The 144,179-nt window shown below is 47.2% G+C and overlaps 1 protein-coding gene and 1 long non-coding RNA gene across 2 annotated transcripts; both read left to right on the forward strand.

Moving 5' to 3' along the window:
- Positions 1 to 10,367: 10,367 nt before the first annotated feature.
- LOC118534621 (uncharacterized) lies at positions 10,368 to 12,501 on the forward strand. The gene is made up of 4 exons (XR_004916792.2): positions 10,368 to 10,439; positions 11,479 to 11,640; positions 12,011 to 12,141; positions 12,338 to 12,501. It is a non-coding gene; the product is annotated as an uncharacterized LOC118534621 (long non-coding RNA).
- Positions 12,502 to 48,669: 36,168 nt separating this feature from the next.
- Positions 48,670 to 116,074, forward strand: KIAA1210 (KIAA1210 ortholog). Its single transcript, XM_078064906.1, is given in 14 exon segments — positions 48,670 to 48,704; positions 52,303 to 52,410; positions 71,267 to 71,341; positions 77,036 to 77,200; positions 82,632 to 82,758; positions 83,069 to 83,229; positions 86,704 to 86,821; positions 99,884 to 100,091; positions 103,064 to 103,165; positions 105,174 to 109,487; positions 110,470 to 110,669; positions 112,090 to 112,195; positions 113,311 to 113,313; positions 114,142 to 116,074. Coding segments are annotated over 14 exon segments (5,895 nt in total). The 3' UTR covers positions 114,315 to 116,074.
- Positions 116,075 to 144,179: the final 28,105 nt, after the last annotated feature.

Here is a 144,179-nt window from a genome sequence, read left to right on the forward strand (position 1 = left end):
CATCTGAAGGGGAGGAGGGACATATAGGTTGCCACTTTCTCTGCAACAGAAGTTCTTAGGATGGGGCACAAGGAATACTCCTCAGGGAGTTGCAAACACCCCAAAACCAAGGGCATAACTGTGGGTCCATCCCAAGGGCATTTTTTTTTTTTTTTTTTACTGGGACTAAAGTTCAAAACTTTATCAAATTCTCAAAAGATTCTGGGACCCATTGATAGTTAAGAACCACTGCCTTTGACTGCTTTCTCTTCTGGTGTCCCCCTCCTCTTCTTGTACTTGGCCCCCTTGGGAGCCCAAATCTGTGCTCCAGCCATACTTTGGGAGTATGGGAGAGGAGGACTGGGGAAATCTGGCTAAAACTTGGGGTTCTCCGTGTACCCCCTAATTCCTTACACTTTCATCCACACCTCACTGTTCCCAGAGAAAACTGTAGGAGGGAGTGTGGGGCTGGGGGCTTGTGGGGCTCATGCTTGGACAAGAGGTGAGGGCAGGGTGCTCCTTGGGGCTGAGGCAAAGAAAATGCTAGGACAAAATTGTGGCCCTTACTGGTGCCATCCCAATCAAAATTCTCTTGCAGGCCAACCAATCTATCCTTCCCTGAGGGCGGGAAAGAATTAATCAGCTAAATGTATCTGATCCCTAGTGCTTCATCTCAGGGAACATGGAACTTTAGGTCAGCAAAAACCCTCACATTCTGCACCTGAGTGGGAGAGACTTGGGGTCAGGGAGACCTTTTTCCCTGGTGCCCTTTATTTATTTTATTTTATTTTTAAAAATTTTAAAAAAAGATTCACTTATTTATTTGAGAGAGAGAGAGAGCAAGTGCACATGCAAGTGGTGGGGGGCAGAGGGAGAGAATCTTCAAGCAGACGCCCTGCTGAGTGTGGAGCCCCACGCGGGGCTCTGTCTCATGACACATGAGATCACAACCTGAGTCAAAACCAAGAGTTGGATGCTTAACCAACTGAGCCACCCAGGCATCCCACCTGATGCCCTTTAAATCAGGTTTTCACCATTCCCTTTTCAGTCCCCAGAGCAGTGGGTTTCATGTGAGGGCTGCACTTCATTTCCCCAGATCTGGTTAAAAAATGTAGGTGCCTTAGACAAAATCAGCAAGGGTGTAGAAGAATTCAATAACATTACCGACCAACTAGATCTAACTGACATTTCTAGAACACTCCATCTACTCCAGCAAAATACACATTTTTTTTCAAGTGTGCAAAGAACATTCACCAAAAGGGGCCATATCCTGGGTTATAAAACAAATCTCAATAAATTTAAAAGCATTGGAATCATACAGAATATGTTCTCTGACTACAATGGCATCAAACTAGAAATCAATAACAGAAGGATATGAGGAAAATCTCTAAATACTTGGCAACTCAACAACAGATTTCTAAGCAATCCATGGGTCAAAGAGGAAGATTCAAGGGAAATGAGAAAAGATTTTGAACTGAATGAAAATGGAGGTACAACATATCGAAATTTGTGGGGTGCAGCTAAAGCAGTGCTGAGAGGGAGACTGATAGCATTAAAATGCTTATGTAAAAAAAGAAGAAAGGTCTCAAAGCAATAATCTAATCTTCCACTCAAGAAACTATAAAAAGAAGAGCAAAATAAACCTAAAGGAAGCAGAAACCAGGAAATAATAAAGAGCAGAAATCAATGCAATTGAAAACAGGAAAAAAAAAAAAGAAGAAGAAAATGCAATGAAATCCAAAAGCAGTTTCTTTGAAAAGATCAATGAAAATGATAGACCTCTAGCAAGATTGACAAAGAAAAAGCAAGACACAAATTACTAATATCTGGAATGAAATCAGGGATATCAATACAGACACTGCAGATGTCCAAGGAATAATAAGGGAACACCTCCAACAACTCTGCACATAAATTCGACAATTCAGATGAAATGTTCCAATTCCTTGAAAATCACAAACTATTAAAACTCAGTCAAGAAGAACTAGATAACTTGAATAGTTCTATAATTATTAAAGAGATTGAATGAGTAATTCAAAACACTCCCCAAAGAAAAGCATAGGCCCAGATGGCTTCATTGGTGAATTCTACCAAACATTCAAAAGATTAATACCAGTTCTACATAATTTCTTTCAGAAAATAGAAGAGGAAGGAGTACTTCTCAACTTATTTTATGAGGCCAACATCAGCCTGATACCAAAACCAGACAAAGATGGTCCAAACATCAATCAATCAAAGTACAGACCAATATCCTTCGTGTATATAGATTCAAAAATCCTCGACAATGTATTGGCAAATAGAATTCGGCAACACATAAAAAGAATAATATGCGGGGTGCCTGGGTGGCTCAGGTGTTAAGCATCTGCTTTAGGCTCAGGTCATGATCCTGGGGGCCTGGGATCGAGCCCCGCATCGGGCTCCCTGCTCTGCAGGCAGTCTGCTTCTCCCTCTCCCACTCCCCCTGCTTGTGTTCCCTCTCTCACTGTCTCTCTCTCTGTCAAATAAATAAATAAAATCTTAAAAAAAAAAAGAATAATATGCCCCAACCAAGTGGGGTTATCCAATAATTTAATGTCAGGCAGATTTTATATTTGAACATCAGGGGTATCTGGGTGGCTCAGTCAGTTAAGCATCCGACTCTTGGTTTTAGCTCAGGGTTGTGAGATTGAGCCCTGTATCGGGCTCCACATTGAGCGCGGAGCCTGCTTGAGATTCTCTCTTTCCCTCTGCCCCTCCCCCCTCACACACACCCTCTCTCTCAAAAAAAAAATCAATCAATGTAATCCACCATATTAATAGTCTAAAGAAGAAAATATAGTTGGCTGGGCCCCAAGTGAATCAGCATCTTTGGGAACAGAAGCAGGAAATCTGAATTTTCACACCTCCCTGACCTCCAGTGTTTCTGGGGACGTTTTAAGACCTACAACCCTTCAGGATAAAGAATGCCTTTCTTAGCTTGGCGTGCAATGCCCTTCATTAGCAGGTCCCTGCTTACCACTCTGCCCTCATCTTTTCTTTCTTCACTTTTAAAGCTGGGGAAATGGTCAACAACTTGGGGTTACCACTATCTTCCAAATACAGTCCATGCTACCCCATCCCTCTGTTCCGGTGTCCTCTCTGGCCTTAGCCTAGCCCAGCCGAGCCCAGGCTAGCCTTTGCCTTGCAAATTCCCATTCTTTTTTCATAACTTAGCTCACATGTCACCTTCTCCAGGACCCCTTCCCTGACCTCCCAGGCTGGGGCAGGTGCCCTTCTTGGGGATCCCACGGCCTCCTTGGGCTTTCCTCTCTCAGACCCTTGGTCAAACTGCGTTGGGATTGTCTGTTACTTGTCCACCTTAGCCATCTCTCTCTCTTTTTTAAAAAAGATTTTATTTATTTATTTATTTTTTGAGAGAGAAGGTGCATGTGAGAGAGCACAAGCAGGGGGACTGTCAGAGGTAGAGGTAGAGCAAGAGGCAGGCTCTTGGCTGAGCAAGGAGCCCGATGCAGGGCTCGATCCCAGGACCCCAGGATCATGACCTGAGCCGAAGGCAGACGCTTAACCGACTGAGCCACCCAGGCGCCCTTTAGCCATCTCTTTAACCCAGGGTAGGGCCAACACAGATTAGATGCCCAGCACTTAGCATCTAGACAGCAGGGAGACCAGGGGTCCCTCAAACAACTGTAGGGCAAAGGGAATTAAGCGATGGGCACCTCTGGAAACCCCTCCAAGGCCAAGGGGCTAGTGACAGATAGACACTTGGAAACCCTCCTCCATTGCAGGAGGCCGATTGGGAGTTTGTTCTGAGCCTAATTCTCCCAACCGTGCCTTAGTTTTGTGTGGTCCTTTCGCCTGGGTAGAGGCAGCAATAAGCCTAGGGGCAAGACTCCAGATGACTGTCCACTATCTGCTTTAAGTGAGTGGGGAGGTGAGGCTGAAGAGGTAAGTGCAAGCCATTTAGCAAAACTGAGGCTTTAGAACAGTGATTCTCAACTGGAGGGTTTTGCTGCTCGGGGCCATTTGCCAAAGTCTGGGGATCATTTCGATCTTTACATGGGGGTTGTGGGGAGGTGCGCTGCTACCGGCCGCTGGTGGGTAGAGGGCAAGGATACGGGTAAACATCCTGTAATGCACAGGAGAGTCTCCCTCCAGCCCCAAACAATTATCCAGCCCCCGTGTCAATAATTCTAGGTTGAGAAATCCTGGATTAGGGAGGCGTGAGACATGGGGCTCAGAACTGCTCAGAATGTGAAAGAGATATCAGATTACTTGTCTGCCAAAATGGCCTGAATAACCATATGGACTCGTGTGCTTTTGTCCCAGGAAGGAACTGGACAACCCTGGAGGTATGCAATGGGTAGTTGTCTCAGAGTTTTTGAATAATTAGTAGGTAAAGGCCCCCTACCATAGTCCCATTCACAGACTGTTTACAAAGAAGTTCTTTTCAAGTAAAACAGTAACTCCAACTAATGCATAACAGGATGAAACTAAGTAGAGGTTCCCTTTACTTTTAAAAATTAGTAATCTTTCTGCCCAACATAGGGCTCAAACTCATGACCTCAAGATCAAGCAAGAGTCACCTGCTCTGGGGAACAGAAGCAGGAAATCTGAATTTTCACACCTCCCTGCCCTCCAGTGTTTCTGGGGACGTTTCAAGATCTACAACCCTTCAGGATGAAGAATGCCTTGACTTGGTGGAGGCAAGCTCCAGGTACCCCCTGCCCTTGACTTTTGTTAATGAGTAGATAAGGTAAAGTAATTAGCACATAATTAACATGCAAATGATGCTGCTTCTGAACTAGTTGAAGCCATTTTTATTCAGATGATTAATTTTCATAGCTTACTCCTTTTTTATAGTTAGGGCAAAGGTAAACTTCCGCGGCCTATACTCCTCGTGTGAATTATGGCTCTTTCCAATTAATGAGATTTGGGTCGGTTTTTCAGATGTCCAGCCAAGGTCCCATTTTAATCTTAAGTGAAGAGTTTAAAACTAAGACCATATCATGTAGGAAAAAAGTATATGTGTATGAGATATATTTATATCTACATTGATATATATATATATATTTTTTAAAGATTTTATTTATTTATTTGAGAGAGAGCGAGAGTGAGAGCACGAGAGTAGGGTGAGGGGCAGAGGGAGAAGCAGACTCCCCGCCGAGCAGGGAGCCCGATGCGGGGCTCGATCCCGGGACTCCAGGATCATGACCTGAGCCGGAGGCAGAAGCTTAACCGACTGAGCCACCCAGGCGCCCCTACATTGATATATTTTTAACTAGTGAGCGCATGCGCGCTGACACACACACACACACACACACACACACACACACACACACACACACCCCTCCCATACTCAATACTCTCCAGCAGTGGGGAATAATGCACACTATGGGGAACCTTGGCCATCTCAAGAAGAGGGTGCTAGAAAGCACACATAGGAGTCGGGCTTGGGTTCTGTGACTTTGGGAGGGTTTAAGGAAGCCACAGCTTGCCCTAGATCGGATACTACTAGAAAGCAGGGCCACGTCTATGCCTGGATATTTCAATAAATCTCATCTTGAAGGAGGGCAGACAAGAGCTAGAATGGGTAAAGCAGCAGCCCCCATATTTGCCAGGAGAGGGGGACGTTTAGTCATTTCTGTGGTTTGGACACTGGTCATGTTTTGTCTGGGTTCAGACATGAGTAAGGAGTGGTCTCGCTTTGGCCTCAGTCCGTCACGGTCACCCAGTGGCCTTGTCTGATGTTGCTGTTTGTGGAATTGTTTCTGTTGGACAGAATGCTGAGGCCTCGTGGTTGAGTGCAGGGCCAGTGGCTGGCTGGTATCGCCAGGCCCGCTCCTGGATCGTAGGGGATGCTCTTCTCTTTCTCAGTATATTACAGTGTATTCTAGTCTATATATTACGTTAGTCATATCTCTCACACACACATACATGTGTATATTTATCCATAGTCCCATACCGGATTCAACTACTACTCACTTAGTGCTCTTCCCACCAGTCATTGCATCAGAGCCCTGCTTTTCATTTATTGGTTTTCTTTGCATAAAGACCTTAAGTCTACTATTTGGTTACTTTAGAGAACACTGAGCTTGCCCTCTGGAACATCCACCAAGTCGGGCACACCACCACCATCCTTCTCAGCTCTGCCTTCATCCCACGGTCTTCTTTCTCCCTTCCAACTTGCCCGCCTGTCTTTATCTCCACGTGCATCAAAAGTTGTTTCCTACTTGAGATTCACTGTGAGAACACCACAGCACGTGGTCCTTCTGGGGCAGGGCGGGGGGGAGATTGTATTTTGGCAGCCAAGGGGAGCTAGCTGGTCCCTACCCCACACAGGAGAAAGGAGGCCCTACACTAAAGAAAGGATGGCAGTTCTGGTTTAGCAAATGAGGGGAGGGGTAGGCACCCTAAAATGGTACCATTCAGATTTTAGGCCACTTAGGTTTCTGGTTGAATGTTGGGGGATACCCAGGTTGATGGAGCAGGAGGTGTGAAACCAAACTTGTGACCAAATTGGGGTCCCCATCATCCCCTGACTCGTTAGCAGATCTCCATCTTACAGACTGTCCCCAGGGAAATGGGAGCCCAACAGCTATGGGTGAGCGTGTGCTGGTTGAATCCCAAGGATGGAGGGAGAACAGTCTGGAGAACAGTCCTTTGGACAATTCCTCTAGAAGCCTTCCCTGACCCCTCCGTTGGATGAGGTATGCCCTATTACAGTCTCTTTCAAGGCAGTCCGTTTGGGCCAGACAAGACCTGGATTCCTAACCTGGTTATACCAAGTCTCTTGGCCTCTCTAAAGCTGTTTCTACACCTTTAAAGAGGTGCTAAAAATAGCACCCTTTTTGTGAGATTTGTTGTGAAAGTGAGAGAAAATATATGCATATTTCCTGGCATCTGGTAGGTACTTAAAACATGGTAGCTCCCACTGTCGTCACCATTGTCATCATCATCATCAGCCTGCTTGCTCTGCTCTCAGCAATGAACAAGAGGGGTGAGGAATATGCCCCAAACAAGATGAGTTGTGCACAAAGGCCATGAAAGAAGACTTCTCTCCCTTCTTATCCATATGCTCTGCTCCCTTCTTCCCTCAGCCGAGAGCTGGCCTAGTCTCCCCTCATCAAAATCTACTCCTAGCCATGATTAAGGTTGTAACAGGGAGTCTGGTCTAAAGCTAAAGGAATGAAACTCTAAGGGGGAAGTAAGTACCAGCCAGTGGATGGGAAAGATCTGGGTGGGGAAGACTCACCTCAGTGCCCCCCGAATCCCAGCCTACTCTACACACACACACACACACAAAAGTGAGTTTTGGTCAGGAAGCGTTCTTCAGGAAGTAACTTGGTCCTAGTAGGATGCGGTCATTGCTGATGACATGCCGCCAATGGGCCTTCCAAGATTCCCTGCTAAGATTTCCCTGAACTCTGCTCCTCAGACTTTCGTTAAAGAGTTAATGACCTGTAAACAAATTCATAAATGCAGGCTGGTCTTTCAAAGACCTTTAAGGGGACCCCTTCTGAAATCTCAATTTGTAAGTCGCCTAATTCGTATTTTTTATTAAAAAAAAAAAAGCCCTTATGGATTCCCTTATCTGCTCTGTCCTCCTTCTGTCCCCCCTATTCAACTCAACCTAAGCCCCCACTCCCCCTCAGAATGTCACCATAGCCACAGGCCTTGTTATTTCCCCCACAGGCCTGAGCTCGAGGTTCCTTGAAAATGGGGGAGGGGCAACATCTGGTTTTAATAGTAGCTACGTTTCATCAAATGCTTTCTACATGCCACACACCGTGTTTTGTCTCTTCCACCCTCATTAAATAAAATTTGAAATAAGTATAGAGTCACAGGAAGTTGTGAAGATAATATAGAAAGTTCTCGTGTATTCTTTGTCTAGTCTGCCCCCGTGGTTAAATCTTATGTTGCTATAATACAATATCAAAACCAGGAAACTGGCCCTGGGACGATGTGTGTTTGTAGCTCTATGCCATTTTACCACATGCAAAACCACCACCACCACGACCAAGATGCAGAACTAATGTGTCACCACAAAATTCTCCCCCGAGCGACTCTACATAGTCACACCCACCCTCCATCCCTCGCCCCGGGAAACTACTAATCTGTTCTCCATTCTCTATCATTCTGTCGCTTCGAGAATGTTACATAAATGGACTCATACAGTAGGTAGGCTTTAGAGGTTGGTTTTTTCCCCCACAGCATAATGCCCTTGATAGCCACCCGAGTCATTGCGTGTATTCATAGTTTGTTTTCTCATTTATGGGTAGTGCTTTGGTATCTTGTTTAACTTTCTCAAGCCCTTGGTTCTGGAGATTTTCTTTTATGTGTTCTCACCTGCCACTCTGGACAATGGGGACAAATCCTCCCTTCCCTGAAGCTCCGCAGCCACTCCACCAAAATGTCCTGTTGACTCCACTTCCTAAATGTGTCTAGACTCTTCCACTGGCCTCCAACTTCCCCACTCCACACAGATCGAGGCTTCCGTCTTCATCTCCCACCTAAATGACTGTAAGCAGCTTTCCAACTGTCTCCCCATTTCCACTCTTGGCTGCCCCCACAAAGCCAATGCCAAACTGATTCTGTCCCCTGCCGAAGCTCTTCAGTGGCTCCTCAAAGCTCTTAGGCTGCAACCTGAATGCCTCTCGGGGGCGTGAGGTCCCGCCTGTCTGGCCTCTCCTTGCCTATCTTCCAGAATTCATATATATATATTTTTTTAAGATTTTATTCATTTATTTGAGAGAGAGAGAGAGAGAGAAAGCAGGAGCTGGGGGAGAGGCAGAGGGAGAGGGAGAAGCAGATGCCCGCAGAACAGGGAGCCCGACACGGGGCTCGATCCCAGGACCCTGGGATCATGACCTGAGCCGAAGGCAGATGCTTCACCGACTGAGCCACCCAGGCGCGCCCCGGAATTCATATTGAGCCTCTCTCTCCTGACTTGGCTCAGCCCCAAACCCTGGCCCGCTTTCTGTTCGTTGGAAGTGCCCCTGCCACGTGGCCTGTGGGCCCCCCCTTGCCGTGTCCTCTGTGAGACAGCACTTCCTTCTCCCCCGCCTCTCGGCCGGGGCCAAATCCTGCGCATCCTGCATCCTTAGGGTTTCACCTCCTCCGGAAAGCCTTCCCTGAGCCCTGCCTTGAAGGAGGGACTTCCTCTTAGTCTCTTTCGAAGTATTTAGCATAACTGTAATGAATTCGGTATTCATGAAATTAATTCACCCCCGTCGGGTCCACGGATCAGACTGGAAGCTCCCCGAGAGCCGGGGCTGTCTAGCTGACCCTTGGGTCTCCAGCCGCCGGACTAGTGTCCGCTCCTGGTGGCTGCGCGAGGGATTCTTGTTGAGCACATGAATGAGGGCAAGTAGAACCCCCTGGTCCTAAGTTACTGTGACTTTAAAAGACAGGGAGGGACTTTGGGAGCTCTTTGAAGGAGGAGATTACTGAGTGACACCGACGCCACTCCACTGGCCAGGGGTTCCAGGGGCCCCACTGCAGCCTCGCCTGCCTCTTTCCTCCCTCTTCAAACCTTCCTTTACCGGTGAGAGGCCCCGCGAAGGGAGAAGGTTTTTATGAGGTGCTAGGGACCCATTTTTGAGTCTTAGATGTCTGCACTGTTGGCAGTTTCTACAAGACACTTAGATTTCAGGTTTGGCAGCTCTGACTGGAAAGCATCTGTGGGTCTGTAAGAAGTAGGGTGTGGCCTCATGGTAAGGAGAGGCCTCTTTGAACCACCCCACCTAAAGGAGCCCCCCCCAGACCCCCTTAGGCTGTAGGCTCCAGAAGGCACAGAGCCTGCCCTGTCCACCACTGTCCCTCCAGGGCTCAACACAGAATGGACACTTCGTAAGTATTTATGAAGCGAAGGAATGGTTAACGAGCAAATGAATGAATGAATGAACAGATGAATGGTTAGGCAGGCTGCCAAAAAGGTCCCGCGGGGTGCGTGGAAGCCGAGACCGGCTGGCCTGAGCATTCATGCCTCCTGCTTCGGGCCTTCCCTGGGAGCTCTGACCCCTGGTCGCAGACGGAGAGCAAGCTGAGGGCAGGAGCAGTGGCCTCCCGGGGGCCGGCATGGGGCCAGGCACAGAAGGGGTGTTCAGCAAGGCCTTGCTTGCTCCAAAGTCCTCCCTGCCACCCCACCACCCTTCCAACTCCCCCGTTCAAACCTTCCCAGTCGCCGCGGAACGCTCTCTGCTTTCCAAGTTGGCAACCTGCTAATGGGTGAACGAATCCAAGTCAATGGCTTCCGGTACTCCCCCTCCCGAGCAGCTGGTGCTTTTTCCCACTTCAGTCTTCTCAGAGACCTGGTGGGGGCGGCCGAGGGGAGAAGGGGCCCTTGGGGAAAGCATCCAGACTGGGAGGGGGCGGGGTGCGTGGGGCGGCTTCCCCTCCCTCAGCCTGCCTTCCAGAAAGGCCCTGACTTGTTCTCTTCAGTCTCTGAGTGAGTTTCCAAGGACACTCTGGGCTTCCTGGGCCAGGTAAGAAGAAAAGTGCCCTCCCCACCTCCCCCCCCCCCCAGCAGTCACCACTGAGGAGAAGCAGGAAGAGGTGCCTAGGAAGTCCCCGGGGAGCCACCTGTGAGAGGCACCCCGAGAGACTCAAACCCCAACCTGGCTTCTCTGTCTTTAAATAGGTCACTGACAGCTCAGAGCCTAACGGGAGGGAAGCCATCTCCCAGGACAGCCCCCCACCAGGCCTGCTGTGACGGCAGCTCCCTCAGAAAGCAAGTTGGGTGGAAAGACATGGTGAGGCCGGGCCGAAATTCCCTCAGGAGAGGCTCCAGGTTGGGGCAGGGAAGAGCTGCATTTTCTCTGTCTTAGCTTTTCCATTTGGACACCATCCCTGCTGTGGAAAATCTCTGGCTCGGGAGTCCGGCCCCAGCTGGGCCGCTGACTCACTCGCCCTGTGAACCTCGGGCAGGCCTCAGCCCTGTCTCCCTGCAGGGTTTGCACGTGGAGACCGGGGATGCTCCCTGCTCTCCCTGCCTCAGGAGCGCGGGGACGAGTAAAGGTGGTAGGAATAGCAAAGTTCTTGGGCAGAGGGAGAAGCTTCTCTTCTCTCCTGTCCTCTCTGGTGCCCCCAAACTGGCAGCTGGGCTGTTCCATGGACGCTGCCTCTCGGTCCCGTGATGTCTCTGAGTGAAGCTATTCCCAGGGAAGGGAGCTGTTGACATGGGACGCTACCAAGGGCTCTTCAAAGTCTCAGCCAAAGACACGGCCAAGGCCTGTGTCCGCCGTGGGGCTGAACCTATCTTCTCCGCCATTAGAGCGAACCGCTGGCTTTAAACATTCTGCCGTCACCAGCATGAGCGAGCACCTCCCAAGCACCTCCCGGGGCAGGGACTTGGGCTAAGCCCTGGGAACACAGGAAGACACACGACTTCCTCTAGACGTAGTCCCTTCCTCTAGCTGGAAGGAATAAGGACAGGGAAGGAGGAAGACAAGCAAAAAGACCTTCTTTTGAGTACCGCTTTACAATTTACCATGTGTTTTCACTTTTTCATTTACTCTTTAAAAGTTGTTTACAGGGGATGAGATGGAATCTCAGAGAGGCCCAGCAATTTGTCTGAGGTCACAAAGCCTATGAAGACCAGGCCTCGAGGTAACCTGATTTTAAATTCAAGGCAATGTCTTCTACAAAACGTCGCCCTTCTGCGATCACCAGGAAACCCCTGTTGAGGTAGGTAGGACGTGGGGATAACATCAGTGCCTTTACTACCCGCTAGCACTCTGCGTGGATTACTATAGCGGGGCCCAAGAGAGGGGGATAAACAGAGGCACAGAAAGGTCTTTTCTTTTAAAATAAGTTTTGGAAATTTTTAAAAAAGATTTTATTTATTTATTTGAGAGAGAGAGTGAGAGAGCACAAGCAGAGGGAGGGGCAGAGGGAGAGGGAGAAGCAGGCTCCCCACTGAGCAGGGAGCCCGACTGGGGCTCGATCCCAGGACCCCGGGATCATGACCTGAGCCGAAGGCAGACGCTTCACCGACTGAGCCATCCAGGTGCCCCAGGTCTTTTCTTTTGCAATTAAACGTTTTATTTTGCCCTAGGTTCCTATGCAGTTGTAAGAAACAGTACAGAGAGAGAGCAAGTACCCTTTATCCAGGTTTTCCCAATGGTGGCGTCTTGCAAAACTAGAGCGCCCAATCACAACCAGGGTGTGGACATCAGAACCGTCAAGGTACAGAACATTTCCTTCGCCACACAGATCCCTCCTGTCACCTTTGTACAGCCATACCCACTTCCCTCCCACTTCACCCCTCCTCCTCAACTCTGGCAACCACTAATCTGTTCTCCATTCTTCTAATTTTGTCACTTCAAGAAGGTTATCTGAGTAAAATCAGAGTATGTTACCTTTGGCTTTTTTCACTCAACAGAGTTCTCCGGAAGTTCATCCAGGCTGTTGAATGTGTCAAGACTTGATTCCTTTTTGTTGCTGAGTGGTTTTCCATGGTATGGATGTATCACAGTGCTTAACCTGCGGGAGGACATCTGGGCCCATTCTGGCTTTTGGCTATTATGAATAAAGCTGCTGCAAACATTTGTGGATGGGTGTTTGTGGGGACCTAAGTTTTCATTTCTCTGGGATGTGTGCCCAAGAGTGTAATTGCTGGATCATATGGTAGTCGCATGGTTACCTTTTCTTTCTTAGATAGAGTATGCATGCACATGGGGGGGGAGGGTGAGAGGCAGAGGGAGAGGGAGAGAGAGAATCCCAAGCAGGCTCCACGCCCAGCGAGGAGCCCGATGTGGGGCTCCCTCCCATGACCCCAAGATCATCACCTGAGCTGAAATCAAGAGTTGGACACTTAACCAACTGCACCACCCAGGCGCCCCCCACGTTTACCTTTTTAAGAAGCTGCCAAACTTCTTTCCAGAGTGGCCGTGCCATTTTATAACCCCACCAGCAACATACGAATGATTTGGTTTCTCTAAATCCTCACCAGCATTTGGTGTTGTTGCTATTTTTTTAAGTAAACTCTACCCCCAATGTGGGGCTCAAACTCATGACCCCAAGATCAAGAGTTGCATGCTCTATGGCCTGAGCCAGCCAGGTGCCCCATTTTGTTGTTTGTTTCAACCTTTCTGATAGGTATCGTGTTGTGGTTTTATTTTTCATTTCCCGAATGGCCAGTGATATTGAACATGCTTTTAAGTACTTATGGACCGTCTGTGTATCCTCTTGGCCGAAACGTCTGTTCATGTTATTTGGCTGTTTCCTAATTGGATTGCTTGTTTTTCTGCAGTTGGGTTTGAGAGTTCTTTATATATTCTAGATACTTGTCCTGTGTTGGATATGTGGTTTATAAATACTTTCTCCCAGTCAGTAGCTTGTCTCTTGAACCTCTTTACGGGGTCTTTCAGAGAGGGAAGGGAGGAGTGGAGAAAAGTACACCTACTCCATCTTCCCGGAAGTAGAAGTCTCCACAGGAAGGTGTTGTTTGGTAAAGGAGGCAGGAGGGAGAGGAAGAGATCTGGGATGCGGATTCACAACCCCGCCTAGATATGGCGGGCCTGCCTCTGGGCCAGGTACCATCACGTCAGCCCAATGGTCCCGGCCGCCTGAGGTAAGAGGTGCTGAGAAGGATGCATAGAGAGGCAGGTGGGAGGCCCACACACACGGCCTCGACCTTACTTCCTCAACTGGATCATGCTGAGGCTTCAGAAGCCTTGGGGAGGCCCCCACAGCAGCCCTGGCCAGGGCTCCTGAGGGGGCCCACCACACTCCCAGCAGCCTGTAGGTGGCACCTGACATCAAGGAGTTCACATGCAGGCCTTCCAGGTGGCCCCGGGGCTGAGGCCCTGGCTGGTTGGTTCCAAGTGTGAGCTTAGCCCCTTCAACCAGTCCTTTCTCTAAGCCCCCAGAGCCCCGTGGTGAGACGGAGCCCCTACCTCAAAATGCAGAGATTACCCTGGACGTGGCTGCTTGGAAAGGGGGAGTTTCTCACAAAGCATTCTCCAGTAACGAGGGGGGCAGGAAGAAGCCGCTTTTTAATTCGGCGTTTATGAAATTTTTGTTTGAGAAAAACTCTGGTTCACTGAAAATGAGTTCACGGAACACCGGGAGCTATGGGGGCAGCACCACTCATTCATTTCATTCACCAGATATCACTGTGTACCAGGCACGGTTCTAGGCACCATGGTTATGAAATGGACAGACACTGTCCTTCTCCCAAGGAACTTTCCAGTGGAATTATTGTGGGGACTCTTTCCCTTCTCAGTGAACAATGATTAGCACAGGCCTGCTGACTGGGGTGACGTTGCAGGCCTTGGGATCAGGCTTCTGAATGACAGTGTAACCTGGGGGTTCTCAACTGGGCCTACAGCTCAGAATCACCTGGGGTGGGGGGAGGGCTTTGGTTAAAAATGCAGCTTCTTGGCCCTTTTCTAAGATCTACTGACAATGACTCTCGAGGCCTTCTGTTTATCTGTCCTTCTGTCCTTGAGTGAATCAAGCCCTGTCTCATTCGGTCAGGGTCTCTGCTCTTACTCTTCCTTCTGATATAATGCCCTTCCCATGGCCGGCTCCTTCTGTTCACTCGGGCCTCAGTCAAACATCACCTTCTCAGAGAGGCCTGCTCTGGTCACACTCTTTAAAATCACAACCCCACCCTGGTCTTTCCATGTCACATCCATATGATGTGTACTTCATAGGGCTCCTGGATATTGGCAATTAACTTCTTTCTTTCTTGTCTAGCCCATCCATTAGACCATAAGCTTCCTGGGGCACCTGGTGGCTCAGTCGGTTAAGCAGCTGCCTCTGGCTCAGGTCATGATCTCAGGGTCCTGGGATCGAGCCCCGCATCGGGCTCCCTGCTCAGCTGGGAGTCTGCTTCCCCCTCTCCCTCTGCCATTCCCCCTGCTTGTGCTCTCTGGCTCACGCGCTCTCTCTCTCTCTCTCAAATAAACCAATAAAATCTTTCAAGAAATAAAAAGACTGTAAGCTTCCCAAGGACGGGGACTCTGTCTTGTTCACTGCTGGATCTCTAAGTGTCTACAGTAATGCCTGGCACATAGTAGCTGTTCCCCGAATATTAGCTAACTATCCAGCTGAGTGACCGGAGGCGACCTCGAGACTTCTTCACCTGTTAAACAAGCACCCCGGTGATTCTGGTACCCGCTATAGTTTGACGACCGTGGCCAAGAACCAGAGGCAGAGAGGGAGGAGATGGGCTGAACACGGATGTGCTCCAAACATTCTCCCCTTTAAAATGTTCCCCACTATCTTCTGATTTGGCTCATTTCCCTCTAAGGGGTTGGGGGCAAGCCAGGACAACGTTGCTGGTTATTTGAGGTTGCTGGCCAAGATGGTTTCCCTTCATCGAGGTTCGGGTCTAGCAATTGAAATATTTTCACATTTCAGTCTCAGAGTTGATGACGGCACACTTACGCCTTTGCAATGCGCTCCTGACTTGCACTTGTGACAAAAACCAGTGTGATCTCCTTGTGTGCACCGCAGTTAGCAATAGCAATTTGGGAGTCAGAGTGAAGCCAGCCCAGCATAGTTGTTTTGAAATTCATCGCAGTGACTCGTGAAGCATACAGATCTCATGTGCCTAAGGAAAAGTGGACTTGGCTGCATCTGTTGCCCAGCTCTGTGCCCTCCCTCCCTCATGACCCCCCACATTTGTAGCTGGATCCAGATTGCCCAGAGGAACGAGCTGCTTTGCTAGCACATGGGTTCCTGCTTCTGCCCCACGGTGTGTCTATCGCTTTGGCATCTGGCACCAGGCTGGGGTAGAGAGGCAGGGATATCAAAGGGGATCCAGAGGCATTGGTCTGCGTGGTGGGCAGTAAGTTGGTGGCAGAGCGGCTCGTTGGGATCACTGCTCTGCTCCTGCAGCAGTCAGATGGCGGAGGCGCTGAGTGTCCCTCTGTAAGTACGGCCCGGAGCGCCTATGCCACCATTTCCCTTCTGTGGCGTCTCACAAGCAGGCCTTCCATCAAACGCAGCCAGAGCCTGCCCCTGAAACTCTGGGTCCTGGGCAGAACAAGGCCACCAGGAGAACAATGAGGCCAGTGTCACCCAGAAGGGCTATTGTTGCAGAGATGCTAACAGGCTCTTTGGACTCTGGGCCCCACACAGTTTGTCATCTGTTGACCTCTGCTCACCAGGCCCCCAAAGCCTGTGGCTCTTTGTAGATGTGGTCTCCAGGGTCCCCGAGGAGAGTGGCCGTGACCAATGACAGTAAGGTCTGTTTTGTCATGTAGCTAGACTCACCCTGAGCTGGCTGGTTACTCTCTCCTTATGGTTTTTGTTACCTCCACTAAAGAAGGGTTTGTTTTGTTTTTAAAAATTCATCCAAGAGCAGGGCACCTGGGTGGCTCAGTTGGTTGGACGTCTGACTCTTGATTTTGGCTCAGGTCCTGATCTCAGGGCCGTGGGATCGAGCCCCGTGTCAGGCTCGCTGAGCGCGAGGACTCTGCTTCTCCCTCTTCTTCTGCACCTCCCCCAGCTCGTGTGTATGTGCTCTCTCTTTCTCTTTAAAATGAATGAATAAATAAAATCTTAAAAATGCATCCAAGAGACACTCAAGATTCTATTTAGGGAAAATCAAATGCTCCACGGGGCTTATTTCCCAGGAGCTGTGGAGGTTTCTTATGGTCTTGTTTGTTAAAGTGTCACCCTTATTAAGTACCATGCCCCAGAAATCAACCTAAGAAGCAGGGTGTATGGTTAAGAGCAGATTACAGGGCTTTCCTTCCGGCGGTGAAGAGCAGCTGAACTGTACAGGGCGTCCTTAGAGGGTCGGGTTGGCCAAAAATGCCTTAATGCCCTTCTGGATAGAGAAACTGTTTTAAAGACATAATCCAAGTTATTAAAAACAAAACCAGTTAAAGCAAGAGAACTGAGAAGGAGTAGGTTTCAGGAGAGGGGGCCATCTCTTCATTTGCGGCTCGTGTAAGACCTCCATCTGGAGAATTCGAGGGAGGAAACGAGAGCTCAGGCCGCCATACTTGTAGTGTTGGCAGACGAATGACCAGCCCCCGGGCGAGGATTGGAGGGGGCGGGTCATCTTCTGGTGATTTCCCTTCCGGCCTAGTGCACATCCGGATGGAAATTTAAGGAAAATGTGTTTCAGGGGGGCGATCACTCCGCCACATCCAAGGAATGGCTCCGCTGGTGGTGCGGCCATCCAAAGAAAACACCATTAATGAGAATTACTACCATTTACCGAGGGCTTGCTCTGTGCCCAGGCCCCGTTCCGAGGGCTTTATCTAGATAATCTCAGTTAAGCCTCACGTCCACCCCCTGAGGTAGGGGCCACTGTCATCTCTGTTTTATAAGGAAGTTCCAGAGGCGGAGGGACCCATGCTGTAAAAAGGGAAGGCGTGTTTAGGCCAACTCTGCCGATTGCTGGGGGGAGCTACAGTATTCTGGGGGTGCATGGGAGAAGGCCTCTTTAGGGCTTCCCCCCACGAACGGGAATGAGGCGACTTTGCAGATGTTCGCCTCTAAGCACTGACGTCACTCCTTACCTTCCACCCCCATAGCCTCCTCTCTAGAACACCTGTTGGTGTTTATTCTGGTGTCCGTCTTGTTAACAAAACTCATCACTGATGGCTAGCTTTAAGAACTGTTCCTTTTCAACTCCATTCTGGAAACTTCTTTCTTATTCCAAGCTTTACACAGCAGGGAAGTAGGCTTGTTAGTGGGATGTCTGCTACATTTTTTGGCCTCTTGAGAAAGGGTATTGGTTACTCTCAGTGAGTTTCTCTTTGTAAAGTGCTCTGAACATGGATGGTAAGTGATAATTACCATTATTGGGCTCATTACCAACAGAGTAATGCCTATTACTAGAGGCGATTAGGCCTCTTGCTTGTGGTCCTTCGTATACAGCAACTAGTCTTCTCAACACTCCAGTGAGGCCTGCTTGGAGTGGCTCCTGCCACCTTAGCGAGACCAAGAGGTTCTGGTTGTTGCTGTGACTTTAAGGAAAGTAAGTGATTCTCCCTGGGCCTTTACTGTGTCCATTGGCAGATTTACACAGGTCCAGAACAGGAGGTTAATTAAAAAAAAACAAAACAAAAAAACAGCTTTAGGGGCACCTGGGTGGCTCGGTGGGTTAAGCGTCTGCTTTTGGCTCAGGTCATGACCTCAGGGTCCTGGGATTGAGCCCCACGTTGGGCTCCCTGCTCAGTGGGGAGTCTGCTTCTCCCTCTCGCTCGGCTCCTCCCTTCTGTTCATCTCTCTCTCTCAAATAAAAAAACAAATCTTAAAAAGAAAACACCCAGCTTTATTGAGATATAATTCACATAACATGTAATTCAACCTAATTGTTGATAGCTTTTTATTCTAGACATTTTTAAACGTATACAAAAGTAGAGAGGACAGTAGAATGAATCCCCCTATAGCCATCTCTCAGCTTCAACAATGAACAACTCATGGCCCATCTTGTATCTGTCCTGCCGCTCTCTGTGTGCCTCACCCCCACGTAACTGGCAGTATTTTAGACCAAATTGCAGACAACATAGCATTTTACCTATCACACTCTGGTGTGTATCTCTAACAGAGGGGATTAGGAAAAAAACACAACCGTAGGACCTAGGCTGTGTCCACATTTCTAGATCAGGAGTTTCTGTGATGTGGGGTTCTTGGGTTGAGCAGGCAGGCAGTTCATAAAGGAGCTTTAGATGATCTACGTATTCCCTGAAAATATGCAAAGGGGTGTGTGTGTGTGTGTGTGTGTGTGTGTGAGTATTTTGTGAGGGGGCCACCAAGGGAGTTTTCAACAAGTTCTCAGAGGGGTATATGATCCCATAAAGGCCTGGAGTCTTGGGTCCAGGTGAAGGGTCCGACTGAAAGAGCCCTGGTGTCCAGTGACCAGGACTGGGTGGAAAATGCGCAGGGAAGACTGCTGAGAGCATCGGGTCTGACACGGAGCCTTTAGCATTCTCGCCTGGACCCTGTGCCAAACTCAGGAGGCCGCAGAGTGTCCACCAGGGCCGAAAACTTCCCTGTGCCTCAGAACACTGCCCACCCTCCCCCTCCACACACCTGGTGTGTGGGGGTGAAGCACCCCAATTCCCGGGCCCACCCTTCAGGATTCTGAGTCAATGGGGCTGAGGGTGGGGCCTAGGAATCTCCTCGTGTGGCTAAGCTCCTGCTTTGAGAAGTGCAGACATGGCAGCTAAGAGCATTGGTCTCCGAGTTGCACAGCCCGGGATCTGAGTCTTGGCTCTGCTTCACATTAGCTGTGTGGCCTTGGGCAAATCATTCAACCTCTCTGTGAAGTGGGCCTACTTATATTTAACCCCTCTGCCCTAGGGTTGTTGTAAGAATGAGGGTAGATAATATATATAAAGCACACACATAGCGCCTTACATGAAGAATACTGCTCAGTGGGATGGCCGTCCTTGTTAAAAAGACCTTGGAAGGGCTCCCTTTCTCTCTCTCAGGACTGTAAGGGTTTATTGTCTTTTTCATACAATTGAGGAGATTTTAAAAGTATCAGAAAGCTTATCTGATTCATGGGTCCCCTGGGCTCTTCTGACTCCTGCTGACAGGAATGATGCGCAGAAAACTGATGGGCTCAGGTCGTATCGTCAGGCTCCAAGGGCCAGGGTGAAACTGGAATGTTTCTTCCCCGAGGTGCCTTCTGGGCATGGGTGGTCTTGTTATCTCAATTGTTGGCAACACGGTGCCTCCCTCAGAAAACTTTCGATAGCAAAGCCAGCCCGATTTGGCAAGTATGTTTCCTTAGCCTCAGTGAAGAGTCCATGAGAGAATGTGGACGAATCTCCCTTGTGAGGAAAATGACTGGAAGCTCACGTGCAGCTCTTGGGGGGGGGCGGGGAGCAGTGACATTAGCTAGCATCCTCTCACACGCCCCAGGGCTCCTTGTAACCCACTGACCTTTTCTAGCTTCAACACTGTGGTGGTCTCTGGGGACCCAGGGCTGGGAGGCACCCGTGCTAGGTCTGGATTTCTTTATATGAAGGACAGGCCCCGCCAGACTTCCAACTCCCCGAGGACAAGGCCCTGTCTAGCTAGGCCCCACCAGAAAACTGTAGCATCCATCTAGGTCCCCCCGGCTTTAACCCCGGATGATCTACCCATGAAACCTGATGCCTATGGCTAGGCCTTGACTCCCGTACCTCAGTCCTTTTCAAGGTAACTGGACGTTCTCACTTCGATGCCACCCCTGTTTTTCTTTCTTTTTTTAAAGATTTTATTTATTTATTTGAGAGAGAGCGAGAGAGAGCACAAGCAGGGTGAAGGGCAGAGGGAGAAGCAGACTCCCCGGTGAGCAGGGAGCCCGATGTGGGACTTGATCCCGGGACTCTGGGATCATGACCTGAGCTGAAGGCAGACGCTTCACCGACTGAGCCCCCCAGGTGCCTGGCCACCCCTGTTTTTCGATCCTACCTCCATCCTAGTGCCTACCTGGTATCTGACTTTTCAGGTCTTACCTCTAGTTGCTGGCTCTGCACTAGCCCTTGGAAATTAACAACCGAACATGACCTTTCCTCCCCTCCTACCCCGCAGACCCTCTGGTCTCCCAGGAGACAGCTCATACTTTTTGGGGGGACTTCAGGTAATTGTCCCGCCTCAGGGCCTCCTGCTCAGAGGAGCTTACCTGGTCACCTCTGCTCCCAGAGTGGTGAAAGGACAAGCTGTAGATGCAAGTGAGTAGTGATGGGCTCCAGAGGGCACTTGCTGTCCAGGTCACTGCAAATGGATGACCAGCGAAATGCGTGAGTGAGCTACTCCTCCTTCTTCTAGCCAGTGCGCCTCCCTGTCCAACTGTGCTCATAGATGCAAGGCCTTGGCCATGGAAGGAACTTTGAGGCCAGGCTGGGGCTGGTCTTGTGTCTGTTCTCTGATGGTTGGCAAGCATGGAGGCCACTTTTCTTCCCAGAGGCCTCTGGCTGCAGGTTCATGGAGCCAGCGGGGAGGTAGGCCTGAGGTATCTCTGGCCTTCTTAGCAGAGGGAAACCTTGACCAGTTAGAATCCTGGGGAAGGGGCTTAGTGGGAATTTCTGGGAAATGGAGGCTCAAGCAGAAAGCATATTTTGTCATTCTCCTTGTTGGAAGAGTTACCAAAAGGTCTGAGGCTACCTTCTTGCCTTCATGGGCTCAGCCTGTGACTGTCATGGGCCTTTGTGTGGCGAGTAAGCTTCCTGACTGTCTGAGACCGCTGCCTGGGCTGGGGATACACACCAACACAGTATAAGATTGTGACCCCAGTAGATGTCCGGGTAATCATGCATTTGTGTGTATTCGTGTGTGTGTGTGTGCACGCATGCACACATGATTTAGAGTGTTGATTTTTCTCCCAGAAGGAGAATTAAGAAAAATGTTTAAGGGGATCCAAGTCATTGAATCTTTATTTTCCTAGGAAATAGAGTCTTCCAGCCCGAAACCATTTTGGTCAGGGATGACCTTGGCACTGGGAAAATCAGTCAGAAATAACATTTGGGGAGTACTGCTAAAGCTACCTCTTCCTGGGTGCCCTCAGATAAACTAACTTCAAGTTGGGTTTCTTTGTTCATTTGAGTTTTCTCATGGGGAAGCAGCCCAGAGGCTACAGATTGAAGAAAACTTTATAGGGCACCCCTGTACTGGATGCTAGGGGAGACACAGAAAGCTCAGGAGAAAGCCTCTGCCATCCACTACCCTCTGGTGAGCCTGTTGGGGAGATACAACACAGATGTAGCACAGGGCAGCTCAGGCTCCTCAACTGATACCCTCCCGACCCTTATTCTGATTTCACGGGTCAAAGGTGGGGGGCTCAGGCATCTATTTGATCACATTCCCCAGGAGACTTGCCATCTATGGATCCCCTGGGAAGCCAACTAAACTAAGCCAACAAGCTTGTCTATGATGGGTACTGGACTTGTGTGGGCAAATAGCCTTCCAGGAGTTCAAAGGTGGAGAAACCCCTTGCTGGGCTGGGGTGAGAATGCTCTTTTTTTTTTTTTTCACAGATAAGTTCCAAACTAGGCCTCTAGGGATGGAGGGAGGATTTGGAGAGAGTGGAGGAATTCTATGGCCAAAGACTCAAGGCCAGGCGATTGTTTTCTAGTTCTCTTTGTGCTTCTTATCTGGGGTGTGGAATGGAGAAGTTGAATTGAGGATAAGGAGTCACACGGAGTACCGGCCAAGGCCTGAGCTCAGGCCTCCTGATACTTCTTAGATCCCGTCCCTGCCAAAGTCCAGGAACCCTCATTAGGCACTGACCTACTATTATTGTGGATAGAGACTTAGTGAGGCCATTAATTGATTCCACAAACCTTTATTGAATGCCTACTTTGGGCTAGGTCTTGTGTTGAACGCTAAAGATACAAAGATGGATAAGATACCGTCCCTGTCCCAAGAGGCCTCAGTTTGAGCAGGCAATCTCAATGTGCCGGGTGTGTTCAAGGCCTTATATGAAACATTAGTGTGCAAAAGAGAGGCTGTAGTTGTGGGGAGGGGACAGGGAAGACCTCACAGAGGAGGTAGGTTAGACTCACCAGGTTGGGGGAGGAAGAGAAGAGCACTTTCTAGGTAGTGGTGGAATAGAAGTGTAAGATAGTATGGTACACCAATAATGTGTTAAGGCAGTTCGGAGGCCTATAATCTGTCCTTTGAGGCCCCCAAGGGAAGGGGGAATGATGGGTACCATTGAGCTGGGGTCATTGCTTGTGTCTTATCAAATGTTTACACTTCACCCCGAGGGCCCTGGAGAGACAGGGAGGGGCTTTGAAAGCAGGAATTGACTTGGGCAGATTGGAGTTTTAGAATGTTCCCTCTGGTGGTTTTGTAGATCGCGGGGATGGATTGGGTTAAATAATAGCAAAAGCACTATTCCGAAGACTATTTCTCTGGTCTAAGGAGAGTTGGTGAATTGGGGCAGCGCAATGGAGAGGGTGAGCTACGGGTGGATTGGAGAGCTCTTTAGGAATGGAGAGCTCTTTAGGAATTCAGATCTACACGGTTTGTGGATTAGTTGAGGAAAGTTGAGGAGGATTAGTTGGATTAGTTGACAGTGGAAAGTTGAGGGAGAAGGTAGAGCTGAGGATGACTTTCCGGCTCTTGCCTCGGAAAATTGGGTGGGAGGAGGAGGTTTAGGAGATTGTGGATTAAGGAGAGAAAGTGGGTTCGGTATTGGACTAGTTGAGTTTGAAGCACCCATGGGAGATCTGGGCAGAGATATCCAGTGGGCAGCTGGAGAACAAGAGAGGCCCAGGGTAGAGGTGTTTCTGAGGAGGGATTTCTGGATCCTGTGTGAATTCTATTCTTATGTATTCCTTTGCATCCCCCTTTAAAAAAAAAAAAAAAAAAACTTAATTCCAGTATAGTTAACATACAAGAGTCAGATGCTTAACTGACTGAACCACCCAGGCACCCCTGTACCACATCTTTATCCATTCATCTATCAGTGGGCACTTGGACTGCTTCCATGATTTGGCTATTGTAAATTATGCTGCTATAAACATAGGGGTGCATATATCTTTTTGAATTAGTGTTTTTGTATTCTTTGGGTAAATACCCAGTAGTGCAATTACTGGATCATATGGTAATTCTATTTTTAATTTTTTGAGGAAGCTCCATACCCTTTTCCACAGTGACTGCACCAGTTTGCATTCCCACCAACAGCACACAAGGGTTTCTTTTTCTCCACATCCTTGCCAACACTTGTTTCTTGTGTTTTTGATTTTAGCCATTCTGACTGGTGTGAAGTGATATCCCATTGTGGGTTTTTTTTTTTAATTTTTATTTTTTATTTATTTATGAATTTTTAAATATTTTATTTATTTATTTGACAGAGTGAGACACAGCGAGAGAGGGAACACAAGCAGGGGGAGCGGGAGAGGGAGAAGCAGGCTTCCCACTGAGCAGGGAGCCTGATGCAGGGCTTGATCCCAGGACCCCGGGATCACGACCTGAGCCGAAGGCAGACGCTTAACAACTGAGCCACCCAGGCGCCCCAAATTCAAATTTTAAAAAAATTTTTTTATTGTTATGTTAATCCCCATCCATTACATCATTAGTTTTAGATGTAGTGTTCCATGATTCATTGTTTGTGCATAACACCCAGTGCTCCATGCAGAACGTGCCCTCTTTAATACCCGTCACCAGGCTAACCCATCCTCCCACCCCCCTCCCCTCTAGAACCCTCAGTTTGTTTTTCAGAGTCCATCGTCTCTCTCTCATGGTTCGTCTACCCCTCCGATTTCCCCCCCTTCATTCTTCCCCTCCTGCTATCTTCTTCTTTTTTTTTTTCTTAACATATACTGCATTATTTGTTTCATAGGTACAGATCTGAGATTCAACAGTCTTGCACAATTCACAGCGCTTACCAGAGCACATACCCTCCCCAGTGTCTATCACCCAGTCACCCCATCCCTCCCACCCCATCCCCCACTCCAGCAACCCTCAGTTTGTTTCCTGAGATTAAGAATTCCTCATATCAGTGAGGTCATATGATACATGTCTTTCTCTGTTTGACTTATTTCGCTCAGCATAATACCCTCCAGTTCCATCCACGTCATTGCAAATGGCAAGATCTCATTCCTTTTGATGGCTGCATAATATTCCATTGTATATATATACCACTTCTTCTTTATCCATTCATCTGCCGATGGACATCTTGGCTCTTTCCACAGTTTGGCTATTGTGGACATTGCTGCTATAAACATTGGGGTGCACGTACCCTTTCTGATTCCTACTTTTGTATCTTTGGGGTAAATACCCAGTAGTGCAATTGCTGGATCGTGTGGTAGCTCTGTTTTCAACTTTTTGAGGAACCTCCATACTGTTTTCCAGAGTGGCTGCACCAGCTTGCATTCCCACCAAAAGTGTAGGAGGGTTCCCCTTTCTCCGCATCCCCGCCAACATCTGTCATTTCCTGACTTGTTAATTTTAGCCATTCTGACTGGTGTGAGGTGGTATCTCATTGAGGTTTTGATTTGGATTTCCCTGATGCCAAGCGATGTTGAGCACTTTTTCATGTGTCTGTTGGCCATTTGGATGTCTTCTTTGGAAAAATGTCTGTTCATGTCTTCTGCCCATTTCTTGATTGGATTCTTTGTTCTTTGGGTGTTGAGTTTGATAAGTTCTTTATAGATTTTGGATACTAGCCCTTTATCTGATATGTCATTTGCAAATATCTTCTCCCATTCTGTCGGTTGTCTTTTGGTTTTGTTGACTGTTTCTTTTGCTGTGCAAAAGCTTTTTATCTTGATGAAGTCCCAATAGTTCATTTTTGCCCTTGCTTCCCTTGCCTTTGGTGATGTTTCTAGGAAGAAGTTGCTGCGGCTGAGGTCGAAGAGGTTGCTGCCTGTGTTCTCCTTTAGGATTTTGATGGACTCCTGTCTCACATTTAGGTCTTTCAACCATTTGGAGTCTATTTTTGTGTGTGGTGTAAGGAAATGGTCCAGTTTCATTCTTCTGCATGTGGCTATCCAGTTTTCCCAACACCATTTGTTGAAGAGACTGTCTTTTTTCCATTGCACATTCTTTCCTGCTTTGTCAAAGATTAGTTGACCATAGAGTTGAGGGTCCATTTCTGGGCTCTCTGTTCTGTTCCATTGATCTATGTGTCTGTTTTTGTGCCAGTACCATACTGTCTTGATGATGACAGCTTTGTAATAGAGCTGGAAGTCCGGAATTGTGATGCCGCCAGCTTTACTTTTCTTTTTCAACCTTCCTCTGGCTATTCGGGGTCTTTTCTGGTTCCATACAAATTTTAGGATTATTTGTTCCATTTCTTTGAAAAAAGTGGATGGTATTTTGGTGGGGATTGCATTGAATGTGTAGATTGCTCTAGGTAGCATTGACATCTTCGCAATATTTGTTCTACCAATCCATGAGCATGGAACGTTTTTCCATTTCTTTGTGTCTTCCTCAATTTCTTTCATGAGTATTTTATAGTTTTCTGAGTACAGATCCTTTGCCTCTTTGGTTAGATTTATTCCTAGGTATCTTACGGTTTTGGGTGCAATTGTAAATGGGATCGACTCCTTAATTTCTCTTTCTTCTGTCTTGTTGTTGGTGTATAGGAATGCCACTGACTTCTGTGCATTGATTTTATATCCTGCCACTTTACTGAATTCCTGTATGAGTTCTAGCAGTTTTGGGGTGGAGTCTTTTGGGTTTTCCACATAAAGTATCATATCATCTGCAAAGAGTGAGAATTTGACTTCTTCTTTGCCGATTTGGATGCCTTTGATTTCTTTTTGTTGTCTGATTGCTGTGGCTAGGACTTCTAGTACTATGTTGAATAGCAGTGGTGATAGTGTACATCCCTGCTGCGTTCCTGACCTTAAGGGGAAAGCTCTCAGTTTTTCCCCATTGAGAATGATATTCGCTGTAGGTTTTTCATAGATGGCTTTTATGATATTGAGGTATGTACCCTCTATGCCTACACTCTGAAGAGTTTTGATCAAGAAAGGATGCTGTACTTTGTCAAATGCTTTTTCTGCATCTATTGAGAGGATCATATGGTTCTTGTTCTTTCTTTTGTTAATGTATTGTATCACGTTGATTGATTTGCGGATGTTGAACCAATCTTGCAGCCCAGGGATAAATCCCACTTGGTCGTGGTGAATAATCCTTTTAATGTACTGTTGGATCCTATTGGCTAGTATTTTGGTGAGAATTTTTGCATCCATGTTCATCAGGGATATTGGTCTGTAAATCTCCTTTTTGATGGGGTCTTTGTCTGGTTTTGGGATCAAGGTAATGGTGGCCTCATAAAATGAGTTTGGAGGTTTTCCTTCCATTTCTATTTTTTGGAACAGTTTCAGAAGAATAGGTGTTAATTCTTCTTTAAATGTTTGGTAGAATTCCCCTGGGAAGCCATCTGGCCCCGGGCTTTTGTTTGTTGGGAGATTTTTGATGACTGCTTCAATTTCCTTAGTGGTTATAGGTCTGTTCAGGTTTTCTATTTCTTCCTGGTTCAGTTTTGGTAGTTGATACATCTCTAGGAATGCATCCATTTCTTCCAGGTTATCTAATTTGCTGGCATAGAGTTGCTCATAATATGTTCTTATAATTGTTTGTAGTTCTTTGGTGTTGGTTGTGATCTCTCCTCTTTCATTCATGATTTTGTTGATTTGGGTCATTTCTCTTTTCTTTTTGATAAGTCTGGCCAGGGGTTTATCAATCTTGTTAATTCTTTCAAAGAACTAGCTCCTAGTTTCGTTGATCTGTTCTACTGTTCTTTTAGTTTCTATTTCATTGATTTCTGCTCTGATCTTTATTATTTCTCTTCTCCTGCTGGGTTTAGGCTTTATTTGCTGTTCTTTCTCCAGCTCCTTTAGGTGTAGGGTTAGGTTGTGTACTTGAGACCTTTCTTGTTTCTTGAGAAAGGCTTGTATTGCTATATACTTTCCTGTTAGGACTGCCTTTGCTGCATCCCAAAGATTTAGAATAGTTGTGTTTTCATTTTCATTGGTTTCCATGAATTTTTTTAATTCTTCTTTAATTTCCTGGTTGACCCATTCGTTCTTTAGTAGGATGCTCTTTAGCCTCCATGTATTTGAGTTCTTTCTGACTTTCCTCTTGTGAGTGAGTTCTAGTTTCAAAGCATTGTGGTCTGAAAATAGGCAGGGAATGATCCCAATCTTTTGGTACCGGTTGAGACCTGATTTATGACCTAGAATGTGATCGATTCTGGAGAATGTTCCATGGGCACTAGAGAAGAATGTGTATTCCGTTGCTTTGGGATGGAATGTTCTGAATATGTCTGTGAAGTCCATTTGGTCCAGTGTGTCATTTAAAGCCTTTATTTCCTTGTTGATCTTTTGCTTAGACGATCTGTCCATTTCAGTGAGGGGGGTGTTAAAGTCCCCCACTATTATTGTATTGTCAGTGTGTTTCTTTGCTTTTGTTATTAATTGCCTTATATAATTGGCTGCTCCCATGTTAGGGGCATAGATATTTATAATTGTTAGATCTTCTTGTTGGATAGACCCTTTAAGTAGGATATAGTGTCCTTCCTCATCTCTTATTACAGTCTTTGGTTTAAAATCTAATTTGTCTGATATAAAGATTGCCACACCAGCTTTCTTTTGGTGTCCATTAGCATGGTAAATGGTTTTCCACCCCCTTACTTTCAATCTGGGGGTGTCTTTGGGTCTAAAATGAGTCTCTTGCAGACAGCATATCGATGGGTCTTGTTTTTTAATCCAATCTGATAGCCTGTGTCTTTTGATTGGGGCATTTAGCCCATTTACATTCAGGGTAACTATTGAAAGATATGAATTTAGTGCCATTGTATTGCCTGTAAGGTGACTGTTACAGTATATTGTCTGTGTTCCTTTCTGGTCTATGTTGCTTTTAGGGTCTCTCTTTGCTTAGAGGACCCCTTTCAAGATTTCTTGTAGGGCTGGTTTCGTGTTTGCAAATTCCTTTAGTTTTTGTTTGTCCTGGAAGCTTTTTATCTCTCCTTCTATTTTCAATGACAGCCTAGCTGGATATATATTCTTGGCTGCATATTTTTCTCATTTAGTGCTCTGAATATATCCTGCCAGTCCTTTCTGGCCTGCCAGGTCTCTGTGGATAGGTCTGTTGCCAATCTAATGTTTCTACCTTTGTAGGTTACATATCTCTTCTCCCGAGCTGCTTTCAGGATTTTCTCTTTGTCTCTGAGACTCGTAAGTTTTACTATTAGATGTCGGGGTGTTGACCTATTTTTATTGATTTTGAGAGGGGTTCTCTGTGCCTCCTGGATTTTGATGCCTGTTTCCTTCCCCAAATTAGGGAAGTTCTCTGCTATAATTTGCTCCAGTATACCTTCTGCCCCTCTCTCTCTTTCTTCTTCTTCTGGGATCCCAATTATTCTAATGTTGTTTCGTCTTATGGTATCACTTATCTCTCGAATTCTGCCCTTGTGATCCAGTAGTTGTTTATCTCTCTTTTTCTCAGCTTCTTTATTTTCCATCATTTGGTCTTCTGTATCACTAATTCTCTCTTCTGCCTCATTTATCCTAGCAGTTAGTGCCCCCATATTTGATTGCACCTCATTCATAGCCTTTTTGATTTCGACTTGGTTAGATTTTAGTTCTTTTACTTCTCCAGAAAGGGTTTCTCTAATAACTTCCATGTTTTTTTCAAGCCCAGCTAGTATCTTTAAAGTGATGATTCTGAACTCTAGATCTGACATCGTACTAATGTCCGTATCAAGTAGGTCCCTGGCAGTCGGTACTACCTCTTGTTCTTTTTGTTGAGGTGATTTTTTCCATCTTGTCATTTTGTCCAGAGGAGAATAGATTAGTGAGAGAACAAAATACTAACAGGGTAACAACGTCCCCAGAAAATATACTCTAAAGAAATCAGAAAAGACCTGAAGCAGTGGGAAAAGAAAGGGAAAGAGAGAAAAAAGGAAAAAAAGAAAAAGAAAAAGATAAAGATAAAAACAAACAAAAACAGAACAAAACAAAACAAAAACCCAGAATATGATCAAATATGATCAGGCTGGTATATAGATCAGTGCCACACACAATAGATTTTGGGTGTATTTTGGTCTGTTAGAAGAAAGTGTCTCCCAAAATTTTAAAGAAAGAAAAACTTATATATGTACAAAAATAAGGGTTGATATGATGAAGGGATGGAATACGACTGTAAAGATGGAAATTATAAAAAATTTTATAAAAGGAATTGGTAAGAAGTTGTTTGAAAAAAGAAAGAAGAGGATTTAAAAAAAAAAAAGAAAAAGGAGAGAATGTGATCAGGCAGGGGAGTAGGAAAAAACCATACACTAGAGATTTAGGGTATATTTTGATCTGTTAGAAGAAACTATCTCAAAATTTTAAAGACAGAACAACTTATATATATATATGCCAAAAATACAGGTAACTACTATGAAGGGATAGAATATGACTCTAAAAATGAAAAATAAAAATGTTTTTTTAAAAAAGGGATTGATAAGATGTTGGTTGAAAAAGGGAAAAAGAAAAATTCAAAAAAAAAAAAAAAAGACAGTTAAAAAAAATTAACTTTGAAAGACTACAGAATCATGGTAAAAAAGCCATGGATTCTATGTGCAGTAGTCCCCTAGCGCTGGAGTTCTGCCGTTCTCATTGATCGGTAAACTTGGTCTTGGCTGGCTGTTCTCGCTGATCTTCTGGGGGAGGGGCCTGTTGCCGTGGTTCCCAAATGTCTTTGCCGGAGGCGGAATTGCCCCGCCCTTGCCCGGTCGGGGCTAAGTAATCTGCTCGGATTTGCTCTCGGGAGCTTTTGTTCCCTGCAAGCTTTCTGTACAGCTTTGAAGGCTGAGAGTGAAAATGGTGGCCTCCCAATCTCCACCCCGGAGGAGCCGAGAACTCAGGGCCCCGCTCCTCAGTGCACCCCCAGAGAAAAGCCGTCAGTCACTCCCGTCTCCGCGGTCTCCGGCTGCACTCCGTGCTCACCCGGCCTGTGATCGAGCGTTTCTATCTCTGGCACCTGACCCCATGTGGAGTCCCCAAACCCAGCAGATCCCTGCGGTGCACTCCCGCGCCGCTCCTCCCGGGGGAGGAAGGGGAGTCTCCCCGGATCTGCCGCTTGTTGGGTCCCTGCTGGAGGAGCAGTGGCCCGACTGTGCCGCGGATCACGGTTTATGGCAACCCCGAGCTGAGAGCCCGCGCCTGGGCTCTGTCTCTGCAGCCGGCTTCCCTGCTCCGATACCTGGGAGCTCTGCCGCACTCAGGCACCCCCGGTCTTTCTGTGACCCCGAGGGTCCTGAGACCACACTGTCCCACGAGGGTTCCACCCCCTGCTTAGCCACCGGAGTGACCTCCCTCAGCGGAGCCGACTTCTAAAAGTTCCAATTTTGTGCTCCGCGGCTCTATCACTTGCCAGAAGCGGCCGATGGAGGCGCCCCCTGCCGTCTATCCTCCCGAATATCGCCTCGGATTCACTTCGCACATCCTACATTCCAGAAAGTGGTCGCTTTTCTGTTCAGAGAGTTGTTGCTATTCTTTTCTTCGATTTCCTGTTGAGTTTGTAGGTGTTCAGAATGGTTTGATCCCTATCCAGCTGAATTCCTGAGACCAGACGAAATCCAGGTCTCCTACTCCTCCGCCATCTTGCTCTGCCCCCCCCATTGTGGTTTTGATTTACATTTCCCTGATGATGGGTGATGCTGAGCATCTTTTCATGTGTCTGTTGGCCATCTGGATGTCTTCTTTGGAGAAATGTCTGCTCAGTTTTTTGCCTATTTTTAATTGGATTATTTTTTGTGTTGAACTGTATAAGTTCTTTACATATTTTGGATACTAACCCTTTATTATGTCATTTGCAAATATCTTCTCCTATTCAGTAGGCTGTCTTTTAGTTTTGTTGATTATTTCCATCGCTGTGCAGAAGTTTTTTATTTTGATGTGGTCCCAATAGTTTATTTTTGTTTTTGTTTCCCTTACCTCATAAGACATATCTAGAAAGACGTTGTTATGGCCGATGTCAGAGAAATTACTGCCTGTGTTCTCTTCCAGGATTTTTATGGTTTCAGGTCCATAATCCATTTCGAGTTTATTTTTGTGTACGGTGAAAGAAAGTGGTCCAGTTTCATTCTTTTGCATGTAGCTGTCCAGTTTTCCCAGCACCATTTGTTGAAGAGACTTTTTCCCATTGCATATTCTTGTCTTCTTTGTCAAAGACTAATTGACCCTCTAATTGTGAGTTTATTTCTGGGCTCTCTATTCTGTTCCATTGATCTATGTGTCTATTTTTGTCCTTTGCACTCTTAATACACGTCTAAGAACAGATTTTGGTGATATCCAAAGTTGTATGCTTTTTCCTTTCTGACACCCCCATATCTGCCCTTCATAATACATCACATATCCATTGAATTCCCATTATTCATAAAGACATTTCCTTAAATCATGAGGGCAATTAGAAGGGGATTTCAGAACATCACTTGCTGACTCCTTGCATTCAAGTGTGGATATTCCAGAAGGCAACGAGGCATTTGTTAAAGATTCTAGAAGTCACTTGAACTTTTTTTTGGGAGAGAGAATGAGAGAGAGTGCGTGCGCGTGGTGGGGGTGGGAGGGAAAAAGGGAGAGGGAGAATCTTAAGCAGGTTCTACGCCCAGTGTGGAGCCCAACTCGGGGCTCAATCTCATGACCCTGAGACCACGACCTGAGTGGAACTCGAGAGTCAGATGCTTAAATGACTGGGTCACCTAGGTGCCCCTCAATTGTACTTTTTTTAGGAATGGGAAGGAAGTAACAGTGGACCAAGCCTATGGATAGTCTGTTGTGAGGCCTGGCCTCCTGGGATGAGTTGATGTCATCACCATCATCATCATCGTCATCATCACTAAAGAACTAAGAGCTTGAAGAATTTCTATTAGTTTGACACTGTGCTGAGGACTTCTCATGCATGATCTCACTGAAACGGGGTCACAGTCCTAAGATAGTACTATTACTATGCTTACTTTTATAGATGAGGAAACTGTGAGGCTCAGGGAGTATGAGTGACTTGCTCAGGCATCCTGTTAGCACTCAGTAGAGCTGCGTCTCAAACCTGCATCTATCTGACTCCAGAATCCTTATTCTTAACTATACTTGGCTTGCTTAGGAAGGCTGTTTGATTGTAATTGGTATTGCTTTTCTTTCAGAAGGTCTTCTAGTTTTCTTTCACCTTTAGTATGTAATCACCTGATTGGTCAGCTAATCAACCAACAGCCAAGATTTCATACCAGTTTTAAAGGAAAACTATGCTACATGTTGAGGGTGGGGTGTGAGACAAAAGAATAGAAAGCACAGTTCCTGAACTCAAGGACCTACGTAGCTAAAGACACCCATGAGACAAATGAGATTAGGCACTCCGGGGCTAGGATTGGGTGGAATTCATAATAAGGCAAGGCTTCCCGGAGGAGATGAGTATTAGCTCTTTCCCCATCTAGAAGGAAGGGGCAGACAGATGGGGAGAGGCATGCTAGATTCCTATCAGGACAACTCAGAAGTCATCGGAGGTTGAAGGGACCACAGAAAACATCTGGTTACTAGATTTGGGCCCAAACTTCTCATTTCCAAGATGAAGAAACCTAGCAAGAGAAGAGTGGGGCCCATCTTGGGTTAGGGTTCATGACATGCCAGCCAGTGTTCTCTCTGTGGGGGAGGGGAGGTGGGAGACCAGCATGAGCAAAGTCCCAGAGGTGCTAAGAGGTCTCGTGCAGGGAAGAATCAGACCAGGAGCAGCCACAAAACCACTTTGTTCAGAACGCACGTCAGCAAAGTCTAGGAAGTTTTGTTTTGATTTCCACCGACTCCATGGGCTTCCCTCAACTCTGGTGACAGTGTGCGGCTTGCTCTTGTCACATGCCTCTGCAGTCCAGGCTGACAGTGAACATATCATTGGCCTGCCCATGCTGAAGCCATACTTTCAGTGGAACATGCTCGTGGGTTCTATTTCCCCAGCACAGAATATTTCCGATAAGGAACCAAAGCTTCTTTATTCCAACAACTTACATATTTTCAAACAAAGGAACCATAGAGTCTTCATTTATAAACCTCTGGCTGCCCTGGTGTTTGGTCAGGAAACACCAGGTTTTTACATGGTGTCAAAAATTAATCGACTTCCCATCTCCTCCCACAAAAATCTTGCTCCACAGACATCGAGATGTGCGGGTTGGAATCCCAACACGTTTGGTTTCCAGACTACCCTGTCATGGAGTCCTCATAAATCAGAAGGCAACCCTTTCTGATAGGTCTGTGTTTATCTTTGCAGATGAACAGGGGTGCCAACTTGTGGAGGAAAACTCTTCTCTTTCTCGGACTCCCATTTGGAATCTGCCAGCAGTTCCCACCCGTCTTCAGTTAGGCAGGGCTTTGGGGCTATGGGGATAGCAGAGGATGTGTATTCCTTGACTCCAGAGTGGGTATTCTGGGTACTTTTTTCCTTCCATCTATCCTCGGCCTTTAGCTCTCAGCCCTGTGTGGGCAGCTCAAAGGAACTGCTGGCCTCTTGCTGTGGCTACACTGATTCTGGATCCTGCTTTCTGCTTACTGGGCTAAGGGGTTGCCTCACTCGGGATGGACACCAGCAGAATGCACCTGAGGGCCATAGGATGGGGTGGGGCAAGTAGGGATATGGAGGGAGGGAAGTAGATTTAGTTTCCACAAAACTGTCCTACCTAATCAGAATGTAGTCATTTTACGAGAGAGGGTTTCGAGGAGCTTTCAGACCCAGGGAAACACCCCACTGCTTTTATTTGGGATTCTTAAGATCAAAAATCTATACTTTGGAAACATGACTTGAAACTATTTTAACTTCTGTAAATATTTCATTCTGTTTTTTCATTTATGCAACAAATGTTTGTTAAGTTGTCTGCTATGGCCAAGCACCGTGCTGGTCATAGTGAGGAGCAAAACCACACATGGTCCCAGCCTTCATGCAACTTACAGTCCAGTCGGCAAGCCAGGTCTTCAGCACATAATCCCAGGAATGAATGTTAAAATGCATTTGCAGAAAGTTCTAGAAGGGGGAAATATATGCTATTGGGGTTACTTCCCCATAAACCCAACGTAAGTTGAAAATGCACTGAATACACCTAACCTACAGAACATCATAGCTTCGCCTAGCCTACTTTAAATTAGCCTGCAGGTGGGCAAAGCCATCCAACACAAAGCCTACTTTATAATAAAGTGTTGAGTACCTCATGTAATTTATTGGCTACTGTACTGAAAGTGAAAAATAGAATGGTTGTGTGGGTACAGATTGAGTGTTAGTGTATCAGTTGTTGACTCTCGTGATTACATGGCTGACTGGTTGCTGTAGCTCCCTGCCCTGCCCAGCACCACGAGAGAGTATCATACCGCATTATCACTAGCCCAGGAAAAGATCAAAATTCAAAATTCGAAATACGGTTTCTACTGAGTGTGCATCGCACCATCAAAACGTCAAAAAGTCGCAAGTCGAACCATCCTAGTCAGAGACCATCTGTATATGCAAAGGCCCTGTGGTGGGTCTGCAAGAAGGCCAGTGTGGTGGAGCAGAGAGAGGATCAAGGGGAAGCACAGTGGGAGCTGAAGCTGCAGTCAGCAGGCCCCCAAGGCCAAACAGTGCAGGGCCCTGAAGACCTTGCTAAGGAATTTGATCTTTATATTAAGAGCCACAGGAAGTTCTTGGTCAAGTTCTTTTTGAAAATGTCAGCCTATTGGAGGGGCAGTTCACTAGTTAAGAAAGAAAAGGGTTATTTTCTTACTCTGAGCATACCTGGGTCTATTCATATGTAAATATGAATATGTCTATTCATATGTAAATAAATCTCATTTCCTATCTTCTTGGGTTCCAAGGGGAAAAGTTCTCACGAAATGGAGCAGAAATCTTTAGCCTGGGAAGAGCCTGACAAGATGGCGCATGAGACCTATGGCACGCTAGGAACTGTGGGTCTGGCACTGTTCCTTTAATAGCACTTGCCCAATTGGCGCCTGCCTTTTATAATCTGGCCCAGGTCTCTGTCTCCCCTCCAGCCACTGCACTCATTTAAATTTTTTTTTATTTTTAAAAATTGTGGTAAAATATACAAAACATAAAGTCTACCACCTTAACCACTTTTTAAAATATTTTATTTTTAAGTAATCTCTACACCCAATGTGGGGCTCGAACTTACAACCCTGAGATCACCTACTGCACTGACTAAGCCAGCCAGGTGTCCTTTCACCTTAACCATTTTTTTTTTTTTTTTAGAGAGAGAATGCATGCCTATGGGGGGGTGGGGGTAGGGGGAGAAGGGGAGGGAGAATCTTAAGCAGGCTCCAAGCCCAGAGTGGAGCCCGACGTGGGGCTCCATCCCACAACCCTGAGATCATGACCTGAGCCAAAATCAAGAGTTGTACACTTAACAGACTGAGCCACCCAGGCGCCCCCACCTTAACCATGTTTAAGTGTGTAGTCAGTGGCATTAAGTACATTCACATTGTTGGACTACACTACCACCGTCCATCCACACAACCTTCATCTTATAAAACTGAAACTTCCCATTAAACAACAGCTCCCCATTCTCCCGTCCCCCAGTCCCTGGTAACCGCCATTCTAATTTCTGTCTCTATGTTTGATTGCTCCTGGTACCTCACATGAGCAGCATCTCACTGCATTTGTCTTTTTGTGACTGGCTCATTTCACTCAGCATAATGTCCTGAAGGTTCATCCGTGTGGCAGTATGTCAGAATTGCCTCCCTTTTTAAGGCTAATGTTCTATTATATGTATACACCATGTTTTGTTTATCCATTCTGTCGATGGACATTTGGGTTGTTTCCACCTTTTGACTGTTGCAAATAATACTACTATAAACATGGGTATACGAATCTCTTTTCAAGTCTCTGCTTTCAGTTCTTCTGAGTATATATCCAGAAGTGGGATTGCTGGATCACGAGGTGGGTCTATTTTTATTTATTTATTTTTTGAGGAACCTCCATACTGTTTTCCATAGTGGTTGTGCCATTTTACATTCCTATCCATGGTGCACAAGGGTTCCATTTTCTCCACATCCTTACCAACACTTACTGCTTTCTGCTTTCTTTTTTCCCAAAGATTCATTTATTTATTTTAGGTGAGGGAAGGGCAGAGGGAGAGGAAGAGAACCTCTCAGAGCAGACTCTGTGAGATCATGACCTGAGCTGAGATCATGACCTGAGCTGAAGCCAAGAGTTGGATGCTTAACGGACTGTGCCCCCACAGCTGCCCCTGTTGTTTTTTTTTTTTTTTTTATACTAGCCATCCTAATGGGTGTAAGGTGGTATCTCATTGCTGTTTTGATTAACATTTCCTTAATGATGAGTGATGTTGAGTATCTTTTTGGGTGCACGTTGTCCATTTGTATATCTTCTTTGGAGAGATGTCTACTCAAGTCCTTCGCCCTTTTTAAAAATTGGGTTGTTTGGTTTTTGTCGTTGAGTTGTAGGGGTTCTTTATATATTCTGGATATTAATTCCTTATCAAATATATGGTTTACAAATGCTTTCTTCCATTCCACGGGTGCACTCATTTTCATAGAATGACTTTTCTTAGACCAAGGGTCCCAGTTATGGTCCTAGCTCTACAGTTGGCTAAAATGGGGATCACACAGCCCACGCTGCACAACGATAGCAATAACAAACATTTGTCAAGCCCTCGCTAAGTGCCAGGTGCTGTTCTAAGTGTATACACATATTGCCTTAATTAATCTTCCCCCCAATACTGTGAAGTGGGTGCTATTTTGTTTGCATCCTTATTTTACAAATGAGGAAACTGGGTTAAGAGAGTATGTGACTTGCCTAAGGCTACACAGCCAGCAGGTGTCAGAGCTGCGATGTGCCAAGGAGCCTGGTTTTACAACCCACACTCTCACCCATCCAACTGGGCTGCCTCCCTTACTCTGCTCTGGGGATGAGCCACGGTGTGCGGCAGGCCTGTAGGCTGTTAAGCGCATAGAGAGACAAGAGATGGTTTGCATTGCTGGGCATATTCAGAGAACGGTGAGGCTTCATTGACGTGAATAAGCCACTTCTTGGCACACAGGGATCACGAGGATTCGGAGGGAGGCTTTTTCAAGGGACAGAGCCCTTGGTGTAGACCGTGGGCTTTGGAGCTCAGCCACAAGACATGAAGAACATGAGAAGACATGCCCCTTCTCACGTGGCCTCCCTCTGCTAGGGCCCCATTGTAAGTGTTTGTCCCCTAGGAATATAGGAATCTGTATAACACTTAGAAAATTAAACATAGTCACTTAGTAATTAAACACACATTATTTCTTCAGATCTTCAAGGTGATCCAGTCAGCCAGGAAGGGTGGAGGTTATTGTTACTATTTTACAGATGTGAAAACTGAGACCCAGGAACCTTAAGTGCCTTGCCAAAAGCCCCAGTTGGTGACCAAGTCAGAAAAAAAAAAAAAACCCCACAAAGATCCTTGACTCTTTTCCTTCATTCTTTAATAAATCTTTTGTACACTCATCAAAGGAGCTTATCCCTTCCCCCGCCAGCAGGCCAAATGGGCAGGAAAAGCCAGGTGTGTTAACCTCTCCGTGACCTGGGCCAGAGCCTGACTCGTGGTTCCCACATGGAGGCTTTGCAGGTTATTAAGTTTTGTTTTTGAGCCCACTTGTCAGCAGTGAACACTTGGCTAAGACCATTGCTCTGGGGGTCAGGGACCCCAGCATTTAGATCCCTCTCTAAGTCTAAGGAGAAGCAGGGCATCCCATGTGATTCATTGGTGAAGCCTATTTGGCTTCCTTTGGCTCTTCCTGAATTGGGAGAGCGTGGGACAGTGGCAAAAATAGGGAATCTGGGGGCGATTACTGAGAGGTTGTAGTTTGACTTCCCTGCTGGTTGCTGTAGAGATCTGCGTCAGAGTTCTATTGTCATATATGGTCTGGCTATTATCCGTTTGTATATTCACTCTCTCAACATAAGGGAGTGAAAAACCCGGCCCCCAAATGAAAACTCTATTGCAGTGGTCACAAGGTCCATTATCAGAATTAAAAAGAATGAAAAAATTTCCCAAGGTTCTTAAAAATATATGTCATTTCCCACAGTGTGTGATAAAGTACTGTGATGCTGGAGATTTTTCACACCAACCCTAACAGAGTTTGCATTTTTGCATTGATTTTGATGGACCCCTATGTGCCTGTCATTGTCCTTCACCACACAGGAGTGAGATGAGATTTCAGATCGAAGGTTGTGTTTGGTGTTGGGGAGTGGGGGTAGCATCTGGGCTCCTGGAGCTCTGCTCGGTCCAATGAGACAAGGCTGGGGATTGGAAGGGGGCACTCAGGAGTGAACACCCCAAAATTAGGTGGGGTGGGCATGAAGGAGCCTCCACGACATTTTCCTGCTGGGGCCCTCCATTCAGAACACCTTTGCAGCAAATCAGCTGTTTTCATTTCCCCATGCCATGCCTCACTGTGACTTTTCTTCCCACTTATTTAAATTAATTAACTTTTGTAAAGACTTCTTTTTTAGAGCAGTTTTAGGCTCCCAGCAAGATTAGGAGGAAGGTACAGAGATTTCCTATATAGTCCCTGCCCCCACACGTGCATAGCTTCCCTCACTATCAACATCCCCCACCAGAGTGGCACATCCGTCACGACTGATGAACCTACACGGACACATCATCATCGCCCAAGTCCATAGTTTACATTAGGGTTTACTCTTGGTGTTGGACAGTCTATGAGTTTGGACACATGTATAATGACGTGTATCCATCATTACACTATTATATAGAGGATTTTCATTGTCTTAAAAATCCTCTGTGCTCTGCCTATTCATCCCTCCCCCACCTAAATCCTCACAACCACTGATCTTTTTACTGTCTCCACACTTTTGCCTTTTTCCAGAATGTCATATAGTTACATTGTATGTAACCTTTTCAGGCTGGCTTCTGAGTTCATTTGGGCTGCTATAACAAAATGCCATATCACGAGTGATAAACAACAAACATTTCTCACAGTCCTGGAGGCTGGAAGTCCAAGATCGGGGTGCCAGGGTGGTCAGGTGAAGGCCCTCTTCGGGGTTCTGGGTGTAGACTATTGAGTTCTGAGTGTGTCATGACATGGTGGGAGGACTGGGCTAGCCCTGGGGCCTCTTTTCTAAGGGTCCTAACCCCATTCAGGAGGGCTCTGCTCTCACGACCTAATCACCTCCAAAATGCCTCACCTCCAAAATACCCCACCTCCTAATACCATCACCTTTAGCATTTAGGTGTTCAACATATGGATTTTAGGAGGATACAAACATTCAGACCACAGCAGGCTTCTTTCGTTTAGCGATGGGAATTCAAGGATCTTCCATTCTTTTCATATCTTAGTAGTTCATTTCATTTTAGTGCTGAATAATATCCCATTGTCTGAATATACCACAGTTTATTTATCCATTCACTCATTGAAGGACATCTTGGTGGCTTCCAAGTTTTGGCAATTATGAATAAAGCGGCTGTAAACATCTGCACGTACATTTTTGTGTGGGCATATAATGTGGAACATCTTTTCATATGTTTCTTTGCCATCTGTATGTCTTCTCTGGTGAGTTGTCTGTGAAGGTCTTGGGCCCATTTTTAAATCAGGTTGTTTGTTTTCTTACTGCTGAGTTTTCAGAGTTCTTTGTATATTTTGGATAACAGTCCTTCATCAGATGTGTCTTTTGCAAATATTTTCTCCCAGTCTGTGGCTTGTCTTCTTGTTATCTTGACATTGTCTTTCACGGAGCAGAAATTTTTAATTTTAATGAAGTCTAGTGTATCAGTTATTTCTTTCATAGATTGTGTCTTTGGTGCTGTATCTAAAAAGTCATTGCCATACCACGGTCATCTAGGTTCTTTCCTATGTTACCTTCCCGGAGTTTTACAGTTTTGTGTTTTATATTTAGGTCTATGTTTCATTTTGGGTTAATTTATGTGAAGGGTGTAAAATATATGTCTAGATTTATTTTTCTTTTTAAAGATTATTTATTTATTTAAGAGAGAGAGAGCATGAGCGGGTGGGGGGGGGGCAGTGAAGCAGACTCCCTGCTGAGCAGGGAGCCCAATGTAGGGCTCGATTCCAGCACCCCGAGATCATGACTTGAGCTGAAGGCAGACGCTTAACCGACTGAGCCACCCAGATGCCCCTAGAGTTGTTTTTTCATATGTGGCTGTCTAGCGGTTCCTGTACCATTTGTTAAAAAGACTATCTTTGCCCCATTGTATTACCTTTGTTCCTTTGTCAAATATCACTTGAGTATATTTATGTGAATCTATTTCTGGGCTTTCCATTCTGTTCCATTGATCTATGTTTATTCTTTACCAATATCACACTGTCTTGATTATTGTAGCTTTCTAGTAAGTCTTAAAGTCAGGTAGAGTCAGTTCTTCAACTTTGTTCTTCTCCTTCAATATTGTGTTGGCTATTCTGGGTCTTTTGCCTCTCCATTATCAACTTTAGAATCACATTGTCAATAGCCACAAAATAACTTGCTGGGATTTTTATTGGGATTACATTGACTCTATAGATCAAGGTGGGAAGAACTGACATTTTGACAATATTGAGTCTTCCTACCCATGAACGTGGGATATCTCTCTATTTATTTAGATCTTCTTTGATTTTGTTCATCAGAGTTTTGTAGGTTTTCTCATAGGAAATTTGAAAATCTCGTACACATTTTGTTAGATTTATAGGTAAACACTTCATTTGTGGGGGTGCTAATATAAATAGCATTATGTTTTTAATTTCAGATTACATTTGGTCATTGCTGACATATAGAAAAGGGATTGACATTTGTAGATGAACTTTGTATCCTTCAACCTTGCTATGACTGTTTATTAGTTTTAGTAGTCTTATTGTTGATTCTTCCAGGTTTTCTACATAGACAATCATATTATCTGTGAACAAAGACAGTTTTGTTTTTTTCCTTTCCAATCTGTATACCTTTACTTCCTTTTTTGTCTTATTGCATTAGCTACAATTTCCAGTATGATGTTGAAAAAAAGTGGTGAGTTGGGGCGCCTGGGTGGCTCAGATGGTTAAGCGTCTGCCTTCAGCTCAGGTCATGATCTCAGGGTCCTGGGATCGAGTCCCGCATCGGGCTCCCTGCTCAGTGCAGAGCCTGCTTCTCCCTCTCCCTCTGCTTGTGCTCTTCTGTCTATCTCTCTGTCAAATAAATAAATGAAATGTTTAAAAAAAAAAAAGAAAAAGAAAAAAAGTGGTGAGTGACATCCTTGCCTTGTTTCTGATCTTAGTGGGACGGCCTCGAGTTTCTCATCAAGAATGATGTAAATGGTAAGTATTTTTAACAATTTTTTATCAAGTTAGGGAAGTTCTTTTTATTCCTAGTTTATTCAGAGTTTTTAATCATGAATGGGTGTTGGATTTTGTGAAATGCTTTTTTCTGTATCTATTGATATTCATATGATTTTTCTTTTTTAGCCTGTTTAATTGATTTTTGAATGTTGAACCAGCCCTATATATCTGGAATGCCTACCATTTGTTGTGGAATAAATACCATTTTTTATATGTTGTTGGATTCAATTTGATAATATTTTGTTGAGGATTTTTGCATCTATGTTCTTGAGAGATAATGTTCTGTAGTTTTCTTGTAATTTCTTCGTCTGGTTTTGGTTTTAGGGTAATGCTGGCCTCATGGAATGAATTAAGAAATAGTTCCTCTGTTTTCATCTCCTGACAGAGATTGTAGAGAAGTAGTATAATTTCTTACTTAAATGTTTGGTAGAATTTGCCAGTGAACCCATCTGGGCCTGTTGCTTTCTGTTTTGGAAGATTATTATGTCAATAAGTAATTTAAACAATTTCTGTAATAGACATAGGCCTATTTAAATTGTCTATTTCTTGTGTGAATTTGGCAAATTGTGTCTTTCAAGGAATTGGTCCATTTCATCTAGGTTATCAACTTTGTGGGCTTAGAGTTATCCATAGTATTCCTTTATTACCCTTTTAATGTCCATAGGATTGGTAGTGATGTCCCTTCTTTCATTTCTGGTATTAGCAATTTGTATCCTTTCTCTTTTTTTTTTTTTTTAGTTAGCCTGGCTAGTTTTTAACTCTCAGGGTTGGCCACACTGAGCCTCCATCGTTTGTTAGTTACAGTCCAGGTGGTTTTGTTGTTGTTGTTGTTGTTTTAACCCAGGCACCACTTCCTGTGGCATTTCTGTTAGTGAATCTTGGCTTTGGGAAGCCGTGTCTCCCTATATTTGCTTGTCGGTCTCTCCAGTCTTGGGGACAGAAGGTTGCCTTAAGTCCTCCCGTCTCTTACAGATCCAAGAAGAGTTGCTGATTTTTCAGTCTGTTCAGCTTTTTACTTGTCATCGGGACTTCCAAGCTCTTACACGCAGACCTGGAAACTAGAAGTTCTACCGTAGGATTTTTTTTTCTAGCTTTATTGAGATATAATTGACATATAACATGGTATAAGTCTAAGGTGTACAACATGGTGATTTGATACACATACATATTGTGAAATGGTTACCACAATAAAGTTAGTTAACACCTTCATCGCGTCACATAATTATATTTTTGGGGGGTGAGAACATGTAAAATCTACTCTCTTAGCAACTTTCGAGTATAGAATACAGTCTTATGAACTATAGTCTGCACATTACAGCCCCAGAACTTGTTCATCTGAAGTGCTGAGGAACCAGGACACACACTCTGGCGGCGAGTATGAGAGAGAGGCCAGTGTAGCAGTTCTCCAATTTTCATTCCCAAGGATCATTTGAGAGTCTGTTGATGTGCAGTTAGCAAAGGATGAGGGACACCTTTTTGGCCCGGGAGGAAGAGATTGTCAAGATAGCTTACTAGGTAGAACAAAAGCAAATGCAAGAGCCGTGTAGAGCATGATTTGTTTGTTTCATTTCTGTTTTTGCACATAAATTATATATATATAAAAGTATATATATATTTACACATACAACTTTTTTCTTTCCTGGAAGGAACCCAAGACTTTGGGAGATGAAGAGTAGAGAGGGGGCTTTCATGTTTCATTATTTTATACCGGTGTGTGCCATTAGAATTTTTTAACCATTTTTTTTCTTTCTTTTTTCGGGGAGTTCTTAGAGGCCAGCCGCCCTGGCTACATGCCTTTCCTTGTCCCACTGACCGGTCATTCAACTCAGGATGCCAAAGGCCTGGGAGGAAGGGCTAGGAACTCCTTCTCCAGGATGTTAAGTAATGGAGGAAATAAAATGACAGCAGGGGGCTGTTTGGGTAGGCCGGTGTGAATCACTGATTCCAGACCTAGGGGGGCTCGCTTCCCTCTCAGCTCCCTGGATGAGGAAGCCAGACCAGGCCTGTGCCTGCCTAGGTGGTAAAAACCCCATTTACAGTGCCAGGCGAGTCTCCCTCCTCCAGCGGGGGTGGCATTCCTGGCTGGGCCTTTGCTCCCTGGGCTGATGGCTGGACGGAAGGGGGGGCATGCAGGCTTTGGATGGTGAGGGGAGGTGACGCTTGGCAGGGTCTTGTAGGGGAGGTGACACTTGGCAGGGTCTCTGACCACAGAGGTGGCAGCCGTAGGGCCCCAGCTGCCTCACACCTCCAGGCTCTGGGCTAAGCGAAGTGTGAGTGGTACATGTGTGTGCTTTCTCTTTCCTGGCGATTTGCAGGTTGGAGAGCATTAGTTTGGCCATGGCTGGAGATGAGGGAAAAGAATGTTGGTTCCTCCTTCCTGAGCACTGTTCCACCCCCAGGCTTTTGAGGGCCAGGGAGAGGGGGAGAGTGGAGGGGATCATTTTGGAGTTTTCGCCTGGCCCGGGGAAAGGAAATGAATGCATCCAGCAAGGAGCTGTCAAGGACCTTCCACATCCTTGCACCTTCCCTCCAACATCATTGGCCCCATCTGAGCTCCAGCTTCCACTTGAGAAAGGGAGAATCTGAAAACGGGCCAATCAAGCGGGCCGGCGGATGGATGGGTGTGTGTTTAGAAACATTCCACGATGTCTATTTACAAACTCTTCTCTGTCTGTTCAGTCAGGCCCACACCTGGAGCCAAGTTCATGTTATTGGACATATAGCCTGAGAGCAATAAAACGACATTCTAAACATTCTATATAACATAGCCTGCCTCCAAATCTGGTTGCTCTTCTCTGCCACAAGGACAAGCCTGGAGCATGGCAAATGATGGTAACTTTCCTGGTTGTCCCCTCCCCTCCCCGATCCGAGGTGTCCAGGTGGATGGAGATACTCAATGACTGAAAACTACCTGATAGAGGAGGAGGAGAAGGAAGTAGGCAGGATTGGGAATTACTATCAGCAAATGCCTGCTCTGTAAGCATTCCACCTTTAATCCCTCCAACCCCAGGGAGGCGTCCCTCCCCTCCCCAGTTCCCGGGTTCCACCTCCCCATTTCTACCTCCTCCACCCTGAATGCAAATCTATATCAGACTTGACCTGTTTATAAATGTTGGGGGTTGGGGGAATTCCCTGCCCCACCGAGTGTAGCTTTCCCCAGTCCAGCTCCCTTAGAGATGTTCCTGGCTCTGTTGGTCTTTAATTCCTGGATCCCACTGGCCTGCAGACTCCCTAGGGTGTTATGAGGGCAGATACTCTACAGGCACGCTGAGATGTCAGGATGAATGGCTCCACAGAAGCCATAACCCAGCTCACTAGCTTGTCCTCCCAAAGCTCCGTGAGATGTCCCTCCATCTGGGATGCTGCGATCAGCACAGTCACATGGATGCAGACACTAACCTGCTTTGTCTCTCTCATTTCTAACCCTTGAACCCACTGCTTCTTTGCCAGCCTTTAGCAGGAAGGGAACTCATTCAGTGAGCCTCAGGAGGTCGGACCGAGGGGAGAAGGAAAGAGGAAGGAGGGCGACAGAAGCCAAAAGGAAAGGGAGGAGAGACACGGACTGAGAGGAACCTTCTGGAATGGTTTGCATCTGTTCAGAAGTGAGGGAGTCTCACTATTCTCCATTTCAGGCTCTGGTGCTCACAGAGATTTTTCAAGAGCCAGATGTTTAAAGGTCCTGGCAGGGTTTTTGAAGTCAGTCCTGAAGGTTTCAGTTGAATTTACCCTGCCTGTTTAAGACTCACTGGAATCAATGGTTGGAGCCAGGAAGATCAGATTCCCTCCAAAAGCAATGGAGGCATTCCTCCAAGAGCTGGGGTGGGGGGATCCGTCACAGTGTTTGTGCTCTCCCCTTTGTTGGGAGGGAGGAGCTGTACCCTGCTACCCCTGGAAATCTGCTTTGTTGGCCTGGCATCCTAAGGATGTGCCCAACTTGCTTAGTAGAGGTCCTCCTCATCCGGCAAGCCAAGCAGTGGAATGTAAGCCCTCCGGGGATTTAAAAAAAAGTCTGGTGGTGCAGGAAGGTATCTACCTTCAATCCGAAGAATTTATGAAACCTATTCCCCAGCGATTGTCTTGGTAGCCTGCCTTCTTACCCAGCGCCCACCGTGCGATGCTGTCGTCAGGAATGGCTGACGACATGCGGTCGCCATTGGGCATGCGGTCATTTTCCAGGCAATGCGATACGACTGCAGGTTTCACAGAACGGTAACTAACAAGGTATCCCGCTCACGAGCTCTGGGTTACACGGGGCCGTACCACCTACGACGGTAGATACAAGAACAAGCGTAAGAAATGCGTTTTGCCCTCTGGAGGCTTAAAACCGGAGCAAAGGATATAGGATGTCTGCATGTGAAACACGCGAGGACAATGAGAGAGAGTATATGATCACGGGTGGAATGACGATGGCATGATAATAGCAGTCACTCCCAGTTCTGCAGGCCTTCCTAAGGGACAGGCCCCATGTTAAGGGCATGACATTTGTTCTCTCAATTGAATCCCCATAAACAACCCTATGTGGGGAGGTTCTATTAACATGTCCATTTTCGAGCCGAGGGAACTCGGATTTGCAAGGTGGAAATAATTTGCTGCTACCACAGCTGATCAGGGCAGGCAGAACTAAGATTTTATCCCCAACTTTTAATTTTGAAAACACTTCCAAACTACAGGGAAGTTGGAAGACTAGTATAATGAAGACGCATACAGGCTCACCTATGGTCACCAAGTGTCAACATCTTACTACGTGTGCTCTCTCATTCCATTCTCTGTCTCTCTCTCTCTACACACACACACACACACACACACACACATCCCTACCCATTTTTTCCTGACCTACTTGAGCATAAATTGCAGACATCCTTACACTTCACCTCTAAATACTTCAGCACGGACCTCCTAAGAATCTTTTTTCTCTCAGAATCCCAATCCAGCTATCACACGTCAGAAACTTAGGCAGGATTTGAACCCAGCTCTGGCTCTGGAGTCCTGACCACAGGCGATGCAAGAATTCAGGAGAAGGAGCCATCAGGGCAGTCTGGGAATTCCAGGATAGATTTTCTGTGGACCCTCCACTCCTGATTATTCCTAGCAATGGAAGAAAGGAGTTGGCCAAATGATCACAAAGGATGTGTAGTTGAAAAACAAAGTTCTGTGAGGGGCGCCTGGGTGGCTTAGTCGTTTGGGCGTCTGCCTTCAGCTCGGGTCGTGATCCCGGGGTCCTGGGATCGAGCCCCGAATCGGGCTCCCTGCTCAGCCTGTTTCTCCCTCTCCTTCTGCTCCTACCCCTGCTCGTGCTCTCTCTCTCTCTGTCAAAGAAATAAATAAAATCTTTAAAAAAATTCTGTGGTTTTCGGAGTGTGTTCTATTTGAGTGGAAGGGGAATGACATGGATTTGCCTTCCTAATTAGCTTCTTCTCTGGCCAGTATTAAAACTGGTTTTTCCTAAAAATAATAATAATAATAACAAAATGGGTCTTTCCTAACCACCTGCTGACATGACAACTGGGGGTAGACAGAAGTTATGTGTTGATTAAACCATAATTGCAGAAAATCCATTAAGTGGGCAAGCCACATATGAATCATAGAGAAATGACCATAAATTCTAGCTAGAAAGGAATTCTTGCTAGAAATCTTAGCCACAGGTGAGGATTCAGCATGCACCGTGTAAATCTAGTCCTTGGGCAGTTATGCTCCCCCCCAACTACCAAGTTAAGAAGAGAGGGGCCCTCGCACTGCCCCGCTCCAGAGAGCCCAGTCTACTCACCCAGTGAAATTTCAGAAGCAGGGTGTTGCCTATTGAAGACGGAAGGGAAAAGAAGGCACCCTACTACAGACTGCCTAATACCCCTTGAGGGGCCGGGACCTGGTTTTCTGCTTTCTTCTAAGCCAGGGAAGGCAGATTTAGAAAGGCTGTCAGATTAGGCCCCTCCTGCAGTGTGTAATGATCCCCCCGGAACACGCACACAGGAGAAATCTTGCCCTTTAAAAAACCCTTGATTTCTCGCAGTAATTTTAAAAAGCCCAAAGCCCGCACCCATGTTTGCTTTGCTTTTCATACTGTCACCAGACACTTCGAAAATCAAAATATTGCAAAATCAAATATTGCCTCCACATGTCAGATGCCAGGGCAGAGACACCTTTTTATTGAACTGGGGTTGGGAAAGAGGCCCCCGCTGGGTTTTTCAGACCGTAAGCCTTAGGTGGCATTTTTGCTCTTTCTCTAGTTCTCTCGGTTTTCTGCAGACACAATCCGATCAGCGGTATCTCTGAATCCATGTAATGTAAACCGTGTTATAATGGGGATCCACTGTGCACACACGATCTTTGCTGGGGACTTCCATCTGAAGGGCATTGAGATTTCACAATTTTAAGGACATTCATGCCCTCTTCTCTTCTCTCTCACTCTCTCTCTCTCAGCTTTGTGACTCCAGCCTTGCTTAGGGTGTAAATCATTTTCCTTAAGATTGAACGGGAACAGCTCAGAAGGGCCAAAAATAGTGTTCAGATTGAGGGGGGAATGTTTGCAACCTTGCTATTTAAAATCTGCCTCACCTCTCTCTTCTCCCCTCTGTCCCACCCGCCCCCCAGCCTGCAGAATCTAAAATGCCAGAAAGTGACTTATTCACATTGCCTTCCCAAGGCTGGTGAGCGTCCGTCTCTGCCCCGGGGGTAAAGGTCTGGGCTAAGCCCGGAGGGCTTCCCCTCCTAGAGACTCCGCACACTCCTTAGCCCCGCGGGGATACAGACTTAGTCTAAGACCGAGCGTCTGGTATTTTGCACGGAGGATGCTGCGGTGGCGGGAAGTCGGAGGCAGGGGAAAAAGGGGAGGTAACAGTTCGCAGCCTCGTAAGGAACAAGCCCGGCCCATTTTGGACCCAGTTCAGCAGCCAGCGAGAGGCCTCGAGCAGAAACTTTATCTGGGTTAGTGCACCGGCCCGCGGGCGTGGGCTGTGCGTGCGGGCCCCTGGCTGCCGAGCTCTCCCACCCGCATGGCCGCGGCGCCAGCCCCTGGGCAGCGCGGCAGTTCCGAAGCACCATGGCTGGCTTCTACGCCTGCCTGAAGACTCAAGAGTAAGTGGCGGGCGCCCGCACGGCTCCCACCAGGCTCCCGGGAGCCCAGGGGGGCGGAGCGCTCGGCCGCCGCCGCGGGGGTGTCTCCCCGCCCGGGGTGGGGGGGGCGGGGGGTGCCGGGGCTCGAACCCGCCGCCCGGGGGCAGCACCCGCGGGGAGCCGGGCGCAGGTGGGCGTGGGAAAGCGGCGCGGGCCGGGGGGGGTGGTAGGGGGCCGCCCCTGGCTCACCTGAGTCCCCCGGGCGGCGGCGGGGCGTCTCGCCGGGGCCGCTGCGGTGGTTGATTGGTCACCTCGCAGAGGGAAGGAGGGCCGCCGCGTAGGGAAGAGGGGGCCAAGCAGCAAGAGTGGGACCGGGGAGTCCCGTTATTCCCGGGGTGCCCCTCCCCGCGCCGCGCGATGCCCCGCCTCTCTCCCGGGGCGAGGGTCGTCCGCGGCGCCGGGGCAGCCTCGCCCGGAGCGCGCGCGTGACAAATGGCTCGAGGGTCTGAGACGGGACAGTTGCAGCGCGAGGATGTTTCTGTCCCCGGCGGGCGGGCCGCCAGAGAGGCGAGGGCCAAGCTGCAGGTTCCAGCGTGCACGTGTAAGAAACGTGCAGTAAGCCTAGCCCGCGTCCCCTTCAAACAAAGCGCCCCACGGACCTGGATTTGACAGGGCTCGTTTCAGGGGCTGGGAGCGCCGTTCAAGTAACCTTCGCGGTGATCATTCATTCGGTGAAATCGTGGGTTTCAGGGACACCGGAGCGTTTGGTTCTGGTCCTAGTCAGCAGCCGGCGGGGCTGAAAATACAGATACGGGGGTGGGGAGAGGCGGGGGCAAAAAGTGAGAGAGACAGAGACAGAGAGAGGCAGAGAGGGAGAAGGAGAGAGAGAGAGGACAAAGGAGGACCAGAGGGATGGAAAGCGAGCAGAATTTGAATGAGTGGAGAAAATCGCTTTAACTTTTCTGAGTGATCTTAATTTTCTAAATTTGGTGTAAGCTATACAAACTGCAGTCTCCCCCACTACTGGAAGGGTGTGGACCCCAAGCCGAGTATTCTCACGCTGCACCCACAGCGGTGGTTTTGGGTGTGGCGGGCACCTATTGCGGGCGGTGACACCAGGATGAAGATATTAAGCAAAACGGATCCACTCATACGGCTCATTAGTGGGGGCACGAGTGTCCATGAGTATTCCCCAGGTTCATTCGTGAAGCTGTCACCATCTGGAATCAGGGCCAGAAAGTCACCTCACTCACCGCAGGTCTCCAGTAGCACCGGGCCCCCGCTGCTCTCTCCTCTCGTGGAAAAGCACTGGCTAGACCGGGCCTGGCAGCCTCTGGCGTGATTTTCCGGGGCATCCGCTTTGGAGGTGGTTCAGGCAGGGGGGTGTGGGGACACTGACCGCCCCCTTCGGCTCTTGCTTCCAAACTGGCACCGTAGCCCGCTCCTGTTCTCGATGGGCCTGGAGTCTCGACCGGTGAAAAGTGGCCTTGCCACTCTTGGAAAACCCTACCTCCGGGGCTCACCTGCCGGTCGTGCCCTTGACCTCTGGCCTCAGATGCCTGCGGTGGAAATTACGGCGCTTTCTCTGCGTGTAGCACCAGATGACAGAGAAGTTGGCGGTGGAGGCCTTGGGAGGCGGGAGAGACAGAGCCACCGCCATGGGAGGTGACAAGGGCAAGGTTACTGCTCCCAGGTGAGCGTCCAGCCCTTCCTCCCTGGTGCTCAGCGCCTGCCTATATTAGATTCTCCTGCTCGAACCAGGGGCCTTCCTCAGGGCCCCTTCATGCCGATGTCTGCCTTCCATGGAGGGGATCCGGGGCAGCCTGAGGCCTCTGGGGTGGAAAAGAGACACTCATGGACCCGTGGCTATTCCTGTTGCCCCAGCTGAAGGCCCGAGTTCACCTGACCGTTTATTGAAACTAGGCTGAAGGAACGGGAGACACAGTAGGAAGGCATTTGAGGAGGTTAAGGAGCCACGGCCTCTGTAAGGAAGTGGCTGGAGTCCCTTGGAAGACCTAACGGGTAGAGCGACTCGGTAGACATTCGGAAACATGGTGCACCTGCTCTGCAGGAAGCTTTGTGCTCAACACTGTGGGGGGGACGCGTGCTCTCCCTTCCCGGAGCCAGACACGCATGGCGTCTGGTACAAGCATTTGTTGGAGGCGTGTCGTCGACTCCTTGAGAAGCTCGCCTTCTTAGGGAGCGGCCACCCCGGTAAAGAGCGGTCTGGTCTGCAGGAGGTGGGGTGGGAGGGATAAGCTCAGTCAGGGGGAGCCGAAGGGAAGGAGACAGGGAGGGAAAGGGAGGGTGGAATTTGGGAGAGTGGGAAAACACCTTAACATTTCCTGTGTCGTCTTAGGTTTCTCCATTTCTTCCAAGCTGGACAAGATGCAGCCTCCCAGTTATCGGATGTGGCATAAGGGTTGGCTCAGTTTCCTCTGCAGATCACCCCTGCAGTCTAGATTTCATAGGTGTGTACGTTTATTTGATGAGTTGGAGATGGTTGTGGTGTTTGGCCAGCGGTGGAAATGGGTATATATTCGGAGCCACCCATACATCCTCGTAGGCCCTGACTCCATGCCACCAGCCACACTGATGCCTTGCTCTACTCTAGTTCCTAGGGGACTGGTTTTGGTGTTTGAATTCTGAACTGGTTATGGTGGATATGGTTCTTGCTTGAGGTAAGTAGCTAGTAAGTCCCGTTATGTTCATAGACATGGTGTGACAGCAGGGGACAGGAATTTAACAAGGGATCAGTGAATATGCCTATTGGTGAAAGGGAGAAAATACTAGGAGTCTTGAATTACGTGCCACCGTAATTATGTGCCAGTATATATGAGGAGATGAAGGAAAAGCAAAAGAACTTTCTTTTTTAAAAAAAAAAAAATTATTTATTTGAGAGAGAGAGAGAGAGAGAGCACAAGCAGGGGGAACAGCAGAGGGAGAGGGAGAAGCGGGCTCCCCACTGATGCGGGGCTCGATCCCAGACCCCAGGATCATGACCTGAGTCGAAGGCAGTCGCTTAACTGACTGAGCCACTCAGGCGCCCCAAGCAAAAGAACTTTCTTAACCAGACCAGATCCTGTAACGGTGGCATGGGTGAAAATGTCTTTATTTTAAGGGTGAGGAAATTGGGCCCCAAAGACGTTAAGCGACTCTCCCTGGGCCACGAGGCCATGACAATTCCAAGGTCAGAATCCTGAGTGCCCTGACTTGCGGCATGGAGCTGTCTAGCGTGCGCCGGAGGCAGGATTGGCCTTCGAGCAGAGAGCCAGAAGCACGCCCCCAGGGTGCTGGGGGCCCTAGCTGGGGCTGTTGCAGAGGCAGATTCAGCCCAAGACAAAAGAGTGAGCTAGGACAACTTTGTTCTTGGCCACCCCAGTCTCTCCGGTTACGGCCCCTTTCCCATGTCAGCCCCCTTCCCGCTCCAGGTGTTCTGGGCCTGAACCTTGCCCTTCCCTCCCAGCCCGTCTTCTCCAAGCCTCTGCCGTCCTAGGCTGTGGACTTCCCCTTGGCTGACACCTTGCCATCCTTGGGCCAGGGGCTGGCTCTCAGTCAAACTGCCCTGTGATGTTGGATTACTCCCGACAATGTATGTTTCCATAGAACTTTGATGCTTTTGTGTCACTCCGATGCTTGGTGGCCATCTCGGGGAGCCAGCTAGCTCAGTGGGCCCCTCACACCGTGCCAGTCAGCTTCTCCTACTCTAAGCAGAGGATGCAGGAAGGTGAGGCTTAGCGCTTTGGCAACAGGCACCTGACACCTGACCAGGGTGTAGCTATTGTGATCGATGCGCCAGCCTGCTCCCCTTGGCTGCACACCTTCCCTGATGCCCCCTTGCCACGCAGTATGGACTGCTGTTGGAGACCAGAGGCCACCAATACTGACTTTTTATGAGTTCTAGTTGCAGGTATTCAGGGGACCAATGCATTCCTTCTTCACCCTGCGGAGGCCCCTGGCACCCAGGTGCTGGAAGAGGTCTCACCCCGCAGGTCCTTCCAGTCTTGGACTGGCTCCCCATTCCACCTGCATCCTGTTCTCCCTAACGCAAAGCCTGGCCCCGTGTGAGCTTCCAGCTGGGGAAGGCAAACAGAAGCTAGCAGGAAGCACCTGACATGTGTAGCTGCAGCTACTAATCTTCCAGCTTCCACTCCTCCCTGTCATAAGTGTTTGATGTGGTCATTAGAGATCCCTGTGGCACTTCGCTTCCTTCTCTTTTTCTCTTCTTCCCGGTGTTTCTTCCTCTTTCTCTTCCCCTTCTTCCCCTTCTTCTCCTTCCTCTTCTTCCTCTCCTCCTTCTCCTTCTCCTTCTTCTTCTTTCTTTTCTTTCTTTCTTTCTTCTTCTTCTTCTCCTCCTTCTTCCCCTTCTTCTTCCTCCTCCTCCTTCCTCTTCTTCTCCTTCTCCTTCCTCTTCTTCTCCTTCTCCTTCCTCTTCTTCTCCTTCTCCTTCCTCTTCTTCTTCTCCTTCCTCTTCTTCTCCTTCTTTCCCTTCTCCTCTCTCCTCCTCCTCCTCCTTCTTCTTCTCCTCCTCCTTCTCTTTCTTCTTCTTCTCCTTCTTCCCCTTCTCCTTCTCTTCCTCCTCCTCCTTCTTCTCCTCCTCCTCCTTCTCCTTCCTCTTTCTCTTCCCCTTCTTATCCTTTCTCCTCTTCCTCTTCCTCTCCTCCTTTTTCTTCTCCTTCTTTCTTTTCTTTCTTTCTTTCTTTTTCTTCTTCTTTTTCTTCTCCTTCTTCCCCTTCTTCTTCCTCCTCCTCCTTCTTCTTCTCCTCCTTCCTCTTCTTCTTCTTCTTTCTGTTCTCCTTCTCCTATTTCCTCCTCCTCCTTCTTTCTTTCTTTCTTTCTTTCTTTCTTTCTTTCTTTCTTTCTTTCTTTCTTCTTCTTCTTCTTTCTCTTCTTCTTCTTCTTCTTCTCCTCCCCCTCCTCCTCCTTCTCCTTCCTCCTCTTCTTCTCCTTCTTCCCCTTCTTCTCCTTCTCCTCCTCCCCCTCCTCCTCCTTCTTCTTCCTCTTCTTCTTCTTCTCCTTCTTCCCCTTCTCCTTCTCCTCTTCCTCCTCCTCCTTCTTCTCCTCCTTCTTCTTCTTCCTCTTTCTCTTCCCCTTCTTATCCTTTCTCCTCTTCCTCTTCCTCTCCTCCTTTTTCTTTTCTTTCTTTCTTTCTTTTTCTTCTTCTTTTTCTTCTCCTTCTTCCCCTTCTTCTTCCTCCTCCTCCTTCCTCTTCTTCTTCTTCTTTCCCTTCTCTTTCTCCTCTTTCCTCCTCCTCCTCTTTCTTTCTTCTTCTTCTTCTTCTTCTTCTCCTCCTCCTCCTTCTCCTTCCTCCTCTTCTTCTCCTTCTTCCCCTTCTTCTCCTCCCCCTCCCCCTCCTCCTCCTTCTTCTTCCTCTTCTTCTTCTTCTCCTTCCTCTTCTTCTTCTCCTTCTTCCCCTTCTCCTTCTCCTCTTCCTCCTCCTCCTCCTCCTTCTTCTCCTCCTCCTCCTCCTTCTCCTTCTTCTTCTTCTTCTCCTTCTTCTCCTTCTCCTTCTTCTCCTTCTCCTATCCCCTCCCCCTCCTCCTTCTTCTCCTTCTCCTTCCTCTTCTTCTTCTCCTTCCCCTTCTTCTCCTTCTCCTCCCTCCCCTTCTTCTTGAAGAAAAGCTGTTAAGTCCAGTTCCCTGGCAAGGGGCCCAGACTGGGCATTTTGCTAACCTGCATTCCCCCTGTGGCATCTGCCTGAGACACTTTCCATTCATGAGAGCCATAGGAGAGCCGGTGGAGTGCCAGGTGCCCACCCTGGGGAGGCACTGTCCTAGGCCCCCAGCCTCACCCGGGGCAAGTTCTTGAATAAACTACTTGCCATATCTACCAGTTTACCAAAAGTTTGCCTTTTTGGACTATTTATAATATAGGTAAACTTTTTAACTTGTAAAAATTCATTAGGAGGAAATGGTTTTAAAGCTTTTTTTTTTTTTAAGCTTTTGGAAAGTTCTCTGAAGATGTAGTTGGCAGGTTTCATTTGGTCATTAGCAGCATCCCGAGTGTTCCATTTGTTGTAGGGGGGTTGAGTTTCCTTGGGAATATATTTAAAATGTGGAAATGTCTATTATTTCATCAGTAACCAGAATTTCAGCATTTTATATGAGAATGTTCATACTAGTTTCAGTTGAAGCCTTTGAAAGCCCATTTGGTGTTGGGCCAACTTTAGCATTTGGGGGATTCTTTCGCTAATTTCTCACGGGGCACAATTTTTGTTGTTTGTTATTTCTGGAAAGCAGTAGCCAAAATGTAGTATGTGATGCGGTTGCTTCTGTGGTTTCTGAATTGATTTTCTCCTTTAACGCTCTTCTAGCTTTTTAAAGCAATCCATTTTGTATCTTTCCTTTACAAATTCACAGTTATGGTTGGTGGCTAGGAAATTCGAGGACCTAATTGTACAGGACATTCCAGTAATCCCCTCTTGGCATCTTCACTCATGTTCTGTTGCTTGAAATGCCTTTACTCTTTTCATGAACTCTCCAATAGCTATTAAAACCACCCATTCGATGCAAATTGCTGTAAACCATGATTCAGTAGGAGAAATGAGTTTGGGTGAAATAGCTTGTTTTCAGAAGGTGAGGTTAATGAAAGATTGGCCATTTGATTACTTCAAATACATTGGTAACCTTAACCCAGAGGTTCTCAGCAGGGACGTGGGGACTGATTTTGCTCCCCAGGGGACATATGGCAATGTCTGGAGACATTGTTAGCTGTCACAGCTAGGGGAAAGGTGTGCTACTGACATCTAGTGGGTAGAGACTAGGGACGCCGCTGAACATCCTGCAGTGCTCGGGAAGAGCCTCCCACCCTCCCGCCCCCAACCAAGAATTTTCCAGCCCCAAATGTCAGTAGTGTCAAGATTGAGAAGCCCTGCCTTAAACTAATAACATTTTACCGAAGTGGAAGTCTTAAGAGGAGCACCCTGAGTGTTTAGACCAGCATTATCCAATAGAAGCTTCTATTGGTGATGGAAGTTTCTGGAGTGTTCTCTATCTCTTCTGCCCACAAGCCACGTTTGGCTACTGAGCATCTGCCGTGTGACTAGTGTGACCGGGGAACTGAGTTTTTATTTTATTTCACTTAAATGGATTTAAAGTGAAATAGCCACATGTGCCGAGTGGCTTCCATATTAGACTCAACTTTAGCAGCACTGTAGCCCTAGTGGTTCGTGGCTCTGGGACCAGACAGTCCTAAATCCGTGTTCACGGACCACCACTTTCTAGCTTGACAGGCTTGAGTCATCTAAGGCTTCTGAGCCTCAGTTTCCTCATCTGTAAAACGGGGGTAATAATGGGACCTATTCCTTGGAAGATGATGAACATACAATGCAATAATGTGTGAGCAGTAAATCATGTAGCACAGTGCCTGGCGCAGAAAGCGTTTGGAAGATGTTAATCATTGCCAGCGATCTGTGGTCAGTATAGTAATTGTCGTCCTGTAAGGGGGGCTTCTGCAGGGCTTCTAAACAAGACGTCCCCTGCAATATTCTTGAAGGGCAGAGCCCTAACTCTCGGCCCTCACCGCGTGACCACAGGCGGGCCTCTTTGGGCCTTGCTCTTCTCATCTGTAAAATGGGAATAACATGATCATCACAGTAATGCTACTTCCCTCTCCGTTGATGTCACAGGATTGCTGGGAGGGCCAAACGGCTCTGGAGGTGGTTTGAAGAGGACAGAGCCCTCTATGAACGTGAGGTTTGTGTTCTGAGTTTGCACGAAAGAGCGCTTTGCTTAGAGTCAGCACAATAGTTCTGCCTTTGGGAGAATTGTACATTCAAAACAAGGGTGCCTGCACCGGGGAGGCCGTGTTGGAGAGCAGCGGGGAAAGCAGGAGCTCTCCACAATGTCGGGCCCTCCTCCCTCCGTCACCCAGCACAGCGTCTGGCCTGAGAGCTACACACGCTGAAAATCACGGGCACCATATAGTAGAAAGCGCATGACGCTTTGGAGCCAGACGTGGGTTTGAATCCTCGCGGTGTTACCTGCTAGCTGTATGGCCATGGGTGAATGAAGGCCTTAGCCTGCCTGAGCCTCAGTTGTTCCCTCTGTAAAATGGATATAATGATTCCTACTTCCCAGGGTTGTCACAAGGATTAAATCAGGTAACTGACGGGCCCATAGGTTGCCCTCAGGAAACGTGAGCTCCCTCGCCACCCGATGAGCAACTGTTAGCTACTTAATTAGTCGTAATCCCATTTCTGTTCCTCTGGGATGGAAAAGGAAGTGCAAGTGTTGGCTGAGGGCACGGGAAAACTGTTTAGGCCTTTCTTGAGAGGAGGAGTCTCTCTGCCCAGAAGAGCAGTCTGGACCGTTTAGGGACAGATGAGGACAAAGGAGAAAGCACGGGGCTCTGAGTGAGTCACAAACACAGTGTTAATGAGGAGCCTGAGCAGCCTCTCCTGAACTTGGGAGAGCCCTGAAAGAAGTCACCGTGCTCTGTGTGCCCATTCTACAAAGCCGGCCACCAGGGGGCCACCGGGGAGAGTAGAGCTACCTGCAGGAAGTCTCATCCCTTACTTTTTGGGAGAGCCATGAAGAACAGGGGACACATGTCATCCACACCATGGGATGAGAATGATGATGAGAATAGCTAACATGTCCTGAGGGCTTATTATGTGTGACGCCCCATGCCGAGAGCTTTCTATGAGCTAGTTACCAAATTGCCTGTGAGAGCAGGACCCTTCTCTTTCTTGAGCACCGTTCTGATTTCTTAGCACAGGGCAGGTGCTCAACAAACACTTATTAAATGAATGAGTCCTCACAGGTGGTGTTTGATGGAGGCGCTACTCTTAGCCCCACTTCGCGGATAAGGAAGTTTAGGTTTTGAACAGCTCAGTGACTTGCCCGAGATCGCAAGCGGGTAATTGACAAGAGCCAGGATTCAAAGCTAGATTTGTCCAGCTCCATAGCCTAACCCTTTTGCAACTATGTTATCCTTCCTCTTCAGAAGGTCAAGGTGCCAGATTTCTCTTTCTGCAATAAAGGAAGGTCTGCGTAGACACTACTGGATCACAGAATCAAGAACGTTGCAGAAAGACATGATATTGTGACCTCCCTACCTCCATCCTACCTACTCCCTCCACCTCCCAGATTCTTTCCCCAGACAGATTCGTTTCATGGATAAGGAAACTGAGGCATGGAGAAATCATATGACTTGTTCCAGGTCACACAGCTTGTGAAGATCTTTATTAGTTTGAGTTTCTGTCCTTAAAAGGCTCAGAGACTGATAAGGAGAGGAAGGGTTTCATCTATTGGGGCCAAGGCTAAACGGGAAAAAAATTAACAAAGGGCTCCATCCTGTTAAAGCAACTTACTTGAATTTTTTTTTTTTTGCAAGTAGAAACATAAACCATTTTACTCATCTAATTTGAACAGTTGAAACTGTATTCCTTGTTACAAACACAACAAGATTATAACAATATAATTCATTTATCCACTATAGCATATAAGGGAGATGTTCAAAATGAGGAGTAGAAACAAGAGGGAAGAAAAAGAAGAGATACAGGGCATGGGAACGTCTAGATATGGATAAGGAAAGAGCAACAAACTGGCAGGCTTTTGTGTATCTCACAAAAGATTGCTACTAAAGATTGCTAAAGTCATGTTGCATTTTTCCATCAATAGGGTCATTATCTTCTATTTTCTGTCCTGCGGACCTCAGAGGCCAAGGACCAGCCCATCCTATAAGCTATGGGTCATGTTAGTTCCTTACCCTGCGTCAGATCTCGCTGCTTCAGGTCGCCCCTTTCCCTAAGCTCAAGCATTCTGGAAGAATGGAGCAAAAAGTAAGTCAAAGGGAGACTCCTCTGATGTCTGAGGGGGTTGGGGAAAGGAAAGGGTCCTGGGAGCCCAGGGCGTGTCTGCCTACCCACACGTTAAGCAGAGCTCAGAAGAGAAGGCGGAGAGTCTGCTCCCCTGAGTTTGCATAAAGCACATGGACAGAGCTTTTGGTGTTAGTTCACTATTCACGTGTGCTACTTACAGGATGTCTCCAGAAGCCTTCTAAGGGAATGAAGTGGGGGGGAAATCCCCACTAAACCTCCATCACCTGTTTTTGAAGAAGAGAGTTTTAATTTGACATGTGAGGAATGTCTGTTTCTTCTGTGCCTCTGGTTTTAGAAGCCAAATGTCAAAGATGCAAGACCTTATTTCAGGCAGAGATGGTCTGTGTTTGCTCTTTCAGACGCGGAGGAAGCAGGGCGCTCTCTGGGATGAGGTGGTTAGCTCCCCCATATGGATGGGTTCCTGATTTGAAAAGATTTTAAAAATAAATTTTTTGAAGGGGCAGAAAGAATGAGTGGGGAAGTTTAAGTCAAATCTCCTGCAACCCTGTGCAATTATTTTGCTGTTTTTTAAAATTGAGTGTAATTAACAGAGAGCATTATATTAGTTTCAGGTGTACAATATAGTGATTCAACAATTCTGTACTTTACTCAGGGCTCATGGTGATAAGTGTACTCTGAATCCCCTTTATTTCCTTACCCACCTCCGCTCTGGCAACCAATAGTTTGTTCTCTGTATTTAAGAGCCTGATTTTTTTGGTCTCATTTTTTTCTTTGTTTGTTCATTTGCTTTAGTCCTTAAATTCCACATGTGAGTGAAGTCATATGGTATTTGTCTTTCTCTGACTGACTTATTTCATCTGACATTATACCCTCTAGGTCCATCCGTGTTCTTGCAAATGGCAAGATTTCATTTTTTATGGCTGAGTAATATTTCCTTGGGTATATGTGTGTGTGTGTGTGTGTGTGTGTGTGTATACACACATATATGTATATGTATAGATGTGATATATACATATATACATCACATCTTCTTTATCCATTCATCTATTGATGGACACTTGGGCTGCTTTCATATCTTGGCTATTGTGAATAATGCTGCAGTAAACATAGGGGTGCAGCTATCTTTTCAAATTAGTGTTTTCATTTTATTTGGGTAAATACCCAGTAGTGGAAATACTAGATCATATGGTAATGCTATTTTGATTTTTTTTAAGGAAACTCCATACTGTTTTCCACAGCCTCTGCATTTTTAAAATGGAAAAAAATAGCTTGGGGGTGCTTGGGTGGCTCAGTTGGTTAAGCGTCCACCTTCAGCTCAGGTCATGATCTCGGGGTCCTGGGATCAGGTCCCACACCAGGCTCCCTGCTCAGCGGGCAGTCTGCTTCTCCCTCTCCCTCTATGTGCTCTCTCTCTCGCTTGCTCTCTCTCTCTCAAATAAATAAATAATCTTTAAAAAAAGAAAAAGAAAAGAAAAAAATCACTTTCTAAAAATTGCCTCTAAACAATCTGAAAGTAGGAGAGTTTTCTGAAAATATGACAGGCTTCTGAAGGGTCTGCTCTGAAGGCGGGTCCCCTGTTGGCCAACTCAAGTAGGGCTTAGAGTGGGCCTCTTCAGCCTCTCTGGAGATGAACTGGGAATTTTGATAGATTATCTCAATGGATCATAAAATCCTAGAATGCCCAGGCTAAAAGGAATCCTGGACTCCAAGTCTAATTGAATTCCTTAGTTCTTGGGTGAGGAAACAGGCCCAGAGAAAAGACTTGGCGTGCCAAGACCTCACGGCTAATTAATAGCAGAGCTGAGACATCAACTCTCCAAAAGTTGCTGTGGGCCTCTTTGGAGGGTCAAGTTTTAGAGATATTTATTAGAAAAACAAAATACCTTCCTTTGTGGTCACAGTGCTCGCTAGATATCATTCAAGTTGCTTTTTTCTTCACCATCCTGCCCCTGCCATCCATGTCTTATGGCTTCCCACTTTAGCTTTTCTGTCCCAGTCATGCCCAGTATCTAATGTGATTCGCAGCAGGGTTTCCTTCGGCAGGTGGGGTGGGGGGCGCCTAGACCCTTTACCTCAGGATTGCCTGGGAGCTTATAAAGCAAGCAGATCTCTGGGCCCGCCACCAATGAGGAATCAGAATCCCTAGGGCCGAGGGCCCATGCATCCATGTTTGTCAGACAGGATGTTGACTTGAACCCATTTCTCACACCCATGTCCCCTATCTGTTGTAGTTGTTTAAAAAACCCTACTGTTCAGGGGCGCCTGGGTGGCTCAGTCGTTAAGCGTCTGCCTTCGGCTCAGGTCATGGTCCCAGGGTCCTGGGGTCGAGCCCCGCATCGGGCTCCCTGCTCAGCGGGAAAGCCTGCTTCTCCCTCTCCCACTCCCCCTGCTTGTGTTCCCTCTCTCGCTGTGTCTCTCTCTGTCAAATAAATAAATAAAATCTGAAAAAAAAAAACAAAACCCTACTGTTCAGTGAGCACTTCCTTTGTACCGGGCATGGTGCTCTTTTTCACGCACTATCTCCTTCATTCCTCAGATGCTGGCTGGGTCCTTCCCTGTCACTCTCAAGTGGGCAACAGAGCGGTGTCCATGGGGGGGGAAGGGGCCAGGCCAACAGAGCGGTGTCCATAGTGGGGCGGAAGGGGCCAGGCCAACAGAGCGGTATCCATTGGGGGGGGAGGGACCAGGTGTCTCCCACCCCCACTGAAGCGCTCTTCCTGGGCGCTCCCTCCAGTGCGCCTTCTTCTTCTCCTAGGCCATTCTGACCCGAGATTCTTCAAGTTTAAGGAAGCTCGGGAGATTTCTGCTCTCCAGGTTCTCCCTGCCGCTCTCCTTTCCCCTGAGGTGGTGACCCTACTGGGAAGAGCTGTGTGCACCCCGCTGACTTCTTCCAGGTGGCGACCCTGTTCCTCTCCCTGCCGGGAACAGCGCGGGCGGAGTGAGGGGATGAACGGGCAAGAGGAGGCCTTGAGAAAACTCTGTGCTTTGGGTTCCTCTCTGCTTCTGCAGCCGGAAGTGGACACAGGAGAAGGGAACCAGGAATCTTCATTCTGCCCTTGGCCATCTGGACCTTTCTCTCCGCCCCGACTAGCGGCCTCTAGCCTGGCCTGGTTCCAGGCCGTCCTTCAGGGGGGTCCCTCCTTCTCTGCCCTCCTGGTGTCTGGCCTAGCACCAGGCTCTGGGCCACTCCATTTTCCAATTGGTTGCCGTCTGGCATCCCCGGTGCTAGAACCTCCTTCCTGCGGCCTGTCGGTATTGGTCCAGGAGCTTCTGGCTTCTTTTCCAGAGACTGGACCGGAGAGGTGTGAGAGTCAGGTGTGAGAGCAGACCTGACCCCGGGCAGAAGGGATGTAAGGGAGGCAGGCATCACCCGCGCCTCATTGCCCTGAGCACATCATCCTGGGCCAGGGTTCTCAGGCTCTTCCCGGTGGCCCAGGGTCTGTGGCTGTCATTGGCCCTCTCTGCCCCCACCCCCACCCCAACTCACCTATGCTGACTTTCAAGTGGGTGCCTCAGTGCTTAAGCAGACAACAAACTTTTCTGCCCAGCAGATGGCCCGTCTTAAGGTGGGGCTCATCTCTCAGGCCTTTCGTGATTCCTCCAGACTCGTGCTACTTTAAACGGAGCTGCCCACAAAATCACCCTCTAGAACTTTCTGTGGCCACACGCCTTCCATTCCCCGATTCTTCCATCTGCTCCTTCCCTTCCCTCTCACCTTCCCTTGTTCTTTGACTTCGAGATCTTAGCTCTCTGGCTTGGCTTTGCTGCTCCCCGCCCCCCTTGGCAACGCACAGACTCTTGGGGCCTACAGACCCCTCCTCTATGTAGTCAGTAGCTTAGAGTTTAGCCTTTGGGTCCTTGTCATAAAATGCCATAAGAGAGCATGTGATAATTTAGTCTCACCTCCTCATGTTACAGATGTGGGAACTGAGGCCCGGTTTGGAGGGAGTGTGGCAGGTCCACAAAGATAATCTGTTGGAAGGGCAGAATCAGGACCCAGGCCTTCTGATTCCTAATCAGATACGGTTCCCAAATCTTTCACGTGTGCTTGTTTCTCGTCAGCAGAGAGTGGGTCGTTTTATGTAGCACGCATGGGCCCTGGAGTCAGATGACCTCACCTTGCCCGTGAACTTGCCCGTGACCCTGGGCAGTTACTTAGCCTTTCGGCTTCCCTCATCTGCAGAATGGGGAGGATCGAGAATAAATAGTACCCGCCTCATGGGATCGTTCCGAGGATCGAAAGAGAGGATGCGTGCCCATAGTAACTATGCAGTAAGTGCTGACTGCTGTGTTTCATCGTCACAGCTCTGAGCCCCTAGTAGGGCTGCATAAAGACTTTGGGGTAGCAAAGACAGGGGCCTTGGGAAAGATGGTTCTGACTTTGTGGCCTGGTTCAGAGGGAGTGATTCCAACGGTGGGGATCCAAGGCCATGTGGAGAGGTCAATGCCATGGCTGGGGGAAAGGGAGAGATTTGGGGATCAGGGAACCTTTTCGTAACCCTCCCTGTGACTCCAAATCTGCAGCTGCCTCTGCCTGGCTGCAGGGCTGTGTGTGGGGTTAAGGGCTATGGAAATCTGGGGCCTCGGGCTCTCAGATATCACCTTGCCCGGGAATGGCCAGGGCTCTCAGATTCTTGGGTATATCTTTATTTCAGGGGGCATGTGCCCTTTGTGGGCCGCGGCCTCCCCCTTCCCCACACCCACCCCTTCCCCGTTAAGGCACAGTGCACTCCGAGATCTCCGTGCCCTGCCCTTCAGAACTGGGAGGCCAAGGGCTAGTTATCATAACCATGAGGCCAAGCTGAGACTGCCTCCCCCAGCCCCCACCCCGTGGGCTGAAAGGGCCTGAAGATGGAACCGAAAAGCTACAAGTTGCCTTCAGAAAAGGTACGGGTAGCGCAGCTTGGCATGGCGGCACATTGCCGGGGCCTGGTTTCCTCCCTCCTTTATCTCCCCTACCTCCTCCCCCACCCCCTGCAGAAAATGACTACCTGTGTCTCATCTTCTAGGGGCCTTTGGAATTCAAAGGCCAGGAAGCATCGGGCCATAGCCCACAGACTCCAACCAGCCACGAAGAGCCCACGCCCCACGCCAGCACCACCACCCCCTTTCTCCTTTTGCCTTTCTCCCCCCTCCTCGGAAAATTTTCACCCCCCCCAACTGATGGATTATTGACCACCGGGAGCTGTAATAACAGCAACCACAACAAATACCTCATAAACTAAAAAACCACAGGCACACTCTGCTTGGGATGGCCTTGAGCACTGGCAGAGAGGTTGGGTCCAGAGCTCTGGGCACCTGACACACCCTTAAAGCTGTGAAGTCCATCCTCAGGGCCCCTTGACTCAATTCTGGCTCTCCCTTGAGTCCTCCAGGGCCCCCATGCTTCCTGCTCCCCTGGATGGGACCCTACTTCAGCTTGGCCATCCAAGGGGCCCATGCGACAGACGTGTCCCCTTTAATACTGCGTGATGGCTCATTGTAATATGTGTGGCCAGTGAGCCATTTGGGGCAGGATTCTTTGTTGTTAAACTGGCCAGTGAATCTTGGCAAAGACGTTAGGGGCTGAGAGTAACCTCGCTAGTGTCCTATTTTCGGGTCCTGTCATAGGCCAGCACGTGAGATTCTCTGGGGGCAGGAGAGGGTGGGCATTTAATGCTTACCAGATTTTGCCGAGTTAGGAGGAAGGAGAGTGTGGTGGTCGAACCATGGGCTCCGAAATCCTCCAGAACCGGATTTGAGTCCTAGCTCTATTACTCCTGCACAGATGACCTCATGTCAGCGAGACTCAGTTTCCCCACCCGGGAAACGGGGATGGACATAATGCCCACCACATAGGGCTCTTGTGAGGCTTCAGTAAAGAACACACGAAGAAACAGCTTTCACGGTGCTTGCCTGGCATGGAGCAGGGCTCTGCAATTTCGTTCATTGTGTTCACTGTGTAATATTAATTGTCCCTGACTGCAAGGACAGAGCTTTTAATCGTAGGGTATGTGGACTGACGAGACAGAATGAGACTCCCCATCAGCTAGGCTTTGAGGCCACTGGAGAGATGGCAGAAAGAAACTTCTCGGCCAAGTTCTTTGCATTTTTGACCCCCTGAGGATCTAAGGTGTTAGGGGTGGCCTGAGTTGGGTCTTTCTGAGCTTCTACTGGTTTACTCTGGGGGGGTGAGGTGCAATGGGGAGGAAGGAAAAGCAGACCTGGAGGCAAGCTAAAGACCTTTGAAATGGAAGCATGGGAGGAGGAAAAGGCACAAAGAAGGAAAAAGAAGGAAGAAGAAGAAGAGGAGGAGGAGGAGAAGAAGCTGCAATCCAGTGCAGCTCCTGTAGCTGCCCCCTTAAGATAAGATGGGGGGGAATCTTTCCTCTTGCTCTCTTCTGGTAGTGGGACGTATCTCCACAGAAATTTTGAGCGGTCTTCCCGCCGAGACACCTGTTCTTTTGAGGCTGCCTCCAGTCTCCGGGACAAGTCTCCATGCTCCCTGGCTCACAAGCAGGGTGCTAAGAGGTCTCCCTGAAATGGGCTTCCCTATCTATGGTGGGGACGTGGAGGGTGGCAGGCTTGCATTTTTCTCTGGCCTCCTGGAGTGGGAGAAAGGCCTGGGTGACAATTTCTCTAGAACAGGTGTCTGCGACAGGAGTCCCCTAGAGCGTGCTTAGCCATCTGCTCAATGGTTGTGGTGGTCAGACACCCGTAGGTGAGGGTGTGGGGTGTAGAGAAGTGACCCTCTATCACTCATGTGTCTTCCTCCTGGCGCCCATGGGTACTTGGAGGCGGGGCTTTGCGGAAGTCACTGAAGATGTCACATCACCTAAGGTGCCCCCAAAGCCATGCAGCACTTTCTGCCAAGGGCTCTCCGAGCCAGGCTAAATGACCAGCAGGATTGTTTCCCTCGACCCAGGATAGCGCGAGGGGGCTCACATCTGCTCCCGGGAGCATACGCAAGCAGGAGTTCTAGAGCTAACTGGGCTGGGGGAAGGGAGCAAAGAATCCCAAGGGCTGCTTACCGAGTTCTGTGTTTCATCTTCCGTGGCTCCAAACCTACCCTGCTTCTGCATTCTTCCTCAGCTAGAGCTGGCGCCCGTAGGACTTGTATTCGTGTCCTATTGCTGTGTAACAAGTGTCTTACACAACGCAAATGTGCCACCTCGCAGTGTCCGCGAGTCCGGAGCCCCGGCACCGTGTACGTCAGGGGCTCGCGAGGCAGCACTTAGAGGATCAGCCGTGGCTGAGGACCCATCCGAGGTCAGAGCTTTTCTTCCAGACGAGCTGGTGGGTGGCAGAATTCAGGCTTTCGAGATGGTAGGGTTGAGGTCCCCACTTTCTGGCTGGCTGTCAGCCAAGGCTTGTTCTCAGTGGCCGGAGGCCACCTGCCAGGCCCTGCCACGTGGTCCTCACTCCCCACGACGTAGCGGTTTGGCCCTTCAAGCCCAATGGGAGAGTGTCTGCCGTGGCTTCGCATCTCTCTGACTTCTCTGTCTGACCTCTGGACACGCTTTTAAAAAGAGCTTGCCTGATTAGGCCAGGCCCACCCAGACTCCAGGAGACGGGATTTACAGGGCACGCACGCTTAGAGTTCTGCCTACCACAGACTCCATGAAAAGCATTTCAGCCTGCCAGATTATTTGCTACAAAACGAGGCTAGCTGCTTCCCCGCTCTGGGAAGCCGGCCAGGCTGTCAAGCAGAGCCTTCTGAGTCCTTGAACCTGAACCGGGCTGTGGTTAAAAAATTGCAACAGCCTTGGAAGACAGGCCTTATTCCCTTGTTGCTTCTTTTTTTTCCCCCCTAGAGCCCGTGTTCAGCCCTCAAGTCAGACAGGCTGAGAAACAAAAGGCAGCTTCGAGGCCTAAGCATCTAGGGTTGGCCGAGAGCAAGCAAGCGTTTAAACGATGACTGATAATGAAACTTTAGATCCCTGCTGGGCCGGGCTTCCTGATGCCCATTATGACATGACTTTATGCTCCTTGGAAGTGGTTCTGAAGGCCTCTCATTTACTGGATAAAAGCATACGTTCTTTCCTCTTTCCCTACTCGGCTTGCCAACTTCTTCACGGATTTTGTGCAGAGGGGATTTTTACTGAAAGTGTGTCTCATATTGTCCCCATATGTTTAAAAAAGGGGACCGCTTTCCCTACCGATTTCCTATTTGTCGCTGCAGCACCCCCTACTCCTTGCTCCTGTGTTCGTCCATCTGGAAAAACACACAGCGAGCGCCTTCCATGCGCCTGGCCTCATTCTAGGTGTTGGTGACATCTGGGTGGGCAAGATGTGGTCCCTGTCTTCAAGGTGATATCAACTGTGATGGAGGCATGCACAAAGGACCAAGAGCATGGGGCGCGGGTGGTGACCTTTGAGCTGGGTCTGGAGGAACGGGTAGGATTGTAAGGATGTGGGGATGAGGGAGTTGACGTTCTAGGCCAAGTGGACAGAGCACCGAACGTGAGAGCACCTGGTGCATCTGGGGAATGACGGGTAATTCCCCGTCGTGGGCGTGAGGGCATGAGTGGGGGGTGGACTTCTGGTACAACGGAGAGGGGCAGGGAACACCAGATTGCGGAGGGCCTCGAGAGTCAAGGACTTGGCTCTCATCCTACCGGCAGCAGGAAGTTGATGAACTAGTTGAAGCTGGGGAGGCTCACGATCAAGACCAAACATTGTGACTTTTTTGAGATACCAATGAGGTGACAGCAGTTTTTGCTAAGTATCATTCATACACAAAAGTATAGACCAGAGGACTTGGCCCAAAGGCCATTTTTAAAGAGGCCTGGTCTAACGAAGGAACCGATTCACTTTAGATTTAGATTAGCCATCACGAGAGAAGCGAAAGAAATACAACGATGCCTCTGTTGTATTTCTTTGAGGTACTTGGGAAGCAAAGCTCTGGTTCATAAGGTCAGCCCAAGGCCAACAGGAAAGGAGTTTTGCCAGGGGTGGAGGGCTGTAAGTAGGAGGACGCAGGGTATCTGTTCCTGAAGCTTCCTCCGTGAGGTTCCGGGCCTAGCCCAGCTGAGTGGGGCTCCACACCCAGGGTTCTCGTGGCTGGGACACCTAGGAGTAGATTCTCTACACCAAGGACAGGAGGGGCCCGAGCGTGCTTGGTTCTGCATAGATGAACAGCCTAGGAGTGGGGCCCACCTCGCTAGGAGGGAAGGAAGGCCCTGCAAAGCTGGGAAAACAAGAGGGTCGCTCCCCCAGGACAAGCGCTCCTACAGCATGCCTCTACTTCTAAGAAATTTCTGACCGCAAAGATGGCTCTTACGTTACTTCCCCTTCTTTTATTGAATTTAAGCATTCGTGCACCAAACATTTATTGAGGGCCTGCTGTGTGCTAGGTACCATTCTAGGGGCTAGGAGATCCAGTGATGGACAGAATATGCAAGGCCCCTGACCTTATGGAATTTACATTCCAGTAGAGAAGACAGACAAGAAACAAGTAAATTACTGTAGAATATGATTTTAGGTAGTACTGAGTGCTGTAAGGATGTTCATAAAGGGTCATGTGATGGAGAGAGACCAGAGGCTCTAACCAGGATGGTCATGGAGGTCTTTCCTGGGAGGGAACATCTGAGCTGACTTGAAAGCTACAAAGGAGTCAACTGTGCAACTAGCTGGGGAAAGAGCCCTCCGGGCAAAGGGAACCGCAAGTGCCAAGGTCCTGAGATCAAAAGGGGCTGGGTGTGTTGGGTTGTGGTGAGAAAGCCACTGAGGCTGCAGCAGAGAGAGGAAGGAGGAGGGTAACAGGATTGGCAGTCAGGGGGGCACGAGCGTGGGGCCAGATCACATAAGGCTTGGGGGGTGCGTAAGGAGCTGGGACTTTGAGCGTGATGGCAAGTCACTGGAGGGTTTCGAGCAGGGGGCTGGTGGGACTGACGTGGCCACCGTGTGGAGAATAAGGAGGCAAACGAGGAAGCGGGGAGACTGGTTAGGTCATTGTAGTGATGCAGCAACAAGATAATGGTGGCTCAGACGGGGCCAGAGAGGGTCGGATTCCAGAAATACGTGCAAGGAGGACTCGCAGGATTTACTGTCGGATTTGATGTGGCATACGATGGAAAGAGAGGAATCAAGAGCTCCTAAGTTTCAGTCTGAGCATTTGGTTAGTGGCATTTTTCGGAGCGGGGGGGGGGGGGGGTGGGAGCTGGGGTGGGGGAAGGAGTGGGTATGAGGGGAAGCAAGAGTTCCACACACCAGTAGTTGGAGGTGTTGGCGAGGCAGTTGGTTATAGGGCCATGGGGTACAGAGGAGACATCCAGTCTAGAGACAGACACCTTGGAGTCCAGTGTAGAGATGGTACTTCAAGTCTGAACGAGATCATTTAGGATGTGGTAGCCCCTAGCCACGTGTGCCCTTTGAGCGCTCAAAATTGTCACCTGTGTGAAATGCAAACCGAATTTCAAAGACTTAGCGTGGAAAAAAAAAAAAAGAACGTAAAATATTTTGGTTCTGTTGAGTTAAATAAAATATGATAATGTTTGGGCTCTACTGAGGTCAAAGTAACCCCACCTGTTTTCTTTTGGCTTTTTAAAATACGGCTACTAGGAATTTTGCAACAACGCACATGGCTTGCAGTGGAGGTTCACGTTCATGTTTCTACTGAATGGCACTGATTTAGGAAACGGTCATAGATAAAGAGGGCCAAGGACAGAGCCTTTAGGGGCTACAACATTTCAGATCTAGGGAGAGGAGGAAGGTCAAGCAAAGGAGCTTGAGGAAGAATCAGCCAATGAGGTTGGAGGAAAATTAGGGGAGTATGACGGTCAATAAGGCAAAGTGATAAAATTATGCAAAAAGGAGGGCGTGTCAGATGTTGCTGGGAAGTCAGGGGACTTGCAGTGGCATTTAATAAGAGCCATTTTGGTGGAGTGCTTTGGAAGGAGTTCGGGTCGGAAGCCTCAATTCAGAGAGAGAGCCCAGGAGAATAAGAAGTGAAGACATAAGGATAGTAAGTATAGATGACATAACCCTTTAAAGTTTTGGGGTGGTAAGAAATGGGGTGGTAACGGGAAGAGAATTTCAAATCAAGGGGAGCCATGTGTGTTTTGCTGTGTTGGGTGGGTGGTTGGTTGGTTGAGACAGGGAGACAGCTCAGCTGATGGTGGTGCTGTCTTCAGGGTCCTTGGGATTCGCTTAGGAGGATGAGGCAAGTGTGCTAGGAAGGATCGGAGACAGTCTACACTCGAGAGTTAGTCAAATCGAGTGATTCTATTAATTGCTCTAAGGGATTCAGATGCCACCAAGGTGTCCTCTTTCATTGTTCTCCCTCTTGGCTTCTGTATTTTCCTCTTTGGTTGTTGCTTCGCTGTCTTCTACCCCTGCCAGTGGTGGGTTAAGGACAATATTAGCCTACTGTGGCCTGGTATTTTGGAAAACAGGCTCCTTTTCTATGGACTTCTCCAAAGCTCAGAGAGAGTTTATTTCCCCAGGGTATAAAAAGCCTTCCTTAGTGTCGGGGTGGGGGTGCTGCTATGTTTATTATGCTGGCCCAGGAACTCACCCATGATGTGAATTGCTCCTGGCCCAAGGAATTCTCCTGTCCTCCCTCAGGATTTCTGAGGGACTTCTGACTTTCTCCATCCCTTTGCTCCCCCCAAATCTCCAGGTGGAACTTGTGTGTGTGTGTGTGTGTGAGAATTAGGGAGCATTGTATGGGCTTGGGATTAAGTCATCTTCAGGCAGAATTGTGATATTGGCTCGTAGAGTTTGAGTGACTTGAACATAGTGTCAATACTTTTCAGCCAAGGCCAGCCAGGACACACCTGTCATCGAGCGAGTTGGGTTTATTACTCATCACAGTAAGAAAGAACTCACACCATGGGAAATCATAGGACTTCACAGTGAGAGGGTCTGAAGCCATCTCGACACCAGGGCCCTGTCAGCCCTCACTGTGGTTTGGAAGCGTTTGCTTTCCAAGGCCTCAGTCACTCTTGCTGGTGACCTCTCAAGTCCGCCTTAACCTCAGAGCCTACGGGCATCCCTCTCTACTTCCGGAGATGTATCAGGGGTGTATGGCTGGAGGGCAGGACAGGACTGGCCTGGAATCCATGCACGAAACAGCAATGGCAGTTTGACTATGTCTGGGAGCTGAGCAGATCTGGGGTGGGAAATGGGGCTCCAGAACCTACTTAACCCCCACTTGATGGTCCTTCAACTGGTCGGATCAAGACCCTAGGGGGAGTTCTTATGAGGCCCAGCTCTGCCCACCTCTCTACAGCTTCCCAGCTGTGTATGAATATAGCATCCTTTCTCTGGGTTAGGGTGCTGGTCAGAGCCCCCTTCCCAACCCACACAAACTCGCATCAAAAATGTCAGCATTGATTTTTAAAGATCTGGTTATCCACAGACATGTTTCCCTAGACCTGTCAGCCCTAGCTTTTGCTAGAAGGCTAGACTGAATGGAAAATTTACAGTTGATGCTCAATTGATTATCTGTACTGATGGAGAAAAGCATAAGGATGGATGATTCTCCCATGACATGGAATCAGAGTCATGAGAGAATTAGCCTTTTAATGGTCGCTTGGATTGCTTCCCATTTTTGGCTATTTAAAACAATGCAATGATAAACATTTTTGCATGTATATTTCTGTGTATTTACCTGTTCTAGACATTTCATATAAATGAAGTCAGGAGCTTTTTCTTAAGGAAGGGTAATTCGCTCTCATGGCAATTCTCTTTGTCTGGTTTTCCTTGAATGGTTTAAGAATCTAACGGAAGGATAAAGGGTAAGGTAAAACGAGCGTATTAGGCCCTGGATATCAAATGATGATCTTTTGCTTTTTCACTCAATATTTTACTTTAGTGATCCTACTATGGCTGAATCACTAAGTGAAGCTTCTGGAAGTCTGGAAGTTCTGGACACCAGTGATGAGGGTAAGTAGCCCAGTGGAATCTTGCCATCTAGAACTAGATTCGTTTACTGTGTTTAACCCCTAGGAAAAAATGAAGCCACAAGCAAACGAGTTCATATCAAATTTCTAATAACATTAGACTCAGTCTGCACTTACTTTGCAGGTTTTTTTTGCCTCTTTTTTGGGGGGTCCAACTCTGATATCACAAGGTTTGTCTGAGGCCCTGCAATCTTCTTTGGGGATGGTTACCGGTTTCTACTTACTAAGGCAGGAGAAATATTTCTGCTTAATTAGAAAAAAAAAATTTGGAGCAGACCATGACCTGAGAGATTCAACTGAGGTTTTACTGTAGAGAGTAATCCAGATTTTTTTGTAATTTGAGGAATAAAGGGGGAATACAAACCAAAGATGCCACCACAGGCTTCTGTTAAGTGGGACTCAATTTACAAAAGTTCTTTTTGCAAAACTTACTCAGATGTGTGTCCATTCCCTAAATTGTGGGGCCACCTAGGAGCGATATGTAACCGCGAGTGAGTATCAGTTCAGGAAGGCAAAGGTCACTAGATAGTGATAAGCCTCATCGACATCCCTCCACTGCAAAGGAACCATCAGACATAAAATAAGACATTGAATTTAAAGATAGGACTAAATGCAACAGTTCACTGGGTTGTTCTCCAATTTTTGTTGAAGTAGCGTATGATGTAGAAGACTTGATCGGGAAGAACAGAATGGAACCTTCTTGTGGCTTCCTAGAGGCCCGCTTTTACTGCTGATGTGGGGCTGATGTGGGGCGGGGGATGCTGAACCTGGTGCACGGATCCTTGAAGGCAGGGCTTGGGGCTTCGTTTTGGTGTCACCATTGTTTTGTATTGGGTCTCAGAGAGAGAGTCCTTAGATCCCGCAAATATTCATTCAATGAACGGATAAAAAAATGAATGATAGGCCTCTTCACCAAGGCACCAGATTCCGTTCATTCACCCTACTAAACCAACTGACCTATCTTTTTGGATATGAGCTAGACAGATGCCTACAAAGGAAGGTGGTAATGCGGTGCATCTTGATGAAGAGTGAAGGTAAGGAAATGCCTTTTCTCTGCTCGCAAGATTTTGTTGTTTTAAAAGATCAGACGGTTGGGTACATTTTTAGAGCTAGTCGTTGCTAGCCAGAGAATAGCGTGCTGTTTGGAGGTTGATGGAGAGAAAGGCTAGTTAGAAATGTTTTCTTTCTAAGCAGCAATGCAAGAGAACAAGGTCACTGTCATGCGATGCATTTTTAAAGCCCCATTAAGTTCAGCCCAGGTGGGCTGCCTGTGTGCGTGGTGGATAAGCAAATATATAACCCAGAAGTGATGATTTCTTCATTGGAGTTAACGGTGTTTTCCTCTCTGGGGGGAAAAAACTGCTTTCCGTGGGCTGTTTTCTGGCATGTGACACACGGCCCTCATTGGATGAGGATGTTGAGAGCTCCTGTCTGGGAATACATGGTCCTTGGGCTCGGACAGGGAAATCAGTGGCTTTGTTATAGGAGAAGTCCAGAAGCTGGTGGCCGGCAGCTCACTGCCCACCACTGCGGTACCTGGCGGGGGCACTTGTTACCCAGTGTGGAGGTGACCTACATAAACATGGCTGGATACAAATGTGGGTGGCGACCTCTACCAGCTGCCTAGGTCTATCTAGCCTTTGGCACTTCAGCTTCTTTTGAAAACCAGCCTGGGCAGGGCTCAGCTGCTGGTAATTTAAAGGCACCCCTTTACAAAAGAGAGCTTGAAAGGCCATTTCATACACTTGAATATAGGGCAACTCTCTCAGATTTCAGTGGGGTTTCAGAATACATAGCTTGTGGACCGTTCCCAGACTCGTATCTATTTCTCAGGGCCGATCTCCACACATGGGGTCTGATGTGGTTGGTGCTCGGGAGGTCTCCTAAGCCAAAACAGGCCAAAGACTTGGACTCTTGCAGTTGATATTGGATGTGTGGCAATGGGTTGCTCGGTAAGGCCGTGTGCAGCTTCCTAGTCACTGCCCGAGGTCAGTGAGCCACCAACCCACCATGGTGGTTACCATCTCCTGGTGCACCCCCAGCTCTACTAACAGAGCTCTACGCACCCCCCCATGCCCACATACTCAGAGCTAGCCCACAGGGACGAATGGAAACATTATTTTCCTTCTAGTGCCCGGAGTTGAAAGAGACACATGTTACTTAAGGTATTTTGGATCCTCATGGGAAAATAGGTTGTTGTTTTTGGCCAGCAAAAATGGAAAACTGGGGAGGGGAGGCACAGAAATTGAAATACATGCATCATTAAATGTTAGCCCCTGTTATGGTTCTAAAGTCTCTAGTCACTTTGCTGGTTTAGGGACATAAAAAGGCGTCAGTACCTAATTCTGTCTGCCCGTACGATGGTCATGCTTGGTACACTCAGCTTTAGAGCCCGGATGTTTATTAGAAGCGATTTTATCCAATTATTAAGTGTTTATAGATAGTGTTACAAGTGCGGCTGCTAGCCGCTGACTCTCTCATCTCTGCCTTTTTGCTGGTTTGTGAGAAGCAGGTTTGCCCTCCTCCCTTCTAGTCGGGGATTTTGAAGCAAGAGGGGCAACGATCACTATGTTTCTAAACACTCTGAGCATAAAGTTGTTCCTCTTTTAGAAGACCAGAAGGAGACCACCCGTCAAGAATCAATCAATCTTATCTGTTCTGGGTGAAAACTGGCAGGGACTTTTACACCAGAGAAATAGGCAAATACTACAGATAAGGGCATTTCCCCCAAGAGATCCAGTTGATAAATCTTTTCCAGCAAAGAACTGATCATAGCAATTAGTATAGTAGAGTAATGCTCGATCATTTTCAAGCCACCCCCAAGTATCGTTCTAAATAATTTATCATTATAGAAATTAGTTGAACTTTTCCTGAGAAAAAATTATAGAAGGAAACTTGAAAAAAATATGTTTCCTGCTGTATCTTCGTGTTTTATTCTTTCTATCCGTAGGTAGAATCGCCAAGTTGGTCCCCATCATGACCCTATTTAGGCACATCCTAGTAGATGAGAAATGGCCCAAGCCATCCCAAATAGGAATTACTTAAGCAGTGATTATCAAGCATACAGTCCTCTGTCTTCTTGCATTGCCCCACCCCACACTGGCTTCTGCTTCTAATCATTATACTGTACAGATCACTATTGATTGATAGATATGGGGCTGCTTCCCCTTATCTATAGATAAATAGAACTGATAGACCAATTCTACAGATAGAATTGAATCTGGTCTTAATAAACAAGTAATTATTGGGGCACCTGGCTGACTCCGTGGGTAGAGCCTGCAACTCATTGGTCTCAGGGTTGTGAGTTCAAGCCTCACGTTGGGTGTAGAGTTTATTTAAAAAAATTTTTTTTAAAAAAAGGAAACAAGTAATTATTGATTCCCTAGTACTAGCTCACAGTTATTAGCACTTGCACCATGCCAGACCCTATGCTAAGCTCTTTACCTACACTTTTTACAACTTATATCAACCCTGACAAGGGCCAGTGTTTAAATTATAGGATGCTTAAGGATGATTCTGCTTGGCGACCTTAATTTAAGGGAAGTGACAGCTGTGTTGGTATTCTGCATCCCTCAATGGACTCAGTTGTCCCTTGGGAGCTACTGCATGCCTTTCACAGTGTTGGTTGCTGTAGGGGACGCAGAAGAGGGCCTGCCTACAGCCTTGATGTGGGGGACAGTAGCTAAGACACAGAACTGTATCTTACTCCTTTCTCGTTGATACCCAAAACATAGTAAGTGCTTGGTCTTAAATATTTGTTGGGTGGATGGATGGATGGATAGATGGATGGATAGGCAGACTAGAGGGCATTCAGGTGTAAAACTTGGAAGGCCAACAGTCAAGTTTTAGGCATACAAAGAGAAGGGTTGATTGCTGTGACTGGTGGGACACTGGACTGAATGCCAGTGTCCCTTCAATTCTTGAAGTTTAGAAACCTTTCTCATAGGCCATAGGATTCCAGAGCTACAAGGAACCCTAGTTCAGCATTTCCCATAGTGTGTTTTGCCAGACATTCTGCTTACATGCATTTGGGAGACAACATTGCTGCCCAGTATCTTAAAGCTTCACTGTTCACATAGGCATGTTGAGGTTCCAGAAAAGTCTTGTTGGAAAGCAGATCCCTAAACTTTGCCTAATCCAGCGTTTCTCAGAATGACTGGCCCGCAGACCCCTTTCTCATGCAATAGACCAATGATAGCCCTCTGAACACACTTTGGGAGATGCTGACTGGTGTGATCCCTTCATTTTCCTGCTGAGTTCCAGAGAGGTTGAGTGACTTACCCAAAGTCACAGAGCTAATTGATAGCAGAGCCAAGTCGAGGATTCCAGACTGTTCTGACTCTTGGGTGGTACTCTCCGTTACACCACTAAGCCTTTCTAATGGCAGCCCCATTGGCAACTCCCTTGCCCGGGCCCTTCCCTGCCAGGGCAACATTGCTATGCTGGCAAGAGGCCTTCCAGAGACCAGACTGTTGGGAATTTGGATGAGACACCTATGCTGGTAAATTATGGCGTGTGAAAGCAGTAAGAGCTGATTCCTTCCCTCTGAAGAATGCAGCACGCACTCCCCTCTGCTCGCCCCTCTTCTGCTGAGCCCCAGTAAAGATACATGTGCTTGCTAGGAAACTAAAAAAAAGCCCTAACAAAGCCTTAGGAGCATTTAAAGCTCCAATGCCTTGCTTCTGCCCTGGTGGTTAATGTAGATAGCGCAAACTTGCAATTATGTGCAGGTGCAGCGGGCAGTAGCCCCCTAGATAATCCAAACCAACCGGCAAAAATGGAAGAACACACACAGTGCACATAGTGCACGCACGCACTCAAGCACGCACACACGCACTCACGCACGCAGACACACGTACGCACGCACTCAAGCACGCACACATGCACGCACTCACGCGCGCACACACACGCATGCACGCACTCACGCGCGCACACGCGCATGCACGCACTCACGCGCGTACACACACGCACTCCTTGCAAAACCCTTTGGTATCTGGTTCTGTCACACCTTTTGCACAGGCAGCTTCTTTGCCTGGTGGCCCTTTCTTCCCAATTCCCAGCCCTCTCCCTCGCTCCTAAATTCCCTCCTCGAGGGCAGCTTCCCTGACTGCACCGTCCCGATAGCACTCGCCCCGCGGGTCTGCATCCTTTCAGCACACAAGCTGGCCAGTCCCAGCTCCCACCTGCAGCTCCAGGGGTCCTGAGGGGCTTTCTCACATGTGGAAGCTTGCCTCCCCAACTGGGTGGTGGTGACTCCAGACACCAGTGTGAAGTCAGGGGGGCACCCTGTGCTTGTGTGGGCTCAATAATTGCTGCAGACGAATGAACTTCTTGGGTCAGGACCGAGGTGTGTGTTCATGGTTGCAGTGGCCAGGCAAGTGGATGCCTGGTGAGGTGGGCCTGAAGAGAGGCCTGCCCGAGGACCACAAGCTGGGGCCCGAGCTTCTGCTCTCCCCAGAACTCGGACACTTTGTCCTATGGAGTTATGAAGAAGGGAGCAGGCCGCATGCATGGTGTTGTGGTGTCGTGGGCCCCGGGGTGGGGGGGGGGGTGGCGAGGGCCAAGTCTGCAGGGCACCTGGGATCACAGTCCTTGTTCCTGTCACAAAGGCCCCGTTTCCTCCCCATCTCCCCATCCACTGTCACACTCTGCCTCGCTCTCCTTCCTTAACTTCCAGGAAGGAAGAAATCCAAATTCAAAGCCTTCAAGAACTTTTTTGGCAAGAGGAAGAAAAAAGAGCCGGAAGATGCCCAGGGAGCGAGGAGGCTAAAGCCAAGCTTGTCCAGCGACAGTATTAACATCCCTTCTCTGAAGCCGGTTCGGGAAGGTCAGCACACTGAGGCCAGGTAAGGCCCGGTGGGCGGCCGTGGCCTGGGGGCCCTTCTCCGCGCTCACACCGATGCTTATTGTTGGGGTGCGGAGCTCAGTAGGTTGGCCGCTGCACGTCCCTGACCCCGAGAGCACTGGGTACAGACAGACCAGGGCGGCCCTCCCCTGTCACAGCTGTGTGACCCATGCGGCCCACCCCTAGTGAGGCGCTGGAGGCCTCTGTTCCATAACGTAAAGACAGCCTGCCTCATGCGGGCAGCTGGCCTGGTTAGCCTGCCCGGCCCTCAGACTATAGACCTGTGCTTACCCGGCGGGGGATGCTCCATCTCTTAATGTGTGATTAAAATCTCAGACGCTGAAGCCAGGTTGAGCTGGGTGGAGGCCACAGCGCGAAATCACTTGTGTTAATGTAAAAACAAACAAAGAAAAGGAGCTGGCAACATCCCAGGAGACGGGGCGGGGGGGGGGGGGGGCGGAGGGAGATGCTGTAACTGGTCCCAGAATGGGGAAGACTGGTTCTCAGCCACCCCGTTCCAGTTTTCATCTGTGACGCCCCCACTTCCATATCTGACCATCCAGTACCCCCGGCTGTTCCCTGGCTCCGTCAGCTCCCCCTCTACGCAGTTCCACTTGGGCCTGTTCCCCTGGCCCGAACATTCCAGACTTATCTGCACCGCCCACAGAGCTCACCTGTGCCGCGACCCCTTCCCTCGAGGCTTGGCTTGCTGGAAATGGGACAGTCAGCAAACATGACAGTTAGCACCTCGGTCTCCTTCAGGAGGCCCTTCATGAGTGCGTTGAGTGTGAGGAATTTCAGATAGCTTTGCTGGGGGTGGGAGGGGATGGTTTTGGACAGAGGGGTTTGTTTCATACCTCACAAATCACGCCATGATATAGACCACAGCCCAATAGCTCCCAGTGAGCCTACGCTAGCCCTGCTATAAACCAGAGGGTGGGGGAGGGGAGAGGGGAGTTTGGGTCTACTCTGCCTCGTCTCTACAAATCAGCGAGGGCCATCTCTCCTAAAGTTCTGCATTTCCCCCTTCCGACTTGTCCCTCCGCCTCCAAGATGGTCCACTGGTTCTGATGCGTTCTCCACACCAAGAAGGCAAGTGAGCACAGGGCTTGCAGGGTGGGGGGAGGACAGGAGGGAGTGGGGGCAGAAGAAGAAGTGGGTAGTACGAAGGCATCTGCCTCCTCTCCTCTTGCTGGCCCACAGGCTACCTTGGTATGGGTGCCATTTCAATCCCCATAACACCCGATTGTCCTCGGAGCGTGTGGTTATCAGATCTATCCATGTGCATGTCCCACAGTCAGACAGGCTCACAATGATGGGGTGGGGGCTGGTCCTACAGTGCCCGAGCTGCTACTCTGGGTACCATTTAAAGATTGTTTTTTAGGGAGGGGTGCCTGGGTGCCTCAGTCGGTTGAGTGTTAGACTCTTGATTTCAGCTCAAGTCATGATCTCAGGGTTGTGAGATCGAGCCCCTCAATGGGCTCTGCACTGGGTGTGAAGCCTGCTTAAGATTCTCTCTCCCTCTGCTCCCCGCTTCCCCCCGTTTGCTCTCACTCTCTTTCTCAAAAAAAAAAAAAAAGATTGTTTTTTAGGGGTGCCTGGCTGGCTCAGTAAAGCATACAATTTTTGATCTCAGGGTCATGAGTTCAAGTGCCACCTTGGGCGTGGAGCCCTACTTAGGGAAAAAAAAAGTATTTTTTAAAGTGCCAACCTACATGTATTATAGTAACTGTTTTGTAATAAAGGTAATAAGTGCAAAAAAAGTACCTGAAATTTTAAACAATTATTTTATCTAATTTAAAATTTCCACCCCTCCCTAAAAGAAATTCTGTACCCATTAGCAGTCAATCCCCATTCCCTCCCCACTCTAGCCCAAAGTGATCACTTATCTACTTTCTGTCTCTATCAATTTGCTTATTCTGGATACCTCCTATAAATGGTATCATATGGTATGTGGCCTTTTGTGACTGGCTTGTTTCCCTTAGCATGTTTTTGTTTTCCAGGGTCATCCATGTGGTAGCATGAATCCAATACTTAATTCCTTCATCCTACTGAGTAGTATTCCAGTGTATGAATACACCACATTTTATCTGTTCATCAGATGACAGATATTTGGGTGTTTCCATCTTTTGGCTATTATGGAGAATGCTGCTGCGAACAGTTGTGTACAAGTTTTTGGATGAATGTATGTTTTTATTTCTCTTGGGTATATGCCTAGGAGTATACTGGGTCATATGGTAATTTAATGTTCATGTTTTTGAGAAACCACCAGACCAGACTGTTTTCCAAAATGCCTGCCTGCACCATTTTACATTCCCACGAGCAGCGCGTGGGGGTTCCAGTTTCTCCGCAACCTTGCCAACACTTGTTACTCTCTGAGTTTTTGTTTCTAGCCATTCTAGTGGGTCTGAAGTGGTATCTATCTCATTATGGTTTGGATTTATATTTCCTGACTGGCTAGTGAAAGGCTGAGCATCTCTTCATGTGCTTGTTGGCTCTCTGCATATCTTCTTGGGAGAAATATCTATTGAGATCCTTTGCCCATTTAAAAAATTGGGTTATTTATCTTTTTATTATTGAATTGTAAGAGTTCCTCATGTATTCCAGATATGAATCCCTTATCAAATATACAATCTGCAGGGGCACCTGGGTGGCTCAGTCGGTTAAGCATCTGCCTTTGGCTCTGGTCATGATCCCAGGGTCCTGGTATCAAGCCCCACATCAAGCTCCCTGCTCAGGGGGGCATCTGCTCCTCCCTTTCCCTCTGCCCCTCCCCCCTCCACTCGTGTTCTCTCTCGCTCGCTCTGCTCTCTTCCTCTCAAATAAATAAATAAATAAATAATCTTTTAAAAAAAGATATACAATCTGCAGATATCCCCCCCCCTTTATGTGGGTTGTCCTTTCACTTTCTTGCTAGTATCCTTCGAAGCTTAATTCTGATCAAATCCATTTATTTTTTTCTTCAGTTGCTTAAGTTTTTGGAGTCATATTCTAAGAATCCATTGCCAAATCCAGGTCATGAAAATATACCCCCCAGTGTTTTCTTCTAAGAGTTTTAGCTCTTATAGTTAGGTGTTTGATCCATTTTGAGTTCATGTTTATATATGGTATGAGATAGGGTCTAACTTCTCCCTTCTGTATGTATCTTTCCAGTTGTCTCTGCATCATTTGTTGAAAAAACTATTCTTTCCCCATTGAACGGTCTTGGCACCCTTTTTGCACATTGATTAACCATAGATGGATGAGTTGATTTCTGGACTCTCAATTCTATTCCATTGATCTATATGTCTATCCTCATGGCAGTACTATACTATCTTGATTACGGTAGCTTTGTAGTAAGTTTTGAAATTGGCAAGTGTGAGTTCTCCAACTTTGTTCTTCTTTTTCAAGATTGTTTTATCAGTTTGTGGCCCCTTACATTTCACGATGAATTTAAAGATTATCTTGTCCATTTCTGCTAAAGAAAAGAAAAAAGGCAACTGGAATTTCAATAGTGATCACATTAAATCTGTAGATCAATTTGCGGACTATTGCCATCTTGACAAGATTAAGGCTTCCAAGGCCCGGAGCATAGGTTGCTTTTTCATTTGCTTAGGTTTTCTTCTTTAACTTCTTTCATCAGTGTTTTAGAGTGCTCAGAGTATAATTTTTACACATTTTTCATTAAATTTATTCCTACATGCTTTATTCTTATTGATGTTATTGTAAATGTTGAAAATTGGAAGTGTTTTTGTCATTTCATTTCTGGGTTGTTCATTACAAGTATATAGAAATACAATCAATTGTTACACATTGGTCTTTTAACCTGTAGCCTTGCTGAACTCATGTATTAGTTCTAGTAGTTTTTATTGGATTCCTTAGGAGTTTTATACACAAGATTGTGTCATCTATGATTGGAGATAATTTCACATTTTCCTGTCCATTATGGATGCCTTTTATTTAATTTTCTTACCTAATTGCCTTGGCTAGAACCCCCAGGACAAGGTTGAATCAAAGTGGCAACAGCAGACATCCTTGTCTTGTCCCTGATCTGAGGGAGAAAACATTCAGTCTTTCATCATTAAGTGTGACATTAGCTGAGAGTTTCTCACAGATGTCCTCTGTCAAGGTTGAGAGTATTTATCATGAGTGTATTTATTATGTATTTGGATTTTACAAATGCTTTTTCTGTATTTATTGAAATGACCCCACAGTTTTTGTTATTCTGTTGATATGGCGTATTATGTTAATTGATTTTCATATATTAAGATAACCTCACATTTCTTGCAAGTTCTATTTGGTAATAGTGTATAATTCTTTATGTCACTGGATTCAGATTACTAGTATTTTATTGAAGATTCTTACATCTATTTCATAAGAGATGTTAGTCTGTACTCTTCTTTTCTTGTGATGTCTTTGGTTGAAATTTTTCACAGGTAAAATATATTCCCAACATTCCAAAAGGAGTCTTTTGTGCTGTTAGCCCTTCATTTGTTTCTAACTTTTCCCTGATTTGCCTTAACGCTTAATTGTTGTCAACCTGGTTTTATTCCCAATCAGAAGGTATTTCCATCTGGGTTAACAAGCTGGGGGTAGGTGCATAAGATGGCTTTGAAAATCAGACAGATGTATCCCAGAGCCCTTGTGTGAAAGAGGAAAAAATCTAGTGAATGAGGGTCTCCAGTATCTGGGCAGATGTTTGGTATTTTAAATCAAAACAAAAACACTAGGGAGAAATTTGGGTGTGAAAGATCTTTTATAACTCTTACCTTAATAATAGACTTAGGATCTTCCCTCCCATTCCACAGCATTGCTGCTATTATACACTTTAAATGAATGAATTGTATGGTATGTAAACCATATCTCAAAACTATTATATAAAAAAGATATGTGTTGATAATTTAAAAAATCAAAATTATACAGAAGTACATAAAGTAGGAAATTAAGGTTCCTTCCCCCTGCCCCCAATGCCATTCCCCAGAGGGAGCTGCCACTAATTATTTGGTGGATATCCTTCTTGATTTTTTTCTATGAACATAAACTATATGTGTATGTAATATAGGTGTATATATATATATATATATATAATTTATTTAAGAGAGAGAGAGAGCACGAGTGGCGGGGGGGGGGGGCAGAAGGAGAAGCAGACACCCCACTGAGCAGGGAGCCGGATGCGGGACTCGATTTCAGGACCCGGGGATCATGACCCAAGTCAAAGGCCGACGTTTCACTGACTGAGCCACCCAGGTGCCCTTGGGTATATATATTAAATGAAACCATACTATTCTTTATTTTTTCACTTCATATCTCATGGAAAACCTTCTCTGTCAGCACCTGTGCATCCTTGCCCCCTTTCTGAGGTGTCTGTGATATGTCATGCTATGGATATACACGTGTCTTCAGTTCCTACAGCCCTTGGGCTGCTCTTACAAGACCTTTTCCTTCCTGTTCAGGGCCAAGAGCACCATGGGCAGCAAAGCCCTGTCCCATGACAGCATCTTCATGTTGGATCCTGAGCCTGAAATATCAGCAAGTAGAATCTGCCCCTCTCCAGAGCCCCAGAGAGGCAGACCTCTACAGGTAATAGTGAACTCAAGCATCAGTGCCTAATTAGACTCCTCCTCTTTCATTCTTCCCCCCCTCCACCCCCACCCCAATCTGCCAAAAAGCAAGGAGGAGGGAATATGGCCTTGCTCCCCAGCTGATTGTAAAGAAGGGAGAGTGTAGAAATACACGATGCGCTGACTTAGTGCCCAGCACACAGTGTTGGTTAGCCTTACCATATTCACTCGACACACCCCAAGAATGCGTTAAGTCTTAGGGCGGTGACATTCCACTGTTGGTTAATGTGCAGGCATTCCAACTGCCATGTTCTTTCGTTCTTCTACAGAGATCTCAAGTTTTCAGAACTCTGCCTAGATCTGGGACTGGTAATGTGCATGGAGCTGTTTCTGGACTTATGTTTGGAGCTGTGCCCCGACATGTGCCCAGAAGTGGAATGTGGATTGGGGGCTCCAAGATCACTGAGGTAATAGAGGGGAATTGGGCCAAGTATGGCAGCTGAGTCAGACAGACAGACCTATGCTTGAATTCTCGCTCTGCTACTTACTGGCTCTGTGATCTTGGGCTGATTGCTTGACCTCTCTGAGCCTTCCTTTCCTCATCTACAGTGGGTATAGTATTAACCTCTACCTCAAACAGTTGCTTGTGAGGATAGAATACTCAGAGAGGTTAAAGAAATTGCTCAGTCTCACCCAGATAATAAATGGTAGACCTGGAAACCTGACCCAGATGCGTTGACCTCAAAACCCACGGTCTTTCCAACATCCCAGGCTTTAAGATATTCAGTTTCTTTGTGCCTGCCTCAACAGGGAGAAGGGTATACCTTTAGTCTATGCACATGCATAGAGCAGTCTTTTACCTCCAGATAACCCTAACCATTGCTCAGTTAGACTCTTCTGGAGCTCTGATCTAGAAATGTTCCAGGGGCAAGCCGGAAATATTGTCAGGAAAATCACCCTAAGCAGCTACCTTCCTCCTTCTCTCAGCTTGTGGGTGGGATGATACCCAAGGATCCCTGGGTAACTGAGAAGGCCACACAATGGGGAGACCCTTTTCCACCGAGGAGCTGATGATTTTGCATTTGGCAAAAGGTCACTGGGGCTTACAGGTGACACGTCTGTTTAAGACCCCAAATCTCTCACTCTGGTTTCTGTACCGTGTGTGAAAGTTCTGCTGGCTACATTAACCGTCGAGGGTAGACAAGCAAACACTGAGTTTGTCAGCAGCGGGTCCGATCTTATGGTTATAAAGCAGGCCCTAGGTCAGCGGACTCTTGCCCTCTTGCACCACAGCAGGAAAAGTCACTTCTAATGCTCAGTTTTGAACACCAACACCAGCTTTTGCTTGTCTCCACAGCGACACTCCCTTGCCACCCAGTGGCAAAAATCCAGATGTACACGACCAAGTGCTACGGGGTGATTTCTCACATGCAGAAAGGGGAAACCTGGGTGGGAGCGACGGGGTGGCTGGGTGATGGACATGGGGAGGGTATGTGCTATGGTGAGCGCTGTGAATTGTGTAAGACTGATGAATCACAGACCTGTACCTCTGAAACAAATCATACATTATATGTTAATAAAAAATAAAGCACTATTAAAAAAAAAAAAAAAAAGGAAGGAAGGGGAAACCTGGGTCCTGGAAGTCTCCCTCTCTCCCTCTTCTCTTAGTCCCAGCAACAGAGAGACTCTCAGAGCAGACAGGCCATTGCTCTAGAAGGATGATTTGGGGGGGGGGAGGGGGTTGAAAATTAAAGGTAAAGATTCTAGGGGCATTTCCTCTTGCAATGAAGGGGGTGGATAGGGAAAGCCATGATAGCCCAAGACAAGTTTTCTTAAATGGCTGGTTTGGGCCCACTCCTCACATCTTTGGCCTGCTCTCGTGCTCCCTCTTCTGAGAAACAGGGCTGAAGACAGGGTGGGGTGTTAACCGAGCCCGAGCCATCAACCACCAGATCGATCTTTGCATGCGAGACTTCCCTTAAGTGCCAAGGTCACAACCCTAAATGACAGGGTGGTTGATAGCATCAAGTCGAGGGTCCTGACCCCCGCCCCCCCGGGCTACATAGATGCTGAGCAAGTAGGGAAATGGCCAATGGCTGGGTTCCTTGAAGGGGCAGGATCCGTAATGGATCATGTGACATTCCGAGCAACTGGGAGATTGTGGGAGAGGAACCTCCGGTGTATCGTTCTTTTAGAAATACCAAGACTGAACCGGTGTTTTATTCCCTGCCAGATTTTCACCTGCTGTCTTATCTGAAGTGTTAGGAATGTGGGCGCCTAGATTACTCTCCAAGACATTTCATGTCCTTTTTGTTTGAGGACAAATAGATAAGAGGTACTGGCAGATTGTGAACATCTTCTTGTGGAAACAAATTGAATTCAGTAATTTAAGAAACTGCAAAGGCTGCAAAGCAGTTTTCTTACTGCTCACAGGCCTGACTCTCCCTCTGCGGCCCTTCTTAAGGAAGGAGGCACACCCTCTCTTCTGGTGGTTGCCTTTAAACTCCCTGAACTTGAGTATGGGACATCCCCTCTTCCTGGCTCTTACAGTTAGGAGACAGGAGTGCACAGTGGTTAAGAACATGGGCTCTAAAGGCAAGCAGACCTTTCAAATGCTTGTTTGGCCACCGTGAGAATGAGGGCCAGTCACGTCATCTCTCAGACCTGGTTTTCCCCATCGGGAAAGAGCAGGTGCTTCAAAGAATTGTTGCACGTTTAGAATGAAAGGTATCTATGAAGAACACTCCCTGCCTGGCAGGGAGAAAGATCTCAAATCAATAACCTAACTACCTAACCCTTCACCTGAAGGAACTAGAAAAAGAAGAGCAAACTAAACCCAAAGCTGGCAAAAGGAAGGAAATGATACAGATTAAAGCAGAGTAAAGCCCTCAGTAAAAGTTAGTTGTCATTATTGTTATTAGAATCGGGCTTGGGGCTGGTGAAGCAATGAGACTTCTTCTCAAGAGCCCCCAATGGGGCCTGCTAGTAATAAGGGGGCACCTTAGACACTAGCCAGGAGTTCTCCAGGGGCTGAACCTTGGACAAATCCTCCTCAGGGCCCCTTGTCTTTGGCTTTGAGAGTTTGAAGGCCATCTGTCCTGAACAGGAGACAGAAGAAAGCATGTCAGCTCCAGGTCAGCAAAGATTTTGTTTTGTTCATTGCCATAGGCCCAATGCTTAGAATGGGGTGTGGCACACTGTAGATGCTTGACCAGTATTTGTTAAAGATCAAATCAGAGATTCCGATCCACATCCAAATGACCATGGCGGAGACCAGTGCCTCAGATTCAAGTGTGCCATGAGGTTCAAATTGGAATGAACTAAATTAGTGTGCTGAAGCCCAAGGAAAACCCAAATGGTCAATTTTATCCCCTTAGGAAAACTAAGAAAGCAATTCTAATCAGGGCTAGTTCTATAGATTTTCTAATAATTCCAGATCAGTCTTGACAGGATTAAGATAAACAACCGACAGAGTCAAGATCTGATCCAGACAATTCCTGAAATGATAGGAGCAAGGATTATAGTTTGGATGCCAAGCCTAGATCTTAACCCCAAAACTCAACCTCCACAAGAACCAGACTTCCAAAGACAGGGCCAAAATCAAAACAAAGATCAGACTCAAAGAAGATTTATAGTTAGCATCAGTAGAGAGAGAACACCAGAATTCTGGTTTTGATCAAACAAGCAGTTCGAAGTTTCTGTCTTTGGGGATTGGCAAAAGTGTGCCACGACCCAGAGCGTGGCCCAAGGCTATATTGGTCTTTGGTTTGCATAGGTACCGGAAGTGAAGAGAGGGAGGAAGGAGATCTTTTCTTGGCTTGTTTTTTCACTTTGGGGTCTTAGTCTTTCAACCATTAAGCAACAAGAGAACGCCAGTACTTTGGAGGAAAGCACACAAGTTTTAACTTTTTTCCTTCTACTCTCCTCCTTGGCAGCTCCCCTCACTGTGGCCACGCCATTCCAGCAGCAGCCCCCCTCTTCTCCGGTGTGACACAATCTCTGCCGACCTTGAAGAAATCTCTGTGGACGAGGAGTCCCCACAGAAGAAAACTTTACCACTCAAGGTCGTGACACTGAAGAAGGTGAGTGTTAGCCCCATCCGAAGTGGTAGGTTTGGGGGACACAGGTCAGAGGCATAATCTCTTGCACTCTCTTCTGCTGTAGCTTAGCACTAGGGGGCCGTTTGGGGAAGAAGCAGCCATTTTTGACTTTTGATTTGCCTGGTGGTTTACATTTTCTGTCCAATTCTACAAACCAAATAATTAGCACTTTAGTTTATAAGCAATGGAAGATGGTATTTCAGAAAACAATAAGAGTTTGCAGATGTTTTCAGTTATTTGGGGAAGAAAACAATGGAGATTTTTATGGAAGTAAAGCCTCTATGTTTTTGAAAGCCAAAATCTCAAAGGTTAGGGCATGTAGTATTGTTTGGTAGACACACACCCATATGAAAAATCATTTGACACATGAGAGGGCATGCATGTGCATTTCGGACATCTAGGTTTGTCAACCAAATAATATCCATCAACAACTGAAAAATTAGTAGATTGTGCCCATATCAATACTTCCATTCTCAACCTAATGTGTGGTTAATTTAATTGGTTGTTGTTGAACTTGAAAGGACTTTTAAAGGTTTTATATTTCTATCTATCTATCTATCTATCTATCTATCTATCTATCTATCTATCTACTTATTTATGAGAGAGAGAGCAGAGGAGCAGAGGGGGAGGGAGCAGGACAAGCAGACTCTATGCTGAGCCCAACCCGGGGCTCAATCCCACCTGAGCTGAAACCTGAAGTCAGATGCTCAACCAGCTGAGCGCCCCCCCCAGGCACCCCAAACTTGAAAGGACTTTTAAAGTGAAGTAGAGTTTAGAACAATTAACCTTGGGAACTAAAAAGTAAACAGAAAGGTAATTGATAATGAAGATAATTGGCGAGTCAGCACAAAACTGTTTTGATGTTAAAAGATCCTATGGAGGGAAGCAGCCTTCAGTTAGATGAGTCAACAATAACAAAAAAAGCAATCAAGTTAGGAACAAACTTAAAGCACAGGCAGGTGGTAGGTGGATATGGATGCTCACTGATTTATGGATTTAGACTATATGTATTTTCTGCAGAATACCACTAAATCAGACAAATTAGTCTGAATTGGTAGAAGGATTGAATTAGATAACATTTTTACTGTGATAAAATACACATAACAAAATTTATCAGGTTACAGTGTACAATTCAGTGGCATTAAGTACACTCACAATGCAATGCAACCGTCACCACTATCTAGTTCCCGAATGGTTTTGGTTCCCCCGAACAGAAGCCCCATATTTATCAGGCAGTCACCCATCATTCCTCCCTCCTCTCAGCCCCTGGCAACCACCAATCTGCTTTCTGCCTCTGGATTTGCCCATTCTGGATACTTCATATAAACGTAATCATACAGTATATGGCCTTTTGCATATAGCTTCTCTCACTTAGTACAGTTTTTTTGAGGTTCATCCATGTTGTAGTATTTCAATCCTTTTTGTGGCTGAATAATACTCCATTGTATGGATATACTATGTTTTGTTTAGCTATTCATCCACTGATGGACATTTGGGTCCTATCTACCTATTGGCTATTGTGCATAATGCTGCTCTGAACATTCATATACAGTTTCTGTTTGAACACTTGTTTTCAAGTCTTTTGCATGCATACCTAAGAGCGGAATTGCTGGAGTATATGGTAATTCCATATTTAACTTTTTGAGGAACCACCAAACTGTTTTCCCCAGCAGCTACCCCACTTTACATTCCCCCCTGCTTAGGTATAAGTGTTCTGATTATCTCCAAATGCTAGTCAACACTTGTTACTTTCCATTTTTTTTAAAAAATAGTCATTCTAGTGGCTGTGAAGTGGTATCTCATTGTGGTCTTGATTGGCATTTCCCTAGTGGCTAACGCTGTTAAGCATCTTTTCATATGCTTATTGGCCATTTGTTTATCTTTGGAGAAAGGTCTATTCAAGTCCTTTGCCCATTTTTAATTGTGTTGTTTGGTTTTTTGTTGTTGAGTTATGAGTTCTTTATATATTCTGGATACTAGACCCTTTTCAGATATATGATTTGCAAATACTTTGCCCATTCTGTGAGTTGTCTTTTAATTCTTTCAAAAGAATAACATTTAAAAAAATATTTTAATTTTGGTGAAATCCAATTTATTGATATTTTTTTCTTTTGGTACTTGTTCTTTTGGTGTCGTATCAAAGAGACCATTGCCCACTCTAAGATCATGAAAATTTACCCCTATGTTTTCTTCTAAAAGTTTTAGCTCTTATATTTAGGTCTTTGATCCATTTTGAGTTCTTTTTTATATATGGTGTGAGATAGGGTTTAACTTCATTCTCTTGCACGTGGCTATCCAGTTGTCCCAGCACCATTTGCTGAAAAGACTATTGTTTCCTCCATTTAATGTTCTTGGCACGCTTGTTGCAAATCAGTTAACCACAGATGAATGGATTTATTTTTGGACTTTCAATTTTATTCCATTGATCTGTATGTCTCTGCTTATGTCAGTACCAACTGTCTTGATTACTGTAGCTTTGTAGTAAGTTTCAAAATCAGGAAGTGAGAATCCTCCTATTCTGTTCCTTTTTTTCTTTAAGATCATTTAGGCTTTTTGGGGTCCCTTGCAATTCCATATCAGTTTTACAATAAGTTTTTCCATATCGTCTAAAGAGCACACTGGGAGCGGTGCCTGGGTGACTCAGTGGGTTAAGCGTCTGACTTCGGCTCAGGTCGTGATCTCGGGGTCCTGGGATTGAGCCCCATGTCGGGTTCCCTGCTCAGTGGGGAGTCTGCTTCTCCCTCTGCCCCTCCCCCAGCTCGTGCACACTCTCTCTCTCTCTCAAATAAGTAAATAAAATCTTTAAAAATTAAAAAAAAAGCACATTGGGATTTTGATAGGGATTGCATTGAATTTTTAGATCACTTTGGGGCGTATCACCATCTTAACATTAAGTCTTCCAATTCCATGAACACAGGATGTCTTCATTTATTTAGGTCTTTAATTTCTTTCAGTGATGTTTTGTAGTTTATAGTGTACAAGTCTCACACCGCTTTGGTTAAACTTATTTCTAAGTATTTTTTTCTTTTTGATGTCATTGTGAATGGAAGAGTTTTCCTAATTACCTTTTTAGATTGCTCATGCCCAGTGTATAGAAGTTCAACTGATTTTTGTTTGTTGATCCTGTATCTTTTAATTTTGATTAATTCACTTATTAGCTCTCCTAGATTTATGGGGATTCTTTAGAATTTCATTTTTTGTTAATCTTTTAATTTCTTTTCTTCATATTATGTCTTTTTCATTGACTTCTCTGTATAAATTCACTTGGTATTTTCTTTTGCTTTTATGAGAACACAAAATCTATCTGGGAGTTTTTTCCCCAAACATTGTAATTTTCAGTTCTAGGAATTTCTATCTGGTTCCTTTTTTATAGTTTCCATTGCTCTTTGAAATTCCCCACCTGACTATCCATTATAATTATATTGACTACAACTATATATACATATACACACACACATATATATATAATTTTCTATATATGAGATCATGTCATTTGTATATAGAGATAGTTTTACTTCTTCCTTTCCAATTTGCATGCTTTTTGTTTCTTTTCCTTGCCTAATTGGCTAGCACTTCCAGTAGAATGTTGAATAAAAGTGCAAAGAGCGAACATCCCTGTCTTATTCTTGATCTTAGGGGGAAAGATTTCAGTCTTTCACCATTGCGTATGATATTAGCCATGGATTTTTCACATATGCTTTCTATCCCTAGTTTGTTAGGTGTTTTTAACATGAAAAGGTATTGGATTTTGTCATATGCTTTTCTGCATCAATTGGGATGATCATGTTATTTTTTTCCTTCATTTTATTAATATGGTATATTATATTGAGTGATTTTCATATGCAAACCTCCTTGCAATCCTGGAGTAAAACCAAACTCGTCATGCTATACAATTGCCTTAATATGTTGTTGGATTTGGTTCGCTAGCATTTTTGCATGTGTTTTTATGAGGGATATAGGTCTATAGTGTCCTTTTCTCATGATACCTTTATCTGGCTTTGGAATCATGGCAATGCTGGCCTCGCAAAATCAGGGTGTTCTCTCTTCCATTGTTTTTGAAATATTTGTTAAGGATTGGTGTGGATTATTCCTTAAAAGTTTGGTAGAATTCATCAGTGAGGCCATCTGGTCCTGGTCTTTTTTGTTGTTTTTGTTGGGAAGTTTTGATTACTGATTCAATCTCTTTACTTGTTATAGGTGAATTCAGATTTTCTATTTCTTCTTGGGTCAATTTTGATAATTTGGGTGTGTCTAGGAATGTATCCCTTTCCTCTAGGTTATCTAATTTGTTGATATACAAATGTATAATATTGTCTTATAATTCTTTTTATTTCTTTAAGGTCAGTAGTGATTGTCTCCTTTCACTTCTGATTTTAGTAATTTGTGTCTTCTCTCTTTTTGCCATAGTAAATTGAGCTAAAGATTGGTCAATTTTGTTTTACTTTTCAAGGAACCCACTTTTGGTTTCATTGATTTTCTCTGTTGTTTCTCTATTCCCTATTTTGTTATCTTTGCCTTAATCTTTATTATTTCCTTCCTTTTGCTAGCTTTGGGTTTAGTCTTCTCCTTCTGGTTCTTTACAGTGGAGAGTTAGGTTATTAATTTGTGATCTTTCTTCTTTGTTAACGTAAGCGTGTATATCTATACATTTCCAAGGACTGCTTTTACTGTATCACATACATTTTTTATGTTGTGTTTTAGTTTTTATTCATGTCAAAGTATTTTCTAACTTTCCTTTTGATTTCTTCTTTGATCCATTGTTTGCTTATGGCTGTGTTGTTTAATTTCCACCTATTTGTGAATTTTCCAGCTTTCCTTCTGTTATTGATTGCTGGTTTCAATCCATTGTAGTTACAGAAGATGCTTTGTATGATTTCCATCTTTTAAAATTTATTAAGACTTATTTTGTGGCCTCACATATGGTCTATCCAGAAGAATGTTCCATGTGTACTTCAGAAGAATATGTGTTATGCTCTTGCTGTACAGAATGTTCTATATATATATATATATATATATATATATACACCTGTTAGGTTTACTTGGTTTATAGTATTGTTTCAAGTCCTCTATTTCCATATTGATCTTCTGTCTAGTTGCTTATTTACTTTGCAAATGGGATATTGAAGTCTGTAACTACTATTGTAGGACTATTTCTCCTTTCAATTCTGTCCATTTTTCTTCATGTATTTGGGGGGGACTGTCTGGGGTGTATATGCTTATGATTGTTCTTTCTTTCTGATGGATTGACCCTTTTATCAATGTATTAGGTCCATATTGATCTTCTATAACAATTTTGAGTTAAAGTCTATTTTATCTGATATTGGTGTAGCCACCTGGCTCTTTTGGTTACTATTTCCTTTGAATGTCTTTTATCATCCTTTCGCTTTCAACTTATTTGTGTCTTTGGATTTAAAGTGAGTCTTTTGTATACAGCATATAAAGAGGTCATATTTCTTAAATCCATCTTGCCAAATTTTTGCCTTTTGATTCGAGAATTTAATTTATTTACACTCATAGTTTACATTCATAGTAATCACTAATAAGGAAGCACTTACTGCTGCCATTTTGCTCTTTTTTCCCTGCCTATCTTATATCTTTTTTTGTTCCTCAGTTTCTCCACTGCTACCTTCTTTTGGATTTAATTGTTTTGTCTTAGTGTACCCATTTTCTTCTTTTTTTTTTTAAGATTTTACTTATTTATTTGAGAGAGAGGCAAAGAGAGCACAGCGGGGGGAGGGGCAGAGGGAGAGGGAGAAGCAGGCTCCCCACCGAGCAGGGAGCCCAATGCGGGACTCGATCCCAGGACCCTGAGATCATGACCTGAGCCGAAGGCAGATGCTTCACCGACTGAGCCACCCAGGCGCCCCAGTGTACCCATTTTCATTCCCTTCTTATTTCCTTCTCTCTATATTTTTAAATTCTTTTCTTAGTATTTACCTTGGGGGGGTTACAATTTTAAAAATTAGGTAACATTTGAAGACATAGGGTTTTTTCTTTCTGTTAATTTGAGTAGGCTAACTATGTATTTTATAGGTCAATAAATAGAACTAAATTATTTATAGTCAACATTTCCAAGCATCAGTCTAAACATTTGCCCTGCTTGAATGTAACAAACTTTCTATTAGTAAGTTCAAGTATTCAGTCAGGTTACTTGCAGTAGGTTAAATGTTGGGCTGCCCAGCAGGAAGTCTCATCTTGGGCGGTGGGGTCAAACCCCGCCCACCCCCAGGCGTGAGCGTTTCTTAGCTGTTTCTGCCATGCTTCCTGGTTCATTAGTTCACTGTGGTGAACACGAGGAGGGCAGCAACGGCAGCAACGGCGGCATCCCGAGAAGCAGCTGTAATCACCATCCCAACCAGATGTGCCGGCCTGGATGCTGTTCTAAGCTTCCCATAAATTATGACCCCCAAGTAGTTTATCCCCAGAGGCTTTCCCACAAAGCCAGCTCCAACTGCCTTCTCGCTGAGGATCAACTAGGGAGCTAGGCGGAAAACCACATCATCCAAGTAGGGAAGTCAGAATGAAAGATAGCTGAGTCTCTGGGTGGAGGCGGGGGGTGTCTTTCCAAGCCGGCTGTTTTATTTTCCTCTCTAAGCTGCTGCCCCCTGCTGGTGGCAGAAGGAAACACGTTCTCTTTCAAGGACCCCAAGACCCGTAATAATTAAAATGGCAAAAAGTAGCGATAAAGGGAGAATTTTTTTTTCAGATTTTATTTATTTATTTGACAGAGAGAGACACAGCGAGAGAGGGAACACAAGCAGGGGGAGTGGGAGAGGGAGAAGCAGGCTTCCCGCCGAGCAGGGAGCCGGATGCGGGGCTCCATGCCGGGCTCCATGCGGGGCTCCATGCGGGGCTCCATGCGGGGCTCCATGCGGGGCTCCATGCGGGGCTCCATGCGGGGCTCCATGCGGGGCTCGATCCCAGAACTCTAGGATCATGACCCGAACCAAAGGCAGACGCTTAACGACTGAGCCACCCAGGCGCCCCAAGAGAAAATTTTAAAAAGACACAGAAGACCTTTTACCCTAGGCTCGCTTTTTGCTTCAAACTCCTGGGGGCAGGTTAGGAAGGATTGCCGGAAGCCTTGCTGTCTCTGCCTATTCCTTCCACATTTCCCTGAGCGAAGAGTTGAGTTGCTTTTCCCGTTTGAGTTTTGGTTTAGCAAAACTTGCTGTTTCTTCCCTGAGTGATCTTCATCTGGGGGCCTCCCAGCCCTCTGTCCCAGTTCAGGGGCTTCTGTTCTTTGAGCACAGGCCAGAATGGCAATGAGGATGAACAGGTATCTCCGCAGAGTCTATGTGACGTGAGCCACTGTGACTCTCCGCTCGACCTCAGCTCTAACCGCAACAGAGAGACGCAAGCCCAGGGCTCCCTCAGCAGGCAGTCTGCCTTAGCAGGGCCTGACTCACCCACCCCACGGACCATCTTTAGCCCACCCTTGGACCAGAGGATCCTCCTACTTAGCACTCCCCTGACTGACCCTCCCACTTTCCCAACCCCGCCCATCTTCATCTGTATTCCCTTATGAGTCGGTAGAATATTTTTCTTCAATATTGCTCTTCATGGGGAAAAAGAATTGTGTGGAAAAGAAGCCATGCATATGCAACCCAGTCGGTTTTCACTCTTGAGAAAGGGGTGTATCAGCTACTTAGGTGCTTAAAATTTAAGCTGATGAAACACCTGGGCTTTTGTCCCACTGCAGGATAAATGTCGTTATTGAACATGGTGGGGGTTAAGCAGTTGCCAGTTATTCCATCGTATTGGCTACTGGAGAGCTCACTTAGATGGCTGCAAGGCTGCCTCCTTGTCATGTCTCTCTTGCTTTACTCCTGATGGCCTACTCCATAATTCACCATTATTATTTACAAATCGGTCTCTGAAGCCCCGCGGTATTATTTTTAGCTCTCCGATACAGCAAAGGAGAGCATAATGCCCCCGTCGCCACTGTTGCATAGAAATTTGTAGCTTACAAAGTGATTTTGCACGTAGAGGTGCATTTGATTGTCTCAGGAACTCTGTAAGATAGATGGGGAAGATAGCATTATTCCTGTTGTAGGTGGAAAAAATAAAACAAACAGGTTCAGAGAGCTGAAATGACTTGGCCAAGGCTACAGAGCCAACCAGAGACAGAGCTGGGATTCAAACCCAGGAGTCCTGCCTAAAGTCACACGGCTCTTCACCGAACCATGTGGACCCCAGCAGCTCTCTCAGTTTGTACAACCAATACCCACGACAGCAACAGCTGCTCACACTTCCTGAGACTTTCTTCTGTGAAAGGCACTTCCCCTGGATTGTTGAATTCCACCCTTACAACAGCACACCAAATTGTATATTATTATTATCCCTTTTAGAGACAATGTTTTAGAGACACAGAGATATGTTTTAGAAACATAGAAACTGAGGCTCAAAGAGGCCAGGTAACTTGTCCCAGGTCAAACGGCTAATAAATGGCATGACTAGGACCTCAAATTCAGGCCTATTCAATTCCAAAGTTCATGTCCTTCCTTCTCCATACTAGTTAAGAACTTGAAGAGATGGCCAGAGGAAGGGACGGGGGGGCTGCAGGGAATATGTGAAAGTCCACCTCCCAGAACTTTCTGATTGGCAAAATGGCGGCCACAACAGCTCTTATGAAACGGAGATTCCGAGTGAAACAGCAGTTGTACGGGAATTCTCAGGAATGGGCACAGAAGCCCAATGACACACCCGGGAAATGAAAATCCTAATGGCCAATATCGGGTCTCCTACCCTGTGTCCGTGCGTCTTGGTAGAGAAGCGTCCGCTGAGGACCACCATTCCCATCAAGAGCTGCTCCTCCTTCTGGAGAGCTTTCTATGGCGACTTGTGTTTGGAGCCTTTGGCTGAATGGCTCACATGGAACACAGCTCTCCAACGTCCCAGTGTCAAAACCTGCCCGGCAGGCTCAGAGGGAGCTTTGCCCCAGGGTGACAGCTTTTGGGGCCCAATGCTTGATGAAATCTGGGCCGGTCATGCCCTTATTTAAGACGTTAACAGTGGGGGTCCTCCTTTGTTCCAAGAATCACCGAAAGTGCTCTCTAGCCTCCCTCAACTGTTTCTTATCAAGACTTAAAAGAAAAGGGGGAGACCCTAGCATCATACAACAGACAAAGAAACCATCAAAAAGATGACCAAAAGGGTGGATTATTGACTGAACTATTTTGCACTGGGTCTAGAAACTTGACAGAAGGGAAAGAGGGGAGCTAAAATGTGTTTTAATTTTCCAAAGAGCAGCCCTTATCTGAACTAACACAAAGGGGTATCCAGCACCACTACCAACCAGTGCTGAAGGATCCTTTCCTCTGGCCCAAGGCCTGACCCAGGTTCCTTCCCCAGGAAGATTCTGGGTTAGTAGGCGCCAGGCCTGGCACCTCTCCTGGATGTTGAGGCAAAAGGAGCTCATTTAACTCTAGCTGTTAATCAGAAGCTGTCTGTGCTAACTCCCCTCTAAAACACAGGAGAAGGAATGAAAACGTCTTGTCCTTCCTTAATAATATGCACACTGGGTAGCGAGAGGGTGTGTTGGCTCTCAGAGTGCAGGAAGGGAGGGAAGGGGTTGCATGAGGGGAAGGAAAAGTAGAGAAAGGAGCCCCATTTCCTTCACTTGATTTTCTTTCAGAAACCTGCCAGGAAGGGATTAGGCTTGCTTTTCCTGGGTAGCTCATAAAATCCTCCGGTTGGCTCCTGCGGTAACTTTTCTAGGTTTCTCTTAACCAACATGGCTGAAGGAAAAGGTAGGGCCCAAAGAAGGGGCCCCACCTCCCAGAGGGAATCCAGATATTACTGGTTCCTGCTCTGAGGCAACTGGTGGGGTTATTTCGGGTTTTGCTGTGCTTCTGTTTGAAAATGAGAGCCTTTCTTGTCACACCAGAGAGTTAGGAATGATTCACAACCAGGAAGACTCACTTGGAGAGCCTGTTGAGCCTATCGTCAGGCCCCTCCCCTGATAGTCTTATTCATCAGGTCTTGGTGTGTCCTTTAAAATATATTTTTTTCAACACTCCAGGTGATTCGGATGCTGGGGGCATGGGGGAATCCCAGACCATACTTTCAGAAACACTGCCCAGAGTTCCAGAGGGTTTATTTGAATCATTTATTTAATGAACTGTTTATTTAGTTCACTTCTGAGTTTAAGGGAAATTGTAAAATATACACACAATATATAGCCATACGACATACTCTAACCTCAACAACAGAGATCCCCTTACGACTGTTTCATGTGGCGATAATGCTTGATGGCTTTGCTCTCTTATTTTTAGCCCCCTTTTGAAGATAGCTGTGGGTCTGTGTTGAGATCTGATACCCAGAGATTCCTTACCGCGAGTCCATCAAGCACGGGGAGACTAGTGGCTATTGTTAAGTTTGATGGACTCTTGGCTTAGGCTGTGGCTGGGAGCAGCTAAGCTCTCTCCTGCCCACACTCAGTCTGCCATTTGCCAGAATTTTGCTGAGCCTGATTTCTTTGTTTTGCTATAGAGTGAATTTCACTGAACAGCACTTTTGTCTATAGCGTTTACACTACAAGGTTTAGGATGCCAATCAAAGTGAACAATTTTTTAAATTCATTGTGCCTTTGCTTGTTGTCTAGGCATCACAAGTTTGTTTTCATAGAAAGCCAGTTGCATGGGGCCCCTTTAGGGTTTCTGGATCCACAGACCTCCTTGACTCTTTCCATTTACCTTTGGGTGGAGCTAGTGAGGTTTCAGAAAGAGTAACTAAGATGATACAGAGAACCGAGGAGCTTTCTCTGGCAATTTCTCAGAAAGGCAACATCTGGTGGAAACTTTTAACATAATCAATTCACCGGTTCTGCAAACATTTATTAAGCAACTACTATGTACCAGCTCGGTTTTAGGTGTTAGGGATGCTGTAGTAAATAAAACAAATGAAAACACTTCTTCATGGAGTTTATAGTTGCCGTGGGGGATATGGAACAATAAGCAAGATCAATAAGCAAAATACACAAGATATTAGTGGTAAAAAGTGCCAAGGAGGAAGAAAACAACACAGGGAAGGGGATGATGATGTGTCAGGGTGGAGGGATGAAATTGTGACTGGGTTAGCCAGGGAAGGTGTCAGCGAGAAGGTGGCTTGTGTATGGGGACCTGAAGGAAGTGAGAGAGGCGGCCAGATGAACATGGGGGAAGAGCATGCCCGGCAGAAGGAACAGCAAGTGCAGATGCCCCAAGGGAAGGGCACGTACGCAATGTCTGAGGTACAGCAAACCAGCAGTGTGCCTGGAGCAGAAAGTGATAGGAGACAGTCACAGAGGCGACGCGGGGAGACAGATCATGTGAGGTTAGCGGGAGTATAGACGTTGTCACCTAGTCTCCAAATACCAGGACCGTAAGACCTCCCTGCAGCATGAGCACGTTTCAGAAGAACAAAACAAGAGACCTTACTCTGTACACTGAGTGTTAAATGAACAATTCCTACAGATAACCCAAGCAAATATACCGTGCCCGGAAGAGGTGTTCTATAAATTCACGGATGAGAGTTGCATCAAGAAGTTAGAACAGGCATGGGGGCCACTCCTAATTTTGCGTGACTGACCCCTCCAAAGATAACTAGCATTCCTTCCCCTTTTTCCTAGAATCACAAACAGAACAGTCACCTGGATGTCTCATTGGCCTGACCCATTAGCACCAGGCATTGGAATCACAGGCCCTAAAAGGACCATATTTGGAACCAAGATAGTAGCTAAGGTTATCACCAGACAGTGGTGGGGAGGTATGGAAAGATGTGAAAGCTGCAGGTACGAACGCGGCCCCTGGTGCTGTGGAAAGCTAGTTTGGAAAGAGCTAGTGCGTGAACAGAGAGGGAGATTGTCCACCTGCTAAACTGTATTCTTCGCCATTGGTGTCCAGGAGAGAGGTGGCTCATCACCTGGCCTTCAAAGGGGCTCTCCTGACACAGATATTGGGAGTTTCTCAGGAGTGGGAGGTGCTCTGGCACGTGTCTTTGAGGTGTAGAGAATGCTATGTCAAGATGCCCAGAGGAGACCGGTTTGAAGCTCCCACAGAGGAACTGAGCTGGGAGCCCCGGGACCAGATAGTTGGGAGAGGTGGAGGCCAGGCATAATGAGGACAAGGTGACAGGCTCCATCCCCACCTCCTTGGGGGTGGGGCACCCAGTTCCCCAGAGTCCTCCCATCAGCCTGGCTACCTTGAACAGTAAATGGAAATAAAGTTAGTGTGCCGTTTATGCAAATGCAGCTTTTTTAAAAAAAAAATTCAATTAGCCAACATATAGTACATCATTAGTTGCAGATGTAGAGTTCAGTAATTCCTCGGTTGCATATCACACCCAGGGCTCGTCACATGCAAACGCAGCTTACAGACAAGCCCTCTTCCAGCCTGATTTTCTCCCCTCCACCCGGCCCTCCTGTGGAGAAACCGCACAGCCCTGATGGGCTTTTCTGACCGAGACTGTGCCTCTCACCCCAGTGGACCCCTCCTGTTAATTAAAAGGGGGTAAGGGACAAGAGAAAATGCAAATCCTCTGTCCTTGTAAACTCCATTAAATGGTTGGGTTCCTGTCCTGAGGGCAAAGGGGAGCCCCTGAATCCTTTCTAAGCAGGGGAGCAACCTGAATTTCCTCTTTCTCGTTTTCACCTACAAGGAACCCAGCAGAAGTATGCACCTTGCCTCTAAGGAGCCTATTGACCAGAAGGGTCAGTATTGCTGGAGGACAAGGGATAGTAGTTCATGAAGGACTTCTTCTTCATTTAATTTTTTAAAACATTCTTATTTATTTATTTGTCAGAGAGCGAGAGAGCACAAGCAGGGAGAGCGGCAGGCAGAGGGAGAAGCAGACTCCCCGCTGAGTGCAGAGCCCGATGCGGGGCTCGATCCCAAGGACCCCGGGATCACGAGCTGAGCCGAAGGCAGACGCTTAACCGACTGAGCCACCCAGGCGTCCCAAGGATTGCTTCTTTAGGAGTGCTTCAGCTAGAGCAGCTTCCAACTTTCAGGACCAGTGACAGCATAGGGAGTTGACCCATTCCTTTTCTCCCCCTCTCTCCAGAGCTCCTTTGAGCCCTCACCTGGACCCATCCGCTCACAGTCCTTGACCACTTTTGCCATGATTGCCTTTCCCGGCAGCACTCACCTGCCCATGAGTTTCAACACCCCAGCCACCACCAAGGACTGTTTGGATTCCTCAGCTGCTCAGCACAAGATGGCTTTAAACCCCTGGAAACAAAAGAAGAAAAAAAACCCTCAAATCACTGTACGTCCTTCAAGAGGCCTGGGAATAAACTCCCATATAATAAGAGATGAGTTCCAACCTTCACAAACTGCTCCTAGGGGAGTGGTATGGTTTGAGGGATCTATGCCCTAAGTAAGGATGGTAAAGTCAAGGGCACTGTCCCAAGCTTGACACCAACCACCACCACCCCCACCCCACCCCCCGCCAAGAGAGGTGAGCAAACTTGCATCTAGTGGGTGGGATATCCTATCCACGTGGAATTTACACAAAAGGGACTGAAGAAAGCAGAAACAGTGACCTAAACCCCAGGAACTGCTTCTTGGCTTGGCATCTGGGAATTCACTCAGCCCTCTTTGTAGAGGATATTCAACCATGGCCCAGATCAGGTTTCTTTTAATTATTAGTCAGGTAAGACCCATGAGCTACAAATTGTAGCACTGTTCAACTCCTTTGGAGGCCAGGCTTCCAGCAACTCCAAGCATTCAGAACTCAGCTATTAATACCCCCAGAGATCTCTCAGTGTCTCATAGATAGCCCAAAGTTGTGTCACGTGATTTTCTAGCAGACAGAGCTACATTGAGGCAGGCCAGTTATGTTAAAAACATGGCCACCAGACTGGGAGATCTGGCAACAAAGAGACGTGACCGTTGATAGCAGAGAAAGATGGCAGAAATGATCTGGGACCATTTAGTAGAGGGATCCAGAACCTTGCCCACCTCAGTAAATCCCTCAGGGCCACACCCTATCACGGTCCAGTGTAATAGATCGTGTTCATTATTTATCCAAGCCATCAAGAAAAGTTTACCTGTATTTCCTGATAACTGTTTAAGAAGATAGGGAAGTAATGCCTTTGGGAAAGATTTTTACTAAAAGGTAAAAGACGTTGGTGTTTAATTTTAATTTACTAAAAGATGTTGGTGTTTCAAAAGATGTGTCAGTTAGCTGGAAGATGTCACTTTGGTCAAACACCCAATTCCTCAGTGCCGCTGGGCTATAAGTAAAGGGTTGTAGTCAGAGCTGGAAGACACTAAAAGATTTTATTACATGGGAGTTTATTCCCAGGCCTCTTGAAGGACTTACAACCATTTTATAGGGAAGGACATTAAAGCACAAATAGTTGCCTAAGGTCACACACCCTGATGGTAGCAGAGCTGGGGCCAGAACCCAGTCGTGACTTCCAACCCCATACTCTTTTCACCCCACCATGTTGCATCAAGCTCAGACACCTCAGTTTAGCTTTAAAAAGACAACAAGGGGCGCCTTGGTGGCTCAGTCGGTTAGGCGTCCGACTCTTGATTTTGGCTCACGTTCAGATCTCGGGGTCGTGAAATTGAGCCCCGCATCGGGCTCTGCGCTCAGCAGGGCGTTTGCTTGGGGTTCTCTCCCTCTTCCTCTGCCCCTCCCCTACTCTGTGTGCTCTCTTTCTCTCTCTATAAAAAAACAAAAAAGAAAGAACAAAATACGAGTTGAAAGAACAGTCAGCAGGACAGCAGGTCCAGGAGGGGGCCCTCTGGTGGCCCTGAGAGGATCGCCTTGGTCGGTTGTCAAGCAGAAGGTGACCCATTACTATGCACTAAACCCTATATATGCATTATCACCTGGACGTCTCACCACGAACCTGGGAGATGGGGAATGTTGGCTAAGGGAAAGGTAGTATGAGCCTCTGACTCTCTTCCTTCTGCATAGCCTAATTAAGAAAAGGCCTGGGCAGGGCGCCTGGGTGGCTCAGTCGGTGAAGCGTCTGCCTTCAGCTCAGGTCATGATCTCAGGGTCCTGGGATCGAGCCCCACATCGGGCTCCCTGCTCCGTGGGTAGCCTGCTTCTCCCTCTCCCTCTGCCCCTCCCCTGGCTCATGCTGTCTCTCTCTCTGTAGCTCTCTGTCTCAAATGAATAAATAATAATCTTTTTTAAAAAAAAAAAGAAAAGAAGAAGAAGAAGAAAAGGCCTGGGCATCACTCTCTCAGAAGGTCAGGACCTCTTCTTCCATGTGACTCTCTCGACACATGGGTGAATATGAAAGGGTCCAGGACCATGTTTGACACAAAGGCTGCTGGCACTTGCTCCTTGCTTTGGAGTTTCTTAGGTACCCCCTCACCCCTGATTTAGAGGTGTGGGCATAGAGATGTAGAGATCGATGTGGGCATAGAGATGTAGAGAACAACCTGGCCAAGCTCACACGGTGAGTAAATGCTGGAGCAGAGATTTGAACCCAGGCCGGTCTCACCTCATTCACTCAAAAATGAATTCCTTTGCGCTGAGTGTGTTTGCACGGGCACTTTGAGTGGGAGCGGAACGAGTAGGACATTTTGTCTTCAGACGCGTGTCACAGAGGCTCACACAGAGCAGCTTCCGGCTGCTGTTCGGTGCAGCGTCACTCAGACGTTTCCAAAGCTGCCCCGTAATCATCCGTAAACCTTGTTTATAGTAGACCAATTTCAACCCTTTCAGCGTAAAGGCCGAACCCTTCATCATCTTCTTTCTTCTTTCCCAGCAAAACCCCAATCTTCTTTCTTCTTTGGAGCCGGAAAGACCTAATTCATGCTTTCACTAAATTCCCTGAAAAGAAGCCGAGTGGGATTTGAGTTTGGCTCCCAGATCTGGCAAAACAAATTTGGGAATTCCAGTGTTGGCAAGAATAAGATTGCCGTCAGGCCCCACGGGCCCACTCTCAGACTGACGGCCTTGTAGTGTGGTTCTGCGGTTTTCGGGGAGTTGCAGCAAACCAGTCAGAGATCAGGAGCTTCCAATCTAGGTGAATCACTCCCAACAGGTAAAATAATGATCACTTCCAGTGGGTAAAATGATCAGCAAGGGGATGAATGCCATTGGAAATCATTTCTGTGGTTAATGGTATTGTTATGTTCCCAGCAGAGCCCTTTGGAGATCAAGGACTTTTTTTTTTTTTCCCTGATGTCATCTCCTTCGGCAACCACTCAGGGGTGGGTGGGAAGAAGCACTTTCCGTCTGAAGCTCTTTTTTCCGTCTTTCAGGAGAAAGCAAAGCAAGAGGAGCCCACCCTTCTAGTGGTTTCTGGAGAAGAGAAGAGTATAACCAAACCAAAAGAAGCTGACAAAAAGAAGCTGAAAAAAGACAGTGCAGGTTGGCACATCCTCACCCTCATTCAGAAACGTGTATGATGGGCTTAATTGCTGTGTGAGAGGAGCTATAGAATATGATTTACCTAGGCTGCTGTCTGTCCCTGGTACCCTCTGAGAGCTTTCAGTTTAAGATGCATATCAAAGGGGTCCAGCTTCCTCCATCTAAACTGCCCGACTCATACCATTGCCACGTGTGTGGGATCAAGGTAAAAGATTATGCCTGGATTGCTATTTTGTCGAAATGAATTTCCAACCAGAGAGGTGTGTAGCTCTTGCTTGTTTGTAAGCTTGTTTAATCCTCTCTAAGGCTAAGGTATATCTGAGGGTGGCCAATGAGTCCCCCTTCAGTGTCCCCTGAACACCAGAACCAGACAATAATAACAGAATTAGCTCAAAACTAGTTTTTTAAGGTTGCTCTTCTCTTCCAGTAGAGAGAAAAAGGTCTTATGATAACAGTGAGACCAGTTCCCATATCCACAGGCGAAGTGGGCTCGGGCAGCTGTAGACACATGTCCTTGGCAGCCAACACCTACCAAATCCCCCAAACCACAAATACCACTGGGGTGAAAATCTGGGTGTGTGTATGTGTATGTGTGTGTGTGTGTGTGTGTGTGTGTGCATGGGGATGTTGGTTCCAGCTGATGGCAACCTAATTTCAAGCAATACTTGATAAAACAAAATTCCAGTTCCACAGTTAAGTTGAGCAGTTATTTCATATTTTTTTTTTTGCCACAAAGGATTTCACATGTGGGTTCCAAAAAAGGATATCCCTAAACACATTTTTCCATGGAAACTCACAAAACCACAAAACTGTCCCGAAACATACACACACACACACACAGAAGAAAACGAAATGAAATTTAAATTTTTCTTTTTAATCTTTTTCTCTTATTGTTTTTAATAGCTGTCCCTTTTACACACAGAGGATAGAACAGATCTGGTGTCCGTGGGGGCAGATACTTGGGTTTTCCATAAATGGGAGTGGTTTGGAGTGCAGCCAGCTACGCCCAGTGCCCTGTCGCTGGATAGGAAACCACTAGATGGAGGGTGGGGATGCACTGGATGATGAGGCAGAGAAGGCAGCGATCCTTCCCCCGGGGGTGGGGGGGGTGGGGTGGTGGTGATCAAACTGAGTCCCTCAGCAAAAGTACTAGAGAGGAGAGGGGCACTCTGTGTCACCGCTGCCTTGCATTTGACCTGAAGGCTGTGTGGACTTATGTCATTGTTAAGGCTTTCCAAGAATTGCCTTGCCTGTATATTACATCAGATTCGTTTACTACAAGAGAGTAAAAAGCAAAAGAAAAGGGGGCCATAATCTTACCTCCCAGATAACACCCCCCCGTTGACACCTTTCTAAAAAGTAAAACAATGCCCGCACACGATGTGAAAATTAAATAGAATCAAGTAAAAAATATAAATACTAATTAGAAAGTAAAATTCCCCTTTGTCAGGCCCCAGTCAGTTTCCTAAAGGGTAATCGTTGTTACAGGTTCAAAAACGGCCTTTTTTTTTTTTTTTTTAAGATTTTTATTTATTTATTTGACACAGAGAGAGAGCGACAGCGAGAGAGGGAACACAAGCAGGGGGAGTGAGAGAGGGAGAAGCAGGCTTCCCACCGAGCAGGGAGCCCGATGCAGGGCTCGAATCCAGGACCCTGGGATCATGACCTGAGCCGGAGGCAGACGCTTAAGGACTGAGCCACCAATCGCCCCCCAAAACGGCCTTTTAACGTGTCTCACGACTAACGGTGGACCAGACTATTGATTTGCTGTCAATGAGCCGACCTTGTAATTGGTTGGTAAAATTGGGATTACACTTGGATTTAAACATTTCCAACTGCAGAGGCTAATAGTGACCAAGTCGCCAGCTCTCTTCTGAATAGCTGCTTCCTTATACTGAAGAAGTCAGTAGTGAATAGGTACCCACGGGGCTCCGGGGCAGAATCCTCTTATTTTAGGAAGTCCGAGGCATGCATATTTTTTTCTTTTCCTTATTTCTGTTGGGTACAGGTGTCTCAAGCCTGAAGCAGAGCAAGAGAACTGAAATTTCTGATGAGACAGCAGACCAGGCTGCAGGAGCGGACGCTGCGGGGAGTCAGAGCTCCCCATTGTCAGCAGCGCACGGAAGACATCTCCCCAAAAAAGGATCAAGTGCTTCGGGATCGAGTGAGTGTGCGCCCACAGGAAGAAGCCTTAAGCAGTCCATTCGAGGGCTTGGCCTAGCTGAGAGGGCTGGGTCCCCGCCTGCCGAGAAGCCTGCCACAGAGTGTCTTCTCTGGAACCTGTCTCTGGAGCGCCGAGTCAGGGAGCCGCCCACCACTCCGCAGGCAGAACGCGCTACCCCTCAGGAGCTGCTTCCAGATCAAGATGGCAAGGGAAAGAGAAAGGCTGGGGCAGATGTGGACGCCGGAAAAGGCCCGGCGTCCCAGGCTGTACCCGAAGACACGGCACAGTCCGTGGTCGGTGGCCCGTCGCCGTGCCACGAAGATGGGGCCTCCGGGGGCCAGCGGCCAGAAGCCAGAGCTGCTCGTTCATCCGCGGCGGAAGGCCCTTCTCCAACCCCGGACGATGTCCTCTTCTCAGGGGCCATGGAGGCTCAAGTGTTCACGGATCCTTCTCAGGTGCAGTCTGAAGGGGAAGAAGCTTTCAGCTTTGATGTGCAAGCGAGCAACTTGAAAATGGCGTCAGTGCAAGGTATCCCCGCTGTCTGCAGAGAGATGTCTCCCGGAAACGTCCTCCCGGCCTTCGCCGCGAGCATTTCAGGTCCGGCAAGTGCTTTGGCCGAGAGAGGCAGGTGTGCGGAGAGGCTGCCTTCCAGAAGCCTCGCCTGGGCGGCTGAAGAAGCGTCCTCGGATCCAGAGGGTGCTTCCGAGGAGGAGAGCGGTTCGGGGCAGCAGCTGCTTCCCAGGCCTTCTTTCCAGTCCCCGGGGAAGCCTGCCGAGGAGCGACAAGTCTTCACCGAGTCGCAAAGCTCGGCCGCGCGAGCGAGCGGCCCTGAGCGGCAGCTGGCTGCGAGCTCCTCTCCGCGGGCCTTCCGGAAGCCGGCGGCGGGAGCAGCGTCCTCGGATCCCCCGAGAGCGTCGGCGGAGGAGAGCGGGGCGCAGCGGCTGCTGGCTCCCGCACACCCCTCCCAGGCCTTGGGGAAGCCTGACGGTGACCAAGAGGCCACAGACTCAAAAAGTTCTGGGGGCTCGGGCAGTTCTGACGAGCGGCTGACGCCCACCTGTGCCGCGCAGGCCTTGCAGGGGCCCGAGGACAAAGGCCGCACAGACCCCCACGGTCACGTGGAGAGGAAGCACAACAGTGCGGGCGCCCGGAGCAGCTCCGAGGAGGACGTGCCTCCCAGGCGCCCTTCCCAGGCCTCGGGGCAGCCCGCAGACCAACAGCACGGCGCCTCGGCTGCGAAGCACCTCCCCGAGGAGTGGGGGGTGTCCGTGGGGCGGCTCGCTCTGGCCTTTTCGAGGCCGATTCTTCAGCAGCAAGCGTCCTCGGGGTCGGCGAGGCCCCCGGGCCCTCCCCGGAGCAGCCCCGCGGAGCCGGCGCCCGCCCGGCAGCCCGTCCGGTCCTGGCGGAGCCCTCAGGCCGAGTGGCAGGCCCCCGCGGGCCCCGCCGTGCGGTGGGCCATTGCTCTGGAGCCGCCGCCGCCGCCCAGAATCTCGTCTAAGCGCCTGCTGAGGCCTCGGCCTGAGCAAGCCGTCCGCAAAGGTCCAGAAATGGCTGCCGCCGTCGGGGTGACTTCCGTGGACCTGCTGCTGCTGCCGCCGCTGCCGCCGCCGCCCCCGAGACCGCATTCTCAGCGGCCGCTGGAACCCATCGCCGAGCAGGCGACCCGGGAGGACCCCGAGTCCTCGGCTGCGGAGGGGAGCATTTCGGTGGAGCTGCCGCCGCTCCGCCAGGCGGTCGTGAGACCCGTCATTGAGCAGCAAGGGTGCCTGGGTGCCGAAGGCGCTGTGGTCGAAAAGAACGTCCCTGGGCAGCCGCCGCCGCTGCCCGGATATCATGCTCAGCTCCCGACGCGCCCTCTGGTCCCGCCACCGGCCTCTGCCAGTCCCGAAAGCCCGGCAGCTTTTGCGGAGCCTCTGCCTCTCAAAGTGCTTGCCCAGGCCTCGATGAAGCCCGGAGTGGAACCGAATGTGTCCTCGGGTCCGAAGGGCGCCGCCGCGGAGAAGGTCATTTCAGTGGAGCTGCCGCTCCCCCCAGATTCTGCTGCGTCCTTGACAAATACTAAGGCCCCGCAAGCATCCGAGACGGCTGTCGGGGAGGGCCCGTCCGTGGAGCCACCGCCCAGAGGCCCCTCCCAGCCCTCGGTGAGGCCGAAAGTCCAGCCGCTGCCCCGCCCGCTGGCCGCGGTGGGCGCTTCGGCTGCCACCGCCCGGCCCGCCCTGGGTCCCGCCCTGGGTCCCGCCCTCAGTCCCGCCCTGGGTCCCGCCCTCGGCCCCGCCCTCGGCCCCGCCCTGGCGCCGGGCCCGGCGTCCCCCAGAAGCGTCTACCAGTCCTGGCTGAGCTGCTCAGGCGAGCGCGAGGGCTTTGTGAGTGCCCAGAGCGCTGCTCTGGAGTGGGGCATTTCTCTGGAGCCGCTGCCCCCGCCGCCCCCGCCGCCTCCGCTGCCCCCGCTGCCTCCCAGAAAGCCTTCTCAGAACCCGAGGAGGCAGGGAGGGGAGCGAGCAGCCTCCCGGCGGTCGGCGAGCGCTCCTCCAGGATGGGACGCTCCTCCAGCACCCGGCGCTCCCGCCGCTGCCGCGCCGAAGCCTCCCAGATGCGCTTTCCAGTCCCGGGGGAACACAAAAGTCAAGCAGCCCGTCTCCGAGGCCCTAGAGGGCGCCGAGGCCCTGAGGATCATGACTATGGAGCAGCGGCACTCTCTCCGAAGGTCTTCGCAGGCCCTGAGCGCAGCAGTGGTCAAGCCCCCGGCCTCCGCAGCTCCAGAAAGGGCTGCCACCCAGGGGGGTGCTTCTGCAGAGCCGCTGCCTTCCAGGCAGCCTTCCCAGTCCCCTGGGAGATGCAAAGGGCAGCAAGTGTCGTCCAGCTGTGAGAGCGCTCCTGCTGAGGCGGCCGTGTCTGGGAAGCCAGTGCCTTCCAAGTATCCTACCCAGGTCTCATCCAGGTCCAAGGTTCAGGAGGTGTCCTCCCGTCTAGAGAATACGGCTGCCGAAGGAGGCTCGGCTAAGAAACCGCCGGTGCCCAGGCATCCTTCCCAGTCGTTTGTGAAGTTTATGGCAGAACAAGTCTTTTCCGAGAGCCCTGCCGGTCCTCCATCTGCGAATCAACTTTCCAAAGCTCCGTTGAGGTCTAAAGTCCAGTACCCAGCTTGCTCGGGCCCAAAGGATGCCAGTACCGAGGGAGGCATCTCGTCGAAGCTGCTGCCTACAGCACGCCCTTTACAGCCCCCGGGGGGGCCTGAAGGCCCCAGAGCAGTTCTCCCACATTCAGAGAGTGCCCCTGCGAAGCCCAAGTGGAGCAGTTCCAAGGAGCCGCTGCCCCCGGGACACCTGTCCCCGGCACCCGCGAGCTTGGCGAAGCTCGCGTCCCAGCAAGTCTCCTCCCTGCTCTCTCAGGGCTCTCCTGAAATACAGAAGCGCTCTGAAGAATGGCTGCCTTCCAGAGGCCTTCCCCAGGCCAAGGAGGGGGCCGAATTGCAGCCCCAGCTTTTCTCCCCAGGCCCCGTGAGTGCCCCTGCAGGTTGGAGCAGGTCTGAGGAGTGCTGGCCTCCGCAGCCTAGACACACTCCCCAGGCACCGGCCGAGCCCGAATGTTTGCCCCAGGTCCGGCCAGGTTCCGTGAGGGCTGCCGCTGAGGGCCCCCTCTCGGAGAGCCGCCCCGCCAGCCAGGCCCCACCAAGAGGCCCGGCTTCTCTAAGCAAGACCAAGAAACATCGCCAAGGCCCTGAAGACCTCATTAATAGCCTGCCTCCCGCTACCAAATCCATGAAGCTCAGCATGGCTCCTACCAGGCAGGCATCCACTGCTGGGGACACTTACTCCAAGGGGGAAGGTCTCGAGAGCGGCCATCAAAGTAACATCCATGCAAACGAATCCTCCAGTGGGTCTGGTGTTGAAACCCTTTTTGGAGTTCGCCTGAGAAAAGTCCCTTCCTTGAAGAAGCACGAGAGTGAGAAACAAGATGACCTTACCGAGCTTTCTTCACTCTCCTTGGGCCCGGTTTCATCTTCCACATGTAAAGAACAGCGAATCAGAAGAAGCGTTTCCCAGGGGCTCCTGGGCAGCGTAGAGAACCCCGCCACAGCATCTGACGTGGCGGAGAAGCAACAGAGCAGGCCCAAATCCGAAAGCATGGCCAAGAAGCAACCTGTTTACAAGGTCCCAGGTGAGACTTCCTCTTTCCAGAGGGCAAGGAGGTACCAAGTGGAGGGAAGAACTAGAAATCAAAGTCTTGAATGGGGGAGGAAGTCTGCTCCAGCCTTGCCTGCTGAGTTGTTGCTTTGATAGGGCTGGCTTGTGGATTTTAGGAGCAGGATGATGCCCCATTCTGGCTTAATGGATCTGGAGATGGTTAATTTTGAGTCTTCCCTGTCCCAGGGACATCCATCCATCCACATTCTGTGATGGACACACGACCATCTGCCTATTCCTTCTGCGCACCTTCCCTTTGGATGGAATTTTATACCTTTCTCAAAATACTTCGACACATATGCTCCCCACCCCCCTCCCACAACATCATGTGGTTTTTAAAAGCCAGCTCATTAGTAGAGCACTACGTTCAGACTCGCAGCTTGAAATCTTAATTTACTGTAAATGCTTATACTTCCAAAGCTGCTTCCCACACCTGAAATGTCTAAGAATCTAGAGCTAGGTGATCTTTTGAGCACCGATCTCTCTCAAAGCCTTTGTACCTTCACCCTGACCAACCCTGGTCTTCACACCTAGAACCACACCCGTGTAACCACGCACTTGCACGAGGGAATATGTAATGTCGATATAAGATACTCCTTGGACTTCAAGGAATGCCATCAGTAGCCTGAGCCTCTGGCCTCCTGGGAGTTTTCCCAGCCCACCTGGTCACCCTGGTCCTACCCTGATTTGGGGATACGAAGAGGGATGGATGAGGGAGGGTGAGGGACCAGTAAGAGGATGGTATGCAAATTCTGATCTACGCAAGGAGCTCTTGCCTTGCCATGTTGTGGGGATGGCGCCAAAGAAGTGGGGGCCCTTTTCGATGGGATCTCTGTTCATTTTCATCTGGCAATTAACAAGGATGCCATCTGGTACATTAGTGTGGGTAGGCCCCGGCCCGGCTCGAGACCCTGCCTGCCTCACTTCAGTTCTAACCACTCTCCTTCCTTTCTCAGGAAAGGCTCTTGGTCGACAGTCAGATTACGCCGCCTCAGAGCCAGCTTGGATAACCATGGTAAAGCAGAGGCAGATGAGCTCCCAGGCCCACATTCCTAAGAAAGAGGCAAAAACCAAGAACAAAGCTGGAGCCAAGCCTGAGGCCAAAGAGCCTAGACGTTGGGGAGAACCTGCGGCAGCCTACAAAACCCTCCAGAAGGTTACTAGAGTTGGTTGACTAAGCTTGCGTCGGGACCTCTGCCAAGCCTGCGGCTCCCCACGTCTTTGGGTGCACTAATCAAGGCAGGGGGGCTCTTCAGGGGAAGAGTCGTGCCTGGTACTCAGACAATAATGTGCCCGGCTTTATGCTCTGAAAGGGTTTGTGGAAAGTAATGAGTAGGAGAAGGTTCCATAAATCAAACCCTGTCCTGAATATTCTAGAGCAGGATTCCATGAAATCGGTTGAGCAGTGAGGAATAAGTTATAGAAGAAACCCCCAAAGGTAACCACTGGGGTGAGAATTGAGTAACTATCCTTACAGGTGTTTTATGCCTACGAATATATGTATGTATTGAAGAAGATACAAAGGGAATCAAACTATACATACTATTTTTCATTTGACATCTCATCTCTGGGCACCTGTTCATATCATCCATAATGATTGACCTTATAAAGGTAATGCTTGATATTTGGGGCTTTGCATATTGGTTGGCTTTGGTGTGGCCCCTGCCTACAGGTGAGAAGCCAAGTTACATGATGAACTAGACTAACGGTCCCACCTGTGGATCAGGGATGACGGGATGGTGTCTTGCTTTCAACGTCCCATTTGCGATGTCTTTGGAGGTGCTGGAATGAGAGCCCCTCTTGTCAAAACCACAGAACACTGACCGAAGAAAGCGTATCACATTTACATACCAAGAGATATGTCTAAGTTCCCGTATTGTTGGCTGCTTACTGTAACTGTCGGGGGATCACATGAGGATCTGCTTAACTCTACTTGAAAGATTTTTTCATTGTCATCATTAGTATTTTTATGGGAGCAGGAGTTCCAGGGGCAAAGCGCACCTTGTTAAAGCTTTCATCAGGGGCAAATGCACCAGGGTATATAAACTCAGTAATTTAGACCAGTTGTGGCGAGGTGCATTTGAAAAGCTTAAACTGTACAATTCTGGAAAGACCTGTAGCTACGTCTCTTTCTGGTGGAAGGAGTGCAAGTCAGAGGTCAACAGTTTTGCTAAGTGAGATCCTGTGGAACTCACTTCAATTCCTTGACAAGATTTGTTCGTAACCCCCACATTCTGGTAGCTTGTTTTTAAGTGTTGGTAGTGCATTAGGGAAAAGGTTGTTCTCAGGTTAAATAATTATGTTAACCTGTTTACACTATTTGTATGATTTGATGGCCTTTTCTTCCAGATCTCAAAGGTGATAAACTTGAACCAGCTGAGGTTTTGTGAACCTAAATTCTGAGCCAAGTTCCTCTCAGTGCTATTTCCTTCCCTCTCTCTCTCTCTTTCCTTTTGACTAATGTGGAACTCTAATAGCCAGGACAGGGCTTGCCCCTTGTGGTTTTCTGAATAAGTAATTCACTCTTCTCCACGTCAGGACTTAACAAGCTTTTTGTTTTCATTTTTGTATTAAAGGGAGCAGGCCTTGCAAGTGAAAACCAACCCAGAAAGACTTTTACTTCCGATGTCAATAAACCAGAGAAGATGGCACAGAAGAAGCTACCTAAGTCTACCAAAGCAGGTAAAAACAGCCCCCCCCCCCAAAAAAAAGTCCTGGCAGCATATTGGGAAACTTTTGCTGTTTCCATCTCAGGCAACACATGTCTTTCCCCACCCCCTCCTCCGCCCCACATCAGCCTCATGCTTCACGTGGCTCTTCCATTAGGTACAGATATTAGCTTGTTTCAGGAAAATCCAATGGTGAGGACCACTCTGAGTCCAGTGTGTGACTTCCCAAGGGCCTCCCAGTTTTCTGCCCTGTCGAGGAAGCTGGTATAGGCACAGAGTTGTGATCACTCACTAAAATGTCCCCGTGACTGCGAGTCCAGAGGAGAGCACCGAGCTCCTTCCCAGCTCATAGCAAAGCAGTACTTTCTCACCTTCTACAGCCCCAGGGACACTTTAAAAAATCCACTGTACAGGTCCAGTGGTGTCGAATTATTTCTTTTCGCTATTTCAAAGGCTTGCTTCTCCACCTTCTGAGCAGGGCGTGGGAGGTGGGGAGATGTTGAAAGCCAAGTGAACACCGGGCTGTGATAGAATAGAATGTGGTCTCAACAGTAGAGGTATGGGCCAGAGGGATTTTCTTTTCAGCAGGAGCAGGGGGAGGGGAGGATGGGTTTGCACTGAATCATCTTTGTCCTCTCCCTTTGTCCCCTTCATGAAGAAATTAGACTAGGAACTTAGGAAGCCATGGTCTGGCCACGAAATCGTGGCACCTGACCTGCTGATAGCTATTAATAATCTCACGGGTACTCTACTCCTGTCAGATGGTTCTCAGCTCTGTGCCTTAGAACTACCTGGCGAGCTTTTGAAACATTTACAAAAGTACAGATGGCCCTGCTCCATTGCTAAGGATTCTAATTCTGTTAGTTCAGGAAATAGTGTGGGCATTGGTGTTTTTATTTAGAGATTTATTTATTTATTTTGGAGATGGAGGGGAGGGGCAGAGGGAGGGAGAGAGAATCTTAAGCAGGCTCTGAGCGTGGAGCCTGATACGGGGCTCGATCGCACGACCCTGAGATCAGGACCTGAGCTGAAGTCAAGCGTCAGATACTTCACCAACTGAGCCACGCAGGTGCCCCTGGGCACTGGTATTTTTAAAAAGAGCTCTAGCTGGGTGGCTGGGTGGCTCAGTTGGTTGGGCGTCTGCCTTCGGCTCGGGTCATGGTCCCAGGGTTCTGGGATCAAGCCCCACTACGGGCTCCCTGCTTCTCCCTCTGCCTGACGCTCCCCCTGCTTGTGCTCTTTCTCTCTGTCAAATAAATAAATAAAATCTTTAAAAAAAAAAAAAAGCTCTAGCTGTGTACCAGCAGTCAGGCTTCTACCTCAAATCTGTGTCTCCTGAATTGCAATTCTAATTGACCAAATAAATGTCTGATTGCTTAAATAAAAAGAGAGAGAGAGAGAGCCCTAGGTGATTCTAATGCATACCCCGCACACTGGTTGAGGTAAAGTCACTGAGTCCATCAGCCATAAAGCAGGATGAAGGAAGGAGTAGAACTAAGGGATAGGGAGGTCGTCTGCTTGGTCAGAGTAGTGGGTACAGTGTTCTTTAGCACAGACTTGTACTGGGTGGATCTACTGAATCCTTATTAGTCAGTTCACATGACACAGATCGGCAAAACAGAAATAACATTACCTGATTTGAAATGTAAAAAACTGAATAGATAACATATCGTATGGTTTCCTCCCTGGTCTCAAGTCAAAAGTGTGAGACAGTCTAATAATAACCACCCAAAGCTTGGCCGGTATCTTCTCTTGGGCCTTCCCATGCCCAGGCCCCCGTGGCCATAGCTGTGTAGATTTTATCCCTTCGAGAGACCACCCGTAGCAGGCCCATGCTTGGGACTTTTAAAAGCCCGAGGAAACCTGAAAGGAGGAGAACTTTTACTGTAGCCCATAAACATCCCTGAGTGTCTCTGGGGCTTCTTACTGCTTGTGTGTTATTTGCTGTGGTTCTCGTAGGATTTGAAGATCGGAAGACAGCTCAAGTGCCCACCGTGGCCAAAGAAACCAGGCGGTCTTCAACTGTCCCAGCTGTGCTCCATGAGCCGGCAGAATGGGAAGAGCCGGTTTGGTTCTCCCTGGCCAAGAAGAAAGCCAAAGCTTGGAGCCATATAGCCGAAAGCATGCAATAAATAGCTCCTGGGTGGGGCATCAGCATTGCAAATGATCATTGCCGATAGCTGCATTAATGCCATGTAGTGATTTATTTACTGTAACCACTTTTTATTAAGCAAAAGTGCCTTAAAGGCGGAATTAAAGCTACTAATTATTTGAATGTAACAAATGCCACGAATGCCTAACTTCCATACAGTCACTACCAGCATCTGAAAACCCAGCATCTCCTCTCTAAAGACAATGTGGAATGTTTGCACTGCTATAGAACTGGGGAATCCTTAACTGCCCATTTCCTTCGTTCAGATAAATTCATTCGGATGGGAATGGCCAGGTGACTTGGCCCAGGGGTTGGCCTTCAGGTTTCATGAGCCTGGTTAAATGCTTCAGTTCTTTGGTTGCTGCTGCAAGCTTCACAAAGGCCCTGAGAAGAGGTGATGGAAGTGAAAATTCTGGGTCTCCAAGAAAAGCTTCGCACAGCCAGTCCCCCAGTTAGCCCTTGCCCTTTGAGACACCCCCCTTGTATCCCTGCCCCCCCGCCCCCCATGCCTGCAACATGCAAAGCTCTCTCTCTGCGCATGCCCCACATCGCCAGTCTGACAGCAGCGAGCACCTCCCTAGGAGGCAGAACATTTCTTGGGGATCATCGTGCTCCCCTAGATGGCTAGTTCATCAGTGTTTGAGCTCTTGTCCCAGTGGCGCTGGGACTCTCTAGTTGCTGAGAAATGTACTGAATGCCATATATATCCTGCTCTTTAAGCACTTAAGACCCTGGGCTCCTGGAGAGCGCTTTTCCCTGGCTCTCGCTTTAAGGCAGAAACCTCCCTGTAGGCCAGTTTCTAGTCTCTTCCCCTCAGCAGCCTCTGTTTCCCATGATTTTAGCCCAAAGCAAGACCGCAAGCCCAAAGCCATAGAACAATTAACTTTCTGCAAACCGGAAACCTTAGGCGATCAAACCGGCGTAGCTTCTCCCTGCCCTCATTCCTGGAGGCACACACCTCAAAAGTCACTAGACTGGATAGCTCCCCGCACACCCCGTCCCCAATGAGCCACTCCCCCAAGTCCTTTCCTTCTGTGCCATCTCCCAAACACACCAAACACCAAGGGAGAGCTCCCCTTGGATGTCTGGACAGTACCTAGCTCATTTTCTTAGGAGACCCAGAAGTATCTTCTCGCTGTCCCTCTCACTGTGTCTGCCTCTGTCACCACGGAGCTGCTTTGTTAACACAGGAATGTAAGCCTCAACATCTAACCGTGCCTTTAAATTCTGAGTGGGGTGCTGCCTCGTGCAAAAAAAAATTCATAGAGGCGGTGAGGTGCCAGAGCTAATTTAAGTCCTTGGTGCTTGGTCTTGATGATGATGGTATAACGTGACATTCTACAATCATACGCTGGATTTTGCATTTTCTTTATGAAACATCTATTTTTCCTGATACTGTATTCTTTACCATTCTGATAATGCTAGGTTCTTGATTGATTGAGTTTGATTTCCTTTGTACTTCCATAGTGAACAGTTTATTTAGGTAGCTGCCCTTGACCCGGGTGACCCTGGTAATTAGTCCCTACCCCCTTTCTTTAGGGTGGACCACTATTAGTTTTTTCTCACTCTGAGAGCTCTCCATTAATAATTTCTTTTCCACAGTTAACAAAACTCTGTTTTTAAGTAAAGAGGTTAAGTTTTTTTAATGCCTAGATGCGCATTCTGACAAGTTTTCGGCTTCTTTTAGCATTCTCGATTTTTATTATAGGTATGCAACGCAAATAAATTCAATAAAGCTTGTTCTGCAGTCTGTCTTTGTCACATGGGGAGGGAAGTCTAATAAGATATTGATAACTCGGACCTGAGGGTTGTCAGAGAAGCAAGACGTTAAGAGATGAATACCCACCATTTGCATCAACATGGATGGAACTTGGGGGGATTATGCTGAGTGAAATGAGTCAAGCCGAGAAAGGCTATTATCATATGGTTTCACTCATATGTGGAACATAAAGAATAGCGCGGAGGACCACAGGGGAAGGGAGGGAAAACTGAAGGGGGAGAAATCAGTGAGGGCGACAAACCATGAGAGACTCTGGGCTCGGGGAACCAAACTGAGGGTTTCAGAGGGGAGGGGGGTGGGGGGATGGGGTAGCCGGGTGATGGGCACTAAGGAGGGCACGCGTGGTGATGAGCACTGGGTGTCATACGCAACTAATGAATCACTGAACACTACATCAAAAACTAGTCATGTACTATATGCTGGCTAATTGAACATAATAATAAGAAAGATAATTAAAGAAAGAGACTGTGCAGAGGACAAAGGGCCTACACACAGGTGCACTTGACCAAGCTAACGGCCTGCACGTGGGTATTTGTATGGGGAAGAAGTGGTATCGAAGAGAAGTGTTGTGGATAAACACTTGGAGAGCAAAGAGAGGGACCAGTGGGAGGGGAGGGCACTGCAGTTGGGGGATGAGTAGATGGGGGTGAGGTGGTTGGTGGATGTATTCCAGCCTGGGCTAGGGACTAGATCCCAGTCTTCCAGCAAGGTGGGCTATTAGGACAAGTACTTTCAGAAGCAAGGGGCCCCACTATGCACAGGTAACAGTGTAACGTGGGGCGAAGAGGGGAAAGGGGTGATAGACCAGATATTGAACCTGGACTTCCTGTAACATTTGTAACATTTGCAGGGGTCAGAAAAAGAGTTCAGTTGGGGATCCACATACCATCTAGCTGTATATTTGAAATGTTTAAATCAGCATGTTTTATTGAATGATTTATCTCCTTCCACAACACATGTGACTTCATAATGACCTGAAAGGATTTAGAATTCTCAGACTCCTCTAAGTCCTGCTCCGATGATGTAGGAAGAGCTGCCCCCCACCCCCCCACCCTGTCTCCTAGACCAGGCCCCATCCCCCGTTTCAGGCACACGACCCCCTCCCCCTGAGGCCTGGGGGCACACACACCGGCAGTGCCGTCAGCCCTCGCAAGGTCAGCTCCAAGAGGAGCACGCAGGCCCTGGCAATGGGCTCGGGACGGTTCCGGGGGGCCAGGGACCTGGAGGGGGGGCCGGCAGGGGCACACTCCTCGTTCCCGTGGGCGGGGCTCCTGGTCCTGTAGGGAGGGGCGTGGCCAGAGGAGGACCAAAGTGGGGCCTGGACAGCAGGAGCTCAGGACGCCGGTCCCTCTGGCTTGGGTCTTACAGCAATAGTCTTCTACAGCTCGCACGGCGTACACACTAACCGGAGCCAGTTGGAAGGCCCTCAGATCACACTACCTTGGCCTGCTCTTGCAGTTTCAATAATGGTGACAAAGAGCCCTCTGCCTTCTATTTCACCGTGTGGTTCTAGCCGTAAGGACTATTACGTGATAATACATTTTAAAATGTCAACACCGGTGACCAAAAACGGAGTTGTGGGAGTGTTAAGTTTACTTCCCTGAAGTAATTACAGCCATGACTTACACCTAATTAGGGCTTTGGGAAAGAAAGATAAAACCACAGCACAGCGATTGGTGGTGGTGGAGTAGGGGAATACACACGTGGTAGATCATATACATGAGAAACGGAGCTGTGCTGGCACGGACCGTGAGAGCAGGTGTCTCCTGCCACCAAGGGGGCGCCCAGGAAACCTGAACGACATGCAGGAATGAAGCCCTCTTGTCTCAAACCCCTGGGCCCTTCCCCTTCCCTGATCCTCTATTCGGGGCAAGTATGACTTTATCTTTTTTTTCTTCCTGAAACAGATTCCAGAAATTAAGTGCATTCTCTCCCTTTCTTCTTTCAGTTTCATTATTATGAAATATTTCAGATCTCCACAGGATAGAATACTCTATCACAATCTGTGTACCCACCACCCAGCTTAAGAAATGTGACATTACAAATACAGTCGAAGCCACTGCGGAGCCCTCCCCAGCAGGATTCCCCTCCCTTTGTTTCCCCAAGAAGTAGCCACCATCCTAAATGAGCTCTTTACCTTTCCCCGCGCAGCTGGCACACACGCTACATTGGCACGCGTCTCTCCTGCGCATGTTTTTACCCCAGACATCTGGATCTACAGTCAATACGTGGTGATCAGTTTGCAGGTTTTTTAGACTTCATACACAGGGTATCATGTTTGTATCCTTCTGGAAGCAGCTCTTTCCCTTATGCAGCTTTCTGCTGCCATCACCCCCTCTGAGCCGCTCTGGGTCTCAGCCCCCTGTGAGTTCTGGTCTCCTCCCCAGGCCAGCCCTTGCCATCCTGTCCAGTTTACCTGCAAGTCCCAAGCCAGTGAATGAAGGCTGGTTCTACCACAGGTGAGTCTCAGCTTCTTCCCCTGTGGCTCTTACCCAGCGCTTCTGAGACCTTAGCTGCACCAGCATCCCCTGAAGGGCTTGTTCAAACAGAGTGCTGGGCTTACCCTCAGAGTTTCCGATTCAGTAGGTCTGGGGTAGAGCCTAAGAATTCCTGGGTGATGCTGATGATGCTCTTGTGGGACCAAACTTCGAGAACCAACCGCTGCTCTCAATCAGTGTCTGGGCCCAGGCTCAGCAGCACCATCTGGCCTCCAGGCCAGCTGAGCCATCCAGGAGGTTTCCTTCAAAACCATGTTCTAGGGCGCCTGGGTGGCTCAGTCGATGAAGCGTCAGCCTTCGGCTCAGGTCATGATCCCAGGGTCCTGGGATCGAGCCCCGCATTGGCTCCCTGCTCAGTGGGGAGCCTCCTTCTCCCTCTGCCCTTCCCTCTGCCCTTCCCCCTACTCGGGCTTTCTCTCTTTCTCAAATAAATAAATAAAATCTTAAAAAAAACCCATACTCTAGAGCAGCACTGTCTAATAGACATATAATGCAAGTCACATGTGTAATTTTAAGTTTTCTAGTAGCCACGTTAAAAAGTAAAAAGAGGGGTGCCTGGGTGGCTCAGGCAGTTAAGCATCTGACTCTTGATTTCGGCTCAGGTCACGATCTCAGGGTTATGGGACCGAGCCCCGCGTCGGACTCTGCGCTTAGCACAGAGTCTGCTTGTCCCTCTCCCTCTGCTCCTCACCGCCCCCCCCATCAAGTAAATAAATAAAATCTTTTAAAGAAAGTAAAACGAAATGGGAAAAATTAATTTTAATAGTGTATCTTAACTCAATATATTATCGTTTCAACATGTAATCCATATGAAATTACCAGTGAGTTAATGTAACATTTGTATACTTAACAGCACATATCAGATTAGACTAGCCATATTTCATAGCCACGTGTGACTACAGTTACTAATGTCGTGGACAGTGTAGCTCTAAAGACCTGACTTACATCTCTCTCCTTACAAAAAGTGTTTTAAACTTGACATTTTATTTTATTTGGGGCTGTAATAAACTAATTTAAAATAGGCTCACCAAATGGTGGAAAGTGATACCTTTCAATGAAGGTACGGTGGGCCAAAACAAAGAGGAAAAAGAGAGATTTGAGTCAAGATAATTTAACTAAGTAAAATCTGCCTACATTCCAGTGTATTATTTTATTTTATTTTATTTTATTTTAATTTATCTGAGAGAGAGAGAATGGGAGACAGAGCACGAGAGGGAGGAGGGTCAGAGGGAGAAGCAGACTCCCCGCTGAGCAGGGAGCCCGATGCGGGACTCGATCCCGGGACTCCAGGATCATGACCTGAGCCGAAGGCAGTCGCTTAACCAACTGAGCCACCCAGGCGCCCCTCCAGTGTATTAATTTAAAACAAACTTAGTTTTAACTAGAACAAATGCTGTCAAATATATTCGTCAAACGTAAGAGAAGAGTTGTATTTCATTGGATATCACTTTGTGGGTGATGCAGTTTAGAATGACATCAGTGTTAATGAAATTCCCGTGGGCTTCTAAAAAATGAAAAACCTAAAACTAATGAACAACAGATTCTTTCTTCTTTCTTCATCTTCTTGCTGCAGGATGAAATGAGAGAAAATGAACAGTTAGGCAGCATTAACCAGCACCAGTGACTTTCTAACCCTGTGAAAACAGCCCTGCGTACATGGGCTGCGTTTGTGTGCTGCGTCTCAGCAGCCGGGGGACGACACACTGTCCTCTCGTAACCTGTGCCCTTGTGTGTAGGGCGCTCGGGCAGCGCATGGCTTCAATTCTGTGAGCATACCGACCTTGTCTCCCTCTTGCCCAGCACCGGGAATGCTTCCCCCACCCCCCCGAGAGGCCATTCTGGAATTTACGGAAATCTCTTCACCTTAAAAGCCTCTGCTCATTCCACAGATGACACTCCCTTACTCCCCCAGGCCCTCGGTTTCCCTATCTACCATACAGGAATGAGGCTGTGATTATGAAATACACAGCTGTGAAAATGCAAAAAAATAAAATGTTAATCATTTCAATATATTCAAAGACAAGATAGACCTCAAGACTTAATTGCCAATTCAGTGATAAGTCATAACCATACTATGACTAAGTGTCCTTGGACCGTCACATAAAATACAAAAATCTACACCTGAATATTTAGGTATTAATCATTAAGTGTGGTCCTGCTTGAAATGCTTGACTTTTTGCTATTTGTATGTAATCACCTTCGCAAAGGCTTTGTCTCTCCTAGTGAGTACAAGGGGGTACATTTCCATGGCCAAGTAATGAATGCCCAACTAGTGCGCAGCCCAGCCGCTTTCACTGCTGCTTCTGCTAACCGTTCTCTAAACAAACACTGGTCTCAGCTGCCGATACATTTACCACTTGTTAGTAGTCTTCCAGGTAGAGGACAAAAGACCTCACAAGAACGAATGAGCAACCATGAAATGTATTTCAGAATATACTATATTTTCTATTACTAGGCATGTGAGTATTCTATTAATGTTCTAAGCAGGTAAAACTGAATTTTTAAACTAATTTTAAACAAACTTCTTAATTTACTGGGAGAATTGAAAAAAAAAAAAAAAAAAAAGCCTGTCAGTAACAGGTAAATGCCAGGAATGGTGGGGTGATGTGCAAAGCTGTACCGATACCTGGATTTTCTGGGCCTGTTGTCTGGTGGGGCAGATCCTTTTTAGTCGGGTCCTTCTTGTTTTTTGTTGAACTTGTCTTTTTCTTCCTCCCTTTCAGAGTCGTGGGCCTCTTTGTCAGACTTCTCATGCTGATATTGAGTTGTTCCTTTGGTAAAGAATAACACAGACTTTGGAGCGGACATTCACAGGGAAAACCATCCCGATGCATGATGAATAGTGACACCCAGTACTCTACCCGCAGGAGAAGCAGGAGGATAGAAGTAACTCAGAAAAGGAGAGGTGGGAAGCTTCCCATGGGTTGAGACGACCCCTCCATGGCCCTCACCGTTCTGCCGCTTGATCACTTACTCTCACGGTGACATTCTTAACAGTCGGTCACCCTGCCACCCTGTGCTGCTGACTATTTCGGGCCCTTCTGAGAAGAAGGGATCAGAATCATCAGGGTCTGCTGCCTTCCGTAAGTTTTTGTCAGAGATTTCTCGCCAAGATGTTGTGCCTCAACGACACATTCTATGGTGCAGCTCATTAGCTCCTCAACCCCTGAATATTTCACTTGTACCAGGCGCCCGCGTGTCAGTTCGTAAGGATCGGGGATGAACGTTCGGAGACTCTTGACAGTTTTAAAAGCCACGCACAGAAACGAGGTGTGCCATTGGCTCGTTCTAGTCCTTCAGGCCCCGCCCCCGCCCCGCCCCCCTGCGCGGACAGCCCCCTGGCGCTCAGCGGTCTCAGCCGAGGCTGCCAGGGGGCCTCACGCTTCCTTCTCAAAGCCGTCGGTCCCTAGGGCGTGGGGCTCCCGCTCGGGCCCGCGGCCTTGGGTTTGCGGGAAGCCCGACCCCGGCTTCGGCGCCCGCGCCGCCCGCAGGGCCGCCCGCAGCCCCCGCCCCCCGGGCGCGCCCGGCCCTCCTCACCCTTGGTCGCCTGGCCCTCCGCAGACTCCTCGTCCGGCTCCTCCGCCGTCTCCCAGGCGGCCTCCTCCTCGGACGAGACCCTGGACTCGCTGGCCACGGCCGCTGCTGCCCACGCCGGCGGGGTGGCGGGGGGCGAGGGGTGCCAGCCGGGGCCGTCGGGCGGCCGGGCCCGGGGCCGGCCCGTCACGCGGCCGCCGCGGGGCCGCACGAGGATGTGGTTGTTGCAGTAGATGCGGTGCAGCAGCGAGTGCACCAGGTCCATGAACACGAAGCGGAAGCCCACCATGGGGAACTGGTGGGCGTCCACCAGGGGGTCCAGGCCCTCCTCCAGCTGCTCCGCCCCATCCTCCTCCGCCGGCCCGAAGTCCGAGTCGTCCTCCTCGGCCTCGGCCCTCCCGCCCCCCGGGCCGCGGGCCAGACCCAGACCCAGACCCAGACCCAGCGCAGCCTCCCTGAGGCCTCCCACGGGCCCCGCCACTTCGGCCACCTCAATCCGGGGGAGCCCGGGCTGGAGGGCCACCTCAATCCGGGGGAGCCCAGACTCGAGGGCCACCTCCATTCCGGGGGGCCCGGACTCGAGGGCCACCTTCATTCCGGGGGGCCCGGACTCGAGGGCCACCTCCATTCTGTGGGCCCCGGACTCGACGGCCACCTCCATTCCGGGGAACCCGGACTCGACGGCCACCTCCATTTGGGGGGGCCCAGACTCGAGGGCCACCTCCGTTACGGGGCTCCCGGACTCGAGGGCCACCTCTATTCCGGGGGGCCCGAACTCGAGGACCACCAGCTCCTCCACGAGGCCTCCCACGGGCCCCACCACTCCGGCCACCTCAATCCAGGGGAGCCCGGACTCGATGGCCACCTCCATTTGGGGGGGCCCAGACTCGAGGGCCACCTCCGTTCCGGGGCTCCCGGACTCGAGGGCCACCTCTATTCCGGGGGGCCCGAACTCGAGGACCACCAGCTCCTCCACGAGGCCTCCCACGGGCCCCACCACTCCGGCCACCTCAATCCAGGGGAGCCCGGACTCGACGGCCACCTCCAATTGGGGGGGCCCAGACTCGAGGACCACCTCCGTTCCGGGGCTCCCGGACTCGAGGGCCACCTCTATTCCAGGGAGCCCGGATTCGAGGGCCACCAGCTCCACCCCAAGGCCTCCCACGGGCCCCGCCACTCCGGCCACCTCAATCCAGGGGAGCCCGGACTCGAGGGCCACCCCGTTGCCGCCTCCAGCCTCCGGGGCCCACGCCCCCGCCGCACCCACGGGGCTATCCTGGCCACCTGGGGCCCGGTTTGGATCCCCGGAGGCGGACATGGCACTGAGCAGTACCTCACTGGGGCGGCGACCAGGCTGAGGCGACGCCAATGGCAAAGATGGTGGCCACCGAGGGGGCTGCCGCAGACCCGAGGCCGTGGGCAGCGGGGCCCGACGCGAGGTGGACGGGGCCGCCGAGGGGCCGGCCACGGAGGGGAGGACAGTCTGTGGCGGTGCCTGAGGAGGCCTCGGGGAGGAGGCGACGGGAAGGGAAGGGGGTGGATGTCACCAGCGGCCCACCCAGGCCTCCCCTCAGGTGACAGTAGACAAGGCTACGAAGGTCCCCCTAGACCAGTGACGGGGGGTGGGGACAGAAGCGTCAACAATGGGCCGCGGCCCCGCTGCTGGACCTCCAGGCTCATTTGTCGAGAAGCAAGGATTGACATGCTCAGCCTCCAATGAGTGGCCAAGGCCCTTAGGTTCTAGGGTTGCTCGTGGTTACCTCCCTGTTCTTCGAGGCCTTAGGGTCCTCCACGATTCTCAGGTCCACACGACTCCTGTCCCTTTAATTTTACCAGTGCCTGAGAAAGTATAGTGGTCCAATACATCCACCACCTACACTGGGAACAGAGAGTGAACATTTGGGTTTGGGGAAGCTCAGAGGTAAAGATGAGACCATCACGTAGGTACTTACATAAAAAGAGAGAAAACAAATTTCCACAAATATTTGATTGTTGAAACTAAAAATATAATAATAATTGCATACAGTTTTTTTTAATAATAAAGGCCTATTAATGAGGAGAATGGAATTCTTTCGGGAGAATAACATTTTAATTGGGGTTCACAGTGTTCTCTCTCATCAAAATTGATTGCATATGTTCATCTGTTGATCTCTAATGAGGTCTTCCACAGTTCATCTTTGCAAATGTCTTTTCACAGAGATATTGGCAAATATCGATGTCAACCCATTAGGGCAGTACTTCTAAATACTGATATCAATCCCCAAACATATGATTTTCATTGAGCCTATTCATCACTTGGAAGACATTTATAGAATTCTATTAGAGTCCTCTTTTGATATTTGCTTTTATCATGTCATTACATTGCAGATTAATCACTTCCATTTGAAGTTTATGGGGAAGCTCTTCAACTGCACAGTTAAGTGGTTTTGAAATATGAAAATTTCCTTTGTACTTGCACAGCGGTCTGAAAAAAGTTGCTGAAACTATGGTCTGAGCTTGGATACATACCCGCTGCAAATTTGTGTGAGACTAGAGATCTCGCTTACTTTAACTTTTGACAGCATGGAAAGTATATAAAGCAGCCTGACATTACTCTGATTCAAACAATGTTAGTTGTCATTGGAATGACTTTGCCACAGTATAAATTTTGTATATAAGCACTGCTTGCCTTGTAGTTTTAGTTTGAATTCATTAAGAAATATTACCAAATCCACAACAAAAGCTAATTTCCAAAAACATCCAGTGTTCAATAATAACAGTTGCAGGAGATTTTTCTCAATCAAAAATAATTCAGTCTCCACCTCGAGCTCAAAAAAATCACACACACACACTCACACATCCCTTTACCACTGTGAAGCCATCGAATTGCTGTGCGATAGTACAAGTCAGGATATCCAGCTTCCATTTCTGACAGAGGTTCCCAGAACTGCAGCGGTTAAATTCATGCGAGTGAATGAAGTTCCCCATTGATGTAGGAATGCACGAGACATTCAAGCATCTTCAGCGTAACTGCTGATAAATAACATCATGAATGACTATTAGAATTAAAGACCTTACATTTTCACAAGTTTTTGAACACTTGTTCACTAACCCTTTTTCTGCTCCACACATATTTTTACCATCAGTTGTAACACATCATAGCAGATTCCACTTCGGGGTATCCTCATGGTTTTTTCTTCAAAAATATTCTCCCCAGAGTAGTTCCCTGCAGACCGTCCATAGATACTAATTCTTCAGTCACTTTATTTATTTATTTATTTATATTATTTATTTATATTATTATTATTGCCTTCAGTCACTTTAAACTCAGCAGTCGCCAGCCTCTTAGTCCTGCTCTGCTCAGGACTGAGAGGCTGTTATTGCTAAATTCCTGGGATGGCAAGTATGACATTTTTGACAAGGTTTGTTAGTGCAAGTACTCCCCAGACAGTCTCGGCCGGGTCTTGAGACTCAAAGCTCCCCCAAAGTAAATAATGCTCTCTGGCTGGCTACATCTCTCAAATCTCTTGAGAAAAGCCCGTAGCTCCGCCACTGGGCCTCCCAAAGATGAGCTCATTAGGAAGTTGTCATTAAAAAATGATGGCTATGAAATGATTGGCGATTACTGTGACTAGCCATTTCAGAGCTGAGTCACTAGGGGCTAAATCACACACAAGGGACAGTAGTGCGAGTATAGGCTTTGATGCTAAAATAGTGCTTCGGTCCATACAATGAAAAGTGGGCTTCCATTCCGAGTCCAGGGTACCTCCAAGTCCCTTACCCCTGACCCCAATTTAACAATAAACTGCTACATGGCTTAACACCCTCAGAGTCCATTCTCTGTGCCACTCAGCACGCAGTGGACACCGAACAGCTAACCTGAAGACATTTAAGGAACTCAGACAAACCACTGTCAAAATACTTAGTAATAAATGTCCACTATTGGTAGAAAAGCATGAGGGGTATGCTGGCCTTTATGTAGTGATTTTTGCCTTTTCTTTTTGTCATTTTATTGTCAATAAGTTTAGCTATCGGGTAAGCACTTTATTCATGAGTGAGCACAACACTTCACTGCATCCAACTCATCAGAAAATTTCTCTACCTCTTATGATCAGAGATGAGAAACCTCACAATAGTTCTATGGACGTGTTAAGAACAATCCTGCCCGATGCACTCTGCCCTTCACAAAACCCATACATGAAGAGAGTCCCAGAAACACAATGTAAAAAAAAAGCAACAAAACCCACCACCAACTCAGCATTGACTCCTCAAATAGAGGACAACTTAGCCATATTAATAACATCTGATGACTCAAGAAGCTCCAGGACATAAACCGCATACCCTAGTCATTCAATCATTCACCAGGCATGTATTGAGCACCTACTGTATGCCTGGAGTTATGCTAGTTCACGGATGCCTCAGACTCAGGGCTTGCCCTAGTTCATGGTCTAGAGGGGCAGAACAGACACTTGGACACCAATGACACAGGTGGCAAGTGCTGAAACAGGGGGGAACACAAAGTGCAATGGGAGTACAGGAGAGACAATGATTAGGTGGCGGGGGTGAGGGGAGTGGATCGGTGCCTGAGAAGGTGCTCAAGAGGAGGCATCTCACCTGGATTCTGAAGGATCCTTAGTTTACCTAGCAATGAAGGACGGCAAGGGAGGACTAGGGAGGGAGTTCGTTGCAGGTACAGGAAACAGCATGAATAGTACAAGAGATGTGTGTGTGTGTGTGCGCGCGCGTGTGTGTGTGTGTACCTGTCCACGGAATTAAATGGCTCCAGCGCGGGCAGAGTGGCAGATAGGCCTGGAAAGTAGATCGAGGCCCTAACTACTACTACTACTAATTAATTATTACTACTAATAATTATTACTAAGAAAGTCTTCTACTTCCTGTATAAGCACACATCCCTCTTTGTGCCACCATTCCCTTCCCCTCTCCCCTAGCAAGCTGCCTCCCATCCTCTTCACCTCCTACCTAAACCCATCAGCTGTATTCATGAAGTCACGCATTTACACATCTACCACATTTATTGGGTACTTTCCAATGTACCAGTGCCGTGTCCCATTGGAACTGTCACGTGTCCTTGTTCTTGTTTGACCCGTGCAACCCAAAGATGGCAGAACTGTCCGTGGTCCCCATCCTAGAGCTTCCCCCACCATCACTCCTGTGCCCTTCTGGGGGGGTGGGGGAGGGAGTTAAGACCTCTGGAAGCCAACCTCTCCCAGCTGCACGCAGTGTCAGCGTTCGAATAGATTCGCCAAGACTCTGTATCTACTCAGTCTTATCCTCTCCAGTCGCCTCCTTCACTGATCAGCAGAGTTGAAGCACGAGATGATGACTGCTGTGGATCATGAAGATTCTGGGAAAGAAGTGTGCACCCGGAGCCTCTTCTTTGCTCAGGGAGGAGGGACAGGGCCCTAGGGATGCCACGGAGTGAGCAGCTGTCAAGGAGAAACTATGGCTATGAAATGACAGGAGTGAGGAGGACCCTGGAAGAGATGGTCCTCTCCCCCCCCCCACCCACCACAGCAAGCCCTCTCCCCCAATGGTTGGAGCTGGCTCCAAGTATTTGGGAGGGAGAACTAATTAGCACCAGCGAACAGTGGAGAAAGGAAAAAGCTGAGCCTTCAGGAAATAATCTGAAGCAAAACTGAGGGAGAGTCTCCTCCCAGCTCTGACACTGAGACTCTCTTCATGACAAGCATGTGGTCCAGAGGTCCTTGGGACAGTGTCTAGGGCCTCAGTCATCTTCCTGAGCCTTTCCAGGGGTGCAAACATGGGGGTGCCATCCCCCTGCAGGAGCCTAAAGCCCTCGGGTAAAGGGCCTGGAGCCCAGTCCCCCCTCCTGCTGCTGGAGGAAGCCAGGGGAGACATGGGGACCTTCAGGAGGGCCAGCCTCTCGGGACTGGACCTTGCCTCCCCCAGCCCAGGAGGGTCACTGCACAGGCCAGGGACTGGAGCCCAGCCCCTGGGAGTGGGGTGGATCGTCAGCTCTCCATCCTTCCTGGTCCTGGGTGAGGTGGCACTGCCGAAGGCTCTTCTTCCCTCACAGGCCCACCTAGCTCCTGGGGTTTCCGTCTTCCCCTCCCAGACTCCGTTGTCCTCCCTAACCTGAAGCTCACACGTCATTCGGGTGATCTTAACATCCACACGGACCACCCGTTTCTCACCCTGGACTTTCACTTCCATGACTTCCTTCTCCACAACCTTACATCACATACTCATCTCTATGATCGGACCCTACACTTGTCTTTTTTTTTCAATCACTGGAAACTGCCATTGAAACAATTTCTACTCTAGCGCTATAGTTTTGCAGTCCCATCAGACACTTCTTCAATCCATTTTCCCCACCAGTTTCCCCCTCTTCATCTGCCTACCATTTTCTTCCTTTGCCTCCTTACCCAGCTGAGAGTTCGTCCACTGACTTTTGTCATAACCACTCTGTGGTAGGCAGAATATTGGCCAGGCCAAGATGGCTGCATCCTCCTCATCCCTGGGACCCTGGGACTCTATGAGTTTACATGGCAAAGGGGAATTCAGGTTGCAGATGGAATTAGGGTTGCTGGTATCAGAGGGGTCTTGTTCCCTCCAGTAGATCTTCTGCACAGCAACCAGTGTGATTTAAAAATATATATATATATAAAATACATATAAAAATATATAATTATAAAAATATATAAATATATTTTACATAAAAATATAAAATATATTTTTAAAAAATATATTTTTAACATATTATTTTATATACTTTTATATATTATTTAAAATATATATATGGGGCACCTGGATGGCTCAGTCGTTAAGCGTCTGCCTTCGGCTCAGGTCATGATCCCAGGGTCCTGGGATCGAGCCCCAGATCGGGCTCCTTGCTCGACAGGAAGCCTGCTTCTCCCTCTCCCACTCGCCCTGCTTGTGTTCCCTCTCTCGCTGTGTCTCTCTCTGTCAAATAAATAAACAAAATCTTAAAAAAAAAAAAAAATATATATATATATATATAAAACACAGATTCTTTCACTCCTTCTGCTTAAAAACCTTCACTGGCCTCTCATGGATTAAATGAGATACAAACCGCTTGTTCGACCCTGGAAGGCCCTGTGTGATCTGGCCTCTGTCTGCCATTGGTCTCGAAGTTTCCAGAACGCATGATGCGCTTTCCTGCATACGCAGTTCCATCCGCTTGAAGTCAGCCACGGCAGCGTCCTAACCCCGGACTCCCATGCGAGCTTGTGCAGCTTGCTCTGCGCACAAGGGCATCCCGCTGAGGCAGACGGTGGGCTGAGATGGAGCCCACCGTCTGCTGTCGGAGCCGCGTGCCCAGGTATGGGGCTGTAACTGCCCATGGGAAAGAACATTCTCTCTCGGCCCCAAAGTGCCAGTGAGCACTTGGCATGAGTCAGCAGGGCTCTGTGTGTTCGGAGGGCAGTTCATTGTCCTTTGAGCACCAAGGCACCGTAGGGGCATCCAGGGGGCCTGCGTCAACTCTTCCCATAGCTGACTCCTCCTTCTCCAAGTCTCAGCTCCAGTGTCATCTCCTCCAGGAGGCCTGTTCTGACCTCAGTCACTCTCTACACAGCAGTAGATCTCTTTCCTTCATAGAGCTCGTCACCATCTGAAAGGATAGATTTGCTCGTCTGTCTTTCCCACTGTAAGCTCCGTGAGAACAGGGTGGGCCTTCGTCGTGCTCAATAGCGTGTCTCCAGCACCTGATACACAATCACCCGCTGACAGGTGGCAGTTATGAGACAGAAGGAAGGTCCTGAGGAGAGAGTGCAGAGAAAACAAACTGAGGGTTGCTGGAGTGGAGGGGCGTGGGAGGGATGGGCTGGCTGGGTGATGGACACTGGGGAGGGTATGTGCTCTGGTGAGCGCTGTGAATTGTGTAAGACTGATGAATCGCAGACCTGTACCCCTGAAACAAATAATATACTAGATGTTAATTAAAAAAAAGAAATGAAGTTTCTCCCCCAAAACAAAAACGAAAACAAACCATAGCCACTCCCCTCTGCCACTTCTAGGCTCCCCGGCTCAGTCTGAGTGCACTATCCAGAGATTGCCACTGGGTGGAGAGGTGTGATTGTGTTTTGGAGTAGAGACTGGGCTTTGCCAGAGAAGACAAATCCTGGTTTGGGGGTTTTGGGGTTTTGTTGCTGTCGTTTTGTGTTTGTGTGTTTGTTTGGCAACTCTGACCTCCGATCTCATTCCAGGAGGGTTGGCTAGCCAGTGTCTTCAGGAAAGCTATGGTCCTGGTGTCTCCCTTGTCCTTCCAGGTTCACAATAAAAGGACACCCACCTAGAGCTTCCCTCACCTCTCCTCACCCACCCCCACAAAGCTCAGCCACCATTTTCTCACCTCGGGCCCTCCTCTTGACCTCTTTTCCCCCAACTTCATTGAGATACAATCGAAATAGAACATCGGGCAAATTCAGGGTCTATAATGGGATGGTTGGATACGCGTATGTATTGGGAAATGATTACATTCACTTGTGTTAAACTAACAAGATTAGTTAACACTTCCAACGTGTCACATCATGGCCACTTTTTCCACTGAGAATGTTTAAGATCTACTCTCTTAGCAACTTTCAAGTATATAAGGCGGTACTGTTAACTACAGTCACCAAGCTGAACGTTGCAGCCCCAAGACTGACTCATCTTAGAACTGAAAGTTTGAATCTTTTGATCAACATTTCCCCATTTCCCCACCCCACCCCACCCCCAGCCCCTGGTAACCACCATTCTACTCTGTTTCTGAGTTCGGCTTTTTTAGAGTCCACATATAGGTGAGAGCGTAGAGCATTTGTCTTTCTTTGTCTGACTTATTTCATTTAGCGTAATGCCCTCAAGGCCCATTCATGGTGTCGCAAATGGCAGCATCTCCTTATTTTTTATGGCTAACTAACATTCTATTGTGTATTCCACATTTTCTTTATCCATTCATCCATCGATGGACACTTAGGTTATTTTCATGTCTTGGTTATTGTGAATCATGCTGCAATGACCATGGGGGTGAAGAATCTCTTTGAGATAGTGATTTTACTTACTCCAAATATATACCCAGAAGTAGGACGGCTGGGATCACATGGTGGTTGTATTTTTAACTTTCTGAGGAGCCTCCATACTGTTTTCCAGAGTGGCTGCACCAGTTGGCATTCCCACCAACAGGGCACGAGTCTTCCCTTTCCTCCACAACCACCGCAGTACTTGTCATCTCTTATCTTTTTGGTGATAGCCATTCTAACAGGTGTGAGGAGATATCTCTTGGCGGTTTTGATTTGCATTTCCCTGATGATGAGTGAGTGATGTCGAGCATCTTTTCATGTGCCTATTGCCCATCTGGATGTGTCCCTGGAAAAATGTCTAGTCAAGTCCTCTGCCCACTTTTAAATTAGACTGTTGGTTTGTTGTTTTTGTTTGCTGTTGAGTTGTATGAGTTCCCCATATATTTTGAATATTAACTCCTTATCAGATAGATGGCTGTCAAATATTTTCTCGCATTCCATAGGGCTGCCTTTGCATTTTTTCAATTGTTAAAAAAATTGTTATGCAAAAGCACTAAAAGGTTCAATGTAGTCCCGCTTGTTGATGTTTACTTTTGTTGTTTGTACTTTTGGTTCATATCCAAAAACTCATTGCCAAGACCAATGTCAAGGAGGGGATTTAATTTCATTCTTTTGCTGTGAATATCTAGTTTTCCTACAACTTTTATTGAATAAACTATCCTCTGATTAAGTCTTCTTGGCTCCCTTGTCAAATATAATATGACTATATATCAGTGGATTTATTTCCGGTCTCTTGCTTCTATTCCATTGGTCTGTGTGTCTGGTTTATGCTAGTACCATCCTGTTTGGCTTACCGTCACTTCATAATATAGTTTGAGATCCGGAAGTGCAATGCCCAGAGCTTTGTTCTTTCTCAGGATTACTTTGGTCTTTCGGGGATCTTTTGTAGTTTCATGTGAATTTTAGGATTGTTTGTTCTAGTCCTATGAAAAATGCTATTGGGATTTTAATAGGATTGCATCAGATCTCTAGCCCCACTTTTTTTCCCCTCTTTTTTACTTCTTTTTTTATGGAACTTTTTAAAAAAATTTTATTTATTTATTTGACAGAGAGATTGAGAGTGAGAGAGCACAAGCAGGGGGAGCAGCAGAGGGAGAGGGAGAAGCAGACTCCCCACTGAGCAGGGAGCCCGACGAGGGGCTCGATCCCAGGACCCCGGGATCACAACCGGATCCAAAGGCAGACGCTTAATGACTGAGCCACCCAGGCGTCCAACCTCTTTTTTACTTCTTTATCCTATCTTCCTCTTTTCCTGGGAACCACTCTGTGCCTTGGTTTCTTTACCTGCAAAATGAGGATAAGGGTAGCATCGTGAGAGTCTAAGGAGATACTACATGCCAAATCACATTGATCTAACTCAGCACATACTGTTTTCATAGACTTTCACAACATTGTTAGTTACCCTGACCCACATAGCTACTCTGGTTAAGCAAGCACAGTTTGTTAATGCCTATTTTCAAGAATATGTGTCATGTAACGTGAGTTATACCTGAACAGTATTTGGGGAGAAAATGCATGCACACTGCTCTCCTGCCTTTTGCTATCCATCATGAACCAGCCTCCTACTGTCCTGGACGGGGAAGGGGCAGAAGGGGTAACAGAAGAGGCTGGGAAGAAGTGTTTTGTTTTCATCTGAAAATGGAGCTCATGGTAGTTCTTACTTCATGGGCTTGTTGTGTTAAATGCAAAACCTCAGAACAGAGCCTGGCGCATAAATGAACTCTCAGCACATAATTCCTGCCCTCAAGTAGCTTCGAGTTCAGCTGGAGAGGGAAGACTCATGCGGTAAAATGCAATTAGTAGTACATGCCACCACTCAGCACCACCCACATAGATAGTACGTAGTGTTAGGCCCTAAGACAGGCTAGTGAGCCAGACAACCTTGGTATAACCCGAAAAGTGCCAATGAAGTAGAGCAAACAATAAAGACCTCAAGATCAGAGCAGTGAGAAAGTCTTTCTGGATGGAATGGTCAGAGATAGCGTCATGGAAGAGGTAGGACTTGGTCGCGGCAAGGGGGGGGGGGTTCCCAGGAAGATGCCAGGGGCTGGGTAGATGGAGACAGTGGGGTAGATGGAGATGCAGTGGGGGCAAGAGAATATGGACTTAGAGACAGAAATGCCTGTGGGGTGGAAAGGGAGGTCAGACCTATTTGAAACGCACATACGGGAGCCCCTTGCACACGGCTTTCTGGTAAACCACTAAACAAGAGAGAGAAGAGCATGTCTTAGCATCCAGGAGCTAGCCGGCTACTGTCAGCTGAGCGTCAGTGTTGCCAGGGGCCGGCCCGGCACTAGCAGCAACACCAGACTAGGCCTTGGTGTTCCGTTGAACATAAACAATTTCCCAGGACATCAATATCAGACAGGGCAACTCGGTCACTATGATGGATCAAGACAAAAACAAGACGACTCCATACTGTCTGAACCCAGACAAAACACGAGCATTGTCCAAACCACAGAAATGACCGGCTCTCTCTCTCTCTCCCGGATAATATGAGTGACCACTCCTTCTTTACCAATGGCAGCTTCTGTTTCCCTCTCGTCTACCCTCCCCCACCCCAGATAAAATCGACAGAAATAATAATAACAGTGATAACAATCACAGGATTGTCCTGCTTTCGGACAGCACCCGCCCTAGAGGGAAGCACAGCTTCCTTTGACCTTCACCCAAGTCAAGTCACCCAACCAAAGCTTGGATCCTAATATAATAAGTCGTATTAGTACCTCTTTCTTGAGACGCCTCAAAGCTCCCCGTGGTGTACATTCTCTCTCACTGCAGCAAGAGATAAACCCAGTTCGATCAGTAAGTGTGTGTTCCTGGTAGTCTTTGGCCAGAGAACATTGATGTCCTCACTAAAATGACTGAGGGCGATGGGTGCAGACCTACCACCCAGTTTCATTTCAGAAATGCCCAGAAACAATTGAAGACAGCCCTGAAACAAAAGCAGCCCCGCCTCCTACGACACAGCATGGTAAATAAAATGACAGAGGCAATCCCAGATGCGGCAGAGACAGGAGAAAGCCTTCTGGTAACTACAAATCACAATCCCACAATCCACTGGGCAGAGTACTTTCCTTTCACCCTGATCATCCCCCAGTTCGGGAGATGACTAGACTCCTACCTGCTGCTGGTCCTATACCAACACCTGGACACCGGCTTTGCACTCCCCAACAAGGCATCCATCCAAGGCTGGGTTTTCACTGATTCCTGGCTAAGGGTCCAGGGGAGATGGATCCAAGCTTCAGGCTGGTTAAATACAGAACCCCACATAATTTGCTTTATAGTCTTAGTGTCAGGAGAAAATTGCAATTAATGCTCCTACAAGAGCCCTCTTGCAGCTAGTTTTTTTCTAAGTAGGCTCCCCCACCAGTGCAGAGCCCCACACGGGGCTTGAACTTACGATCCTGAGATCAAGACCTGAGCAGAGATCAAGAGTCTTTTGCTTAACCGACAGAGCCACCCAGGTGCCCCATAGCTACTCTTTAAATGCTTTATAGGGACATAGACATCGTGTTTATGACTTCACCAAGCCTGTTCTCAATTGTTTCTGGACATTTGTTTGATTCCAAACTGTGCTAACCCACTGAGGTGGTAGAAGAGGCAGTATATCTAAAGCATCTCACAGTGGGGGCGCCTGGGGGGCTCAGTCGGTTAAGCGTCTGCCTTCAGCTCAGGTCATGATCCCGGGGTTCTGGGATCGAGCACCATATTGGGATCCCTGCGCAGTAGAGAGTGCTTCTCCTTCTTCTCCCTCTGTCTCTGCCCCTTCCCTTTCTTTCCCTCCCCTCCCCTCCCCGCTCTGCTCATGCTCTCTCACTCTCTCAAAATAAATAAATAAATAAATAAATAAATAAATAAATAAATAAATAAAATCTTTAAAGTATCTGACACTAATCTTATTCTCAGGGAGTGTACACGCCGACTGGGGAGGTAGCAAATCTTTGACAAACAGAGCAAGAACAGGGACACAGAAGAAGGTGCGAAATGACATGGTTCTTTGAATGCCATCTGAACTCGTCCCATAAATGCAGGAGGAATTCTCACAGCAAGAGCTCACGGTGGGCGAGGTGAGTCTAGGAAGGCTTTGCGGAGGAAGAACGGAGGGTAAAATACAATTTAGATCCAAGGGTCTGGGGGAGGAAGAAGAATTTTATGCTTTAATTTATCTCTAGTATAAAGAGAAATGGGATAACTAATTAATTTTGAGGGGATTGTACAATGCTCCTTTAGGGCAACTGGAGCCAACCTGGGAATGTGCTAGAAATGTTCACTTTTTATTGCACCCCAGCTCCTGGGAAATGTCACCAAGCAGCTATCTGCACATTTCATCAAATACCAATTTTCTCACATTTGGAAAAATCATAGAATCACAAGCATGCAAAGGCCTGCAATTTTTGATCTGCAGGGGCTGCCAGAGAGAATTCCTATATCCCTGACATCTGCCAAGCCCCACCTGTCGCAGATGACTGATATTCATCCTCACTGACATCATTTGTTGTCACTATATTTTATTTTAGCAATTCTAATAGGTGTGTAGTCATATGCTGATTTTTATTTATAACATTTCACTTATTTTGTTCCCATGCAGTTCTCTGTAGTTTCGTTTTTTCAACGTTATACACAGGATTCCATGTAGTGTCGTTTTGAAAATGTCTTTCTGATTGCAGTATAATTTTCTTTTTTTAGGTCTTATTTCCTTTTTTTGGTTGAAGTATAATTAACATGCAATGTCATATGCGTTTCAGGTGTATCACATATTGGTTCAATAATTCTATACGGTGGGGCGCCTGGCTGGCTCAGTCGGTAGAGCATTCAACTCTTGATCTCAGGGTTGTGAGTTCGAGCCCCATGTTGGATGTAGAGATTACTTAAAAATAAAATCTTTTAAAAATAAATAAATAAAATCATTCTATACATTACTCAGTGCTCACCACAAGTGTCACCATCTGTCACCATACCACGTTATTACAATATTATTATTGACTATATTCCCTAGCCTGTACTTTTCATCTCCGTGATTTATTTGTCTTATAACTGGAAGAGTATAATTTTCTTTAATTATACTAATGGCATATCTTTAGTGAAACAAAAGTGAAAACTCTTCTTTGCAGCATGGTTGTTGACAAAGAAGAAAATTAAAATTACCCAGAACCCCACTACCCAGAAATCACCATTATCTTTCCTAGTTTTCTTCCTTCCCATATATATTTGTAATCATTAAAAATTAAATGGGACGTTTTTTTAGTTTTTTTAAAATTTTATTTTATTGCGGTAAGAACACAACACGAGATCTTCCTTCTCAACTTTTTTTTTTTAATTTTCAATTAGCCAACATATGGTACATCATTAGTTTTTGATGTAGTGTTCGATGATTCATTAGTTGCGTATAACACCCAGTGCTCATCACAACACGTGCCCTCCTTAATGCCCATCACCCAGTTACCCCATCCCCCACCCCTTCCCTTCTGTAACCCTCAGTTTGTTTCCCGGAATCCAGAGTCTCTCATGGTTTGTCTCCTTCTCTGATTTCTTCCCGTTCAGTTTTCCCTCCCTTTCCCTATGGTCCTCCGCACTATTCCTTGTGTTCCACATATAAGTGAAACCATATAATTGTCTTTCTCTGCTTGACTTATTTCACTTAGCATAATCCCCTCCATTCTATCCATGTCGATGCAATTCTCAGCTTTCTCAGTGTACAATACATTACTGCCAACTATAGGTGCAACATTGTACACCCAATCTCTAGAGCTTATTCATCTTGCTTAATGGAAACTTTCTGCCCAGTGATTAGTGACTTCTCATTTCCCCCTGCCTCCAGCCCCTGGCAGCCACCATGCCACTCTTTGATTCTATGAATTTGACTATTTTATATACCTCATATAAATGGAATCATGGTGTTCATCTTTGTGACTGGCTTATTTCATTTAACATAATGTCCCCAAAGTTCATCCATGTTGTTGCATGGTGAAGAATTTCCTTCTTTTTTTTTTTTTTTTTTTTTTGAGGCTGAACAGTATTCCATTGTATGTTTTATACCACATTTTCTTTATCCATGCACCTACTCTCTGTGTTTTTACTATTAACGTCATTCTTGATCTATGTTTTTATCTTACTTTCTTGGGCTATAGTCCTCATGAGAGAGAAAGGAAGGAGATGTGTGTTTGTCACTTTCAGTATATATGTCTAATTTTTCCCACAATATTTGAACTGCTTAACACGCCCCCCCCCAACTGTGAAAATCAGACTAGGAAAGATAATGGTGACTTCTGGGTAGTGGGCTTCTGGATAATTGTAATTTTCTTCTTTGTAACTTCTAATTTTAATTTTTTAGAATGAGTATACATTACTTTTAAAATCAGAAAAATATATCATTAAGGGAAGCCCAATATAATATACAGGGGAAAGCATATTGCATAGTAAGCATAAAGTAATGCTTATTGAAACTAAAAGATAAAATCTTTTATACATTTTATAGATTTTCTTTTTTTGTTGTTGTAAAACATAGGGTCATCAATGTACAGAAACCTATTGCATTTCTATACACTAATAACAAAGCAGAAAAAGAAATCAAGGAATGGTACCTAAAACCATAAGATACCTAGAAGTAAACCTAACCAAAGAGGTAAAAGATCTGTACTCTGAAAACTACAGAACACTTATGAAAGAAATTGGAGAGGACCCAAAGAAATGGAAAAGGATTCCATGCTCATGGATTGGAAGAACAAATGTTAAAATGTCTATGCTACCCAAAGCAATCTACACATGTAAGGCTATCCCTATCAAAATACCACCAGCATTTTTCACAGAGCTAGAACAAACAATCTTAAAATTTGTATGGAACCACAAAAGACCCTGAATAGCCAAAGGAATCCTGAAAAAGAAAACCAAAGCTGGTAGCATCACAATTCCCGACTTCAAGCTATATGACAAAGCTGTCATCATCCAGACAGTATGGTACTGGCATAAAAACAGACACATAGATCAATGGAACAGAATAGAGAGCCCAGAAATGGACCCTCAACTCTATGGTCAACTAATCTTCGACAAAGCAGGAAAGAATGTCCAATGGAAAAAAGACAGTCTCTTCAACAGTGTTGGGAAAACTGGACAGCCACATGCAGAAGAATGAACTGGGACCACTTTCTTACACCTTACACAAAAATAAATTCCAAATGGATTAAAGACCTAAATGTGAAACAGGAAACCACCAAAATCCTAGAGGAGAACACTGGCAGCAACCTCTTTGACCTCGGCCGCAGCAACTTCTTACTAGATGTGTCGCCAGAGGCAATGGGGAGAAAAGCACAAATGAACTATTGCAACTTCATCAAGATAAAAAGTTTCTGCACAGCAAAGGAAACAATCAACAAAACTAAAAGGCAACCTGCAGAATGGGAGAAGATATTTACAAATGACCTATCAGATAAAGGGTTAGTATCCAAAGTCTATAAAGAACTTACCAAACTCAACACCCAAAAACAAATAATCCAGTTAAGAAATGGGCAGAAGATATGAATAGATATATTTCCAAAGAAGACATCCAGGTGGCTAACAGACACATGAAAAGATGCTCAACATCACTTATCACTGGGGAAGTGCAAATCAAAACTACAATGAGATACCACCTCACACCTGTCAGAATGGCTAAAATGAACAACACAAGAAACAACAGATGTTGGGTGAGGATGCAGAGAAAGGGGAACCCTCTCACACTGTTGGTGGGAATGCAAACTGGGGCAGCCACTCTGGAAAACAGTGTGGAGGTTCCCCCCAAAAGTTAAAAATAGAACTACCTTACAATCCAGCAATTGCACTACTAAGCTTTTACCCAAAGGATACAAAAATACAGATTCAAAGTGGTACATTCACCCCAATGTTTACAGCAGCATTATCAACAATAGCCAAACTACGGAAAGAACCCAACTCTTTATCGGCTGATGAGTGCATAAAGAAGATATGGTATATATATCTTCTTTGGTGTGTGTGTGTGTATATATATATACACACACATATATATGGTGTGTATATATATATATATTTGGTGTATAGATATATATAATAGAATATTACTCAACCATCAAAAAAGTGAAATCTTGCCATTTGCAATGATGTGGATGGAGCTAGAGAGTATTATGCTAAGCGAAATAAGTCAGTCAGAGGAAGACAAGTATCATATGATTTCACTCATTATGTGGAATTTAAGAAACAAAACAGATGAACACGGGAGAAGGGGGAAAAAGAGAGAGGGAAACAAACCATAAGAGACTTTTAAAAAAAGATTTTATTTATTTATTTGAGAGAGAGAGCTCGAGAGCAGGGTGGGGGGCAGAGGGAGAAGCAGACTCCCCGCTGAGCAGGGAACCCGATGTGGGACACGATCCTGGGATTCCGGGATCATGAATCCAGCCGAAGGCAGACACTTAACTGACTGAGCCACCCAGGCGCCTCAAGAGACTTTTAATGATAGAGAACAAACTGGGGGTTGATAGAGGGAGGTGGGTGGAAGATGGGCTAAATGGGCAATGGGGATTAAGGAGTGCACTTGTTATGATGAACACTTGGGTGTTATATGTAAGTGATGAAGCACTAAATTCTACTCCCAAAACCAATATTGCACTATATGTTAACTAACTAGAATTGAAATAAAAATTTGGAGAGGAAAAAAAAAACTCAAAACAATTAAAAAAAAAAAAAGAATAAAACAAAAAAAATATAGGGTCAAATTCTGTTTATCTTTTTATGCACGTAGATTCTATATTTGACTTTTTAACTTCATTTCATTTTAAAGTGATTTATCTCCAGGATAATATGAGTCATGTTTTGGCATCATTTTCAATTTTTGATATTGTTTCGTTTATTTTCCCTTGTGTTTAGCACAGTCACTTGCCATCAATGTCACTAGCATCAAAATAACATACGGACCAGAAAGTCAAAAGTGGGTATGAAATAACTTACAGTGACAAGTTGTTCCTGCATAGACATACTTTAGTTTTATTTCATATGCCTACTCAACATTGAGGGAACATGCTTACATAACACATTTTCAAGTTTTTTTCTTAGATCTATTAAAATGCCCCTTGTAGAAAAACAGCTAAACTTTTACTCAAGCTTTTAGGTAATAATGTCAAGTATTTGAAATACAGTTAATGGTAATTATGAAACTGTGACATGGAAAGAACACTTCTTTACAGGACTTGGAATTTCGGTGGTTTATAATTAAAAATACTCCATTTGAGCTGTGATAAATTTAACATTTTTAAAGAAAGTTAACTCTGATTACAGCTATTAAACATATTTTCTTTTAGAAATCTCCTTTAACATTTGGATGCATCATCTTTTCAATTAATAACACGGTGACTTTTTTTTCTAAGACTGATTATAGTATTTCCTTAGTTATGAATAAATCACAGAGCCACAATAACACGTTCATATTCATGCTCCTGCACCAATTATCTCTGAAACTTCAAATTTAGATTCCTTACTTGCAACCTTTCAGTCGCTTGGTAATGTGAATCTATTCCTACTCCATCAACACCACTCTTTCATTTCAAACTGCAGCGCCGCTGAGCAGCAAAGATCCGATTGCCTTAGAAGTACTAAAAACCTCCGGGTCGGTTAGGGCAACACCCAGCAAGTGTTCCCGAATTTAAGTTTCAAGTTGTAACAAATACAGAGTTGTATCGAAGCTAAAACTGGAAGCAACCAAGGTGTCCCTCAATAGGTGAGGGGATGAACAAATTGTGGTATTTCCACGCAATGGCATTCAACGATACAAATCAACTACGACTCCACACAACATTATGGTTGGATCTTAGATGTATTTTGCTAAGTGAAAGAAGTTGGACCAAAAGGCTACATAATGTATGATTCCATTCATTGACATACATATCATTGACATGATAATGTATGATTCCATTTCATTGACATGGAAAAGGCAAAACTAGAGAGGTAGAAAACAGGTTCATGATTGCTAGTAGTTTAGAGAGGAGGAGAACTTGACTAGGGAGGCACAGGAGATTTTTCTAGTAAGACAGAGCTAATCAGTATGGCACTGTGGTGGTGATCCTTAGAACTTCGCAGCACAAAGAGTAAAACCTTAATGTGTGAAAAAAGATTTTTTAAAAAAATCAACCAGGAAGTTGGAGGATCCAAGGGTGAAATGCAGACTGTGAGTAATGGATGGCACTGTATTACTAATGGATGGCATAGCTTCCCTGAAGGGAGTGTGGGGAAAATGATGCTGACCCAAGTAACTTTGCAAAATGGTGTTTTGTCTGGTTAATATAAAGCTAAAGACAAACGAGTGCATAAATATTCTACTCTGGTTGTTTCCCATGGGGGCACAGGTACAATTCTGAAGCTGCCGTGCAGGTCTACATGGAGAAAGTAAGTAAGTGGATGGCAGATGGTGGGAGCCCGGTTCCCGCCTGTAGTGGGAGGTTGTAGGGGGAGGCTACAGAGAAGCAAGGGGAGGACCCTAGAATGACCCGCGTGATAATGAATTGGAGTTGGAGATACCAGTATGAACTCATGTTCAGCTTAATACAGATACAGGTGGGTAGATACAGAAATAATTACTGATCCGTGCGTATACAGATCCTTCCTAGCTCTGTTCACTGAAGGGGCCCAGAAGCAACCACAGCCCAGTAGCAATGAGCACACCCAATTCCCTGATACTGGTTTGTAAAGCTATTCTCCAATCAAAGGAACCAAGGCTCCTTGGAGAAATAGCTGATTCTAGGATGGGGGCAGGGAATATAAGAGATGAACCTGGAACATCTTGTAGTGCCAGAAAGTAGGGAAGTGCTAAAAAAAAAAAAAAAATCCCCAAATGATGGGGCGGATGTCCAAAGGACACTGGAGCCAATCTGAAAGAGTTTCCAGTGAACAAAGCTGAGCCAAATATGAAATGCTAGCATTGGATTATAACCCAAAGTAAAAAAGAAATATCTATGTGTCCATACTGATATAAATGAATGATTGAATACATAAGTAAATATGAGAGGAGAGACAAATCTCCCATGCAGAAGAATTCCAAGTAATTTATGTAGATATACCGCCCTTAAAGAGGTGGAACATAGCTCCCTACTCTTGAAGCGTGGGCTGGGCATAGTGCTAGAGAGTGTGGTATGGAACGGGAGGGTGGGGAAGAGTAACGTTACAGTGAAGAAAGCTGATAAACACTACCTCCAGACGGGTGACCAAAGTCAACATCAATAGCGATAAGTTACATTGATAGCATGTACCCTAGATATGATGTGAGAACAGCACTTGACTTCTGTGGTTTTCCTCTCCCCACCCACACCTTTTTATAAACTTATGTTTAAAAAAATCACATGTGGGGGCACCTGGGTGGCTCAGTCAGTTAAGCATCTGACTCTTGAACTCAATCTCATGGTCATGAGTTCAAGCCCCACACTGGGCTCCATGTTGGGCATGGAGCCTATTAAAAAAAAAAAATCAGATGTAAATCCAATACAATTCCAACAAAATTTTTCCTTCAAAAGCTAATTATAAAATTTATACCAAAGAATAAAAGGCCAAGAATAGCCAGGATAGCACCAAATACTAATAATGAATGCAGGATTTACCCCTCCCCCCCATGAAATCAAGATTTATTATAAAGCTATAATTATTTTTATTTATTTTTTTCAAAGATTTTATTTATTTATCTGAGAGAAAGAGAATGAGAGAGAGAACATGAGAGGAGAGAGGGTCAGAGGCAGAAGAAGACTCCCCGCTGAGTAGGGAGCCAGATGCGGGACTCGATCCCAGGACTCCAGGATCATGACCTGAGCTGAAGGCAGTTGCTTAACCAACTGAGCCACCCAGGTGCCCCTATAATTATTTTTAATTTTTTACTGAATACATTTGACATAACGTTGTGTGAAAAAAAAAAAAAAAATCAGATGTATCCCAACTAGGGACAAGCTAAAAAATACCTGACTTTCCACATCAACGCTATCAGGGTCTTCAAAACCAAGGAAAGTCTGAGACACTCTCACAGCCAAGATGAGTCCAAGGAGGCAATGACTAAATGTAATGTGCTATCATAGTGTGATCCTAGACCAGAGAAAGGAAAGTAGGTAAAAACTAAGGAAATCTGAATAAACTCTGGACTGTAGTTAATCATAATGTGTCAATATTGGTTCTCTAATTGTAACAAATGCCTCATTCCAGTGTGCGATGGTAACAGTGGGAGAAACTGGGCGTCAGGGAGAGGAAGTCAACTGGAAATCTCTGTACTCTGCAATCTTTTCTCAACTCTGAAACTATTCCAAAATTTAAAAAGTTTATTTACATAATGACTTGCATGTTTAGCATGTGTTTAGTTTTTACTGTGATTAAGGCATGGGAGGAAACACAGTCGTGGATAAAATGGGGGAAAAAAAATCCCTGCCTCGTGAAACTGACTCGAATGGGGCTGGGCAGACAAGGAGCAAAATCATTTCCTGTATGAGCTGATGATAAGTGATATGAAGACACATAGGCAGAAGAGGTAGAGATAATGGGGAGCTGAGATATTGATTTTTATTTATTTTTTTAAAGATTTTTATTTTTATTTGTCAGAGAGAGAGAGAGGCAGGCAGAGGGAGAAGAAGGCTCCCTGCTCAGCGGGGAGCCCGATGTGGGGCTCGATCCCAGGACCCTGGGGTCATGACCTGAACCGAAGGCAGACGCTTAACCGACTGAGCCACCCAGGCATCTGGGGAGCTGAGATTTTTAAACAGGAGTATTAGGACAAGGGCAAGAAAGCGGATTTGTACATTTTTAAGGGAAATTTTTTAAGGACCCAAATATAGTAAATGATACATTCTCTCCTACCCTCCATTACTCAGAACAGGACTCCCTCAGGTATGTCCAGTGGTTGGTTTCCCTGCGTGGTGTATATCTTTTACCCATTTGAGTTCTCTTACCCCCAAATCTGTGTTGGTACCAAGTGAAGCAAAAGAGAACTGTGGGAATATAAAGAGAGTTGTGATTACCTC

This window comes from Halichoerus grypus, chromosome X (assembly GCF_964656455.1).
Source record: "Halichoerus grypus chromosome X, mHalGry1.hap1.1, whole genome shotgun sequence".
Classification (NCBI taxonomy): domain Eukaryota; kingdom Metazoa; phylum Chordata; class Mammalia; order Carnivora; family Phocidae; genus Halichoerus; species Halichoerus grypus.